This window comes from Equus caballus, chromosome 4, assembly GCF_041296265.1.
Source record: "Equus caballus isolate H_3958 breed thoroughbred chromosome 4, TB-T2T, whole genome shotgun sequence".
Lineage (NCBI taxonomy): Eukaryota > Metazoa > Chordata > Mammalia > Perissodactyla > Equidae > Equus > Equus caballus.
In genome coordinates, this window is record NC_091687.1 from 95,938,221 (window position 1) to 96,082,399 (window position 144,179).

Sequence of the window (144,179 nt, forward strand, 5' to 3'; positions counted from 1 at the left end):
TGACAGAAGCACCAGGTAAGTCACATAAACCAGTGAACCAGCCTGGGAGTTGGGAAATGTGCCCAGCCAGAAACGACTTACATCATCTCAGGGGCCGCCACTACTCGACGCCTGAAGCTGCCAGGTCGTCCAGTCTCTCTGAAGAAGACAGAAATCGAGTTTTATGAGAAATCTTTGGATGCTGAAAGGTTAACTGATAATTTTTAAATGTTTGAGACATCATGAGACCAAACCAGAAATATGTGTGCATGAGCTGAGGGTTTGCAACCTCTGATCTAGGTTAATCTGTTTTTGCACAAGTAAATATCCTCCAGCCCTAAAAAGAAGCCTAGTGTAGTTCAAAGACTATGTCCTTGGAGTCAGTGAAGACCAGAGCTCAAATCTCTCATCTGCAGGTAATTTGCTGTATGACCTTGAATAAGCTTCTTATGTTTTGAACTCCAGTTTCCTCAACTGTGAAAGGGAGTAATTATATATCCTCCTTAAAGTTTTTGGAGGAAAAATGTAAGATCATAGACAATACATGAAAATTACCCGGCACATTAACAGGCACTCGATAAGTGTCTCCTTTTCCCTCAAGGCCAGCAAGTTAGCGGCATAACTATGCAAGAACTCACAACCCTACTATCTCCTGAATCCAGTTCAGTCTTTTCCCCACTGTTCCCAGTGTTTCCTTGCCTCTCTAGCTCTCATTCTCAGAGATATGAGGTCTGATTTACCCTGAAACCTGAGCACAGGACTAGGACTTTAGACATCTGCTCTCAGATTTACCTCTTTTGCCAAGAACAAGCCCCACCACACTCTCCAAGTCTCAATTTTATTCTACAGAACAAAAGTGACATCCAGTGAAAAATGAAACAATACATCTGTGTTATATTATCCTAAATCACGTAGGCCCATTAGGAAAACCCAGAATGCCCACGAGTCTGGGATCAGCCTCTGATTCGTCATTTCAACACCTAAGGAATTTGCTTTAAAATTTAGGTTTTATTAGTATTCAGATATGGTGAGGCCAACAGATCAAGAGACAATTGCCATTGAAAACACAGCTTGCTTCTCATAGTTCCCAAGATGGGGGAACATGCCATTCCATGCAGGGCCACATAGGAAGCACCAGGGTCAGTCAGGAGGCAGAGGGAGTGAGGGGGAAAAGTAGGCAAGAGAGTCTATTGTGGTTTCTGCAGGAAGGAAGGAGCGAGGCGAGGTAAGCAGGCTTAGGCTGGCTAGTTTGAATCATTTCATGGGGCTCTGGGGCATAGAGACTATCTCTAGTTGTCTGATACCTGGCTCCAGGATGACAAGGGCAGGGAAACAGTAGTCCCTGTGAGAGCTGATTGTTTAGTTTGCATTCAAAAGGTGTGCTTGTAGGCAAGTCCTTCACTATCTCTAGGAATTGGCTAGCCCTGGGCAGGGCGGTCCCACCTGGATCAGCAAGGCCCCAGATGTCAAAGCATTAGAAATACAGAAAATATAAAGGCATGGTTAATACAGGATGTTCTCAAATCAGTATTTGCCCCCTCTACACATCACTGGAACGGTATCAGTATGTCGAGGAGAAGGCTTCCATAACAGGCTCCCAATAGAAGAAAGAAAGAGGGAAGATGTGTTACTAGAAGACTCCACAGGGAAAGGCCCCTGGCATGGGAACAGAAGAAGAGAAGGTCAAGGTGCTCAGAGGGGAAAGGCAGTGGGAGATTAGTGCACCCCCGAGCCCAAAGCACGGTTAGGCATGCTGCTAAGAAAGAAAAGGGTTTTTTTCCAGGTAAGCATGGTTCATGGCCTCAGTCTCTAACATCCTGGGTACTCTCTCTGAAGCTAAATGAAGCCCCACTCCCTCTGAGAGGAGAAAATTAAATTTGAATGCAGAGATTGCAATGGAATGAAGATGATTCTGGTTGAGCGCATTGACCTTTATCAACTATTTCATCCGAATTTCTGGAGCATGAATCTGCGTGAGGCGTCCTCTGCAATGGTTCATAGGAAGAAGGATCCTTCTCTTCTGGCTCAAGTCCAAGCCATCATTCTCCAGCATCCCGATATGGGGAAAGCAAAATCAAATCCACAGAGTTCTGAAATCCAGTTAGGGAACAGTTGTAGGAGACAACGAAAATAGCAGTCAGGCAGCATCAATCTCTAGAGAGCACTGCTTTGCTTCCAGTGACTGACTGAAAAACAATTACACTCCTCAACATTCCTCCAACTGAGACCTGGATTCAGTACGAGATAACATACAAACTGCCAGTTTGAGACGCTTCTTTCAGTTCGACCAGATAATCAGGAAACGCAGACATACGCAAATTAGGCAGACATATGCAAAGCCACACTTATAAAAAAGGCAAAATGCTTTTAAAACCAGATGACCAGGATTTTTAGGACTGGACAGCATTTTACTATTTAAGAAAAAATATTTTTATTTGCAAGAAATGGAAATACAAAAGCATAACAATTCCAATTCATTTTCCAAACTAAATACAAGTACTCTACGAAGCTTTTTTTTTTTTTTGTATTTATTTAGCTATGATAAAGAATAAAAAGCCATAAAGAACAGCATAATATGACAGATAATAGACTCAGAATGTATTTAGACTTAAACACTGCTGGTCTATATAACCTGTTACAAAAGAGAAGAAAACTCAGCCTGTCAGCGTATTATTAAAGCTCACGGTTGATTATAGCCCAGGGCCTGCTCAGCATTGTTTAAAAAGGGTCACTCACAATTTGTCAAAGACTGCTGGTGTTTTCCATTGACTCACAAAGCGTTCTATCTGAAAGGGAGATTTTTCTAAACTGTGTAGGCCATGGGTCCATGGTGCAAAAAGTTCATGTTTTTGTACTATGGACCCAGCTGGTGAGCAAAGGATAAGAGCAGAGAAAGAGAGCTAAAACTGCTGGTTTTTCTTTTCCAGGATGCAAAGCCTGCTAGCTGGAACTCACAGAAGACTGGATGAACAACACAGGAGATAAGCATCTGGTGGCCATCTCCAGCATGAGGCAAAGAACCAAGCATTGCACAGCGGGGCCAGCACAGGGAGCAGACACTGCATTTCCCGCCCAGAGAACCTTAAAGTTTGTAGGGTGTTCACAGATAGGAATCCATTCACCCTAATCCACAAATTGCTGCACTTCCCATGACACTTAGCTGTTTACTCATCTCATAGTAACTAGTTGCCCTTGTTTTCTCTTTCTATAAAATTGAAAGACTTAAACTTATTTAGCACAACACCCAGCACTTAGTAAATGCTCACGAAATATTATTCCCCTTCCTTCTAGAAACCAAGACAAAATAAAGCATTCCTGAATTTTATGTTGCTCAAAATCACAAAACAAAATAACGCCTAGTTTTTTCCTGTGGCAAGTGATGATCCCTTGGCCACAGAGGCATCGACCATTCATCTTCAAATGAGCCAGGTTCCTTTGCACTGAGAAAAATGTTCCGCTATGAGAATTTATAATATCTTTAATCCCGGCTGGCCATTTTTGATGTGATTGCACTTCTACTAAACGGGATTTTCCTCATGGGCAGAACCCCATGTCTTTTCTCCTGATGTGCAAATCTGATCATGGTTCACTTTTAGGAAACCATTTTTGAGCCTTTTGAAACAAGTTCCTTCTCCCACACCCACTTCAATCGAATTCTGCAAGGCTATCTATAAAATCTCCCAGGGACAAAGGAGTCCTTGGTCATCCTGGATTCATATATAAGGCACATGTAAGGCACAAAGGAGTGTCCAAGACAAGGAGGAATGTGTGTGTGTGTGTGTGTGTGAGAGAGAGAGACCTAGCTCTTGTGTCTTTTGAGTATCTATTGATCAATGAAGTTTCCTCAGCCCCCTTATTCCTCAATAGTCCCTAGGGCCTCATGCAGCACTCTTCCTCAGGAGTGAGTGACCGACTCATTGAATGAATGAATGAATGAATGAATGAAAAACCTGAGATCTGTCTCTGGCTCCTCCATAGCCCCGACTCTCTGCTGTAACTGCCCTCCCAGAGGGGTTTATCCTACCCCATGTCTCCTAATTGTCTTTGCTGCAAAGCATTCACATAATTGGATTCTCACCAGGGCACTGCCTGTTCACGATTCCACAGGTCCAGCCAGCACTGCAGGCATGAGTGCTGGTGTCTTTAATGAAACTTCTCAAAGACTGCATTCAACGGAACCAAACTCCTGACTCCTGCAGACGAGGGGAGGCTGAAAACCTTCTGCTCCACCTCCGATCTACCCATGTTAGCAAGACTGGCATGGATGGTGCATTTCCTCAACAGGGGGCGGGATGTCTCCATTTGCGCCTCCTGTTCAAGTACACATCCCATAGGACATGTGTGTTCAGGCGAGCTGGCCCTGGGAGGGCCTGTCTTTCTGGTTTCGGTTGGTCTGAGGACATGGGAGGAAGAAGCCATGAAATGCTGAAAAATTTTAATGAAACGCTTGTGACAAAAATCCTGGACACCAGCTCACTGCCAGAATGAAGACAAATCAATCCAACACTCCCACTCTACAGGCACATGAGATTCACAGCCCTCTTCTGGCATTCAGGCTAAACCGAGAGATTTAGGAAGCAAAAAACATGGTATTTACAGCTGGTTTGTAAACAAGTTGAGCTAAAAGCCACTTTCACAACCTACAAATTAAGTCTCCAAATCAAAATCATTTACATTAACCAAAAGGTTATCGAATTTTGCCTACACTGGTGTCAAACCTCACTCCCACCTCCTGCCCAAAAGGAGCAACTTGGTCCAGCTGTCCGATTTTTATATAACACTCTCTTTCTGCGAGCTAGGCTCCAGAGTCCCAAAGCTTCACAGAAACTCCTTCTTCAAACTGGCCCCGAGGCCTTTCGTTTGCAGTATCCATTTCTAAGTGCAAAGCCGAGAACTGTGAAAAGAACCATGCTGGGGGGTCTGGGTTACTCAGGTCTCCTCCAGCAAAAAAGCATTTGTTCTCTGAATTTTTGCAAGACATCTCCTTCACTAGGGTAATCAATGAAAGGCAAGAAGAAAGCTTGTTTACATGATGAAAAATATAACTAATCTATATTTTAACTAACATATTTATTCTTTATGGCTTATGGTCGTGCTGACGGTCTCGTATTTTTTGAAACTGAAGTTTGGAAGCCGACGTCTGCTACTATTTGGAATCATCGAGACTAAGGGGTGTGACTGACTAGTCTATGGGACTGCTCTTGGGGGAAAACAAATTTGCTGATATTCAGGGCTGAACCCTAGAACAGAAGACGTGCACCCATCCATTAGTTATTTGACACAATTTGGTATTATTCAACTCTTCTGTGCCCTCTTGACCTCATTACGTCCTCCTGAAGAGATAACTGTTTAGTTTCCTCTTCTCACCCACGCAAGGAGAAGAGGGCAGAATGTCGGTTCTTAGAACCCCCTTAAAATGGCCACTTGAGCTCTCAGGCTGGTGTCCCAGGTCCCTAGAAAACAGATTCAGTTCTGGAAGAATAGTTTCCCAGAGAGAAAACCCTGCTCTTGGAGGTCTGGAGAGAGTGAGATCAAGCATAGGTAGGAGGGGAGAAAAACGAAATCCTCGAGCTAGAAGGAGCTAGAAGCTCACCGCCCTTCCCCTCCTCCTTCATTCTGAAGAGCAGGTTTTCCACTCTGGCTAATCCAGGAGCCTTAAAAACCCCATTTGGTTCAGTTGTGGCAGGTGGGCAGGCTGATCCATTCTCACAATTCTGCCCCTAAATATGAAACCTTTCCCTTCTCATTGTCCAAATACTACTTGAGTTAATTCTATCGTTTTGCCTCCTTAGGCCCCCACAGGCTGCCTGTGCCTGATACTTAAGCCCAGGAGGACCTAGAGCAGAACAGCGGGAGAGAAGGAAGTAGACAGAAGCAGGTGTGGGGACGGGGCGGGGGGCGGGCTAGCATCCCCTCCTCGCACACAGCTCAGGCGGTCTCAGCCCTCCCTGACCCACGCAGTGGACAGTGAGGACCGTGCAGACAGCAGGGCTGCCAGGACCAGTGCAGTCCCGATCTGCTTTCACACACTGCCGAGAAGATGAACTTGGCCATCTCCCAGTCTGGAACTCTCTCCATCACCGCAGGCAGAGAGAGGAACCACTCGCAGTGAGCCCCAAGTGTACCTAGGCAGACAAAGCAGGGATCTGCTTACGAGGTATCATGGCCAATGTTAACGACACCAAATCCTGGATCTGATATGGAAGGGAAGGCCCAGGCATGGGCTTAATCCCTCCTAAGTAAAGCTTCCAATGACAATGCAGTTGGTGGGTCGAGTTAAAGGCCCTTCAGCTAGTACTAAAAATAAAATACAAAATGTAAGCAAGTTCCCTATACAAAATCTTTTACAAGCTAAGGAAAAACATTTAAGAGGAGTATCTACATTATACAATAAAAAGGCAATTTCCATTTCTTATTCGTATGAAAAAGGAAAGATTTTTTTAAACTACAAAAGTTACTTTAATCATTAAAAACTATAAAAGTAGGTTTGGGGTTAGGTTGTATCTCTTTGGGTGAGCTGTGAAGTAGCCAAACCTGACTACGGAAGGTAAGACTGGAGACACGAACGCCACCTACTCCGACCCCAGGCCTCAGGCCCACCCCTGTGTTGAGGCAGAAGAGGAGGAGAAAGCAGAAGAGCCTGGGGAGGTGGGCAGGAGGGACCAGGAGCAGGCGTGGAGAGACAAGCCAGCAAGGTTGCCGAAACGCCTGTTGTCAGGGCCAGGGCTTCCCTTCTCTGTTAGGGGCACAGGACAGAAAAAGCCTCTGGCCACAGAGCCACAGGCCTGAGCACGGCACTGCTACATCTCTCCCTCCGCGTTCATTCCATCGGAGGACACAGGCGTAAGGGGACTTCCCAACTGTAATCCCAGGCCTCCAGTAAAAAAAAAAAAAAAAAAAAAGGAAAAAGAAAAGGAAATGAAACATGGCCTAGAAAGATTGGGGGTCCCAGAGCCCAGGGTGTCCTCCTAGCTCCAAAGGCCAACAGCAGACTTCGCTGGCTTGGAGGGAGGCATCAGATCTCTTCAGTGTGGTGGTGCAGGAAGCCTCAGCAAGCTAATAAATACTATTTACAAATGGGGAGGAGAAGCCGGGGAGGCAGAACTATGGGATGTGGGGACACAGGTTATGGAGAAGTCCTACAAGCAATAAGATGGGGCAGGTTTGCCTGGAGTAGAAGAGCCTGATTCCTTCAGGCATTGCACGTGCGGCCTGAGAATATGAAGGGGGAGCCCGCGCTCCAGTGCCGGGAGGACATCGGTGAGGGCTGGAAAGGGCATGGCGGCAGGGGGTGCTCACTGGAGGCCCTGGCCTTCCAGGGTTGATGGGGGTGGACACACCAGAGACCCAGGCTGAGGAAGGCAGGACATCTGTCGGGGCTTTGCCAGATCCCAACAGGCATCCTGGTGTCTTTGTGGCGAGAGTCTGGGGTCTTAAATGAACAACAGTCATCTTTTCTTCAAAGAGGTGGTCAAAACCTCCCAGGTGAGAACCAGGCGGCATCTTTTTGGCACTATCGGTAGAAACAAGCCGGCTTGTCCCACCCCTGACCCTAAAATAACTTCCTATGGCAGTAAGCGGAAGGGAGGGAGCGATGCCAGACCCCCTTCTGCAGAGGGGGACATGGGGCTGCTGCTGAGGAAGGTGCCGTCACTGCAGGTGGAAATCGTAGGCTGTCCTTCCATCCAAAGCCACGACTGCTCGTACATGTCTTCATCCAAATTGGGTGACAAAAAGAAAAAGCTTATGACCAAGGTGGTTTGGGGACATAAAAGTAGAGTGAAGAGAAAGGAGGAGGTGGGGACTGCCTCTTTAGAAGGTGGCGTTCACTCTTCTGTCGAGTTCTACAACTTTTAGTGTTTCGTTACCCTCCAATTTGGCACTGACCCTGTGAAGGCAAGGAAAGGAAAAAGAAGTATTAGCCACCACTGTCAACTATGATCTTCATGCTTGGTCGACTAACGCAATCAGTCCGTGACTGCAACTTTGCCGGCTGCCCCAAGCAAGTTCCTGTCCTTCCCCTTCCTGGCAGCAATCCTCTGTCCCTGAAGTCTCTCACTACCAGCCTATCCACTAGTCCACATTCCTGCCTTCCTCCTCACCCAAGAGGAGACATCCCCAGCCAGAGGATAAACATGGCGGTTTGATACTGAGCTGTCATAAAAGACTTTAAATTATTGTATTTACCGAGGATGGTTAGTCCCATGCTAGACTCTGGGAAGAGAAAATAAAAGGATAAAAGCTGGTCCCTGGTCTAGAATAGCTATAATCTAGATAAAGATTAAAAAAAAAAAAACTCGAAATAAGAATAAATATGTAACAAAATAAATGTTATTAAATGTAATATAAACATGTTATTAAATATAATGTAAATTAAATGAATGTAAATATGTTATTAAACAGCCTAGAAAGTCTCTCGGCATTCAGAGGAGGGCTATGAGGGCTTTGTTATCCAGGAGACATCCCAAAACAGGTGGGATTCCAATAGGACCTTGAATAGCTGAGCTGAGAGGGAAGAAGACTTCTTTCAGGAGCCAAGAAACCAAGCAGCTGAGTCTTTTCACTAGCTCCCAGTGGCAGCACTACAATTTCTTTATAATGGGAATAATAATAATAATGCTTAACCTCTTAAAGTATTTAAAAGGATTTATATATCATATTTGCATAGTGTTTAAAATAGTAAGCACTAGTAAATGTTAAATATGCATGTACAAGGCAAACATAGAAAAGTATAGATAATTATGAACCTTCTTCCTTTGTAGCATTAGGAGAAGAAAGCTGAAGAATTTGAAACAATCTCTCCCACTTGCGTTGGAATAGCATCATTTCTGGGTAGCAGAGAGTTCAGCTAGATCACCAACCACACCACTCACAACCAGGAGCTGTGCATGCAGACCCTCCTTCCTGATCTGTCTGACATTCCCAGGTACCTCCCCTGGCACAATAACAATACTGGCAGTCACACAAGCCTTTATGTTTACAAAAAGACTTTTCCCCATAACGATCTCAGGGAAACAACTCATGGAGAATTGGAGCCAAGTATATGTTATTTTCAACATGGAAACACATATGCATAGTGTCTCTCAAATGAGGTTCCTCAATACAAATATCTAATTATAAATATGTGATTATATTGGGGCTGGCCCAGTGGGGCATTGGTTAAGTTTGTGCACTCTGCTTTGGTGGCCTGGGATTCACAGGTTCAGATCACAGGCATGGACCTAGCACCGCTCATCAAGCCACATTGTGGAGGCATCCCACATACAAAATAAAGGAGGATTCGCACAGATGTTAGCTCAGTGAGAATCTTCCTCATGTACAAAATATATATATATATGTACTTATAATTATTAATATATGTTTATTTACATACAAATCATAAAACTATATATTGATTTATAGCATAATATCCATGTATCTATAATTAGAAGTCAAGAAGGTATCTTGAGGCTGCATTTGCATAGCAAGCACACTGCCGTTACTGGGCTGTATGTTTACTTGAGTGGCTTTGAGGGGAGGTTGAAGATAGCAAGGAAGGGATTCAAGCCCTCTGCCCACTTCTTGGAGCCATCACTGCCAGCTCCCTAATGACGCAGCAGACATGAGGGGAGCTCATATTAGGTCTTTTCCCCATCTCTGCTAAGGGCAGCTGTTGGTAAGCAGTGGATTCTCCAGGGTCCTTGGTCCTGAGAACAGGTCCTGAAAGAGCTGAGGGACTGGACTAGGCCAGTGGGAGAATCTCCACCCCACATTCCAGGTTGCTGACTCATAAGCCATCATCTGTGCATCAGAGGAGTGGAATCTGTATCCGTTTGACTCACAAGTGCTGCTGCAGCTCCAACAGCACTGACTTCTCCAGGCTGGTCTCATTCGAGAGAATGAAATGAGGAAGATCCACGTCTGGCCTGGACTCCAGCCCTGAAGCCCTGAGCAGGGAGGAGCCTCGGTCCCAGTGCCCAAGCTCCCCAGCCGAGCCTGGGGTGGACGACTCCTCCAGGGGAGAGTGTTCCTCATAGATCAGCAGGTTCCTGGATCTCACTGAGGACAGAGCAAAGTAACAGATATTAGCAAGAGACCACAGGGGCACACCACGTCCTGCCACTCAGTGCCCAGGGCCGGGGGCAGATGATGACAATTCGTAGGTTCTTCTTGCCCAGGACTGAGGGTACCAACTGGAGCTGGCTTCCTATAAAGCCTTCAGGGTTTTAGAGTTTTCTGCATTGAAAAATTATACCAATTATACACTGCTGGGAAAACAAGAGAAAAACAAATAAACACGAAGCAAACTGCTACCCCCCTGCTTTCAAAATAAAACTCGCCTCCGTGTCCACCCATAACTATCTGGGGGAGACAATTCACGGGGAATGAGAGTCGAACACTTGGAGATGTCTAGACTCAGCTAAAATAAGAAGCATGGAGAGAAGGTACAAGGGCAGAAAACTGCATTTTCATTTAGAAACTGGAGAGAAGACGCAAAGCCAAGGCCATAAATCAAACGATGGAGACAGTCCCTTTTGTTTTATAGGATAGTTGCATAACTAGACGGCTCTGTAGCAATTTTCCACAACATAGAGACTATGTTTCCATTGGCTTCCATTTAAATTTAGAGACATATTCCATTAGGAAAAAAAAGAATGTCCCAAGGGACCACTGAAATTATTTGGTTGAAATGCTAGCATTTCAGTCATATACCTGGCAGGGATACACCTGCCTGGTGAAGACCACAGGCCTTTCAGAACTGCAAAACTGTGCCTACCCTAAATCTGATACCCCCTAATTCCACACTTGATCCTATTAGTGTATATGTGTACTAGCGCATACATTATGATCCCTACACACATTTATTTCCTACATTATTCAGAGACCATTAATCTAGGGAAGACTATCACGTACTTCTTGTCTAACATCTGAGTCTCCAAATTCTCCAAATCTTGGGCATAATGTTTTGTAAGACAGATTGATTCTTTAATGTCACTTTGCAAATTCTTACCATAATAATACACAATTCCACTGAGTGGGAGCAGAAATATAGGAATTCCCTTAAAGTGTCATGGAAAGCTTAACACTTCCCCACACTTTTCCCTTCCAAAAGCCACATCTCTTCCCCTTAACAGAACTGAAAGAGGAGACATCAGAATTTGCCAGGGAACATGGTCTAGAGCAGAAGTTGGCAAACTGTGCTTTATTGATCTCCAGAGAATTCCCAGAGGTGCCTCAGCCCAGTGGTTGAAGGCACATGGGGAGACCCAGCAGCCTGGGCACCAGACCCCCACGTGCCTCGTGCTTCCCTTCAATGGAGAAATTACACTTTTATTACTTTTTAAAAATTAGACTTTCATATAAGACTCCCTTCAGAAAGTTGAGCTTTCAGAAAGCTCCAGAGAAATGAAACAAGACACTTCCCAAGTTGTTGAGTGCTGTCTTACCAACGGAGGCTGTGTACGGCTCCGACATGGAATTCTGGCTGGGCAGAGCCATCTTGGTGGCAGAAGGATAGGGCCCGTAGCCCTGAAAGAAGCTGCCAAATGCAACGGCAAAGCATAACACAACGACCTGCAGGGTGAGGGAGAACACGGAGAGCTGTCAATTGCAAGATCCACACAGCAAACCTTTAGACCTGCACCACCTGGGAGGTCCAGGGAGACAGACCTCCCGCCATCAGGCCAGCAGGCTGCACCCACAGGCCAATCGCTGTAACATCGCAGCAGAGAAACAGCCTGGGAGTGAGCGGCATGGTTCCTCCAACCCCACAGCACTCGGACTTGTCAAGTTGCGGAGAGACAAGCTTGGGGAGCGGGCCAGGACAGTTACGGTGCTGTTCCTTTCGGAAACTCACCATGAGGCAGGTGCCAGTCTGCGTGCCGGCCAACTTGCAGGTGCGCGAAACCTTGCCCATGACCAAAGTCTGAAGCTTCTGTAGTTGCTGCAGGAGAGTTCTGCAATTCAAGAAATCAAAACCATGAAGGAAATCTGAGAGAGAAGAGAATGCTTTTGGGTGATCTCTGCCCCTGTGCTCCAGGGATGTTGCTGGGACTTCGTGCCTGAATTGGAACAGAATACCAGGGAGTGTTTCCTTTGGAAGAAGATGCAGACGGCAGCGCCTTCCAGCATCAGTGTTGCAGAGCTTCCCGGGGCTCAGAATCAGCCCACTTTAACAGCTTGTCCAGTCCCTGTGCTGTCCTCAGTAAGAGGTGAATGTCCCAAATTAGCCCTGACGTGCCGGGACTTGTCTGTCGGCCATTGAGAAAAAAAGAAAAAAGAACATGAGAACAACTGAAGAGGTGGCCAGAGATGGTGGCCGTGACTGGAAATGGCAACAGTATCACTGAGCAACGGGCACTCAGGTGGCAGATTGGAAGAGAGAGAGAAAGAGGGAAAACAAGAACGGCAGGGAGGCAAACAGCAAAGGGCGCCTCAAGCCCCTGGTCCTTGAAGGCTCATAGTACCTCCACAGCCAGAGACAAAGGCAAAACAACAAAGGGAGAACAGGCCTGCTCAACTGGACACATGCTCAGAGCCAGGCATCCTGAAAACCATCTTGTGATACAGACTCTGATCTTTCTCCAGGAAGAGACAGAGAGCAGGAGAAAAAAGAGTTGTTCTGGCCCTACAATCGGGTGTGTGCATACCCTTAAAAGGGAAGGGTTTGGGACAAGAATAGTATATTCTGCTCTGTGTGACATCAAGCCGCAGAAAGAGCAGATGGGGAAATTCTTTGCAAATTCTGAACACTGCAAACCACAGAAAAGGATCTCACAAGACACCCGCCTGAATCACCCTCGCGATGAATTCTGCCTGAGCAAAGACTTGAGGCCCCTCCTCGGCCTCACCCCTCTTCTCTAAGCCAAATGCACATGGCAAAGTGGGAAGATTTTACAAGCAGATGCTTTTTCTCATGTCTCGAAGATTTTCAGAAAATTCATGCTGTGATGTAACATTGGAAAGCCAGACAAGTTCACTGGAAAACATCAGCAAATCACTCACTTGCAGAAGAATCCTGGGCTGCCATAGATAACTTGCCTCTCACCGGAATCCATCTCCTGAAGAGCCTTCAGATGCCAGAAGAAGCAGGGTTTCCTAGTGTATCCAACTTCCGTCCGGCAAGTGCCAATGAAACGAGTTCTCCTGGGCTTCAGGCAGTTAAGGACAGGTTGGGACCGAATGATACTGCTTCCAGCAGTGAGATGGATAAGAGTGGGGCAGCACTGGAGTAGCCCCCAGCACATGCAGTGGAGGGCTTCTCACTCAGAAACCCTGTGTGGCCACATCCACGTCATATTTTTAGCTTGTGCAGTGATTTTAATTTAAGCAAAACAAAATCGTCATCCTATTAATTAATATCGTTAATTTAAATTCTATTAATATGGAGGTCTTTTTAGTACTTAGTTGTACCTTTTTTGTTTTACGGTTATCTAGAAGTATAATCACATGTAGTTTTGACCTGGTTTGTTTATGCATATTTAAGCCACACAGTCTTTAAAAGCGTTCTGTACATTACTCAAGGCTGAGAAATACTGATGGCATGATTACTTTAAACTCTACTTAAAGAAATTCTGTCATTTGTGACAAGATGGATGACCCTGGAGAGCGTTATGCTAAGTGAAATAAGTCAGACAGAGAAAGACAAATAGTGCGTGGTATCACTTATACGTAGAATCCAAAAAAATGTCGAACTCATAGAAACAGAGTTTCTGGGCTGGGGTGGGGTAGGGATGCAGGGAGAGGTTGGAAAAAGGGTACAAACTTTCAGCTGTAAGATGAATAAAGTCTGAGGACTTAGTGTATAACATGGTGACTATACAATTGATAACACTGTACTGTATAATTGAAATTTGCTGAGAGAGTAAAACTCAAATGTCTTCACCAAAAAATTAAAAATCAAAAGGTAAATATGCAAGGCTATGGATGTGTTCATTAGCTTGATGTAGGATTCCTTTCACAGTGTACATGCATATCAAATCATCACTGTGTACACTTTGAATAGCTTACAGTTTTACTTGTCAATTATACCTCAACAAAGCTGGGGAAAAAGGAAAAAGTTTGCAACTAAATGATCATCTGATGCAGCAAGTTATTTTCCTCATGACACTTTTTCTCTCTTCTCCCAGGACCTCCCAAGAACACTCCATTCCTACCCAGTAGTGCAGCTGTCTTTTCAAAACTGAGAGCTAAGCGACCCACTGCATACCCACTTCCTGGTGAGCATTCATCTCACAGCGCTGAGATTTGGCTGGCAAGAGTATGCATTCTATCGACCACCATCTGTGACGCCAGCCCCAAAGCCCTCACTGGGTTCTCCCTGCTGTATTTCTGGAAGTCCTGGGGCAGATATACAGGTGAGCCCACAGATAAGACCTGCGTTTGACCATGTGACACAAATCCTCTTCCCTTGTATCTTTATATTCTGACCACCTCCCGTGGTACCAGTTTACAAGGTCTTTGTTGCCAGCTAAACTATGGAAAGGAGCCTCCCTGTTTCCTGGGTTGCCTGCTGAAGAGTCGCATCTGTAAGTGATGTGACTGCCACTTTTGCTGGGCACCTCAACTCCCACAGGACACTCCTACTGCTCATGCTGGCAGCCCAAGGTGCTGGAGTTTGACTGTGCTCTGTGCGTAAGTCGGCTCATTTCTCCATCCAGGCCTCCATTAGACAGCAGCTTTCCAGATGTTACCAAAGCCATTTACTTTTGCTCTAAAGTCTTAAGGTGTTTTTAAAGTGAAATCACCATTTCCATTTTTACCAACAGTCCCTTTTTACCCACAATCATCCCACACTTTGTCCCTGCCTATTCCCTGCTCCTTGGCCTGTCTCTAGAGCATGAACCTCCAAGAAAACCAATTCCACGCAATACTCAGAATCACTCCTCCCTTCCAATTTCTGGTTGAGATCACTAGGCCTGGTACCCTGTTTCCTAGGATAAAGAGTCTCTCAGCTGGCTCCACGGTCCCTCCTGAAAACAGACCTCTAGCGGGCCAGATACACCTAAACCCCAACGGTAGAATGACTTAGGCTCAAGTTGGGACCCCCAGCTACAGGTGCAAAGTGCTACAAGTTTGGAAGAAGGACCATATAAGTCTGGCTGGGCAATCAGGGAAGGCTGCATGTTTACTAGTTGTGTGGCACTTTACTTGGCATTCATCAGCATATCCTCTCCAAACTCAAAGATAATTATATTCTGAATCCATTGCAAATGAAAATGGTTGTTTAATGGTCCCTGATTTCTAACAGTTTATAATTCAACTCTTTAAGATGAGAAAACATATAGTTTAAAATAGATTTTTTTCTAGCTTGAAATTTGGGCAGAAAGCAACAGTGATTTATAACGTGCTGTTTGCTGCTGCTGCTGCTTCTACTCAGATTAGCGCAGGTGAACCAAACCGATGGGGGAAATGATGAGCCATCAATCAACAACACTGAGTGATTTCACCTGAGGAGAGTGGGTTAGCTCATCCAACCCAAATCTAAATAGATTTCTATGATCTGATAAAGCTTGGGAAATCCATATACACACATACAACAGAAACACTAATTTTCGTCATAAGGAAAGAAAATTAATAGCAATTGAGTGCCCACTGATTGAGTTCTAGAACTTCATACACTAAGATACTAAGTAATTGTCTCAAGTAAGAAGAAGACCTAAGATGTAAACCAAAACCCATCTGACTCCACAGTTCATGTAATTTTCAAGGTGGTACAGATGGTACCTAATCTATAACCTAATAAAATTAATAAGAAAGACTTCTTACTAGTAGATTCTTTCTTAAATCCAGTGACATTAACAGCATATTGACAACAGCCCAACAAAGAGAGATGTCCACCATTAGATATGAAAAGGTGACTATCAACAGGGACCAAGCTGCATACAGAAGAGCCACAATGAGACCCAGTCCAATGGCAATGAGATACATACTAACAAAGGTTCAGTGAAATGATACAAATGAAAACTCTAAGGGCAAACATACATGTCCTGGTTCATCTCTGGATACACCAAAGATAAAAAGTAAGTGATGGATAAAAGAATCAAGGATGCTCCATGCCCTACTTCAAGTGTCAGGAAGTCAAACCTCGGCTTTGGTTAGAAAATGGAAACTAAAAGACCTGTTTTTCTGTCAGACACCAAAACAGCTGATGAGATGGCTTTAGGATTGCTGAACTGGTGCACATTCACTGGAACAGGGGGATAGGCTCTCAAGGCAGAGAAACCTGAGTTTAGATCTCAGTACCACTGCTATGTGCCTTTCATCCTTACTTAAGTCCTGAGTTTAGGCAGCTAGGCAAAGTTAATTCCCTTGACCTCATCAGCTAACAGAATAACGAGAGAATCCCCTCCTGGGCTACTGTGGGTTTGCTGAAGCAAATACACCTTTGAAGAGTGCTTGCTGTCTCTTTGCACTGATGACAGATGAAGCCAGCCCTCTTCATGGGAAAGCCTGGGACCTCATAACTGAGACGTAGGTCTGAGATGATGTGGCACTTTCCCTGATGCCACGGGGACAGATGCCACGGCCTGCTGCGTTGGGAGCTTGGATGACAGCTATTACCCAGCTTGCATGAAAGCCTGGGAGGAGAAAAGGCAGCCATCAGATGAAATGGAAGAATGAGTTTAAAACTAAAGCTTTAAAAAGTCAACCATAGGACAGACCCCAAGGTGCATTCACAGCTCAGCATAAAATTCTCCTTTATTACTGTATTTTAAATCATAAAAGATCATGGCTATTTATGGCTTAATGAATCCTTGGTCTTCCAGGAGCAACGTCTTAATTTAGAGAAAGGAGTACTCTTAGCAAATATTTATCTGGGCCAGGAGATATTTCACAACTTGTTAAATCGGAGTATCTAACACTCAATTGAAAATGTGGATTTTCGTCCTGTGGTGAGATGTAAAAATAAACTTAGTGGCTGTCCTCATACAGTTCCTTGCAAACGAGCAGTGGAAGGCAGCTGCCAGCGTTGCCCAAAATAAAGCATCACCCTGTATCTTGGGAGGCATATTAAAGGAAGTTGGGCAAAACATTCAAAAGTAGCCGAGAATGTGAAACACCATCTTATAACAACTGAGTAATGCCTCAACAGACTCATGTTTTCTTTGTATTTGGTTTACTTTTGTTTTCTTCTGTTTCCTTTATTTACAAGAGAGAGTAGGGGAGAGAGAAGAGTTATACGGTTACTGCATGTTATACTTTGAACACTCAAGTAGCTAATTTCCCACTGGAGTCAGAAACCAGGACCCAGGAAAAAGAAGAAACCGATGGTTCCCAATTACTTGCTGTGCTGGGAGCTTCAAACCAGGCCACCTCTATAGACATACTTTCTACTGAATCTTCTAACACATCTCACTCAGAAATGGAACTAGCTGGGCTCGGGTGTGTATATGCACAAACGTGTGTATATAAACTCTCTGGGTAAATCATCCTCCTACAGAGAAGAAGGAACTTTTTTCATATCCTTATGGAACTATCTAGAGCAGTAATTTCCAAATTCCAAATCATAGATCATTAGTGGGTCATGAAAACAAGTGCATTGTGACTGGCTTTTAATGAAACAGAAGCAAATAGAACATACAATATCCAAGAGCATCATACCTAGTAAAGACGTCTTCATTTGCAAAACATTCATATTAGTTACGTATATGACATACCATACATGCAATATGTCTGGGTTCACTATACCAAACGTAAAATGATTATACTCAAAAGTGTCTATGTGCCACTTATCTAGTGCAAACATGCAAAAAAATTAAATATCAGTGATTATCAGGTGGCTTCATGATGGAAGAGCTCAGCATCCATGTCCTTCTGAAGAAAAATCCCATCTGAGTCCCTCCTCACTCCTAGTCTTCTAGAGTTGGTGTCTAAGATTTGAGGGTTAGGAGCGGGGTATCCAAAAGCTGAACCATCCACCTCAAAGTCCTGGGGTGGAGAGTGAGAGGGTGGTAGGATCCAATGTTAATAATTAGGAGTCCTATATATTATATAACAATATTTAAGGAGACTCATGAACTATCTTAAAGACTTTTAAATACTAAAGTGAGACATATACAAAAGACAATCAATCACATTCCACTAAAATCCTAAACTCTGAATATTCATTTATTTATGATCATTTACGGAAGTTTCGAGGATTGTTCCTGGGGCTCTGGTCTAAATGAAAAAAAAAGAAAGCATAATTTTCTCCTTTCTCTTTTGGTGCAATTGCTACATTACAAGAAGAACCAGAGGGCACTTCTGAAATATTCTATTACCTACTCACCCAGGAACACAAAAAACAGAGTTCTAGAATGTTTTCTGGGGCTGCGAAATTTCTAATTTCATCACTAAGTTACTCTAAAATGCCTTCCTAATCTCTCCAGGGAACTTACTCTGGTACCCAACAATCCTTGAAGTCTGAAATATTTTCACCTAAAAAGAAAGCTTCTACTCTTCACACAACCAGAAGTTAGAGAAAATGAGAAATGAAAAGTGAATTAAACCAAGATAAAGGTCTACAGAGGAGTAACTTGGGTCATTCATCAGCACTCCAATGGCCTCTCTGTGTACAGCAGGGGGCTGGGCCCATCTGGTTATGGTCAGTCCAAAGGGAAGAGGAGAACTCACACGTGGAAAATCCTAAGAGTGCATAGGGAGCAAATATACAAAACTGGTGCAAATGGATGCAGCAATGTGGCAAAACAAACAAATTAGGAGAGCAAAACATAGTCAAAGCTATGTAGACTCTGTGTTTTAGAGGATCCTGCTCTAGCTTTCCCGTAGGCTTAGCTGGAAAGCACTTTCCCAGGAATTGTATATAGATTGTAAAGAACAAGAAAAGTAGAGGTAGACAAAAAGAAGGACTATAGCCAAGAGGAAGCTCAAAGAGGAAAATTAAGGAATTCTTATTTCTGATAACAACAGAGATACATATCAGAACAAGCATGTCCCTTACTTCTGTGAAGTCTGGAGAAAGAGTGCAAATGAGGTCCACATATCACACATCTCCTCCTCATCCAATCTACCCCAAGACAGGCAAACTCTGTCCATAGGTGCCCCAAATACCTGCTCCTTCCAACTCTCTCCAAGACTGGGTTTGAATTCAGGATTCTTAGATTCCCCAGCGTTCCTCACCAAAAAGCAGTGGTATGGGCGGAACTTCTCCTGGCCACAGGCTGCTCCCTTTCTCTTCCTATCTCTGGCTCTGCCCCACACAAGTTGGGAGAGACAGTTCTCCTTGGGTCTCATGCTCCTACATGTTTCACTGACAACGCCATGACAAAAGTCCTGATTGCTCTTCTCCACAGGCCATAATATAGGTTGTTTATGAAGCTGGTAACCTTGAGAGAAGAGGTAATGTCTCCCCCTGGGTGAAAACCAGGCTTAATTACTGCTTGCTATAAAAGCAGTGGATTCCCTAAGCTTAGGTTCCTTAGCTGTCACACAAACCCCCTGAGAACACAGCATCCACCCAGATCCATCACAGAACTTGAGGGCGAGGAGAACCGATGCAAATGTGCTGATGCGCATGCTGCTTGCTGTGCTGTGAGTAACCAAGTCCTTTGTCTCTGACCCAGGAATTTCATGTCTTCTGTTAATAAGATCAAATGGAATCCCAAATCAAACACACTGTGAAGGATTTCAGACACACATCTGCCAAGGTTCAAATTCCATACACAGCCCTCACAAAGAGCTATCTTTGGCCACCCTATCAGCTTAAGGGGTGGCCCACTGGTGGCCAGATCTACCATTTGGAGAAAGACTTGGCATAGAGATTCACACAGGCCTTGAAAATGGACTAAGGCCCTTGAGGCAGGGAATTCCAGGATCCCAGGTACCAAGGAATGATCTAGAAGGGGGAGAGTGAGAGCTCTGGATAGACACAACTCCTTGGTCCTGCTGACTACTCATCCCCTGGAGAGGGGTGTGGCTAGAGGAAAGCTAGCGCAGGATCCTCTAAAACACAGAGTCCAAAGCAAGCCCTCTTGCTAAGGTTTAGAGTTGGCCCTGTGCTGGGGAAAGGCAGTGGTCCTTGAAGGAGAGAGGGGCACAGCAGAGGAGAAATCAAGTTAAGGACAGATTTAAAAATTAAGAGGCTGAGTTCTAGTCCCTGTTCTACCTTTAAATGTTTGGATGACCTTAACCTCATGAGGTCTCCGTTTCCTCTTCTATAAAATAAAGTGATTAGCAGTTAAATAAAATGACCTCTAAAGAGCATTTCAAGTCTCAACGCTCCTACAAGTCAGGGCTGGAGGAGGGGATCTGTAGCTCACTGCCCTATAGAGGCAGGAGAGCAAAATAAGAAATGAGTGGAGGGGCCGGCCCAGCAGCGCAGCGGTTAAGTGCGCACGTTCCGCTTCGGCGGCCTGGGGTTCGCCGGTTCGGATCCCGGGTGCAGACATGGCACCGCTTGGCAAGCCATGCTGTGGTAGGCGTCCCACATATAAAGTAGAGGAAGATGGGCACGGATGTTAGCTCAGGGCCAGTCTTCCTCAGCAAAAAGAGGAGGATTGGCAGCGGATGTTAGCTCAGGGCTAATCTTCCTCAAAACAAATAAATAAATAAAAGTTGTTTAAAAAAAAAAAAAGAAATGAGTGGAGCAAATTGAATCACAAATGCCCAACACTGCTGGGCTGGGCAGCGTCTGCACATCAGTTGTGCAGAAGACAAGGATATAAAGGGGGAAAGACAGGATTTCTCAGGAATGAGACAAGCGTAGGGCCATCCAGAGAGCTTGTAGCTTAGAGAGGTGAATGATAAGCATTAGAAAGCCAAGAGGATCCTCTAGCGGCCATGCATGGGCCTCACCTGGACTTTTAAGTGAAAATGTATGTCCTGATTGAGCATACATTTCCCAGGGGGCCCATACAGAGGGCCCACTGGGAAAGCATCTCTCATCTTACACGTTTCCCAATGGCATTCCATTAGTGGACCGCCTCAGCAAAGGAAGAGTGAAGGTGCCTTCACATGGCCTCAGCTCTGCTCCGAGAGCCTCCTGCGGTCAGGCTGCAGAAGGGTTAAGAGGACTTCTTCATCTCTCCCGTCCCCATCCTCTTGCAGCTTCCTGAGCTCAGGTGAAAGGGTCTTTTCACCTAGAAGCCAGCAAGATACCAGGCAGCTGCTGCTGAGGCCAGTACAAACCAAAAGATTCAGGACCGACTCATTTCCGAGCACACATTTTCATCCGGATGGAAAAGTCCCCTAAGAGGTGTAGCACAGAAATGCTAAAACGCAAAGACGTATACTTTTTCTTTAATTTGGTCAATGATGAAATACCCACTCACCTTTCCCACCATGTCATGCCATCGGAAACAATGGCACCCAAGGTGTCCCCCCTACTTCTGGTCTCCCAGCATCCTGTTCACATACAGCAGTCACTCCTACCTCTGTGCAGCTCCTCCAAAGGATAATAATACAAGAAGCATGAGCACGAACACAAACACAGGTGTGTGTTCATTAGGCCCAGCCCTGTACTTAGTTCAAACACTGGGTCACCTACACGACGTGACATGAGCAAAGGGTCCAAAAGTCTCCCCTTACCACACGCCCAAAGCACCGACTCCTCTTGACTGGTTTGGGCAGGAGATTGCCAAGGCTTACGTTACAGTCACTTTGGCTAGTGGGGTGCCCTCTGAGTGGAGGCCCTCGCAAGAAACAAGAGGAGAAAGGGGGAAGGGGCAGCCGCTGGGAAGGCAGGCCCACCTGCCCTTTGCAAGAAGCGCAGCTCTGCTTTTGTTTCTTGACCTCTCAAGTCAAAACACATCAAAAGCTGCTGCACTTTAGAAATGATGACCCTAGGAGCTCCCTGATGAGATTTCCGTGAGAAGATTAAAGATTAAGACATTGTCAGCCATTACAACCATGAAAGAGTTGTCCACGAGAGGTAAGCTTTGAAGAGAGAAGAAACGGGAGAAGACGCACAGGGCCTCTGGGGGAACCACAGAGGAGGCTCCTGACAGACAAGGGACAGAGCAGAGTACCGATCTCGTGAGGCAGACTTCTTTTCTTCAGTGGAGGTTCTAGTCAGCTACACGACGGGAGAAAGGTTCCACAGCCAGTAAAGAAGAGAAGGAAGATTGTCACTGACTCTCAGGGAAGAACATGAGCTATGCTGACCCCAAGCTCAAACATGTCATATGTTCCCATACCTCATATGGTATAATAACCAACATCATACTAAAATAGCTACAGCCATTATTTAAAAAGATAAAAACAACTGGCAAAAATGGATTGTTGTCACATGGAATCAGATGTGCCTTATGTCAATGTCCCTCAGACGAGAGCTCTTTACCAAAATCTGATAGAAATAAGGATTCTGTAGAAATACATTTATTGGTATGAAACTATGGCCAGTATATTTGGTTAAATGGAAAAATTTCTTAACAAAACAGTATGTACAATATAAATACATACAAAATATTCCAAAATGTAAGCATCTCTCTAGGTGAAAAGATGGCAATTTTTTCTTCTTTTTTAAATATATTTTCTAATTTTTTCTACAATGGGTCATGTGTGGGTTTTGGGGTTTTTTTTTAAGTTAAAAAAATATGATACAACACTGTCAGCCTGGAGAGGGGAGGAGAGACACTTCATCCCAAGCGCCCGCTGCTCCCCAGCACAGCCCGTGCTGCACCTCTGCTGCCCCCATGTGGCGGCGGGAAGACCTGACACCCAGAGCCCCTAGACAAGACCAAACCTGGACCAAACTCGACAGTTATCTTGGATAGATTCCTCTTCCGTTTTTCACCAAATCATGGCCTGGATTTGTCCTACTTGTGAACAGGGGACTTCTGCGGCAGCAAGTGCTAGGATGGGCGTGAGAACTCCTATCTGCTCAGGATGCTAAAGAGATGGATACAGACTCTGGCAGGGGGTCAGGACCCAGAGAAACACTCTAGCAGGAGTGAAGGTGGAGATAAGAAGGGATGAAGCCTCAGGAGACTAATGGCCAAAGGCGACCGTGAAACCAGAATCCTACAGCGGTTCTGGAAACCATCTCCTCTGTCTCAGGGGATCAAGGCAATACCACATGGAGCTGGTAACAGTTACTTAATTCTGCAGTCTGTCTACAGGGCACTTAAAGAGACTGCCCTTCACCTGCTATATGAGCTCACGTTCCCAGAAACGCAGAGGCAAATTCAGCGGGGCCACAGTGTCCAATATTCCCACTGATGGCAATTTTAACTCACGACTAGATTAGCCTATTCTTTGAGCAACAAACCATGAATATTTAGGAAATGGGAGCCAAATGTAATGTTATTATCAAAAGACATGCAAATAGATTTAACTTGATCCATTAACATTTGCAAAATTGTTATTAGGCATTAATGCTAAGCCTTAAAATGATTAATTAATATTTTGCTTACCTAAAAGTCAACTTTTCCCTGCTTGAATTGTCAGATCTATAACAACTAAGAGCAACAGGATCCCCTGACTCACAAACACCTTACTTTCCAAAGCACAGGTATGTGCCACATACACATAAACACACACATTCTGGATGAATGCTCCCCAACTCCAGTTTCTTAACCCTATACTTTAACCCTTTTCTCTTGCATATGACCCAGGGATAAAGCTCAATACTTGTTGTGGATAGCAGAGTGGAACCCTGCCCAGTCTTTTTGTGCCATCCTTTCACCTTCCAGCATTCTATCAGACAATGCTCTGCTGCTATTCATAGGGTTTTCATGGCCAATTTTTTGGGGAAGTGGGTAGGTGGGTGGTCAGGTCCTTCTTTCTAGTCTGTCTTAGTCTGGAAGATGAAACTTGTCCACCATGGGTGACTCTGCTGGTATTTGAAATCCCAGTGGCATAGCTTTCAGCATCAAAGCAACATGCAGCCACCACAGTACGACAACTGATGGACAGGTGGTGTGGTTCCCTGACTGGGAAATGAACCAGAGCTGCAGGAGTGAGAGCACCGAATCTTAACCACTAGCCCCACCCAGGCTGGCTTAGGCTCCTTCCATACTGAGGCTCCGGACCCAGATTGTCTGCATCTAAATGTAGCTCTAGCATTAACTGTGTGACTGTGGGCAGATGACCTGACCAGCTGAGTCTCGGTTACCCCCTCTGAATGATGGAGATGGTAATAGGACCACCTCACAGAGCTGTTGGAAGGTTAAATGAGTTAATACGTTAAAGTGCTGAAAACAGCGCCTGGCACAGGGCATGCTGGAAGAACTCATTAACTCACTCTGTCCTGCAGTTATTTTTCAAAATGGGTTTGAAATGTAATTAATTAATTAGCTAATTAATTTTCAAAACTGTAATTTAAAAGAATAAACTTGATTTTCTCTTTTTTTCATGAATAAACACCATTTCTTACTCAAATTGGGCGACAGGGAAGTGGCCAGTACCTCCTTGTCCATGTCTGAAGTTTGATGTCCTTTTCAGGAGAACCAAAGATATTGACTTTATTTTCCTCCAAGCCTCTTCCTTAACCCGCTTATAATAGCCATGATCAGCCTCTTCATTAATCTTACTTCTTTTAGGAAAGTAAAGAACGTGGATGCGCATGAGTGTGTATATGCTGTGGGTGTGGGGCAGGAACAGGTGGGTGGAGTAGGGCTGTCCCGTGATCTCCATCTTCCTTCCGGCTCTGGTCCTGGATCTGCCCCGTCTTCCCTGCCTTTCAGTAGGCAGCGCCATCAGCTCCTCACTCCAGCGACACTTACCTATTGGTGTTCTCTAGAACCTCTACCTTCTTCCGAAGCTCCAAGTTCTCAGTTGAACAAGACTCCACCCTAGAGAAGAGAGAGAAAGAAGAAAAGTAGTTTTATTAGAAGAGCAAACACTAAGCCAGCAGCTAGGGTGGAGGTAGGTGGAGATCAGAGAAAGAAGACGGGTGTTAGTTGTTCTAGGGAGGTGAGGGAGAGAGCTTGGCCAACCTGAGTTGGCAAGAAGGAAAAGGAAACAAAAGAAAATAAAATTAGACTTGAGTAGCAAGTGCCTCAATAGTGGAAAATTGATAGGGATGGTACACAATATAAACTCTTTTAGGGTGTTGCAACCTTGTTTTCTCTCAGCCCTTCCCTACTGCTCTCAATGCCCACCACACTCCTCCCTCTACACTACAGGAGTCTGGGTGCCGTTAACTGTGCTCTTGGCCAGAAGGACTGACAGGAAGCCATGGGGTTTTGGATAGGGTGAGAGGGGAAGACAAGAACCCAGGACCTCAAGACAAGCAATCCGGGCGGTGGAGCATGCATGCCCCAACGAGGCAATAAAGAGATCTTCATTGAAACATCTTGACCCTGGATCCCTACAGAAAATGATGGAACAAAACAGGACTACTTAGCGCTAAATTACCACTATCTCAATCAGGAGGTAGAAGCACTAACTTTCAGTAGGAACTTCAAGAACCAGCCAGGATCCACTGACCACTCCTTTCCCCAGAGACACAAGAAGACTCATTGCTGGGGCTGGGGCCACATTCCCGTCTGAAACTGATATTAGTTGGTTAGCTGGAGAATTATTTCTAGGGCTAATACAAAATTGAATTGAATTCATATTTTTCTAACAGCCCTCCTGACCTTCCAGCCTCTTCAGAAGAACAGAAGGTGCCATCAGGTGTCTTTTGTAAAAAGTCACTCGCCCATAGCATGAGCTATACTGGACAGAAATAAAGAATGCCACCTGACTTATTTCATTCTCTGTCTGCTTACTCTCAGGAGCGAGGGAATGTGGCCAATGGGAACTGATTAATTAACACTGCTCCTTCTGGCCAAACAGTGCCTCTCCTCTGAGGAGTTCCAGGAACGTGCCCAAACGTTAATATTTGTACTTGCTTGAAAGGAAGCCCTCAAGGACTCAAGGATCCTAAGATTGAGTGTACTAATTCTCACCGTCCGTATAAGCTTTTCCTTCTAAAAACCACTAGGGGGCAGTCAAAACATAGCTGATTAACCAACCAGCTTTCATGGCAGCCAGAACGAAGGTTTCTCATGGAAAACAGATGCTCGGCACACACATTTCTCTATGTATATCGCCCAATAAACACAACCAGTTTGGCAGAAGGCTTACTTTTTCTCCAAGCTGTCCATGTATTCTTTCTTCTTTCTCCTACTTTCCTGGGCAGAAATCTGAGATATAAAAGGAGAAAAAAGGATTAAGTTCCAGCTATATCAGTAAACCGATTATGCATAAATGCAAGACACGGAGGCCATTACCACAGAAATCAGCAAAGTCTTGCTCACTTTTGTGGCCACTCCTCATTTATTTAACCTGCTGGTTCATCTGTTAATCACTTCTCTCCTCTCTGGTTTCAACCAACCTATGCTCTCACCTACTTTCCAACAAACTAGGCCCTAGTGGTCAGAACAGAATACGTGGGTCATAAACCATCTTATGGTCTTAAATGATTTCAACTCCATGGACCTCCGGTGGTTCGACTATAAAATATAAAAGAAGACAGATGGGCTTGGCCATATACAAACTCCCTACTGGTTCTGCACATGGATGAAAGTTATAACTAAACTCATTCCTTCTTCCTCTCTTTGCTTCCTCCCTCCTGCTCTACACATGCCTTAGGCTTGGCCCTGGGCCTCACCAGCCCTGATTCACACTGTAGGGGACTAGAACCAGGAGACTGCTGGACCCAGGTATAGAAGGGTGGTCTGCAGAATCTTTTTAATCAAACCTCTATCAAGAAAAAAAAGTTAAGCAAACACCTGCAATGTATTTATATTTATTTACAAATTATATACATGCCAATTAGAAGGAAATACAGTGCACATCATAAAACAGAAATTTAAAAGGTTGCAACAAAAAAATAAATGTAAATGGAAGTTCTAATATTTTCCTCCCATCCCTGAATGGATCGTCTTGGGCACTAAGGAGGGTGCACACCCGATTTGGGAGTCCACTGGCCTAGAGGATGGATGGAGGGGTTGGAGGAAGACAGGGGCAAGCCTTGGTCCCCACCATGGGCTGGGCCAGTGTTGGCCATTGGGAAGGGAGGGAGAGCATGTGGGCTTGGTTCTGCTCCCTGTCTCTGCTCACAGAAGTGCCTAGATTTGAAGGGCTCACCTTATTCTTGATTTTCCTCCGGATTTTCTTCAGCGCCTTCTCCTCTGATTTTGTCAGGGGCAATTTGGTGGGGATGGGATAGCCCTCAGCAATCAGGGTCCTCTTCTCCTCCTCTGTCAGGACCAGTGGGCCTGATCCCTGCAGTTTCTATGCAGACCAAGAAGCAGAAGAGGGTCAGAGAAAAACACCCAGGACACTGAGGAATCTCCTCCTGGGGGTGAGGAGAGTCTGTTATAATACCTTGCAAACGGCTGAGAGAAAAGGATGCCCATCTGCTTTTGGTGGTAAATAGGTACTTTACAGTGGAAGCAAAGATGGAGAAGACACTCTCATGTGACTGCTATAACCCAAGATTTATAATTCAAGGGAAAAGGTAAAGAAATATCCACCCATGACTTCCCAGAAAGTACCCCTCTAGCTGAAAGGTCAAAATTAAAGGACAGAATTCATTTCCCACATCCCTAGAGATTTCCTGGCCTTGAAGTGATGAAGGATTTACTTGGAGCTCTGTTTGTGGGAAAGAGTTTGGTTGTTCTCTTGAAAAAACAATTTTGTAAGATGCTCTCTACACACGAGGGGTCACTCCTTATCCTCCACTTACAGCTAAGGAGCCAGGGCTCTCAGGGATACACCTATGGGCACTTTCCATGAAAGTCGCTGGTCAATACGGTCACAGACTGTCCATCATCAGCAAGGATGAGAAGTGTAGCTCATCTCATTTAACTCAAATTAGAATGACGTGTCTATAATTAGTCAAACAAATTTCATACCTGTTGCATATTAGCTCCACGTTAAATGCCGTGGAAGACTGAAAACAAATTCCACCTCGCAAGCAGCTAATGATCAAGATTGAGACTGAATCGATACACGAGAAAGGATGAGAGCAATTAAACGCTACACCGTAATATTAACTCAGGGCACATTAAAAATTTGGAGAAAGAGAACACTTGAATTTATGTGATTAAGGGAAGGATTAGGGTAGGAGGTAAGACTTGAATTGGGCCTCCTGAAAGAAAGGGGATGATTTACGTAGAGAGAGGAGGGCCTTTCATGCAAAAGCCAGTATTTTGAAGAGTAACTGAAGCAGCCGCTCTGCCTACCGTGGGCAAGAAGTCCTTGAAGCAGCAGCGGGTTGGGGCACACATGGGGGGGCCCTTGGTACCAAGCAGAGGTATTAGGGCTTGACACCAGTAGTTAACAGGGAAACACAACATGGTTGCTGAGCAAGAGGATGATATGGGGGGATTTCCTCCATGAACACGTAGAACAGACTGATTGTGGGAGGACACACAGATACACAGGATGAACACTATTCCAGTAATCGAAGGAGTGAAGTGTCCGGTTAGAGCCGAGAAGGTAGAGATAGAGATGGAAAGAGTTAACTGCCTTGACTTCAGTAATAGTGATACATAAAAATGTGGCCACAAATCTAGAACTTTCTGAGGCAGATTAAATTCAAATTTTCAAAATTATGTTCATCAATAGATGGTTCTCATAGAATTTTTAAATATCTCATTTCATTTAAATTTGCTCTACGTGATATTATAAATTCAATAAGGTTGACTATAATTTTTAAATCTTGAAAGAAATCAATGAACTCTTCAGAACAATAAGAAGTTAATTATCTATCCCTATTTTTTATTTGGAAAATGGTGTCCTTATATTCGTGAGGGATGAATGACAACTCATGATTTCTACACCTGAGTCGCTAGGTTAAGAGCTGACCCACAGACAAAAGAGGGTTAAATTGTATTTTTGAGATTTAGACATCAAAGCGTCTAATCTCAGAGAGATTTCCAAACTCATGAAAGACTGCTTATTTAAAAAATAAGTTATTTCCTATTGTAGGTCATAAGGACCACCTAGATTGATGGTAAATATTTGTGATATAACTTTGAGGAGAAAAACAACACGTTTTTATTCCTCATGCTTATAGCTACATAAAATAAACGTATGAATAAAAACTGGAAGTGTGCACAGGAAGAGAATTGTGTTAGCATTGTGAGATTATGGGCAGCTCGTAAAAAATGTTCTTTTAAGATTATCACCTGCTTTGGCAGTTAAACATAAACTTTCTGATAAGAATGAAAATCAAGTGGCCCTGAATGGCACCCACTGTGGGCGAAGCTCTGAGTGACAGAAGGAAGGGGCTCAGGCCCAGAGACGCAGATCGAATACTCACATGAGGCGCTGTGAGGAGAGGAGAACTGGAGAGGGCCGACGGGGCCCGGGCCACGGCTCTGGCCGGGCTGTGGGTCTGGGGCAGGCCGAAGGGGTGCAGGCGTGGGTTGGGGCTCAGGCTGCCCTCTGAGTCACTGCTGTGGCTGCTGGGTGGGGTGGGCGGTAAGTGCAGGTGGTCCACGGAGGCTGAAAGAAGAAAACAGATTTCATCCATCAGACAGCAACAAAGCAGGACTCGGGGGGGTGGGGGGGGGGTGGATAAACAACTGCACATCCTTACAGAGGAACCCGGGACAGCTGAACAAAAGAATAAGGAATCTCCATGTGCCGATGTGGAAAGATGTCCAAGATGTATGGTCGGGAGCGGGTTAAAATAAATCAAGGTGCAGAACAGTGTATAATGGAGCCCTCCTTTTGTATGAAAAAGGAGAGAAAGAGAATACAGACTCCTATTTGTTTGTATCGGCGTAAAGAAACACTGGAAAATAGATAAGAAACTGATAAAATTATGACCTGATGGGGGCAGGGGGAAATTAGGGTAGATAGGGACTGTGTTGGCATAACTTTTCACTGTATTCATTTTGTGTAGCTTCTATTGTTTGAGTGGTAAACCATGTTAATATGATGATCTTTAAAAAAAGAATCGCGAAACCTGGGAGCCCATGAGGGTTTGAGAATAGTTCATTTATTTCTAGAGGAATGTGCATGGTAGGACCGCAGGCAAGATGCCAGGCATTCTTCATGTAGAAAATATGAAATCCATTTGTAGATAGATAAATAGGCACTGGGAAATAAAAGGAGCAGTGAGGCTTTCTCCTGCAAAGTCTCTCAGCATCTAAAAGTCCATCCCTCGCCTCTCCTTGGGGAGGCACACACTGGTTGCCTGGGCCCGCGAGCTGCAGTGGGCGTCCCTTTCCAGGGCAGCAGGAATGGGCTCCTGGAGGAAGAATCCACTCTGAGTTCAACCTGATAAAAAGAGTTCTGGGGTCTCATTCTTCTGAAATACCTTGAGAGCCAGCCACAGTTACTAAGCCAAGGGACATAATCTTGGGCAAGCCTTTCATGACTACACCTCTCCCAGGGCCCCCAGGACAACGGAGCCCTTAGCACAACAGCTCTGAACTGGGCATGGTGCCTGGGTGCCTCCCACACCCCTGGGCTTGTCTGGCTAGAGAACTGCCTGGGGCCACGGAAGGGCCTCAGCCTATTCCTCTTCTCTTCATCAGAGACTGCCTGACGTACCGTTGATGGCAAGGCCTTTCTAAGGCACAATGACCAACCTAAGAAAAATGGCCCGATCCAGAGCTGCCTTTGGAGGTGACAAGCAACAAAGTAGCTCTCACTCCTTCTAAAATACCTGAATATCCGAGGTAACAACAGGTGATGTCCCTCTCAGCCACCCCCACCATTCACAGAACACTTTTTTCCCCCTTCTTTCTCTCTTCTCTCTCTCTCTCTCTCACTGTAACCTTCCTCTTACTCTTTTTCTAACATATTACTTTTTGCTAGACGTTTTCCTTGTTCTCTGCCAAAGAGCTACCTGGATGTTTTAGTGTCTGTGAGCACTGAGAGCTAAAGAATATTCTAAAACAATCCTACATACCTCTATTGCCAACAGTTCCAGGCAGCTGAGCAGGGTAAGCGGGCGCCTTAAATCTGTGCTTGGCTAGAAAGGAGTCCTGAGAGGGCTAACCAAGGTTTTCGCAACGGCACAAATACCTATGGCACCTTATAGTGTTAAATAAATTAAACAAGGAGGCAATTAGACTGAGGTGGCCTTAATGCTGTGGCAGCCTACGTAAGCAAACCAAAATCTAAGCCTGTAAATGCCTCAAGGTTATGAAATCAAAACCTAAGGACAACCAATCACAGACAGCCACCTGGGCTGTAAGCCACAGCCAACAATCATTCCCCTACTTTGCTTCCGCCTCTACTCTATAAAAGTCCCTCGGAGCTTCTGTTGGTGGGGCACTCCCTACCACTTCCGGTTTGGCACTGCTGGATTCGAATTGCTTTTTGCTCAAATAAACTCAAAATTTATAACACACCTCTGTTTATCTTTTAACAATGGTTAAAAGAAAAACAACACCGGGAGCTGACTAACCTGTTAGGGGCTCCCGTTGTCTGCACGCTGTGCTGGAACATTCAGGAGAACAAGCCAAGATGACCTACCCAGAGCCTACCTGTCCCTTTCACTTGGCACCAGCCAAATAATACTTTTCTCCTTTCTAGGCAGAGGGTGTCCCACAAAAAATAGAAATGTATGACAGGAAACACGAAGCAAACTTGAATCTCCTCTTTCCCATCTATCAAGAGCTACTGACCTGGCCACAGGTGCCTCAGTATCAGATTTCTAAATATCATGTGAAATGCCACTCTTAGGTTACTGAAAGGGCTGGGGACAACGAGGTCCTTTGCCTAGAAGCCCTGAGGTATCAAGGGGATTGAATTTCCTAATCTCTGTTTGTCTAGGATAATGAGAAAGGACCGCCATTCACTTTACTCTTGAAACATTTCTCCTCCAGCGATCCCAGATTCTGAAGCCACGATGGGATTTGCTGTTACACTTATGACACTTTCTGAAACATATTGCAACATAAATTAAAAGAGCAAGTGTATTCCATAGCGATAGCAGTAACAGGTGTCATAAAAACAAAAGGAATTACTTGAAAGCAAGTAATATATAAATTAGTAATATTTAGTATATAAAGCTGAAAGGAACTAATAATACATGTCACTCAGTGCAAAGAAATATCTCAATATGGATTCTAGTCATATTATTAATTTTTTAAATCTAATCCTTTCTTTACTGATAATAAAGGCAAATGCCAACCCTGATTAAATTCTCACAAATCAAATCCTGACTTAGCTTCTAGTGGAATGAAGGTAGACTAGGCTTCCATGAGAACTGCTCGTGTGTGACATCAACACGTTAAGTACACACCACAGCACACATAGCTTTTCTATGACAAAGACAAATACAGATTTCTTATTTGTTGACCACACGAATAAACTGTCCTGCTAAACTTGGACTGAAAATATAAATACAAAGGGGGGTGATGGCATGACCAAAGGCACAGAATGAAGAAGAGCACGGCCCATGCAGAGGATCTGAGCCAACAAGGCAAACAGCTTCTCTACCTTCCACGAGACTTAGGGGTCTGTGTTCAGAAGTCCTGACAATGAGCTTCACATGAGAACAAAAGGGAGAAGTCAGAAAGAAACCGACATAGAGAAGAAAACAAAGGGAAAGCATGACAACTTCAAGTATGACATTATTTAGTTCTAAATGGATGGCAAGAAGCCCATGAGATACATGAACATTACAAATAGGTAGGAGGCTCCTTGCAACTATTGTCATCCAAGATCAACGTTTAAAAACACTGAACGGATCAGAGAGAGAAACTGTGAATTCACTTTACAAAGGGTTTCAACTAGAGTTGTTTTAAACAGGCAAGGTGCCTTCATGGAGTCTGTTTCCTCGCTTCTCCTGGTCCTCACTCCAGTGCAGGGAGCTGGGTTCTATTCACAGGTTCACCAGCGTGGCCTCAGAGCAGTAGCGCTCCTGAGCGCCAGCACCCAAGTCTCACAGCAGCCTACAAAGGTTTGAAAAATCATCCTGGCCAGGAGTAAAAGTAAAGTAAAAGCTTCAGCTGGAAATTAAGCATGTACATAGATGGGTAAATAAAATTTAGCTTTCGAAATTTGTATTTAGAATCAAGATTTTTCAGAAGAGAGCTCTTTCATAAAGCAAGCTGTGCCTGTGGTACGAACGAACCCCAGCACATTCTCCCACATTCCCTTTCTCTTTAGACGCTGCCCCGACACCTCGTAACCCGAAGGAAAGGAGGGAGGGCACACAGACCTTCTTTAGGAGACAAGTTTAGGAACTGATCCACTTCATGAGGCTCCAGCTTAATCTTTGGAATTATGGTCTGGCACGAGGAGTCAACCTAAAGGAAGGATTTCAAACACAGATTTTAAAAACCAATAACAACCCTGAAGAAACACACAGGGGAGCTATCTGTCATCTGTGTCCCCTTCTCAGGGCAGCCTCATTTCTCGGGAGCCGGCTGAGGCCCCTGAGAACAAGCTGCTTCTTTGACAAGGAGGAGTTTTAGTTCTTAACCTTTCTCTCACTGCCAAACCTGGCATTACCGTTGATGGAACCCTCACAATTCTAAAATTAAAAACCCAGAGCTCACATATCAGTGCTTTTTTCTACTGTTTTTAATGTAATATGGAGGTATTTTATCATGAAATAGTCTGGTAAGTTTTTAAAGGACCACAGGCCTCCACCAGTTTATCCTGCAGTAGGAACTACGTGAGCCAAGCCCATCCATTCTCTCTAGGATTTCTGATAACTGACAACATCTAACCATGAAATACTCAGTAGAGAAAGGAGAAAAGGCATCTGGCCCAAGCACAGGAAGCAAGACCATAACCTAACCTTTCTGAGTTACATACTTAAAAATCAATTGAACTAGGGGCCAGCCCAGTGGCGCAGTGTTTAAGGTCACACATTCTGCTTGAATGGCCCAGGGTTCGCCGGTTCAGATCCCGGGTGCGGACGTGGTACCGCTTGTCAAGCCATGCTGTGGCAGGCATTCCACATATGAAGTAGAGGAAGATGGGCACAGATGTTAGCTCAGAGCTAATCTTTCTCAAAAAAAAAAACCTAAAAAAAATCAATTGATCTAAAATCATGTCCAGCAAGGAGACTAACACATACTCTAGAAGCCCAGTCCAATAAAGGGACTCAGGTAGCTACTGAGAAAGGAGTGACAGAGGGCAGTTGCAGAGGCGTTCATCCTACAAGGCTTCATCTCCCACACAGATAGCGTGTAGGAGCACTAAGAATGGATATGCAGCTACGCTTCGGGGCTCTATTGCGCCTGAGTTACCTTGTCCAGGCAGACTACTCCCCCTTGCTCAGAGGAGACCTGACTTGAAGAATGTCAGGGGAGTCATTGTTAATAACCTGAGGCTTTGAACTTAAGGAAAGTTAGGACTGGCTTCCAACATCTGTAAGATGTACAAGGATGATTCAATCAAGCAAGGAAGAAATTCCAATTTCTTATGTTCTCTACAGGTAATACAATAAGAACAAGTAGGTGGGAGACCCCTGTATTGGGTCAGGGCAACTCAGCATTGCCTTAGGAAAGTAAAATGCAACATAGGAACTGGCATTCCCGAAAGCCATAGCCCTGTAAGCCATGGATTGCATCATCTTAACCACTCCCTTGCCACAGGCTTAAAATCAGTCCTACAGAAAATTTTTTTTTTACCATGGATATTTATCTGTTTTATTTTGTAATAGAAATCATAGAAAAAATAAAATCAGACTTGCCACCAGTTTTTCTAGGCAATGCCTTTAAAGGAAGTAGATAATTAATGCTGACACCAAATCAATATATCCTTGATACATACATGCGTACATACATAGTCATATATGCTTAAACATAGACAGCCACTAGCTCTAAAAAGATTAAATGCCTTATTGGAGAATGAGGATCTGTATCTTTTGATCCAATCTGTTTATATGGAAAATTGAGTATACCCCAGCATTCATTTCCAGAGGAGGTTCCTCCTTTTCAAAAGGAGTGGAGATGGCTGTGATGGTCAGAGTGACAGAGGGAACGAGTCCTGGGGGTGGTTCATCCGTAATCGGCTCTGTCTTGATGGTTGTTGATGGGAAGTCTGCAGACAGGTACCATTTCTCACTTTCCACTTCATCTATGGGAAAAAGACAAACACACATGTGAATTTGTTCGGGTCATCAGGCATAACTAAAACAAGTGACCACTGATCTTTCTCCTCAAAGAAAGCTCCAACAAAGAATCATTGAGAGTAGAATAACAGGAAATAAGGTGAGGATGTGAGAGAGAAGATCAATTGATAAAGAAATGAATGGCAAAGTAAGAGTCTACATTAGTATTTGCTTGAGTGTAAGTGTGCCTAAAGAAGGATCATACGAAAGAGAAAAGTTGACTTCCTGAGCCAAGCAGGAGGAGACTTGGTGGATGGGGAACAGGATAGGAGGGAGAATTCCAATGTGTAATGTTCTATACTTTTTGGTTTTCAAACCAAGCGAATGTATTATCTATTCAAAAATAAGTAAGCACATTTAAAAATAAGAAGTGAATGGTTAGCAACCAGGTCTCAGGAGAGAGGACCAGAGATGATGGAAACGAGGTCTCTATCCTTCTCACTGTCGGAAAGTTGTTTGTTTTCTTGGCTTTTTTCTTCTCACTCTCTGCCTTTTGTGCTCTTCTGTTTCCCTATGACCCCACTTATGCCTTAAACCTGATCTGGACTTCTAGAACTTTACTTAGCCCTCTGGGAAACTTCAGAGTTTGTAACAAACATCGGTCCCTTGCTGAAATGGACTAAATACTCATGCAGAGAAAAGGAATGGATCTTAGCAAGCCTGGGTCTTGCCTTGCCACTGGCTTTCATGATTATCACAAGGCCTGGGGATGGCAATGAAGCAACAAGACAGAACAGACAGAAGCACCACTATCATTTAACACACATTCTTCTAGGAGCCTACGCAGTACCATGTGATTCTTACCAAGTTACTTCAGAGCCAGTGCCTCAGCACAGCCCTGGAGAAGGGGGGAGGAGGGTAGGAAAGGAAAAGACAAGGAGGTTGCAAACAAGTATAGGATAAGAAAAAAACAAGTCAGAGATTCCCAAAGTCAGTATTCCTTACCTGATCCCAGTTTTACTAAAATGAGGCTAAAATAAAGCAAAGATATGCTCCTTGCTTTATAAAAACACTTAAACACACACACCACATGCTTAGTGAACCATTACTGTACAGGCAAGCAAAGTCATTCACATTACACTCAAGAATTAGACTCAAGTTTCCTTACGAAAAGGTAGATAAAAATCATTCACAACTGCTAAGGTTCGGGGGAGAGCGGGCACAGAAGCTAAAAACTGAAGTTCGCAATTATTAAAATGGTATTTCATAAGCAACTTCCTTCAATCACAAGAAAAAGTTAGATTCACATTCACAAAGAAAATTATTTTCTCCCTAAATCCAACTTATAATTGATGATTAATTATCAGAGCCCCAATTTATTTCCTGAGGTAAAGTAAAGATGCGCAAGACTTCTGTTGGCCGAAGATGTTTTGCTTTCAGAGGTGGTTCTGGAGAGCTGCTCGGTGCTGTGGTGTGCTGGGGGATTTCCATCTCTCTCGGGGTGAGTGCCACCTCCTGGCCGAGGGGGAAGGGAGAAAACAAAGGGGCTTTTGATGGCGGCCAGAGGAGGGAGACCACACTGTACCTGACACAGACCTCTGCTGGCCAGATGGGCGCCTGGCTCAGGTTAGGGAAGCAACTGCATGAGGAGCCAAAAGAAGATTCTAGAACCTCTCCCCAAAGGAGCTTAGGAACTAGAAGGCTCTATCACATGTGAGGAAGACACCCTCAGGACAGATTTGAGGAAGGGCTGGAGAGACAGACAGCGCACAGATCACACTTTCTCCCTTCAGCAATGATATGCTGATGCCTCTGCTTTCTGCAGTCAACACTTACAGCCTGTCCACATTGAGCAATATTTACCCTGGCAGAGGCTGGAAGAGAGAGAGTAAGATGAAATACAGCCTAGGTATATATTAAAATTAACAAGAAGGCGGCACCCCTGAGAAAAAGGTCACATGTAATTACCAGGAAATTGTGAGATCAGGCCCGACCCGCTGTCCATGCAGTTCTGATTATGGTGACGAAACTTAATCCACAAGGCAAACAAAAGAAACGGCAAAAACAAATACAAAAAGCAAATACAAAGTGAAATCAGTTCTTCCAGTCTAGCTAAGCCTTTCTCAAAGCACACACATTCATAAAATAGGTCAAGATAGATTATAGTCTTAATGTTCAGTGTCCTACACCTCTACTTAAAAATTCTATACATATATAATCATTGCTATAGCCGGGATGGAGACTGAAGGGCAAATGATGATGCTTGAACTGTGAAACAAAACTTGCTCTCTCAAAGACAACAAACTCCTCCAATGAGAAGCCGACGGAAGCTGCCTCTCCTCCCAAGCTTTTCTGAGGACAGACAACTGGTGGTGCCTTCACGCTTCCACTTCAATACAGCAACTTATTACTCTATCTTGAAAGATGTTTTTTGAGTTAGAAAGAAGTTTAAGGCCATCAAGCTCAAATATATTATTTTATAGATAGGAAACTGACACGCAGGTCTAAATCACACAGCAATTTAGTAACAGAACCCAGATCTTTGCACTCCTGACCAGAATTCTTTCCATTAAGGAAACGGCTAAACATGTGGATAAAGATTTTTGCACAAATATGCTCACTGAGGCATTATGTATAATCACAAAACACTGAAACAACCAAAACATTAAAGAGCAAGGGAAAGGTTAGTGAATTTTGGTACATCAATACAATGGGATATTTCGGCAGCCAGTAATGTTACACGTACAAAGACTTTTTAATAACAAGGCAAAGATTTACAATAGAATATTAAGAAAAAAGCCTGGATATAAATCTATATACTAATAATGAAGAAAGTGATAGAAAAAAAGACTGAAAAGAAATATGCCAAAATAGTGCAACTATCTCAGGGGAATAATTCAGAACATGTGTGACTTTCTTTTTCTCTAAATGTTATACTATCTCTAAATTTCCTGTACTGGGAATATACTGTCCCTGGGTGATCACACGTGGACATGGCCTGCTTCTGCCTGCTCTACTTTATGCCTTATGACGGTAATTATTAGATAGAAGCCGCAGGGGTTCAAGGGGCCCATCCAGCGTCCCCTGACTCAACAAGAGTCAATGAGTACCTTAACATATGTAATAAATGACATTGTGGCTCCAGTTCTTCACTCCTCCCTCAATCCATGTCCTTTACCATGTAATTTTGCAGTGCCCTCCTATGGCAGACTACTCCCCATCCTCAGACTGGTCACATGACTTGCTTTGGCCGATGGGATCTTAGTTTCCTAACATAAGAAGAGTCCTGAAATGTGCTTGCATGACTGGATTTACACACTTGTACTTTTGCCAGCACATGAGGAGGATGTGCCAGGACAATCTACTGATCCCAGCAGAAGGATGACAGACACATAAGAGCTACCCCAAATGAACCTGGCTAAGATCAGCCAGCTCTCAGCAGGCCTTAGACATGTCAGTGAATCTAGCTGAATACAGCAAAATCACTCAGCTGTCCCCCACCTGAATCAGCTAATCTCCAGCCAGGGCACAGATGTGTGAACTATAATAATAAATGATTGTTGTTAAAGCTAATGAGTTTGGGGGGGGGGTTGTTACGCAGTAACATCACTGGCTGATACAATGTAGCTGAATATATATACAAGAAGTTAAATCCATTTCATCAGAACCTATTGCAACAAAATAGCTGTACCTTGTTTCCGTTATAATTCCCCTAAACCATCAATTGTGACCAATATCAATAAATATTTGTAGACTGACTTCTTAGACCTACCAGTTATATCACAAAATAAGTGACTAAAGATGAAGAAAGTCAGTCAGTAAGAAGTTTGCTGAGAACAACATTCCAGTGGCAGCTGAAATTAGAGAAAAGAGCTTTCACACTAAACTACTGGGTGTTGGCTTGTACTCTGCAGATGTAACCTATGAGGTAGGGGATTAACAAAGGATAGAGTGAAAGGGGATAAGTAGAACACGTACGACAATTTTTCTACATGACCTTATTTTTGTAATTTTATTTTAACGGTAATTTTATTTTAAAGATCAGTAATGCCACCACGGCTTAGAACTGGAATTACCCTTAGATGTTTGAGCTACTGGATAAATTACAAAAACAAGAGTCTACACCCTCTAATTCCTAAAACTTGAAGTTCAGACTTTGAATGAAAAATTTTTTTTTCTTAAATCGTGTCTACATGCCTTTTAAGTTTCATTTCAAAAGGAAAACATCACCCAATTAGGTCAGTAGTGCATACTGTGAGGCGTAAGAAGAACCCCCATATCACATCTGATTTTATTTAAACAGCTTCCTGTCCAAACTCAGTATGCCAAACTGAACTGGCACGTGTCCTCAGTATTGCCACATAGCTATCAGCAACGAAACAAGAACAAGCCACTGTCTCACGGTGATGAGCTAGTCCATCACAGCCAAGGACGAAATGGAGCAGCTACGAGCAATGGGGCTGGACACCAAGATTACCAAGACAGCAGGGTGGACAGAGGGGCTAAAAAAGACGCAAAATTGAAGCCAATGCAAAGGCAACACCAAAATGCAGATCCTCGACCACTTTCATATGTGCTTCACAAATAACCGCACTGAATAGACACCGACTCCTGGAAAGAAAGATTAGCTCTAAACTGGGAGTAGGCAGCATCTTTATAAATATGTTATAAATATTTTTATATATATACACACACACATACATATGTATATACACAGTGTGCGCATATATTCTTAAAAAGAGAATCACATGGGACAAATACCCCTTATATGATGTACACACTTATACATCCATTTGCTATTTATATGACATGTGTAAAGTGAAAGAGGGATTTTTGTAAATTAAATAAGTATGCCTCATCTACATTCCTCAGCATTTGAGAACTGTGTCTGCCCTCTGAAATTTTTCAAAGGACGTGGCAAATCTTGACCGATTTTTGATACAAAAATCTCTTAACGGAAAAATGCTAAGGCTGGGTTCTGGAGGCTGGGAGAGGGGCAAGAATTCCGTTGAGTGTGTCAGAGTCATTTTAAACTACAGCCCACCGCACGGTCAAGTGGAAGTTGGAGGACTGTCTGCCCATGGTCCCTCTCCGAGTGCCTTAACCCTGAAATAACCTTCAGCCGTGAGTGACATGAAGAGGTGCTGATCACAGTAAAAACAGCAAACATGTAACTATGAGTGTTTACTGTGTGCTAAGTATTGTTACATCTTTACACATATTAATTAATTTAATCCCACAAGGAACCACGTAAGGCACGTTCTACTATTACCTCCACTTTACACACAAGGAAACTAAGAGAGGAAATAACTCATGCAAAGTTACACAGCTGGTACAGAGCAGACCTGGCGTTCATACTCAGGCAAACTAGCTCCATGGCCTGTGCTCTTGGCCACTATAGTATATTGCTTTTCAAGAGACCAATGATTAAACAGATCTCTAGCCAAGAGTGCTTATTCTTCAATTAATGTTATTTTGAGCCCATAATTAGCCACGACAAGAGGTGCAATATTGGTTTTTTCTATACTTCTCATCTCAGTTTATACAGATTTCTCATTCAACGTTCTCAAGGTGAAGAACCCCAGTTTAAGACCAGCAATAAATAAATTTTGAGGGCTCACTGTGTGCCAGGCCCTATTCTAAATGTTTTCATGTATCAGACAGGACTCCATGATCAACACGGCTTCTCTCAGATACCTTCCTCACTCCGTGTTCTTTCTCTGGTTGTGTATATAGAACCTCTTTGCCTTACAGCTGTCACTCATAGTGTGGCCAGAAATTATGTATTCAATTATGCAGTAATCTGCATAACGCAATAATAATAATAGCTGATATTTATTTAGTGCTTACTAACTGCCAGGCACTGTTATAAATGCTTAATGTGTATTAATTCATTGAATCCCTACAACAAGAGTATGAGGAAAGTAGTAGTATTATTCCCATTTTAAAGTTCAGGAAAGTAAGACCCAAGAGTTGAGCAACTTGTCCAAGATCACATCATTAGTAAGCGGCAGAACCCAGATTTAAATCCGGACAATTTGATTCCAGAGATTAATCGCCATACTCTACCAGTGTTCTGTTTAGCATCTCCGGTCCTCCTGCAGGATACTGTGTTTAGAGTATGAATTAAATAAATATCTCGGAACAGATGATTGATTTCAAAGGATTTATTTAGTGCACACACAGATCCTCATGTATATCATATCAAGGTCATATCAAAACAGGTGATGAACAGCAAAAGAGCATACACCACAAGCCCAGGTTTCAGACTTGGAGAGGACAACTGTTCCTCTGCTTGTCCAGCCTAAGCACATTCTTTCTTGAGCCCACCCATGTCAGAGGACCCAGCTACTCTCTGCAGGCGGAGGACAAACACATCTCCCTTTTCTACCCCTGAATCTACCCCTTCTAAGATGGCTCAAACTGATATTCTTGTCAGTAGCTCAAACTAAATGTGATGAAGATACAGCTATTCATTACTTCTCTGTGACTTTCTCTCATGTCTTACTTTGTTGGAAACATTTCAACATCAAGATGTCTTCAACACTGCAAACAGAAAACCTAAGTCATGTATGACTCATCTCTCTCCTTTACTCAGCATCCTGGATCATGTGCTAATCCTGCTCTGGGTTTCATCCAATCGTTTCAAAGTCCATTTTTTCTTTTTTTTTTTTCTTTTTAAAGATTGGCACCTGAGCTAACAACTGTTGCCAATCTTCTTTTTTTTTTTTTTCTGCTTTATCTCCCCAAATCCCCCCGTACATAGTTGTATATCTTAGTTGCAGGTCCTTCTAGTTGTGGGATGTGGGACGCCGCCTCAACGTGGCCTGACGAGCGGTGCCACGTCCGCACCCAGGATCCAAACCCTGGGCTGCCGCAGCGGAGTGCGTGAACTTAACCACTCAGCCACGGAGCCGGCCCCGCATTTTTTCTTTGCCATGCGTGTTATACACCTTTGCATTTCTACATTCATGCACACCTTCCCTGCTCTGGAATCATCAGCATGAGACATTATTTTCTTCTTCTAGTCTCCAAAAAACACCATCCCATTTTCCTAAGGCCCTGATTCCCATCAAACCCTGAGTCTTTGTCTTCCACCAGGCTTCCACCACCCATTTCCCCCAAGCTATCTCATATCAGCAGCATCTGCTCATCTTTAGCTCATAGACTACTGTTTCCATTCCCACCTGTGAAAACAGCTCCATAAATTTAGGGCATCCATACTAAGCCAGCCTACCCAGCCATTCCTTGCCTCTGCTAGCTCAAGAAGCCCAACTAGGTTAATGAGAAGGAAGATGATTACTTATGTTCCTGGCCCCACCCTCTCTAGACCTACAACAGCCACAGTTGTCATCCTTTATTCCACCCAAAATAGTTACCTTGATTTGTGCATGTGCAAATACCATAATAGATCACTTGATATCAGCATATTATACGCTGAGTCTGTTGAAATTTTATACACTTTCTAACTTGGTTCTTGTATCATCTTAGGAAGAAGACTGAAATTAAAGTACAAAGCAAATGGATACCTAGCATCTCAATTTGATTACAAAGGAAAAGGACTAAAATAATCATGAAGATACCCCCACATATGGAGGCTCAAGCCTTGGTCATTCAAATAGTTTCTTATTCCTCAATCAAAGCATAAAATATCCACAAATATTCTGCTTGGATATTTCTGCTTATCTCTTTAAAACTTCATTTTTTTTTAAATAAAAACAGAAAATCCTGCTTAGCATCTGGTTAACAGCCTTAACCATGGGCAGAAATGAATGAGCTGGATGTAGGATGTTTTTCTGGTGGTTTCGAAGACCAAGCCCACATTCCTAGGACTGGCTCCTGTGGTTGCAGAACCACATGAAGTTCTTTAGCTCCAGTGTTTCAGAGAAGTCTCCAGTCAAATTCAGCCCCGAAGAGAGATGACGCCTATGTAATCTTAGACCAGTATTTCTCAACCTTTTTTTGGTCACAGACTCTTTTGAAGATCTAAAAAAAGTTATAAATGCTCTCAGCAGAAAAACTGACAAATGTTGATAGCCCAAAATTTTGTATATAATTTTAGGAATTTACAGTCCATCTGAGGTTCACAACAGAATAACAGAATAAGAACATCGACATCTGCCCTATAATTGGCCTGGTGTTCAAGGAGGGTGGGAGAGGGAGGAGGGAGAGTAAGGTAAGCAGGGAGAGAAAAAGGAAGGAAGAAGAGAAAGAAAGAAGGGTTATGGTGGGAGGGAGAAAGAGAGAGAAAAAAGGGAGAAAGAGGGAGAAGAATCAAGAGAAAAATCCTAGTAATCTGGGAAAGTCTCTACTCAAAGCATTTATCTTATCACTTTGTTTCAGGCTTAGAAGCAATTACAGAAGAATTGCATTTAATCTAAGTAATACGGGACAAGAAAATGTGAATCATTAGCTTTCCCGGGTATAATGAAATACTCACTCACTATCTATCACTCAAAACAATGACTCCTAGTATTGCTTAAGCTGTTTTCACAACGTTAAGAGATACAGAATATCAAATTTAATGCAAACAGGAATTTTTAAATGGTGCCTATTTATGCGTCGCCTAAAGAACCGTCCTCCTCCGTTGGGGAGGTGATCTGCCTGACAGAGCGCTCAGCTGAAGAGGCAGCCCTGTGGACTGACCCTCCCATAAGGGGGATGCAAACTGGGGTTCAAATGAATACAGTAATTCTCTTCCCAAACATTTGCCCACCCATAGAACTCAGAAAAATAATTGACGCTAAGACCTAGAGCCAGCTTTCCTGGGCAAACTCCCCATCCATTCATGCACCTGCCTAACTTCAATTTCATACATCTTAAACAGTTACTACCTGTGTTCGTTATTTCCTACTTATGAAAATGCTTTTGCTGGCATAGGAAGGTAGCTTTTACTCCAAGAAAAACTGGTTCTTAACGAAGACAAACTGTGGATCAGAAACTGTTTGCAAAATATATCTGCCTGCTGTACCTGTTCTCAGCAAATGACTAGCACCGTGCATTGCCACACAGGATCTATAAATAGAATGAGCGCCAGTTGGGGGAACTAAATGGTCTGTGCTTTGGCCTAAAGATAAGAAAGCCTTCCTGGAAAAGATCAACTGATTATTTCTCTCCACACTAAGCTATTACCATAGGTGGCCCCCATGGGTTCCTTTATGTTGCATTTATATTGATTAGAATTAAGAAACAAAGAATGGCATCATCACGGAAGAGAAATGGACCCTGAACTTTGGGAAATCTGCTTATTTGCAGTCATTTCACTAGGAATCTTGTTTTAGAAGAATCAATGTCCTAGCCTTCTATCTGCTTGCCTCCAACCATTGCCACTGTTTCAACTCTACTTCAAGCTTCGAGGCCCGAGTAAAATTCTGCCTCATTCATGTAACTTTCCCTTTATCTTCAGTGCACGTGTTCTCTCTGCTCTGAACTTCTACAGTGTAATTTCCTCTTGGGACATTGCTCATATCCTGTCTGATAAAGTAGTGGAGTACATGGCATTTTCAGTAGACTCTGAGCTACAGTATAGGCAGGATCTAAGTCTTACTATTGTGTCCCACAAGTATCTAGGACTATGCCTGCCACACCGTAGGTGTTCAACAAACATATGTGGAATTGAACAGAAAAGTGAATCTGCCTAGATTGTTTAGGCCATCTCTAATCTGCATATTCTAGAACTGCAAGGCTGTGGAACGGCTGACTAGTCCACAGATGATAACTGTCTGAACACAATATAAATATCACTACATTGTTATCATATGCCTGCCACAGGGCCTTTGCACTTGCTGTTTCCTCTGCCTAAAAGCCTCTACCTGAGACATCTAGTTCTTTCCCTCATCCTCTGCTGATCTTTGCCAAATGTTACCTTCAAAGAAGGGCCTTCCCTGTCTATCCTATTTAAGGTTTGAGTTCCCCCTGCTATGGTTTGAGTGTTTGTGTGCCCCTCCTAAAATTCATATAGTGAAATCCTAATGCCCAATGTGATGGTATTAGGAGGTAGGGTCTTTGGGAGGTGCTTCTATCATGAGAGTGGAGCCCTCATGAATGGAATTAGTACCCTTATAAAAGACACTCCACAGAGCTCCCTAGCCATTCCTTTCATGTGAGGAAACAACGAGAAGTCTACAACCAGAAGAGGGCCCTCCCCCGACCATGCTGGCAGCCTGATCTCCAACTTTCAGACTCAAGAACGGAGAGAAATAAATTTCTGTCGTTTGTCAGCCACCTAGTCTGCTGTCCAAATGGACTAGGATGCATCCTTCCGCCCCTCCTCCAGCAACTCCTTTTTCTGATTTATTTTTCTGTCTATCACTGATCGCCATCTAATATACTACATATTTTACTTCTCTATTTTTTGTATTTTCTATTCCTCCCTCTCACGTCCTAGAATGTAAACTCTATGAGGCAGAGATCTCTATAAATTGTGCACATTCCTTTGCCTCCTCTCTCAATGCTTAGAATAGTCCCTGGTAGGTTAAGCACAAGGTTGGTACTCAATAAATAGCTATGGAATGAATTTTAGAATGAATCATAAAGCAATTACAAAACACCAATTCCTACATGGCACTGTGCCTGATCCTGTAAAAGACAATTGTTATAAGTGAAGAAATCCACCTGATCAAATACATGCAGCCCAGTGTGTCTGCACAGTTAGGGGGCAAGCGATGCATGGAAGAGCAGAGCAGGGGTCTGTCCTGTTGCCAGCACCAAAGGTGAGGAACATGCTTTAGTCTTCCACACTTTCCCCCTCAACAACTCAAGAACCACTAGGTGAATGAATGGCTACACTGAAGGCACTGGTAAAAGGTAATAAAGGAGTTCAGACAAGGAAGCAGTCACTTTACAGACATCACTATGAGGAGAAGTGTGGCAGTGAGCTTCTGAGTCATTCCCCAGTGATCCTGTCCTGGCGTTCATGTCCTTGTATGGTCTCCTGTCACAATGAATCAGGACAGAACAACTTTCAGAGCTGGGTCAGAAAGGGTCTCTCAGCTTCTGCCTTGGGCTCTTGGATCCCTCACTCTTTGGAGGGCAGCTATGCTCCCAACTATACCAAGAATGCATTCCTCACTCTTTGGGAAGCCAGCTGCCATGTTGTGGTAACACTCAAGCAGCCCCATGGAGAGGCCCACACGGAGAGGAACCCATTCACCAGCATCAACTTGCCAGCCATGTGAGGGAGAAACCTTGAAAGTAGATCTTCTAACCCTGGAAGAGTCTTCAGATGACCTCAGCCCCAGCCAAAATCTGATTTCAACCTCACGAGAGATCCTGAACCAGAACCATCCCAGTGAGCCACTCCTGAACTGCCTACCCACAGAAGTCATGAGAGGTAATAAATGATGATTATTTCAATTCATTAATTTGGGGAGATTTGTTAGACAGCAATAGATAACTAATACAAGAGGTATTGGAAATGACTTCCACAAAGGAAATAGGGCTTGAAAACAGAGGCATCAAAGGAATTGCAGGAATAATATAGGCAAGGCAGTGAAGCGAGTACGGGGGAAAACCATGAACAAAGGCAGGTACGAATGTGAAACAGAAATCATATCCACACAGAACCTCAAGATTGGAAGGAATCTTAAAAGTCATTTAGCCCAACACTTCATCTAACAACAGAGTCCACTCTTAAAATAATAAAACTAAGGCAGGGATTGCACGAATTTCTCTAAGCTGAAATTTTTGTTTTAGTTCTGCTCCCTCCGTTTCTTCCCAGGAGACTTGCCCTCACCCGACTCTCCTGATCTGAGGTAGAGAAAGTGGACAAACTACAGAGAAGGATTAAGTCATTATGCACCTAACCTCTTGCCAGGAAAAATCTGAGCATATAATTAGGCTCCAGCAGGGTCCAGCCAAGAAAGAATCCACTCACAGATTTGGGGCATTCCCTTCACTGAGGATATAAGGTCAAATTTCCTGGGCTGCTGATCAGTGCACCTCTACTCAAAGGAATAATGTATCTGAGATGCTAAAGAAAAAACCTATAGCATTTTCTGTCCCAAGATATGATATTTTATTGGTCCCAAAGTTGGTTCTTTCAGAGGCTGGTAACAGATCTGAAGCCCAACTGAAAGATGCATCCCCCACAAAGCTGACACTCTATTTGAAGAAGTAGATACAGGCATTTGCCGTTAACGAGAGGAAACATGAGGGAATTGTTCCCTAGGCAGCCACTGCAAAAGATGCTGCCATATGTACAGTGGTATAAGGAGTCAGGCAGGACACCCAGGTCAAGCCAGAGGAGGTCAAGTTACTGACTGTTTCCTATCACATCATCCTCTTCTGAGGAGAAGGCATATGTTGAACTAAGATTAGAGACTACAGTTTTTAAAACTTACTAAAGGCATTAAAACAGCTGGTTATACTTCTAGGAAAACAAAACATAGACAATCAAACTAAAAAGGTATACATACCTTAGAGAGTTGGGAAGATATAGCATATACCAATTAAAGGTCTATAGAGAAACGATCAAAACATCTTAGGCCAGGAAAACTAGACCTTTAACAAATACCATACCAATGGCATTGATCGTGGGCATAAAAGGGTCACCAACAAGAAAGTCTAGGAATGCTCACCAAGATCTCATATACATGGGGTCAACGGAACATGCTGAAAATGGGTTAAGAGGATGCCCAAGGAGCTTCTATGGAGAAGAGTGGTCACAAAAATTCTTTCTCATAAAAAATGACATGACCTCTTGAAATAATGGACTCACTGGAATTATCAATCAAATAGGCCAACCTGATTTGTAAAAGGATGCTGTGCTGCCCAAACCACAGGGTCAAAGAAAGCAATTACTATCGTTCAGTTACAAGTTCCCAGAGTACAGTCTCGGGTAGATAAATGTGTCCTGTGCCTCTCTGCATTTCCCCTCAGCCCAAGCACAGAGCTTTACACACAGCAGGGGTGTGGCTAAAGTGGGTGCTGACGACAATATAACACACACTCCACACCCTCAAAGAGCTCAGAGTCACAGGTGCCCAGGTCCCAGGTGTCTCCCCTGCTCCGAGTTTACCATCATTGAAGCTGTCACTGGTGGTAACGTGGGTGAATGGTGACTGGGCCCGCGGCTCCTCGCACAGGGAGTAGCTGTGCTCAGCCTGGATGAGAGGCGCCGGGGACGTTGGCGATGGCTCCACCTCCATCGACACACTCTTCTCTGAGAGGAAAGGGTCATTCAGGAGCTGACCCAAGACGTTCTGGGAAAACTCATCCAGAAGTTCTGAGAAGTGCTACAAGAAACAAACAAGGAAGAACTCAGTTTCTCTGAACCATGATCTGATATTTACACACAGATTCTAAGGCAAATAGATCACGCACTGCTTTAAATGAAGTCACTAATATACAATATCCAGTTATCTATGGCTGTGTAGCAACCCGCCCCAAAATTGAGTGGCTTAAAATAACCACAAGTTATTATTTCTCACTACTCCATGCTTTGGGGTTGGGGGGTGTGGTGAGCTGATTTCTTCTGAGTTCACTGATAGAGCTACAGGGAGCTGGAAGGTTAGCTGGCAGCTGTGCTGGGCTGGACAGCTGGACACCTGGGCCTTTTGCTCAAAGAGGCTTTATCAGGCTGGGATTCCTCACATGATGGCAGAAATGTTCCAAGAGGGAGAAAACCAAAATAGACTCCACCTCTTGATGAGAAGAACAGCAAAACCCATTGCAGACCAGTGTGGACAGAGGCTAGCATGACTCACTAGTGGCCATCACTCTATCTACCACTTTTTGCATTGGGAATATTTTTAAATAAGCTATCCTGTATTTCTGTTGCATGAGAGTGCTATTTATAGCAAGGTGCCAAGTTCAAAGGCATCACAGGCAGCTTCCCTCTACTCTCCCCACCACCTGGACTTTGTTCCTCTGCAGCTTTTCCTGAATCTCCTTAATTTCTTCTCATCTTCCATTTCCAACACCATCAACTCCCTAACCCCCATCACGCCATTAAGATAATACAGGAATGGTCTGTACATATATTCACGGGGATTCCTACATTGCTTGGTCCTCTCAAGGAGCTGCAGCCCTGTCCACTCTCTCTCACTGACAGGAGGATATTCATGGTCTAAGGATCTGTAAGGCAGGTTTCTCAGCCTCAGCACTATTGGCATTTTGGACTGGATAATTCTTTATGACAGGGGTGGAGTTGTTCCGCGCGTGAGAGAATGTTTAACAGCATCCCTGGCCTCTATTCACTCTATGCCAGAAGCACTCCCCTAGTTTTGAAAAAAACAAAAATGTCTCCAGACACTGCCAAACGTCCCTAGGGGCAAAAATCATCCTTGGTTTAGAACCACTGCTATAGAGTATATTAACAATAATAATAACAACATTCAAATTAAAAGTCCATTTTGGCACCAGCTGTTAGAGCCACTTCTTCCTTCTAAACATTCCCTGAGTCATATACCAACAGGTGTCATCCTGATGGATTAAACTTTAGGGACACTTCTGGTATAGAAAGGCAGTCATGAAAGCAGGTACAGCAATAAGAGAACTGACTGCAAATGTGGATTCTTGGGGTAGGCAATGGAAACTCTTGGGATTCCCACGGATAACTAAGTGCTACCACTGAACTGAAGTGTCAGTGAAGGTGTTATGAAAATGAATGCAGCTTGGGAATGGAAGGCAGGAGGGGACCCTAAGGTCAGAGCTCTAAGATTAGGGTAGTTGTAGGACAGAGCCTCTCCTCTAATAAAGAAGAGAAGCAGACAACAGAGAGGAGCGCCTGGTAGGCTAGGTCCTTAAAGCAGAGTTAGATTGGTGGGGCTGCATCTCATCAGGACAGAATACAGAATGCAAGGAAGCCACAGGCCTTGGGCAAGTCCTCCTAGGCATCGATCATGTAGGAGAACACAAGAGGGTGGTTCGGTGGTTTGGTGCGTCTCTGTGTACAGACACACTGAGAACAGAAAGGGCCCTAGGAGCATCTAAGGCAAGAATTCCCAAATGCCAGCACTCTGCATCACAATTACCAGGAGAGTTCTATTTCAGTCATTTTATAATAAGATATTTTAAGCATTCAGAAAAATTATAGAGAATAGTACCATGAATAGTTACGTAGTCATTCCTTTGGAAAAAATCTTATTTTTCCATGTTTGCAGCTGCAACATTTTTTTCTTTACTCTTTCTTTCTTTATTAAGAAATAAAACATGAAGGGACTGTTCAAGCTCCCATCCATTCCCCTTCTTTCCTCTCAAAGTTAACTACTACCCTGAACTTGGTGTTTATCAGCCCCATTAAAGTCTTCACATTGTTACTACATACGTATATTTCAATTACATACATATGAATTTTTTTAAACTTTAAATAAATGGAACCATATGTCACACATCCTTCTACAACTTTATTCTCTCAAAAAAATTTTTTTAAATTTATTCATGTTTATACATGTAGCTCTATTTCCTTAATTTAAACTTCTGAGTTGTATTCAATTGTATTTATCCATTTCCTCTGGAGGGACATTTCAAGGTTTTTTTATTATACGTATATTTAATAAACATTTTTGAACATGAGGGGAAATTTTTAAAACATACAAATCCTATGACTCGCCTTCAGAGATTTTGACTTAGTAGGTCAAAGGCATCCATCTTAAAACCACCGTCACCACTGTGATTCTAACACTCACTTCAGTTTTTGAACCACTGAAAGTTGGCCCATTTCCACTCATCATCCCTCTCACTACACCACTTGACAATTAAATCCCTAGAAGTTTACAAAGAGCCCAGACATTCAGATAAGTTCAAGATCAGACAAAGATTTAGGGATTTGGAAGCTACCATGTGCTAAATTTTAAATAGGCATTGGGGATAGAAAATAAAAAAGAAGATAGAAACAGTCTATGCTTTCCTTGAGCTTAGCATTCAGGCCAGCGCTTCTCAAACTTCTACGTGCATATCAATCACCTGAGGATCTTAAGACATAGATGCCGAATCACGTGTCTAGGTGAGCCCAAGATTCTGCATTTCTAACCAGCTCCCCGGTAATCCTGCTAGACCATGGACCACACGTTGTGTAGCAAGGAGCAGAACAGCTGCAAGGATAAGATCAGAACCCAGCTTTCCTGATTCTACAATAACCTGAAGTCAGAGTGTGATTCCCTAAGCAGCTCCCCAAAGACAAATTTACTGCTTGCCTGATGGTGAATATTCTGCAAGTGTCTGACGGAGTTCCTTTCGAGACCAAAACTGAGGTAACAGAAAGAAAAATACATAACAGCATGTACAATGCAAAAGCAAGAGTTGAACTCACAGACCCGCATTTGCAAGCTACAGTTCTGTCGCTGGAGCTGCAGTGTCAACTCCGGCCAGCCGCGCCGGCCCTGCTAAGCCTCTGGAATCCTGCTGTTCTGTGAAGCAAGGCTCTTCTTGACTGCCTGTGCTTTCCCATGGAAGTTGCCAGTTGGGGTACTCTGCTGACACTATGTTTTCTTTCTCCTGAGCAGCACTAATGAATGTTTTCACGAACATCCCCTGGATAACCAATAATAAACCTTCTTAAACTCTGCTCAAACCGTCCCTGAACTCCCCCAACTTTGGATTTTGTAGTAATTATCACGTTACCAAAGAACTTAGTCCTAAATGATAGGGAGTCCTAAAGAACTCAAGAGTTGTTATCAAGCACCTTATGGCAACCTTTCCTCTAGAAAAAGAAACTCCTCAGAAGAAGGGACCAACTGTGCCTCACCACCACCCACACCTAGGAACTTAGCAAAGTACTGAGCACTGAGTAGGTCCCGGGGAGACACTTATGATTCAAGTGCCCAACTTGTCCCAACCAGACACTGTGACTCAGCCCAACAAATTGGCTCCAGCTGGGTCTCCTTGGCAGCCGTGGGCTCCAGGGCTCAGCAGACAGGTCAACATTCCACTGCCGGTGCAGGGACCAGGCCAGAATCAGCCCATCATCAACGCCAGCCAGTGAGAGAGGGGCACATGGCCTTGGAGGCAAAAAAACAGAGAAAGCAGCAAAGTGAGCCTCAAAGAGGGAGCCTTTCTGGATCCTGCACACATGTTAGCAAAGGACTACTCATGTGAACCCAAGGCTTATGAAATTTTAGTTGAATTCTTTCAAAGATATAGCAGAATAGCATTTTGCCACTCGGCCTAACAGTTTAGTCAAGCTTTATGTGTTTACAAAGTACTTTTCTAGCTTTCCCCTCAATCAGTGCTCATAATAATCCTGTGAAGGTGGTTTTAAATCCATTGTCCAAGATCTCAGTCACCTACTGTTTGAGCTGGCCTTGATCTAGGGTCATCTTATTTCAAGTTGACTGAACTTTCCCCACATTGTTTCTCCTTGAAAAGAGGTATTTGAGCTTCACAGTCCAATGGCATGGAGAAGTTCTAACAAGTGTAAAACCAGGATGCCGATGCTGATGATTGATGACGATGTTGATAGGGTCAGGTGCTGGGCTCATCTGATGGACGAAGTGCTTAACATAGTGGACTTTGAGAAAATGAGTGAGGTGCTTTCCTCTAAGGTGGACATGTCCCTATTTATAGGTGAGAAAACTGGGGGCTCAGTTTGTTAGGTACATTGCCCACAGTCTGGGTTGCACAACTGACAAAAGGTGGAATTGAGATTCCATCCCAAGGCTAACCAGTTCCAAAGCCCATGCAGTCTCTACTAGAGCACCCTGCCTCATTTAGGTCAGCCTCTAAAGCTGACACGTAGTGAAGACTGGAGTTTAAAAAGAAACATCTCATTGACAGCCCATCCACTCCTCCACTATGGACACACAGTCTTCCACATTCAAAGTGTACAAACACGCCAGGGGGTTGTTGGATGGAGAGGCTCCTGGTATCACTTCTGTGGGACATCAGCAATAAGGATGGAGATATTTACTTGCCCTTAGCGCATGGTTCTACCCAAGAGTTCAAAGTAACATCACAGAATCTCTGGGTTAGAGGAAACCTCTTGACCGGCTTAAACCTCTGACTCAAGACATGAATGTTCCTCATCCACCTCAGTGAAGACCCTTAGTAGCTTCCTTTAAGAATCCACGCCAAGGTCTCGTCTCCCCATTATCTAAAGACGCAGCATTTAATATCCTCCAACGTGACCCCAATCGTCCTGTAAAGTCTTGTCTCCCTTTATTCTAATACGTGATGCTTTCATCCTGACTCTAAGAGTCTCCATATGACATTGTGGCCATGCAGCTTTGGAGCCAGGCAGGCCTGAATTTGAATCCTGGCTCCTGGCTGTGCACGCCTGAGCAAGATCATTCAGTTCTCTAAATTTCAGTTTGTTCCCCCTGGAAAGTGAAGGTAACAATAAATAATGCATGTAATGCACCTAACACTTCACTGGCATAGCAATCAATTTTTTAAAAAGCTCTTTAAAAAAACAAAACCCTGGGGCTGGCCCCGTGGCCGAGTGGTTAAGTTCGCGCGCTCCGCTGCAGGCGGCCCAGTGTTTCGTTAGTTCGAATCCTGGGCGCGGACATGGCACTGCTCATCAGACCACGCTGAGGCAGCGTCCCACATGCCACAACTAGAAGAACGCACAACGAAGAATACACAACTATGTACCGGGGGGCTTTGGGGAGAAAAAGGAAAAAATAAAATCTTTAAAAAACAACAACAACAACAACAAAAAAAAACCCTGTCAAAATTAAAACAATAAAATGTTGGTGTTTTCTTCCTTTCTTTCCTTTTTTTTTGTGTGTGTGTGAAGAAGATTGGCCCTGAGCTAGCAGCTGTGCCAATCTTACTCTACTTTATGTGGCACGCTGCCACAGCATGGCTTGACAAGCAGTGCTAGGTCCGCACCTCGGATCCGAACCTGTGAACCCCAGGCCACCGAAGCAAGGTGCACACACTTAACTGCTACGCCATGGGGCCAGCCCCCTACAATGTCATTTTCTGCTTGCGCACTGGCTTCTCACACTGTTTTTCCTAGAATATCCTTTCATTTCCCTCTCTATCCATCAGGAAACTACCTGAGACAGAACAAATCTATTTCCTTTACAGTCATCCTAGACAGACACAGCTCGAATCGATCTTTCACTTCCCTTTGAATAAGTATCTCTTAATTTCACTCATTTTTACTCTTCTTTGATGTTCCTTTCATTGCCAACTTACTTAAATCTTTTATCATTAGACCTTATAAACTCTGTAACCCAAATGTAAACATTTTTACCCACCTCCTCTGAGCCTACCACAGATCACAGACCATCTGTGCTCAAAAACTATCCCGGGTTTCCATCTATTATCATTGTACAAGATCCTAGTCAAACAGTAAATCAATCTGACGTGCTCACAGAGCAGCTCTAAAGTAGCTTTGCCCTCCTAAGGTGGGCCCAACAGGCACCTTCGTGCTGGAGCTACCTGAACAGTGCTGCACCAGAGCAAGGCCGGGAGTTCGAGTCCCAGCCCTGCACTCCACTGGTTGTCCTCTACCTCTTCTTGTAAAACTCCACCTTGTCTGTAAAATTCGTGTGTGTGTGTCCGTGTGTGTGTGTGTGTGTGTGTGTGTGCATGTGGGGGAAGAGAGATGGAGGGGACTTTGGACTTGATCAGTAGTTTTCACCTTTTTTTTGACTTGTGGACCCTTTGGGGAATCTAACGAAAACTTCCTGCCTGAAAACTGCCCACAGGCACTACATACAAACAAGGCGGGAGATTCCAGGCAGCTCACCCAACCCCTGAAGCCTGTCCAGGGATGGGAAGAGAGAGGTATGGGGGACGGGGAGGGGGAGGAAAAAGGAGAGGGGGCTGGGGAGGGAGAGGGAGAGAAGGAGGAGGCCATGGACCCAGTTCAACACCCCCAGCAGAGCGAACAGTGACAACACACCAATAGTTATAGGTCATTGCTAACAACCTACTTGGCCCTAATACCCTATAATTTTCTAAAATGTTGCAGACAGTATAAAATGGAGCTACCAAAGCTTTTCAACTTAGAAAAGGAAGAGAGAAAATGCCTTTTTTCTGCTTCTTGGGTTTGTTAGCTTTGCCCTGTTCCCCTGCCAGGGGCACAAAGCAGCCGGGGCCCAGGAGGGAACCGTTGGTGCCCAAAGCAGATGCCGCCGCGCCTGCCGCCTGCAAGAAGCCCGGGTGCGAGGCCTGTCCAGCTCCATCTGCACCCAACAAAGATGCTCTCCTCCAGGCCTGCTGCCTGCCGCTGGCTGAAGGCTCACAGCGGAAGACAGGTTTTACTGAAATATCGCAGCTAGTAGCCTTGCCCAGGGCACAGAATGCTCCAACGATTGAGCCATAGATGCACTGGATGCGGGGCAGGGGGGGGCAAGATGACAACCCCCAAAGCCTCAAAGAAATGCCGAGAACTAGTTTGGTGGGCACATCTCAAATTCACTTTAGAAACCAAGCTTTCCCTCCAGGAAAACATTTTTGCCAGTATTGCACAGGAGGGAGAGAGAAGGAAGAAAGGGGGAGGGAGGCAGGAGGGAGGGGAGGAGGGGGGAGGGAGGAAGGGGGAGGGAGGAGGGAGGAGTTGTCTTCCCAGCTCCCCTCTCCCAGGCGCCCACCTTCAAGAGGCTGCACCTTAGACCTGAGCTGCTCTTGCCCTGTGCACACGCCCTGTGCACATACCAGAGAGAAAATGGCCAGATGCCTACAAGGAGGAAAAAAGGCAACTTTGTCAAAGTCACAAGAAAAACAAAATGGCTCGTGAGTCAAACCCTATTACAGTGAAATTTCATGAGCACCCAATAGTTTTCTGGTACCAAAATTTAAGTACATTACACATTTCTCTAAATAAAGAAATTTGGGCTTGAGCCTTAGCACTCTCTTATTACACAAGAAGTTTTAGGGGTTTTTTTGTTTTCGTTTTTTTCGGTGAAGTGATAGATGCTTCACTGAAATTTCACAAGCTGTAGCAGAAATTGTTTTTTAAAGAGCCCTATTCCAAAACATACATACATAGGTTTGTAGTATCCAGATGTGCATTTCTTTGTAAAAGAAGTACGTGAAATAGGTTGATCAAATTCTAAAGGCATTGGAAGATGCTTATTTAAAGGAATCCTATTATGACTCTATTGGTAGGGTATACTGTATTTGTTGTAAAAAAAGTCACCCTAATTCATTCATTATGCAAAATGAATTTTTACATATGATATTTGCTTCAAGAGAGATACACCAATACTGATGCCTTTTAAACACATAATTTTTCATCATTAAAACAAGTAACAATACACTGTCTCCAAATGCAATCTAATCCTGAATGCTCTATAGCACTTCTTCTTAGCTTAATATTTGATGCGAAAAAATTCATCGTTTCATTCTATACAAACAAATTAATTAATGAGATGAAGGGAGAAACACCCCGTGGGTGGCTCCTGCTGGCAAAGGAGAGCTAAGAGATTCAGAGTTAGCTGGCACAAAGAAATTCAATATGCCTACTTCTTGGCATATACATATATATATATATATATATATATATATATATATATATATAGCTGCAAATGTCCCAAAATGCACTTCTTAGTTCTTTCTGAACCCAAACTAGCCTTAGCCTGGTAGAAGGCCCCTTCTCTGGCTTAATGGTATCCAACCAGTCCCCAAATGAATAAAAATGATATGAAAATATTATAATATCATCTTCCATGTTCAACACATAGAGTTCTACATATGACAAAACACTTCTACATCATTACTGTATCTCATCTTGACAAGACCAAGGATTATCCAGAGGGTGGAGAAGGAGATTGTGGAGTAGAGTGAGTAGGGCAGGATTCCTGGTTTCCGGCTCCCATTCCCGCGTACTTTCAGCATAGCCTGCTGCCTCCCGATCACTAGCACAGAGAACTCAGCAACCAGACTCCTGATTGCCACATACTTTTTGACTGGTAATTTGGGCCTGAGGTTAGGCCAATCTCCTCATATCACGGGAGGAAATCCTTAGGGTCCTTTAAAGCAGGCAGAGCTGCTCCAGAAATAACATATAATCCATATGAGGTGGAGTAGTCCTCTTTGATTTGTTTTGAGAAACTCAAACCATCCCGGGAGTACTTCTCTTGCCTCTTCCTTCAGCCGCAACAGACAGCTGAATCTCCCAACAAATAAAAGCCCTTCAAAATCATGATCAAGCCAAGCATTCAAGGCTGAGGCAGTACAGAATACACCATGCGTTCTCTCCATCTGTAAGGGGAGGGTCACAGGGACCCGGGATGTTGAGAGGCAGACATCTTGACAAATGATTCTTCCCTCATCCCTTTTTCTTCACTTTGATCCCTAAGTCCAGAATCTTCCCCACACCCTCAATCCAGCAGAGCTTTCTGTCTGATCTATCCTACATGCCAAGAGCAACAAAATGTTTGCTTTTAACCTTCTCATTCTTAAAACTCTCCAATAATTAGATAATTCAATCTAAGTCCAAACTCCTGCCGATTAGAATTAAAATCAATTTAAATTTCTTATTCAGCACCTCCCAGTTAAATTCCTTGAAGAGGTTCTTCCTAATTGATGTTTTATCCTCTGTTGACACTCCTCCTTCTGTCCTTTATCTGCAATTTGCAGTTTTCAGCCCTTGTATGTTCTCTTTCTATAAGTAAATTCAGGGGCCGTTTGGTCAGTCTCTTCTCACTGGGACGCCTGCCCCCTCTACAAACATAACCTTCTCCTCTCAGATTCCTTCCACTCTTAAATGGAAAGCGACCCCAGTCCTCCCCCACCACACGCCTTCCATATCAACATTTCAGTCTTTACTCCAGGAGGAGATACTCAGGGCATTCGCGCATACCCTTCCCTGAAGGCAAAAGCTAAGATATTCATTGTTTGTACCGTCTTGGGTCCCACTCTAAAATAACTAAAATCTGGTATTTTGCCATTCCAGAAAAACGTCTCGTTGTGCTAACAGGCTCCCAATCTCAGGCTGATGAAGCTTGCAGAAATGTTGGGAATCATCTGGGCCAACCTATCGTTCTAATTTGAGGACACTGAGGTCCGGGGTAGTACACGAAATCAAAGACTTGAGGGTTCACCTCTTTACACTGCAGATTCTGTAACAAGAAGGACAGTCACTAAACATGAGGATCACCAAAAGGATGACTAACGAGGGTTCCAGACATTTCCTCCATGGATTCTCTGAATAGGACAGATGTTTTGTAATAGGACAATTCTGTCTCCAAGTCAAGATCCCATGCCAAAGATGTCAGGTTTGAAAAATTAAAGGAGTCATAAAGTTTTCAGGAAAAAAAAAATGGCACAGTCCCTCAAAACGTATCGTTTATTTATGAGCCTGATATGTTGTAAGAATTACTGAGATAATCTCATTCCTAGAGCACCAGGCAGAAGAGAAAGTGCTTCAGAAGTACAGGGTGCTATCTGCCTTGTTTAAATGTCCAGGGAATGACTCACTGCCAGGAGGCACCCCTTCACCACCCCCAGATAAGAGCAACAGGAATCCCATAGGTTGTCAAACTGGGAGACCCAGGAAGGTTCTGGCTTAAAGCCACTTAGATTCTTGCTCTGTCAGATCTCGCATGCATGTTCCACCTCTCTGGAATGCTGGCCTGCTGAAACATACCAGAGGATCTTAACCATCTAAAGGAGTGTTTTATGCACTGGAGTCATGAGTCAGAAGACATATCTTCTAGATCAGTTCTGTAATGATTAGCAATAAACTTGAGCCAATCACTCATGCTGTCTACTCCATTTGAAACTGGGAAAAATACAATCTGCCTGTCAAAATTGTCATGAAGACAAAATGAATTCATCAGTAGTCTGAGCCAGATATAATATGGTTCTACAGTAAGTGAAAATTGGCTGAGAACCATTAGGGGAGTAGGAACATGAAAGCTACTTCACAGTCATCCATGTAGTTATTTCTTACCTCCACCTTGACTAGCCAGTTAGCAATGGCAAATACTGGGAGCAGTGGTATGTGTTGGCTGTCTGCTCCCACATATTCTTTCCTCTTATGAAACCCAACCAGCTGAGGAAATGAACCCTGTTCTATCTCCAAGTGCTACTAGAATCCAAGAGCTCAACAGTCTGGTCAAGACAGGATATCCTGGGGCCTGCCCCGTGGCATAGTGGTTAAGTACGGCATGCTCTGTTTTGGAAGCCCAGGTTCACGCATTCACATCCTGGGTGTGGACCTCCACCACTTGTCAGCCATGCTGTGGTGGTGACCCACATATAAAGTGGAGGAAGATTGGTACAGATGTTAGTTCAGGGCTAACCTTTTGCAAGCAAAAAAAGAGGAAGATTGGTAACAGGTGTTAGCTCAGGGTAAATCTTCCTCAGCAAAAAAAAAAAAAGACAAGATAGCTTATCTTGGGACAGTGGAGAGTGAAAAACCACTGGTTAGCTCTCTATTGCCCCCCCCCCACCCCACCACCACTGCCCGCTCCAAGCTGAGCCAATAATTCCAGTCCACTTACTAGAAACAAGAGAGATTGGAAAGGCAGGCTCCATTATTTTAAATGAAGAACCTAAAGTTAAGAGATGCCAAACCACACACCCCCCAAAAGAAGCAAAATTTGATGTTTTTTCACTGAGAACAGTTCCTTTCACTAATAAGAGCTCAATAAATGTTAGCTGTTTCATTGCTGTTATTACTTCATGTCTTGTTGAAATTGGGACAATTTATTAAGCATTTCTCTGATCTATTAGCCTATTAAGACAATAAAAAATTATGAGGCTCATTAAATACCATTTATCCTTGGTGATATACTAGACTCTAGTTCGACCATTTGCTTACTAAGAGGCTCAGTGTTCAATTTGTCAATTCATAGTTGATAAATCTTCCTTTTCCCCACTGAAAACCAGGCCTATGGCTCCAATCTCAAACACCTCTCCCCTTCCTCCAGCTCCTCCATAGGTCACCCTTCCAAAGTCAACAACACTTTATCACATCCATATGCTTCTTCCGTGCCCTTTCCTTTTAAGCAGCAATCAGAATTGCTATGCAAACCTCTCGCTCCAACTTTTATAAGAGAACTGGGCACAGCCAAGCTAGATTATCAAGTTCCCCCTTTGGTGACACTGATGAGCAAAAAAAGGCCAGAAAACCCAAAGTAAGCCTTAGTAAGAAGAATGAGATGCTCACCCAGTGGGCAACTGAGAGCCCATGACAGAGCCCAGCAGAAAGGGAGGAAAATGGAACAACTTGGTTGTGAGAAAATGTCCTGGACATGCTCAAGATTCCTTTCTCTGATTCTAAGCAGCAGCCAAATTTTTCCCAAAAGATGGATATTTTCAGGTTCTCAAGTCTTATCCTGGAAGTGGAGTGCCATGCTCCAAAAGGTATCTCTCTAAGTGCTCTGGCCCACAGGATAGTCCCTGTCGTCAAGCCACAGCCCTGCCCTTTCTCTTCATTGGACCTTGGAAGAGTTGGAGAGTGTCCAAGGAAGGTGAAGAAAAGAGGCCATAATATTCTCTTTCTAAGAAAGCCCATAAACGGAATCTAGTGATCTCAGAGAACAAGCAAACGGAAGACATTCTGCAGTCCCTCTGGCAAACACGTGCAAACACAGCGTTAGAACTTGTTACCAAACAGCTGAACTGAGTATTTTTCTCCCAAAAGACAATGTAGAACAATGCTTCTACATTTTTTTCATGATTGGTCAGTGGTGGATGCTTACTGCATGATGAAGAGCAAGCATTTGCCTTCTGGTCACAAAAGATTCTTTTCCAGGACCCGTGAAGCCAATGGTCTCAGAAATTACATAAGGTTTGAAGTAATAACAATGCAATGCCTTGGTGGGGGTGGGGGAATATTTTGGAAAGAAAGTCAGCAAAGCTTATTAATAAATAATATAAGAAGTCAAAAGGGTAGCTACTGGTGTAGTAGAAAGAATGCTGTGTTTGGAATCAAAGGTTTGGATTTAGACTTAGCTCTGTCACAACCTGGCTCTGTGACCTCAGGCAAGTCATTTAACCTCTCTGGGCCTCCTTCCTTAGACTATAAAATAAAAGAGTAGGACAGCTGGTCTCCCAGGCTCCCTGAAGCTCTGACATTCTGAGACCAGTTATGATGTAGGTGGCCTCTGCTTCCACTCACCTAGGGGAATAAAATAGCCTGAAAACAAATCTTAAGCCTGAGTCATTATTCCCTGCAACTCCCTCTCTCTGGTCTTTTCTGAGCCTATTTTGGCAAAGAATTAGTTCCCCTGGGGATGGCTGAGTTAACAGCTGGATGGTACTGGCTGATTTCCGCCTTTAAACAGCTGGTCTGTGAGACAAACAACCAGACAGGCTTTTAACAGAAAAAGTGACTCAACTTTTGCAGACCAAGTATAGATGGAGAGAAATATCAGAACTAAAAAGTGCTTTCCCCTGACCCACACGCCCTTACGTGGACCAATAGCTTTCCAGCCTTAGCTATGCAGGACCTTTCTGAGAAACGAGGGAGAGAGAGAGGACAAGACAATTTCTAGGAAGCCCCAGAAAAATTCATGGCCATAGTTTCATGTTTTCTGCTCCATTCCTTAGACGAAACCAAAAGTTGTGAAGTAGTTAGAGGTTCTCAACCAGACCATGTTGGTATTTTAGGTAGAAAGGGTCTCCACTGATTGGGATTGTCCTGAACAGAGCCCCTGAACACCAAATGCTAGCTTCCCCTCCCCATCATGACAACTCAAAATGCTACCATATATTTCTAAAAGCAAAAGAGGCTAACTTTCAATATGTAGACTCTGCTGGATCATGAGGAATCTATATGTTAATTATGGTTCTTTCCATGGGCCTGTTTTCATTATTTCTGTGAAATGTGGCACTATGTCAAAAAATTCTCTTGATGACCGTCTGAGTCATTGAATTGTATTCCGTCCACTGCCTAACGACCCACCAATATCTGACTGCCCTTTTTCCCATTCGTCCTAACACTCTCAACATTTGCAAAGCTCAGGTTTCCAATAGGTTAAACTTCTAGCTAACTTTTAAAGTCTGGGCTTGTAATAAACTGATCCTTTCCCCACCTTTGTTTAAACAGACTTTCGCCACCAGCAGCCCATTTAGAAGGAAAGGGGAAAGAAAAACAGCAACTCAACAAAGCTGTACACAGAGTCCGTGAGGAGAAGGAAGGTGCAGCTGGACCACCTCACTGACTCGTGATGTCTGCAACGTGCAGTAAAATTAGTAAACTGTGCCAGTGCTCACACTCCAGTCTCAACAAAGTGGTTTGTTTATTAGGGCTTCTGGCTCACAAAAGAAGTATTTAAAAACTCTACACGTAGCCTTGGGAACAGACCAGGGGAAAAGTAAACATAAAGCACAAGTTTTGCCTTTGCAAGCAGCAAGCACTGTACTGCCGACGTTAGCGCTCCCAACAAGGGAAGAAAAATGAGGTCAGCACTGAGGGAAAACAATGGGATCACAATCACCGAGAAAGATTTACTATTCAGAGTCAGATAAGCCTGACTTGATAGTACCATCTATCTGTCTAGCTGAAACTTCAAATAGCCCAGATAAGATTGTTTCAATAAATTACAGTATATCTAAGTAAGCAGCTATTAAAAACGTTGTTGTCAAAAGCTGTTTGTTAATAAATGCTGCCATATATATCACAACAAAATGTTCACAATATATATCAAAGTGAAAACATATTACAAAAACTGAATTCCCCGTATTTTCAGTTATAACGTAGAGAATTGTCTATAAACACTATAATATAGAAATATATGAAAGGATATCTGACAAAACATTGACAGGACTTCTGCACAGTGTAACAGATGTACTTTTTTATTCTTCTTATCTGTATTTTCTAAAATGGAAACCTATGAGTTGATAACAGGGGGAAAAAGCATTTGTTTTTTAAAAACAGACTCCATTTAATCGAATCAAGCGAGACCTGTTTTAAATAGTCCTCGGGGAACAAAGCATAGTGAGCATGACTAGAGTCAACATTTTCTGCCCAGAAGATGGATAGTCTATATTTCGCTCCTGATAAAAAATAACCCATTGGCAGGCACAGGCTTAAAGGACCACTTTGCAGGACAATAACAACCCACTTTTCCTCTGACACTTTAAATGTTAAATGGACAGAAATCTCTCTAACTTTGTCCTCTGTGTTGACAGCAATTAGGACCCACAACAACTGGACCTTTCTCCAACTAGCATGGTTACCTGCAAGTGAACGGGCCAGGTCTGTCTTCAAAAACGGCTTCAGTCAGAAACTCTGCGTGCGATAGAATCACAAACACTGGAAATGAGCTCCTCTTGATTCACCCTCTCCTCACCAGGGTGGGCCCTGAAACATCTCCCAGCAATTGGCTGAGCAACAACACGTTTTCTTTTATAAATCAAAATTTCCACCCTGAGCCACAACAATTAAGGTTGTACCCTTAGATTGTTATTTAGTGGTAGTTTCTGTTCTCTCAGGACTTGGGGCCACCAGCCAAAAAAAATCTAAAATAGCATCTTTGATCCTGCTCTCCAATCCGTCTTTCCCCTTCCCAAATTACAGTCTACAACATGGAGGGAATAGAAAAGCACTGGCCGCTCACTCTCTCTTACCCACTGTAGAAGGCCGAATTCTAGGATGACCCCAAGATTCCTGCTCCCTGGTGGACAGACTCTGTAAGATTGCCCTTGAGTATGGCCTGTATGACCTAGGGATATGATTGACGGTGCTCCTTTGAGTCCCAGGTTACATTATGGTGAAGGTAATTTTTTTTTTAAGTATGCTTTTTGGTGAGGAAGATTGGCCCTGAGCTAAGATCTGTTGCCTATGTTCCTTTTTTTTTTTTTCCTCTCCCCAAAGCCCCAATACATAGTTATATATCCTAGTTGTAGGTCATTCTGGTTCTTCTTTGTGGGATACCACCACAGCATGAAGCGGTGTATACGTCTGCACCCAGGATCCCAACTGACGAACCCCAGGTCGCCAAAGCGGAGCACGCAAACTTAACCACTAAGCCACAGGGCTGGCCCCGGTGAAGATAATTTTGCAGACATAATTAAGGTCCCAATTCAGTTGACTCTGAGTTCATCGAAAGGGAGATCATCCTAGTGGGTCTGATGTAATCAGGTGAGCCCTTTCAAAGAAGGTCTAGCAGTCAGAGAGAGTCTCCTGCTGGCCCGGAAGAAGCAGGCCACCAAGAGATCTACAGACGTGAGAAACTGAATTCTGCTAACCACCACATGAAGCTGAAAGAGGACCCCGAGCTCAGAAGGTACTGCAGTCCCAAGTGGCACCTGACTTCAGCTTGGGGAGCGAGACCCTGAGCAGAGGACCCAGCTAAGCCGTGCCAGACTCCTGATCCAGGGAAACTGTGAGATGACACACACTGCCGTTTTAAGTCACTAAGATTGTGAGAATTTGTTACATAGCAATAGAAAAGCTAATACACCTACCGACCGGCCACATATTTGTCCACTCCCTTGCCCACACTCCTCTTCTTGCCCATCTTCTGAGGATGTTTATGTGGAAGAAAAAAAGAATCCTGAGGACAAATGTGAGGGCTGAAGACTCCATGATCCTTGGAGTCGGCATCAAACTGGAGAGGGAGGCACTGCCCCTCCCTCACCTTGTCTGAGATGCTCCACCCCTGGTTCTTGACTCTGATGCTGTGCCTCACCTCCCTCTGTTTACTTCTTCTGGGAAGTCGGGCTGAGACGGTGGCTGTGACTTCATACCTGGCCTCCTGGATCACAGATCTAGGTTCGGAGAAACGTTTTTCCTGATAGACTGGCCAAGACCAAGTTGATTTTGTCTTTTAAGAAACTTTTACAAGAAAACTGAGGGGAGGAAGGGGGAAGAATTTTTGAAATGAAAGGAGTAGACAGATTTACACAGGACACATTTCTTGCTCTAACTTAACTAAAGGCTAGTCAGAGCCTGGCTTGGCTGGTGTGGCTCCTGGAATAGTCGTCTCCACATCCGCTTCCTTTCCCAGCACTGTCTTGCAGGAGGTGTACAACTGTGCCAGGCTCCCTCTGGCCCGACTTGCATTTGACTTGGCACCTTACTAGCTCTGGAGCCTCCCTCCCAGGTCCTCTCACTCCGGTTTCTGGCTCCATGGATGAACAAGGCCCTTCCTCATCTGACCTTAACAACTCCTCTCCCATGCCTCATACTGGGACCTTACAAGACAACACTTCTGCTTCACTCACTGCCTTTAGGCCTCTGTGCTCCTGTGTCTTACTCTCGTTTTCTGATCTCTTTGGCTTCAATTCACCTAAGCTATATTAAGAATTCACTAGGTGTAGAGGCAACTGTGCTGAATTCTAGAGATACACAGATACCGTCATGCAGCTCAAGGCCTACTAGGACTGCTTAAAACACACCTGCTAGAGGCTGGCCCCATGGCCGAGTGGCTAAGTTCGCGCACTCCGCTGCAGGCCGCCCAGTGTTTCGTTGGTTCGAATCCTGGGCGCAGACACGGCACTGCTCATCAAACCACGCTGAGGCAGCGTCCCACACGCCACAACTAGAAGGACCCACAATGAAGAATATACAACTATGTACTGGGGGGCTTTGGGGAGAAAAAGGAAAAAAAAAAAAAGAAAAATCTTTAAAACACGCCTGCTAGTCCATTATTGAGGCTGGTACTACATTATTCTGAAACTTAATTCATGGTCAACCTATATTTCTCAGCGAGTGCCTAAGCTTCATGTAGCTGGTAGTCAAAGGAGCACCAGGGTGTGGACCAAAACTTACCTGCAGCTTCTCTATCTCCGATAACTACACTCTATAAAATCGGGAGAAAACAAACGTAATAGAATCTCAGTGCCTAAGGTCCATCTCCCTACTAGACTTCTCACTATTAGACTGTTTATTTGCAGATACCCACTGCAAGTGACAGAAGGAATTAGAATACTGATTCACCTTGGCCAACGTGAATCAGTAGAGGGAAATATTAATCTCTAAGGCTGTCCTCTCGGCCATCCAAATGTGTTCTGGGCTCAATACAAGGATTCCCTCGTTTGAATGTTCCCACTGAATCTACCAGCATGAATATTAATGTTTTACTGAAAAACAGCCTCATGAAAATAAGCTGACCATCTCCATCCATGTATTGTCTTAGACTGCAAGCTCCTAGGAGGCATGTCGATGCTTTTTGTTGCCTTTGTTCTGTGACCCACACAACGTAATGAACAAGTGGCCATTCAAATGAGTTCCAGTGATGACAATGAAAACCAGCATAATCACCAGGAATTGCCCATGTCAGTTTGTTACCCCATCCCAACCTTAAGGAGGGCTGTGCATGTGTTCTCGGAAACATAATGGGACATTCACACAAGAATGGGACAAATCCCAAACAAGTTATAGTATATGAAGGTACCCCTCTATCTAGTTGGGAAATGAGCCTATAGTTTACCTCAGGGTCCAGAGATCACTAGTGTCAGGGTAATCTCTAAGGCCAAGCCAGCAAAAACCAAACGTTGTTTTCTCTCAAGCAGATACCAGTTATCAAAGTTCAGGAAGAAATAGCCACTTGGACCTGGAGTTTAGCATTTCGATTGCTGACCCCATCATCCCTGCCACTGTGAAGTTTATGGTGACTTTATAAGAGCACTCCAGCAGTTGAGTTTCCTCTCCTAATGTCACACAGATATTTAAAAAGGACACGCTGGAAATTGTATTGTATAGATGTAAACTGGATCTAGAACATTTTATTAAGGACCCACATCTTCTCATTTAATTGCAAAATTATCAGGAGAAAGGGGATCTTTTCACACTCCCCTGAGGCTAGTAATTCAAAGGTTGGCTGCTTGGGAAAGCTTTACCTAGTCTGGAGATCTTATTGTGCAAGTCATCTTCTTATACTTCACTTTTCCCATCAAGAAAACGGGCATGGTGTTGCTCTAGCCTCTTCCCACACCACTTATTTGACCTGGGTCTGTCATATGTAGCAAGCCTATTGAACACTTCATTCAACAGCCAACACGTACATACAGCTTATCAGCATCCCAATCAAGATTAGGAAAAAAATCTAAGGGGGACTTCATTAATATTTATTTTGAAAGATTTATGTTTCTTATGCTAGGAGAAAATGATGTGTTATGGAAGATTAAAACTAAATCGTGACATTAACTTAGACATGCATTGATGCAGAAGCCAATGCACACTGTTTATTCAACAATGGTGCTTTTGAGGGTGGTACTCTCCAGGCAGAGTTACTAGGAAACACAGGTGACTGTCAAGATTATTTATTGATTTTCTCTAAGGATCAATAGATAAACTCCTTGTCAATATAGTTCTTACCATCAGAGGCACAATGAGAAAAATGGCCAAATATATTATTTCATTAAATCTTCACAACAAATGTATGAGTTAGGTAATATAATTATACCCATTCTGCCAATGCAAAACTGCAAGCTCAGAGACGTTTTACAACTTGCCCAAAGTTGCAAAGCTGAGGAAGGGGCAGAGCCAGGAAATCAAAATCAATTCTTCACACTCTTTCTACTCCACCATATCCCTCTTGATCCTCCATGGTGAAAATGCAGGTGGATACTACTGTGCACCTGTGGGCCACATGACAGGTACTGTGATTTCCAATGGGATATCTATTCTCACCAAGCAGGAACTGGTCAGAGAAAGGACCAAGATTCACTCTCAAGGCCTCTGCTGAGGACAAAATGCCTGACAGTCATTTCAGAAAGACAGGTTAGGTTAGGTACACTTGCCATCAATTCACATTTGTGTCTGTTTCTGGGAAAATGAAGGTAACAATTCTATCTCCCTCACTGGTTCATTGTAAAGATCAAATTACATAGACCACATCAAAGACCTCTGCCAATGCAAAAGCCCTCAAAAATGGAGGGTGGTATTACTACATTGTCCCCTAGAGAGACACAGAGGGCAATTTTTCCCTACTCCGTGCTTCTGAGCTATTCCCTAGTAGTGCTGTTTTCAGGATTTGGTTTGTTTGGGGTGGGGAGTGAAGAGGATTATGGAGGTTCCACAAACACCAGAATAGAAGCATGTCTGTGTCCTGTTCCAAAGTGAGCCATTTATGGTTCAGTTAACTGTGGCATAGCCAGGCAGAATAGCATACAGCTGATCCTCGTTACTTGTCGCTTCCATATTTGCAAATTTGCCTGCTTGCTAAAATTTATTTGTAACTCCAAAATCAATATTTGTTGTGCTTTCAGAGTCATTCACAAACATGCACAGAGCGGCAGAAGTTTGAGTTTCTTGAAGTGCACATTTTCAGCTGAGGCTGAACAGGGCAACGCTCTGCCTTCTTGTTTTAACTCTCATGCTGTAAGCAAGTGGTCTACAGAGTGTCACATTTTTCACATTTTTGTTCTTTTTTGTTGGTGATTTTGCTGTTTAAAATGGCCCTCAAGTAGGCCAGCCCGTTGGCACAGTGGTTAAGTTCACACGTTCCACTTCCCAGGTTCGCTGATTCAGATCCTGGGTGCAGACCTATGCACCGCTTATCAAGCTATGCTGTGGCAGGCATCCCACATATAAAGTAGAGGAAGATGGGCACGGATGTTAGCTCAGTCTCCCTGCAGGCATCCCACATATAAAGTAGAGGAAGATGGGCACGGATGTTAGCTCAGTCTCCCTCAGCAAAAAGAGGAGGATTGGCGGCAGATGTTAGTTCAGGGCTAATCTTCCTCAAGGAAAAAAAAAATGGCCCCCAAGTACACGGCTGAAGTGCTGGCTAGTGTTTCTAAGCACAAGAAAGCTGTGATGTGCCCTATGGCAAAAAGACATGTGTTACACAAGCTTTATTCAGGCATGAGTAACAGGGATACTGCATTAGTTAGTTCAATGCTCACAAATCAACAAAATATATTAAACAAGGTGTCTTTAAACAGAAATACACATAAAACAAGACTACATATCTACCAGTTGATGAAAATGTATATATAATGAAAATGAAAATATAGTGCATAACTACCCTCAAAATCAGAATGGACTGTAGTCATTAAAAGTTGTAAGTACAGAATATAAATTTGAGGCAGTGTGGGGAAATGACTGGTATGCATTTAAAGGGGTACCTATTAACTATCTAAAACCACACACATGAAAACGACTGGGAGGGAATACACAAAAGAGATAATAGTGCCTCTAGGGTAGTGGCATCATAGAAGATTTTTTTCTTATTTCTCCAAGTTTGGTAATATGTTATTTTCATGGTTTAAAAATAAAATTTTAAATGCAAAATAACTCCTACCATCAATATCTGTGAGAAAAATACCAAAGTCCTTATTGTCAATTCTATGACTAATACTATGTTAGGCAATCCCCCCAAAGGTAATTAAAACGATCTGGAGGCCTGGTGCAGTCAGGTTCACTTTTCTGAGAACTTGAAAATGATCTTCCTTAATACGGATCTGACTTGTCCTCTAACAACACTGAAGGTTCTCTTCTTGCTTTGATTTCTACTATTCACTACGTACAGTCAGCCTCCTGCTCCACTGCCCCACTCTGAGAGGACATGGCTCCCAGTCCCTCAGATTCTCAGCCCCTCCACTCAAACGTCACCCCCGAAAGACAGTGCCTATGCCTCCTGCTGTAGTCACAGACCATCTTCATGGCATTTATCATTATCTGAAATTATTTATTTATCTGTTCCAGCCTTTATGGCCTGACCTCTGCCCCCTCACTAGAATACACTGTCCATCTTGCTCATTGTTCCAAAGCCACCTCATCGCACCCCACCCCCTACCACACCTAGAAGGGCCAACTGGCAGATAGCAGGAGCTCAATAAATATTTGCTAACTTACTAACCCTTAGGTTTTCCTGATTCCTTTTTCTCCTTTGACCCCAAACCTGCCATGATCATTTATTTACCTATCTATCTTCTTCCAGGAGGAGTTTAGGAATACATCAATCATTTAATAAGTCCTTTCAATTTATACTTCTCGACATCCCTTGACTCCATCAAGATTTATTTCCTGGGAGACAAGAGCGTTCAGAGTTAGAGATTTCGTTCTCTCTAACTCACCGCAGTAGATTTAAAGTGGGATACGCCCCTGGTGGTGTTTTGTTGAAAACCTGCTTATCACTTAGCTGATTAATTGCTACTCCACATAACACATTCCTTCTTCGTGACCAAATTACTGCAAATGCCTTCCAACTTCTCTACGCACACTCCGGTCTGGCTGAGGGCCGAGGGACTGATGCATGAACAACAGTGTCTAAGATGCGCTGTTGGTCTGTGTCAATGTTCTTTATAAAGGGCCAACAATCCGCAACACAGGACCCTCCTGAAAGGGAGGTGTGCGTAGGGCTGTGGTGGAGGGGCGATTTGGGTGGGTGATAACCATTTGGAAGTGCGATGACGGAGAAATCATTTTATCACTGTTGAAAAATTCTTTCTTCACTTACATGTGTTTTGAGGCCATGAAAGAGTACACACTTAGCTATCTCTAACATCACGTCTTAATCAGAAGGCAGCTGTAATATAGAAAAAATGCTTTACCTAATCCTGTTTTCATGATGGTTTCTAGGCAACTGCTTGATGCTTGATATGATCATGGGTTTTCACACAGCCCAGTAATATCACACGATCATGTCACTTTGCCAGGTGGAAAAAGAAGCAGGGGTTTGTGAGCAGCAAACATGGAAGAATAAATGGAACTTCCTTGAGGAATCGTAAGGAGAAAAAAATCCAGTCACTCTTAATAGAGAACAGATCAAAATCTTGAGAGGCCCCTGTGCGGGCTTTCTGTCTGGTATTTTGCAGTTCCACAGCATAACTAGAATTCCACCCTTTGATCTTGAGATACAGGTTGTGTTTGTACCACTTATGCATGAGGGATAACTAAAATGACAACTAAAATTGTGAACTTACCCATAGCATTTAACAATCACTGGGGTAAAAGTGGAGGGTTTTAGTGTCTACTTAATTTTGCTCCAATTGTATATTATTTTTCCTGAAAAGAAAAGACTAGAAATCAATCCTAGAAACACAGTTCACAGTTTATAACCATGTCTGCTCTTCCAGGTGGGGACAGTTGACAGCTACCCAGAAGTAGGAGCGGAGCCAGGAGGGGCTACGGGCTTGGGACCATCTCAGAGGTGCCTATTTGCTCCTGGCTCTAACCACAATGGCCCCAGCTTTCTATTTTCAAAACTGTTCAGCAAAAGGAAAACTAAGGCAAAGAAACAATCAGGATGCCACAAGGCGGTGCCAGCTTCTGCAACGACAGTCACACTTAAGTCTGAACTACTTAAGGAGAACCCTATTTTTAAAAATGGATTGTTTTGTTTTTCCAAGCTCCCCAGGTCCACCATGTATGAAGTGCATCTGGAACAGCGAACGAAGGTGTTTGGGATGCTCACTCATTGTGCGGCAGGGAGAGGGGGCAGAAGAGGAAAGAGACAGGCAGGGGCATGAAGGGAGGGTGACAAACTGCCCTAAGTTGCCCCAGACTTTCTGGTTTCAGCACTGAAAGTCCTGCATCTTGGAAAACTCCTCAGCCCCAGGCAAACCGGGACAATTGCTCAACGTACAAAGGAATAAAAAGAAAACTGCAGACATTGCCTAAGCCCCGGGCGTAATTAGTCATTCAACACTCTTAGTCTCGAAGAACCCAGACTCAGGAAACTGCTCCGCGGTGTCGCTGCTCTAAAGCTGCAGAGAGCCAGCGTCTGCGATGTGAGAGCTTCCCCGCCCTGCTCCCTCCACTGGGAGTCTGGGTTCTTATTTAACACCAAAGAAACTCTACAGGGCAGCATGCCTCTACACAGCCACTGGCAAGGACACCATTCTTCCACCATTTTAACCTACACTGAGAGGTAAATTATCGATGGCCATGACAGATCAATTACTTTCCTGACCTCTATTTCTCACCAGGCCAGCCTTTTCTAAGTGGTTAGTGTATACACTATCTCTCCATCTAAAAATCCTTGCCCATTTTCCATCTTCATAGAGTGAGAAGCCTTCCAACAGGCATAGAAAAAGCACACATTCACAGACATTTTGTTGAAGAAGCCAGCGGCAACAGCCCGATGGATGGAAGTGAGTTGCATCCTACTTTGCTAAGAGCCACAGGAAAGTGTGACAATGGCAATGTCATGACTCAGTATTGCCACCCCACTCATCTCCCCTTAAGGCCTTCAAGCCAAACATAAACATCAGGTTCAAAAATACTTATTGAGCCTAGAAATATATACATCGGGGTGCCTGGCACATTCACTTATAATTCGTGATTAAAATTATGTGGTGGTTATTTTTTTTACCTATATGAGCAATGGATTTGTTAACTAAACTTATTGTGGTAATCATTTCACAATATATGGGAGTCGAATCAATATGCTGTACACCTTAAATGTATACAGTGTTCTATGTCAATCATATCTCAATAAAACTGGAAGAAAAGAAAAGAAAATTTGGGTTCTAATCAGGAAATAATTTGAAATAAAGAGTAATTCAGAAACTAATTTCACAGACATTCCTGAAACCCACCACCCAGACTTTTTAAACGTAAATCTGCCATGCGGGCCTCAGACTTCCAAAAAAGACTTGAAATGTTACAAATAAAACTAGAACCCCACTCAAAGAGGGAGGTACCAAAGGAAAGTGGAACCTGAAGCTCAGAAAGATTAAAGAACATCCCTAAGGCTACACAGAGAGGCCCCCTGGAACTTTCAAATCTTAGCCTTCCTTGCTGTAAGCAGAATTTCTCTTCTCTCACTGGGTACCTTTCAATCCACTTGAAATCATTCTTAATTTTACGCTTTAAACACTAATGAAGGCACTTGACTGCAGGACTCAGATTTTGCTGCCACCAAGTGCTAACAGATGCCACGTATTTGGGGGCAAGACCAAACAGTCAATTGACCTCAGGAATGTAAAATTTTGAATCAGAAAAGACCTAAAAGGCCTTGTAATTACTTATAAACAGTTGTTTCCTGCTTATAATTAAGTGGAAATGAAATTAAAAAGCAGCAATTGTGTGAAGAGAACAAGATAGAAGTAGTCGTGTACAATTTCAACACAATCGAACATTTTAAAGGATCAAACATCAAATCAAAACTGAGCTCTCTTATTCACAAAAGCTCTCAAGCCCACTTCAGCCCCTTTCAGATTGCCATTTTCACCTACATTTTCCATCTCTGGGGCCCTGACAATCAATCAGAGTGTCATGCTGAATATTTTCTGAGAAGCCAAAGCCCAGAAACGCTGTATTGAAACAGCACAAAATCACAGTGGCAGTTCTTTCATTTTGATCTGTATTTCGCAATCCAGGTTCTGAATGCCATGCTCAGGACGTTTACCACGACGTCTCACCTGAAAAGCTAGACCATGCAAACAGGTGAAACCACATTCCCCAAGGCTAGATGAATTTGTTCACCCTTTTTTAGGAAAACGGATCTGCCCCTTGAAGGAAAGTGGCAAAACTGAATTAACCCAGTTGTTGAAAAGCTGCTTTTAGAGATGAACAGCATTTCATTTGGTAAAATAGAGGCCTTTCTAAACACAGCGTGTGTGAATTTAATCCAATTTGCTCCCTGATAGACATTAAAATTCTTAGAATGTTTTGTCTTCCTTTTTTCCTGCCTCTCCACTCACACAGCTCCCACTAGGGTCTAAACAGACATAACGACATGGATTTCCCTAAACATCCAGAGCTCAGCACACCTCCCCGCCTTTGGACACAAGATTTCTGCAGCCTGGAATTCCATTTCCCTCCCTCTCCACCTGGAAAACTCGTAGTTCACAACCCAGCTTCTTCCCAGCACCCAGAAAGTCATGTCACTGTGCACCCACAGTGCACCCAGATCCCCTTACATATACTTCTCTGACTGCATTTATCACTTAACTTTGAGCATTTTCAGCTATTCCTCGCTCTTTGAGGATATGACCACAGGATCTAACACGGTGCCTAAACATGGTAGAAGCCAAATAAACACTTGAGAAGTCAGTAAAAGTCACGGCCCCTGTTGCTCTCCCTGCCCTTCTGTGCCGCATCCTGACCATCCACAGGGCTGCCTAGTTAAACCATTCTGGGGTCACCCTTCACACTGAAATCTCAATTCAACCCTGACTACTTCCCTCCAGAAAAAATACAGCAACTGCAAGCTAAACAACCAGGCCATTCCCTCAACTGATAAAGAACCCTTGAACTGGAGAGAAGATGGATAATGCATCGTTTTTAGAAAGTGAGAATATTTTGCTAACCCAAATAATTCCTACTCCCTCCATTCCATTTACCTGCCTCCTAAGTTTTCTTCAAAGAACACATCTGTAGAAAAATGACTGGGTGTAAAAGAAGAACGGTAAATGCAATGACATTTCTCTCTCCTCTGCCAAGGTATTAACTGATCAAGAAGCAAAAACACTAATTTTTGCTGCAACGTAGGGTGAAATAATGAGCATGATATAGCATCTCCTTCCAGAAGGTGGAAGCACCATGTCTGGCATGTTCTGTCCCAAGCCTGACCCACTGAAGTCTTGAGGAGCTGTTACCAGTTCATCACTGTATCTAACCTCCACGGTCACCAAGGGAAGCAGGCAGCTCCCTGACCCCTCCGCTTCCCTCCTTACTCATGCAGTTCCCCGTGGTCCATGGGAAAATAGCTGAGTCTAGAATTTATAGGCCAGAAGACAATTCAGAGAGTTAGTGCTACCCAAGGCATACAAGGGCAAGGCTATGGGTTACAGACTTGATGGTCTAACACAAGTTAAAAGAGCATTCATGTTAAAAAAAAAAAAAAAAAGAACCCCATTAAGTCTGAAACTTAGAGACAAACTACTGAGATATCAAATCTGGTATCTGGGGAAAAGGACTGGAATTTTACTCCTTCAAAATGATCAGAAAATCAATTCTTAGCTACTTAAAACAAACCCAGCAGCTTGAGATCATCTGATCGATTAAAAACAGAACGAAATAACTTTATTTAAGGAACTACCTTATCTGTTTAGCATTTGCTACGATGCAAGGTTTAAATGTTCCAAGAGATCCAGTTAATTAAGCGGAGAGGCTGTTTCCCATGTCACACTTTCTACATCAAAGGACAATGAATAAGCTGCTCTTGAGCCAGGACCACCTAGCAGCCTCCGGCCAGGCCATCCAGCTGAGACTTCCCTATACTGCTGGCCCCTGCCTGGATATGGGTAAGTGCATCTGGTCAGGGATGAAAGCCAAGGATGATCCTGTGGGGTCAGGGTCAACCTTCTGGCACCAGCACTTTGCAAACTTGAGCTCTGGACAAAATACCGTAAGGGAAGTAATAACTTAAGCATCTCTTTTCAGTCTTCAGACTAGCAATTCATCAGGGGGAAAAAAGGATGAAAATTAAAGCAGAAGAGAAAGAATCTAAGGAACTAGAATTGACTTATCAATGAGGATTATAGAGTCCTCATCTGGGGAGGATTGCAAAAATGTCCTCAATCCTTTGCAGCTCCTCTCATTAAGAGATGGTCTCTATTTCTCTGCTCGTTGATTCTGGAACGGCCTTTTCCATTGCTTTGGCCAACAGAATGTGGTAGAAGTGATGTTGTCTAGGTTCTGAAACTGAATAGAATTTGACTAAGAGTCTTTGGCACTTTCAATCTCCCTCTTAGAAACTGGAGCTGCCATGTGAACAAGCTGGGGCTGGCCTGTTGGATGACGAGACACCCAAAGTCCAGCACCCCCACCATTCCCTTCCCCTTTTACTCCAGCTGATCACCAGCCATCCCTGAGAAGCAGAGCTTTCTAGCTGACCAAGAACTGACCACAGATTCCTGAGTGAGTTCAGCAGAAGAACTATCCATCTGAGCTGAGTCCAAATTTCTTGTCCACAGAACCGTGGGCTAAATAATTGGTTGTACGTTTTAAGTCACTAATTTATTATGCAGCAAAAACTCATACACCATTCTCAAAAACTTTCTGGAAGAGAAGAGATGACCTTACATCTGAATGGCATTCAACTCCTTGAAGATAGGGAACCAGACCAACGATTTCTCAAATAATTCTGTAAGCTAGAGTGAATGAAATCATGATGAAAATCAAAGTTATAAAGACCAAATTAAATTACCCAAGGTAAATTGCATCCTTTACCATTCAGTAAGGGAAGTGGGTACAAAATTTAGAAAATTTAAAGTAATTTTATTACTGAGCTTACCAGTACAGCAGAAAATTGAATGATAAAGTACTTACTTCCCTCAGTAACTTTTCACTTTCACTCTTCTCCCTCTATTTCTCAGAAGTCTACTCTTCCAGGTTCCCCTTCCGTAGCTTTCACAGTTTCCATTACTCCTTATCCCCATTGTAGCCCTCTAACAAAACAGCAGCAACAGCAGTAACTTCTGCTTATGGAGGCATTTTACTAGTGCTTGATATACACCATCTTGTGAATTCTCACGACCATCCTATTAGGTAAGTATAATTAGATCCATTTTATAAAGCAGTAAACTGAGGCTCAGAGAAGGTAAGTAATTTGCCAAGGTCACATGGCTTGAATGCGCTGGAGCTAGAATTTAAACCACCCTCTGCGTGATTACTCAGCTCGTGAATTTTCCATTACGTAACACTGCCTCTATGGAATAATAAGTGTTGAGCTATTTGAACACAGATTTTCCATGAGAATGCAGGCTTAAAATGTGACTATAAATAAGTGCAAAAATAAACATATATATACATGTATGGGGGAGAGAAAGTGTGAAAAACAATAAAAGAGAAAGATGTAGCTGTGCAAACTGCAATTCTGCCAAAAGAATTGGAATTTTATTGATTTTGCCCAAAGCCTTTCTGAGACTTAGAGGGAGAGAGAGAAGCAAGACTATATGATGGTTAGGATTAGTGGCATATTAGCCTGCAACCATCCAATAGAAGACATCACTGAACTAACTACCTCCGAACCCAAAGCATATACATGTGACAACAGCAGGAGAGGAACCACCTAAACTTCACAGAAACGCAACTGGTTAACTGCGCAGATTTGTGAACAGTTTTGCCATAACATAACCACTACTAAAATCAAACAGGTCCCATTTGAATGAACAAATATATATAATCGTATTCATCAACTACTTTAAACTTAAAAGTGAATTATTTCTTTTATTCAAAGAGAAACGTGGCCTTAAAAAGTAAATCTGTTTTCATAAGAAACTTTTTTTAAATTACATCTTTCTATTCTGTATTAAGTTTATTTCCTTCTTCCAAATTATTTATAAACTGGAGAGGAGAGATGAAAATTTTTTAAAATTTTCGACTCTCCCCAGTTTTCCCAATTTAAATTCATCAGTCCAGTGTCCCTGAGGTGAGACCAGCACACAATCCAGCAGCGGTATGGGGGAAAGTGTGTAGGTCTTCGGAATTAAAGGGGGGAAGGACCCTCCCCCTCCACAGCCCAAGCAAAGCTGAGTCAGATTCTCTCTGGCTGAGCTGCTGTCACTCTGCACATCCAAGGGCCCAGAGCTGGGGAGTCCCAGACTCTCCCCACTTTGCTGCCTCTGGCGGGGGTCCTTTCTTCCCACCTCCACCATGACAGGACACTCAGGGTGCTCCTTCTGTGGACCAGTTGCTAGGCCTCAAGCCCCTGCTGTGGTGCTTTGGAATCACTCTCCCATCACATGACCACACCTCCCTCTCCCCATTTCTACACCAGGCCGTCCTACCTTTCTCTCCTACCTTTCTCTCTGGTGCACTGGTCCCTGGAGCTCTGAAACTTTTTCTTACCTTGCCCAGAGGCACACCTCACAAGCCTCTGGACTGTCACCTTGATAGCTGTCTCTAAGCTCTGTCCCTGGAAATTCTCAGACTCATCCTTTGCTGTTTCCTGAAGGACTCTCCACCCCCCACCTTGCCCACCACACTGTCCAGGCCTCTCTCACCTGATCTGACGATTATGCCCTCCTCATGCCCCCACTGCTCGGCTGCCCATCCCTCTATGCCAGACTCCCCAACTTATCTGGTCCCTTTTCTAGGAACTCAAATTGCTCCCCTGAGCCTCTATGAAACTGTCTCCAACCCTCTATTTCTCTGTCCCTACCCTACTCACCTCCACGCCCCTGCCCTTCTTCCCCACCTGCCATCCCACGGAAAGTCAGGGCCAAAGTCAGAAAATTCTTGCTCTCCAAGGGGGAAAACTAGAGAATGTCCAAATTGAAAGGGACCTTGGAGGTTTTTAAATTTAAAACCAGGCTCCGTGCAGGTACGCAGCACTTCTGAAGAGGAAGTCCTCACTAGTTAAGATACTTAAATGAATTGTTAAGCTGTCATACACTGAACTAAAGGCTTTCTCCTTATAACTTTCACTGGATGGTCGTGGTTCTGGCTTTAGAACTTCTTTGAAGACTATCATAAAGAAGGACTCTGAGTATTTATTCTCAGATCTTATCACTCCTCTGTTCAAAATCCTGAATCTCACCCGGGTGAACAGCTGGCCCCGAGGCCCTCCCTTCTCTGCCCTCCACCCCCCATCTTCCTCCAGCATCATCCCCTCCCCGCCCATTCCTTTGCTCTCTCTGCTCCAGGCACTCAGCCTCCTCAATGCTCGCCATGCACCAGCACACACCTTCAGGAAGCAGTTTTCCCAGACACCTGGGTTAAGAGCTCCTTGACCTTCACTCCCTTGAGATTCAAATGCTACAATATCAGAGAGGCCTTTCCTGACCATCCTATGTAAACAAGCCACTCCACCTGTTTGTTTGTTCTCCTGTTTACGTCAGCTCCCCGAGGGCTGGACCTTTGCTTGATTCACTGCTGCATCCCCAGTGTCCAGAACACAGTACTTGGCACACAGTAAGGACCCCATAAATATTTATTCAATTCCCACCCGCTTCCATCCTCACCATTCCTCATCACTCACAGACAGATTTGCTTTCTCTCACACTGGCCTGCACATCTAGCTTTCCTACCTAACAAGGTGATTTTGAAGACTGACTCTGACACATGAGCAGTCCCTCTCGGCTTTGTGTCCCTTGAGTCTTCAGTCCCTCCATTTCTCCTCCCCTCCTTTCCTCCCTCACACCAGCCTCTTCCTATACTCCCCTTCCTGATCTGCTAACTTCTACCCAACGAAAGTCTTCATAAGGATATGGTCTATGTCATCTTCCAATTTGCTGATAAGGAAGACGAACAGCCACAGCCCTCCTGAAGACGCCTCTCTCCTTTGGCTTTAAGCCAGGATCTACATTCTCTTGACTACCTCTCAGCAAATCCATGCTACCTCTTAACCAGCACTGCTTTCTTCCTATTCACAAAGGATATGTTTAATAATCAGCTCTGGATGTTTTCCAGATATGAATGTCAAGCTTTTCACTTTTCAAAAATCTGTACCACACTTACCTGTCTCTAGTTTTCTGTTGACTCATACTTCACTTTGATGTTCCTTATACTGGTTTTTAACAATCCAAGTGACTTTTATATTTGTTCGAAGATAAACATCAATCCTTCTATTTTCTGGATACATTCTTTGAAATCTGGCCTTACTAGAAAATTCTCTAGTCACTCTCTGTTGTCATTACCTCCCATCTTTGTTTTATTGTTCATCTTTCTTATAGATTGAATTTAAATTTTCTTCTAACTTCATCCTTCATGAACTATATTTATATTAGAGTCTTCGGCCATGGAGCTTACTTAATTTTTTCCGTGGATTATTTGAAATCCCCCTCCCTAAATTTCTGATACAGGCATAATTATGTTCAGGTGTTACTTGATTTGTTTTTATAACCTTAAAATAGAAATGGTCATTCCCTTCTTAGTTTGGTATTTTGTTTTGTTTTGTTTAGCCTATTTTGCTCATATGTGTTTGGCATACCTATTGAAGAAAGAAAAAAATTAAATGAACAAATGATGACAACATCAAAATAAGAACTTATCACAATCTATTTTCAGCAGAAATAAATTCCTAGAAATCTAAACAGGCGCCCTTATCTCCTTTAAAATTACCAGGTTAAAGAAACCCTCACTTAATCTACCAGCAAGTCTATACCCTGGCTCCCAAAATACTTGTCACTCCGAATCAATCAGGTCTTTTGACAGGGGAATGTTTTCCTCAGGTATTTATCCTTCCCACACCCAACACAGAAACTGAAGCACCTGGGGCTATGGATCCAACAAATTCAAGAATTTTAAGCCATCCAGACAAACGAGATCATCCAGGTAAAGGCTTTCTGTGGGCCCCCTGCCCCCAAGGAGGGAAAGACAAGGACAGGCGTGATGTGCAAGGCAGGACGCATCGTGGAACTATCTGGACAAACTGCTTCCAAATTCTTCAAATTCTAGACTTTTCTTTAGATCAGAGAAAATCACAAGCCAGCATAGCAGTGAGTAAAATCAAGTTCCACTATGGGGATTATCCAATGGGGCAACAAGATAGATGAAGAAAGTGCCTGTGTGAAGACACTCAAAATGCAGCAAACCCCAAAACCAGAGTTAGATAGACGGACACTGTGGAGGGCAGTGCCCAACTGCGCAGACTCTTGCCAACTGTGTAATCACGTCTTCTTCAGACAGCTAACAATTTTCCTATAAACAGAAAGTTCGTTCTCCTCCCTCTTTCTCTCTCTCAAACACATATCATACACACACAAGCACACAAACATTTTTCACTCATTATAGGAGAACAAGAGTCAAAAAAGACAGAAAAATGTGGAATTCTGCCAGTTTAAGCATTTGATTTTTTTTTTTCTTCTAGACTAATGAAATAAAATCAATGACAAAAGCCACTGGATTTCAAGGCTTTGGAGCCTACTTCTGAAATATCAGAATATTATTATTAAAGTGTTAAGAGAACACACAGATGATTAAGCCAATGCTAGTGGTTCTTCTGGAATATTTCCTTGGGCCACCTTACCAGGAACCCTGGCCTCAGAAAGCATTGATTAAACAGTCTTAGAGAAGGAACATGGCCCATGTGAGGACCTAGGAGCTGAAACAGAAAGCCCTGGGTTCCCATCTGAATGATGCAACTGTCTGCAAAGCTGGGCGCCAAGCCACATGCTCTCTTCTCTGGTGAAGTGCACTGACTGGGGTGAGCTCTAAGGTCTTACTCCACTTAAAATTGTCCAATTCTACCTCTGAGGAGGAGCAAAATAAAGTGCTGTTATTTATGCCAAAGTCAGCAACTGGGAGATAAATCCACTGAATCTAGCTTCCTGGTCTAATGCAGAAATTCTTAAACTTTAGCATTATCTCAGTCCATTCAGGCTGCTATATCAAAATACCATAGACTGGGTGGCTGATAAACAACAGAAATTTATTGCTCACAGTTCCAGAGGCTGGGAAGTCCAAGATCAAGGTGCTGGCAGATTCAGTGTCTGGTGAGAGTCCACTTCCTAACAGACAACACCTTCTTACTGTGTGTTCCTATGGCAGAAGGGGCCAGGGATCTTTCTGGGGTCTCTTTTATTTTATTTATTTATTTATTTTTTTGAGGAAGATTAGCCCTGAGCTAACTACTGCCAGTCCTCCTCTTTCTGCTGAGGAAGCCTGGCCCTGAGCTAACATCGTGCCCATCTTCCTCTACTTTATATGTGGGACGCCTACCACAGCATGGCGTGCCAAGCAGTGCCATGTCCACACCCGGGATCCGAACCGGCGAACCCCGGGCCACCGAGAAGCGGAACGTGCGAACTTAACCACTGCACCACTGGGCCGGCCCCTGGGGTCTCTTTTATAAGGACACTAAATCCCATTCACCTCCCAAAGGGCTACCGCCACATGCTATTACATCGGGGGTCAGGATTTCAATGTCTGAATTTGGGCAGGACAAACACTCAGGCCCTCGCAAGCATGTATCACAATCACCTGGAGCTCTATTAAGACACAGATGGCTGGGACTCACCCCCAGAGTTTCTCATTCAGCGGGTCTGGGTGGGGCCCAGGAATATGCATTTCTAACCAGTTCTCAGATGCTGCTGCTGGTCCACGCAGCACAGGTTGAGAATACTGGGCACTAGGGAAGTGACTTGCTGTTCACTGACGGGATCAGGGACTTAGGGAGCTGGGGTTGGGGGTACCAGCTGACCAAGGCAGGGGAGTCAAAGAAGACACAGACCAGAGAAGAGGGACAAATGTGAACAGCCATGAAACCCTTCCAGAAAGTGAAACCACAGGGCTAGCTGCCTCTTCTCAAATTATATCCTAATGCGTATTACTTTATAATTTGTGAAATAGATTGTATGTTATTTTGATTATACACCTTGCTTAAATACTTTTAAAAACTATGTCCTAATAAGCTTAGATTGCAACTTAATGCTCTTTCAGAAAGCAGGTAAGAACAAAAGCAAATTCAGTCAACAAAGAAAACTGGAAACACATTGATGAACCAGTGCTCAGGAGAAAGGAGTTCTTCTTTGGTTCACCACGTTCTTCCTGGTGTTGAATGCACATATTTAAGAAGTGTGTGTTGATTCTAGCCATGGCTCAGAAAAGGGAAAGCTTGGAACAAGCTAATCTTTTGGAGAGAAGGGGAAGAATGCATCACTTTTGGCTATAGAAAGTTCAAACTGGAAGTTTTACAAAGAACATATTTTGCCTCAGTTTCGTGTCTCTAGAATGAAAAATAATAATAATAAGGAAATTATAAAAATTAGAGGGAAAAAGGAAGAACCAATGCAATAGGAGAGTCAGAGTTCCCTTGTAAACACTTTTAATTGACCAGCTGCAAGAACTGTGGTTCTGAATCATTTTTCTGCTTCTCTATAATACATATGAGCAGCATGCTCCTCAAGGTAGTATCTCTCACTACATACAGATTCTCAAGTATCTGGGAATGGGGGCGCGGAAGGAGAGTGTTATGGACTGAATGTTTGTGCTCCCCCCAGATTTACCCATAGAAGCCCCAACCCCCAATGTGATGGTATTTGGAGGTGGGGCCTTTGGGAGGCAATTAGGTAAACATGAGGTCGTGAGGGTAGGGTCCTCATGATGGGATCAGTGCCCTTACAAGAAGAGATCTGAGAGTTCACTTGCTTGTACTCTCTCTTTCCCTCTCTCTCTCTCTGAACTGGAAGAAATAAACCTTTGTTGTTTAAGCCAGCCAGTCTATGGTATTTTGTTATGGCAACTCAAGCTGACTAAGACAGAAGGGGAGTGAATCAAGATCAGCCCAGCAGTTTGGGCTCTGAGCTCATAAGCAAGGTATGATCATCTACAGAGAGACAATTTACCTAACTTCAGGCCAAGTACCCAAGAAGAAAAGAGCCTCTTTAATGTAATAGTCTCATCCCACCAACAGCAGATCTAAAAAGAGAATAAATGGCAGGCTTAGCTTGAATCTGAGCCCCCTCCCACAGCGGATCCTTCCTGGTTCCTTCCCAGTGCTAAGCCAAAACAAGAGATGCTCCGCATGGTTCAGCAGCATGTCACCCTTGTCATTCACCTGAAGCTGATGGGATAGTTCAGATCAGGCACTTGGATTTTCTTCCAGATCCCAAACCCCATGGCTTCCAACTGGAGCTTTGTTCCTGATTACTGGAAGCTGGCTTACACGTTTCCCTCCCAGTACAGGAAGCCTGCCCTGAACTCCATTCTGAAGGATCTTCTTCCATTCACTGACAGGTCAGTCTCAAATTGGCCACCTGCGTGAACTTACAACCATTACCTACCCAGGATTCCCTTCACTGCAGCGCTCCATCCACCTGTTGGGACACTATGTAAATACCTAACTCCACATAAACACTGTTTATTGAGCACTGACTGTGCCAGAGTCTTTGCTTTAACACGTATTATCCCTAATTCTCAATACAATACTCAAAGTAGATATTACTTTTTCCATTTGTGGGTAAAGAACACGAGATGTAGAAAGTGAAATTATTTTCCTAAGATCGTACTGCTAGCCAGTAAAGACTTGCTATTTTAAGCTGTCTATCTGACTTCAAAGTCCACAGTCTTTCCAATACACCACAGTGCCATTTCTACGCCATCTTGGCACAGCCTGTCCTTTCCCCATCCTCCACTGCTGATGTCTCCCCGGACTGGAGCTGGTCACTCTCACATCCTCTTAGCCTCATGCTGTGCCAGGCTGTCTGAGCCTCCTCCTACAGGGTCTACGCTCGGTCAGTCTCCCAGTACACCCCCCCTCAACCCCACCACCTGCTCTCTGTCCCAACCCACAGATGAAGCCAATGTGGCAGCTCTCCCCCACCACACCATCAGTCTCCAAGTTGAAGCATAAAATAATCACAGTGCATAAGAACAAGTCTTGTGAACAGTATAGGTGGTGAGGGAAAAGGAGGGAGAAAGGAGAGGAAGGGGAAAAGAAAATGAGGAAGGAAAAAGGAAAGGAAGGAGAAGAAAGAATGAAGAAAAAAAGCAGAGCAAAGGAGACAGAGGAAGAAAGACGATGTGGTGCCCAGTAAAACAAACTGTGTCAAGTGAGGACATTCGAGAGGCTGCTTAGTGGAGAGAGACGGGAGAATCTGGAGCTGCAGCAAAATCTCTGATCTTTGCAGTTAAGCCAAAGCAAACTGCCCCCAGTGTGAGAAGAGAATGTGCATGATATCAAGATCGCAGATCATAAAAGCAATGTCTGATCTTTCAGTGGATACTGGATTTTTAAAAATCCTGCTATAAAGGACATTTGGGGAATGACTGGGGTCATTTGAACGTGGACATATTAGGAAATCACAGTGCATCAATGTAAATTTTTTTGAGCGATATGATTTTCATTGAGGTTGCTTAGGAGTATGCCTTTGTTCTCCAAAGACACCTGCTAAAGTATTTAGAGATGACATAGTCATAATGTCTCAACTAACTTTTAAAGGACCAGCAAAGAAAACCAAAATACACACACACATATGCAGAAAAACAGAGGTAAGCTAATATGGTAATATATTAATAACTGGGGACTTTATTTGAAGGATATATGTCTTCACTGTACTAATTTTACAACTTTCTCAGGTTTGAAATTTTTCAAACAAACCTTTTTGCCAAAAAAATTTAGAGGAAAAAAAATGATAAATTAGCTTCAACCTAAGAGGCGAACACTTCCATAAGCCTCAGGACATTTCCATGTACCCGATAAGCTCCTCCTCCTGACCTTGAAGCACGGGTATGTGGGGAATAAAAGCTCATCCAGCTCTGGATTCAGGCTGCCTGCACTGGATACCGCGTACCACTGATGTGCAGGACAAGCGACTTAACCTCTTCAAGCCTTAGTTTCCTCACCTGCAAATGGGGCCAAAAACAGTACCTAACTCAAGGGGTTGATTGTGAGAGTTAAATGAGAACATTCACAAAGGTTATCATTATCATTGATATGAGAAAGTACAGAATATGTAACACTATCCCCACTTAACCTGCCCAAAGGACAAGGTGACTATTGTGTTTTAGAATTTTCTTTTTCTCTCTTCCTCTTACATAAAACACAGAGAAGCAATCTCAGAAAGATAGCATCTGCCAAAAACCATAGAAATTGGAATCGATCCTACGTCATGTCTTTAACGGGAGAACAGGGTGACGCCTCTTTACCAAATGAAGTTTCTCATAAACTCTGTTTCCTAATTTTACATTCACAGTGAAGCACTTGCAATGGAGAAATGGCAACTGTGATAAAGAAAAATGAGCCTCCATCTGTGAGGACAGTTCACGGAGTGGGGCAGGGGCTCGGTAGGAAGCCCAAAGTCAAAACAGATCCCTTCTCTTGGCAGGGAAAGCTCAGGCCAAGGACCTGGAGGGCTGGCTTCTCCCTTCCCCACAGTAACTGCCTTGATGACTGAGAGTGTGGCCCAGACAGAGCACATTCCACAGGGCCGGAGCGTGGGCGTGGGGCCAGCAGCCGTTAAACACCACTTTTGTATCCTCCAGCAAGAAAGAATGTCTGGAACCAACAGCATGTGCCTTGTTCTAAGAACAGATTTCTCCTCTGGCTATTTCTCCAGCCTACAGAAGAACCGTTATGCAGTGCATATCCACCTATGCCGTGCTGACTTTATAACTGTGTGTCTCGGCGTGAGACACGGCAGAATATCCACACTTCTAAAAAGTCTCGAGTACGCTTCCAGCATCAGGAGGAACATACTCCCTGAATTCAGTTAACAGGAATACTGAAAGATACACAACTTTGAAAGAAAAAATCAAGTATACACAGAGCCTAAAGTTGCCCATTTATTCCCAGAATTTGAGTTACATATTTAAACAAAAAAAGTTTTGGAAGACATCTCAGTTGTTCCACAGGACACTAAGGGAAGCTGCATACCCCACAGAACTCGCTCACTCTGCTGCAATGCTGTGACGAGTGGGCCACGCAGAACTCACAACCTTACTCTGTGCAACCGGAATGCCCTTCGAGGGGTCTCACTCCCATTGCAAACTCTCTTACCACATGTTCTTCTGCCCTTAATCACGGACTTCTCTGGACAGTCACAAAAAGCCACAGAATGTTTATAATACATATTCTGTCCCTTTTCACCTTTCTAAAATTATTAAAAATTAAGCCAACTTATTTAAAAGAGAATAAAAAGGAATATAATCTAAAATTTTAACACTTGGATATTTAGTTAAGAAATACAAACATACACAAAATTTAATAATACATAGGCATTAAAAAGTAATAGATAAGTATTAAAATAAGAAAAATGTCTATCATTGAATGTGAGTATGACACAAAAGCTATAGGAAAAATATGAATTATGGCTATATAAAAGAAATATTCATGGAAAAATGTCTGAATGCTGATTAAGCATAATAACAGTTCTTGATAAGAAAAAACAAAACAATGAATCTAGAATAAGGGTAGATTTCTTATTTTGAATTCCACAGTCATCAAAGGGAACTAAACACCAGGTCTCTGTAATATTCATTCATAAATCATTATGGATCAATCAACACAGGGAGAATTTTCACATCAGCAAGTTCCCATATGGACACCCGGGCAACACAGTCCTCCTGTTTGATTTGGGGAATGTCCCAAAATGCCAATGCAAGGATAGAGGCTTCAGAGCCTCTGTAAAAACATTTACACGTGGGAAAACGCGCGCGCACACACACATACACACAACAAACCCACACCAGAAAATTGAAGAAATAGGCTAGTATGAAGGACTGAAATGGTTTGAAATTCCTCAACTAATCATGGACTTAGTCATAGAAGCCTTGGGTCCTAAGGGGTGGAGATCCCGGCTGTGCTCTGAATCCATAAGCTCATGGTGGGTGTATGCTCAAAGTGGAGAAACTTTTACTAAGTCGGCTAAGAACTACAGCAAGGAATACTCGACAGAGTTTCCTAGACAGTGACCCACAGGGGCCTGTTCTCTTTGAACACAATGGAGAGCCACGTGGCCCTTGGGAGCTGGAAGAAAGCACAGCTAGAGCACATTAGTCTACTGTGTTCCTCCGAGGGAGCAAGGACAAGGTAACGGGAGACGTCCTAAAGTCAAGAAAGCAGCAGCATAGGGCCCATCTGACACCAGCTACATTTCTCTGCTCTGAGACTTACTATGGTGGATCTGAGACATTAGAAGGGACAGGCTTTTTCTCCTAATGCCATGCAGGCAAAATGTGAGAAGGGCAAGAGGCGTCTCAGTCAGCCAGAGCTTTACAATTCAGTCTCCAAACCCTCCTCTAAAAAACCCATTTCTATTGATTAAACAATGACTCATACAGAGTTTCTAATTAATGACTCTCCTATCCATATTCACAGTTAAATTCTCCAATAGTTAATTATGCAAGTTTTCACGAGATTTCTAGCCGTCCAAAAACATTCTATGAGTTGGCGCTGTATGTTCTGAGGAGCATTTCCAAACCAATGATTGCTCATCAATGACTCTGCTGGGGCAAAGCCGGAGTCAGCTGGGAATGAGAAATGAAGGAAGAAAGAACCAATCAGAGGCAGAAATATGCATACTATAAAATTAGAAATAAAAGAAATAATGCCAAACATCTGCCTTTTTTAAAAACCAACCTCCTTGTGTAAAGAATTGTGAATAAAAAGACTTGTCATACCTACCCCATTGAGGTAATTCACTGAACCAATATTTCTGAGTACTGCGTACTGGGGTACAATGGTGATGCAAAGCAAACAGATCCTTTCTCTATTGGGACTTACACTAATGAGACAGAAGATGTCAATCAATCAAAATAATGAACATAAAATACAAAATGTTGTAACTCCTCTGAACTAAAAGAACCCAGATCTCTAAGAACAGGGAGAGTTTCCTTAAGGCTTAAGTCAATCTAATGGATAAGCAGCAGTTAACTGGGAAAAGAGGAGGGGGAGGAGGAGGGTTCCAGACAGGGGGAATAGCATGTCCAAAGGCCCTGTGGCAGGAAGGAATATATTTAAAGAATTTAAAAAGACGACAGTGGTTCTTATGGCTGGAGCATAGATTGCCAGGGAAGAGGTATACAGAGGTCAAACCACAGAGGGAGCTGAAGGCCTTCTTAGGGATTGTGCTATTATCATGTCAGCAATACAAAGCCATTGAGGGGTTTAAGGAATGACAATGACCTAATCATATTTGCATTTTGTAAAGATTTCTCCTAAATTTGGGAATGATAAGAAGGAGAGAAGACAACATAGATGTGAGGACAGTTGATAATAGGTTACTGCAGTAGTCCTGGTAAAAGATGGGGATAGCATTGTCCTAATGAGGCAACTGAGGAGATGGAAAGTGGATGGAGTCAAGACATTTAGGAGGAAAAGGTCCATAGGACTGAGTGACAGATTGGATATGAGGGTTTAGGGAGAGGATGACGTCTAGAATGGCTTCTAGGTGCCTGGCCTGCTGGAACGGATGGATGACTGCACCATTTGCTGAGATAGGGAGCACGCTTGGGGTGGAACCTGGGGAGAGAAGCATCATAAGCTCAGTCTTTGATGTATTTTGTTGAGGAAACTTTGAGACAGCCCAGTGGAGAGACAAACTGGCAACTCAGGTCATGGAGAGAGATCCAGGCTCAAGATGTAAGTTATTGGCTTATCATAATATAGATGGTAATTGAAATGACAGAAGTTGCCCAAGAGAAGGTTCCAGAGTGAGAAGAGCTGACATTTCAGCATGGAGCCCCGAGACACTTTTAGAAGGTTGTATGACTCAAAGGAGAACATGGATGTGAATGGATTTTATAAACTGTAAAGCACTATAAAATTAGTTACTATAAACACCAAAAGGGCTTGGGGGCTAATATCTCTCTGTATTTTATAGGTGTAGAAACTGAAAGAAAGGTTACAGATCAAGCTCAACAAGGCTGGTAGTTGTAACAGACAGGACCGGGCAGGAGTTTAATCCATATCAAAGCTCCAAAAAGTCTAGCAGAACAGACTGTCTGAGTTCTCTGTGAGCCCAAGAGGCTCTGGGAAGTGGGCTTAGAGTTACTCATAATCAGCAGGGTATTTCTTTTCCAGAACCCACAAATGAGTCCCGGACTTAGGCCTCTGCAATAAGCTGGCTGCAGCTCCCAGGGGACTGGCTGACACACTGTAACCTCACATCTGCAGGATTCCCGCCCTTCTCCCTCCCTTAAAGGGCCTTTGTCATTTGTTCCCCAGCCCCACAGGCAGGACAGAAGGGCCTTTACTTCTGTACTCCTCAAGAGCCGAACGAAGTTGGGGGAGCAGGGAAGGTAGAGAGAGACTTTATTCTGCACATTTCAGGGAGGACTGCACCCATGAGTCAGTGAGAAGCGAAACACGAGCACCACACAACCCACTTCTCGAGGCCTCGTCATCTTCTACTGCCTCTACACCCAATTTTAAAATAGCAGGAAAGAGAGGGGCAACCAAGCCTTGCACAAAACAGCTTTTATTTCTCCCTTAGGAAAACTGTTTTCAACTATATTCATTTGCTGGAATTAAAAGTGATTTCACCCTCCAAACAGTGACCTTAGAATCATTCTGTCCAGCTGCACAAATGAAATGCAATTCGGAGCAGGCCATTGGGAAAGGCACTGAGTGGGAGGTTGGACCATACGACCCTCGTTGGTTTCTCCAGCTCCAAGATTCTTCTCCCATATGGAAGAACCAGATGTTCCTATATAAGAGTCAGCATCTTTCAAAAACATCTATTTTCTCTACACTAATATGTGAAGCAATGGCACTCAGAATTTCAATTAATCAAGTTTTGAGTTCGACATGGATATTTTATCAGCCCAGAGTTTGCTCTCACCAACTTTCTCTCTGGGGTCTTCCTGGGGTTGCTTTCCTAAATGTACAATGGCCGCCCAGCCACCAGGCAAGTACCGAAAGCTGCTGACCCTACACTCTTTTCCCACGACACAGATGCATGCTCTCTCTACCCATCTCCACCATCAAGCCTTGGGTGGCATCAGCCCCAAATTAATCATCTGGAGAAGTGTGGAAGGACTTTTTTCCAACATTCTACTTTGAAAAATGTAAATCAGAGCAGAGTTGAAAGAATTTTATAATGAATACTGTATGCCTACCACCTAGGTTCTACCCTTAACATTTTATTGTTTTTGCTTTATTACAAATCTATCCACCAATCTATTCATCTATCACTCCACTTTCCTTTTTACGTTTTACATGGTAAATTGCAGATCTCAGTACAAATACAAATCTGATCTGGGGACTACGTAAAAAATTCTTATGCCTCATCTCCAGAAATTTTGATTTATCCTTGAATGGGGTTCAGGCATCAGTATTTTTTTAAATCTCCCCAGGTAATTTGAACGCGCAGACAAAGGGAGAGGTGAGAATGCACCTGCTTCCCATGAGCCATGACGGGTGGGAGTGGGAGAGGCCAGAGGGTGGAGATGAAAGAATGCCACAAGCTATGCAGCCTGCAGCTCTCAGTCTTCTTGTATATGCACACCGACACACACAACCGACAAACGCACAAGGCAAAGGATGCAGGGGTGGGGTTGGAAAGACTCGCCTTAGAACTGAGGCTGCAGCAGGAGAGACAGCTCTAGAGACATTCCCTGGCTACCCGCCTCCATCCTTGCCAGTTTCCTTCTCCCCCTCATGCTGCCTCCAATCTACAGGGGAAGGCTGCATGGAAATGAGGCTGCAGGTCTTCTCAGAATTCTAGATTCTTCTCAGAATCTAGGGAGAAAGGAGGCCCAGCAACAAATCCTCCTAGGTTTTTTAGTCCAGATAATCCAGAAGCAGAATGCTCCAGTGGTAGCAGCCACTGAAGCAGCAGCACCTCCATTTCTGCTCTCATAGAGACCAAGAGCACACACGTGAAATGATTACGTGACAGCACAAAAATTGCAAAATGAAACTGTGGGGACAGATAATACCTATAGGAGTCCAGAAAAAGGAATGACAGATAGTGACTATCTTGGTATAGATAAGCCAGATTCTTGGGAAGAATCTTGGTATAACCCACTGGGCACCTAATCAAATACTTAGTAGCAGTATCAGAAAAGCCTGGATGTTAATTTCCTGTAGAAGACAATAGATAGCAACACCAATAAACCTTGGTTTAAGAAGTGTAGGAGCAGTACCCGGCAGTGTCTTTTAATTTGAACTTAATACCTTACAATTAGAGGGCATTCTTACCCTTTTCTAAAATGATTCCACATAAATAATCTCATTTAATCCTCATATCAACTCTGTAAAATCAGTGGGTATCAGGGTCGGCCCCACGGCCCAGTGGTTAAGTTCACGTGCTCCACTTCGGTGGCCCAGGGTTTCACCAGTTCGGATCCTGGGTGCAGACATGGCACCACTCAACAAGCCATGCTGAGGCGGCGTCCCACACAGCACAACCAGAAGGACCTACAACTAGAATATACAACTACGTACTTGGGGGGTGCACTTTGGGGAGAGGAAGAGGGGAAAAAAAAAGATTGGCAACAGATGTTAGCTCAGGTGCCAATCTTAAAAAAAAAAAATCAGTGGGTATTATCATCCCACTTTACAAATGAAGCAAATAAGGCCAAGATAAACAAAATTAAATTAGAGACTATCGAGCTCAATGAACCCAAAATGTAAATGAGCTGACTTCTGACCACATTTTTGTAATCTGAAAGCGGTTTACAGAAAAATTGAAATCAAAGTCAAATAGGATAAGCTCTCTCAAAACAGACTTAACAATAGAAAAGATGAGCTTGAAAAGCAGTCAGGACAAAGCAAATAAAATGTCCTGAAGCCATTTCTGGTTCTAACCCCGGAAGCATTTCAGATGGGTGCAGAAACAGCACTCTTTTTATGAAACGCAGATAAACTTCAACCTGGGAGGGCCGTGCCTCAGTCTGGGATGATGTCAGCTCAGTTTACACAGGTTAGAGCATCTGTTAAAGTTCTGTGAATTTCGGGAGAGTCCAAGCTTTATCTCTGAATGGCCTATAAGACAGCTGGTTTTTTTTTTTCCTTAATATGTTGGTGGAACATAGGGGGGCAACTTTTAAAAAGCAAGAGATTTACACAAAAACCTGTATTTCTGGCTTCTTTTAAAGCCAAATCACCTGCCAGTATTGAGTCCAAATTCCTGTCTGGCAAGAGTCTGTTGGAGCTGAGTGACTGCTGCTTCCTCTGAACAGGTCCCGAGCTCTCCCACTCTCTCCAGTACCTCCTGCTCCCTGCTCCCTGCTCACTAACTCCGATCAGCCTCACTCCTTGACCTGCCTGACGCCTGAGCTCAAGTCAACCTAAAGGCAGATGGTCCAGGAAGGTGGTAATGGTCGGCCCTGATGCTATGAAAGTTAGTAAATCAGGTCTCACCGTTTTCAAATAATGGGGGGTAGGAAAGAATGTAGGACTCCGTTCAGGCAATGATACTGGGGATCAGGAAGCTAAATGATCCAGTCCATCGATTGTTATTCCCACCAAGTGAAGAGGAACGAAAGCAACTGAGGCCTGTTCGAGTTAGGGCAGCAGGGGTGATTCAGTGAGGCAGGGGGCCGGGGCCCTATGAAGTTTGTGCCTCCCTAAGTCCCAGCCCACGGCAGCACTGACAAACAGTTGTGGAATGGAGACTTGGGTGACAATCACGGAGACACGGGCATTCATTGCACCAACTGCCTGGGAAGACAACTGAGCAGCAAGTGAGGCGAAAGGCACTGATGGCATCTCAGAGGTTACTGGAGAACTCAGAAGTTGTGCGACAAAACTCGAGAATCACAATAAGAGGAGTAAATGATGCCACCCTGGGAAAAAGAAAATTTGAAACAGTGGTATCTTAAGTGCCAAATCTGAGGAAGTGGCAATGTCTGCCTGGAGTGCCCTGCTGAGAGAGGAACTAGGGTCCAGTGTGAGTTCAGAAGGTAAAAGAGCCAGGTTCAGAAGGAGGTGTCTGCTGCAGGCAAGGGAAGGAAGAAAAACGCCCGTGCTGTGCACCTGTCATCTCTGCTCCAATCGTCCCAGGTCGAGCATGTTTTATTCATGACCTTTCACGAAACTTTTGTTTTAGTCTGATTTTCCTACTTCCACCCGACAGGGTCAGGGCAGGGCAAACTCTGCTGGGTTGACCAGGCACAGCACCCCGAGGTCAGGCTGTCAGGCCAAGATACCCCAAAGCACAGGCTGCAACCTGTCCCACTGGCCTCTAATTTCAGAATAGGATTGCTGCCCAGATCCTTGCACCCCTGTCAGTGGAACATGCTGGACTCCCAAGTGGATGGTATAAAAGGGATTAGTCAGGGCGCTGGCCCCGTAGCTGAGTGGTTAAGTTCGCACACTCCACTTCGGCGGCCCAGGGTTTTGCTGGTTCAGATCCTGGGCACGGACATGGCACCGCTCATCAGGCCACAGTAAGGCGGCGTCCCACATGCCACAACTAGAAGTACCCACAACTAAGATATACAACTGTGTCCTGGGGGGCTTTGGGGAGAAAAAGCAGACAAAAAAAAGAAGATTAGCAACAGTTGTTAGCTCAATCTTTAAAAAGAAAAAAAAGGGATTAGTCAGGAAGGGAGGGAACAGGAAGCTTAATCCAGATATAGAACTGACCCCCTAGAAAGGTTCATGAGGGGCCCAGTTTCCTGGGCTCCATCTAGCTTGACCTGGCATGGGTACTTGGTGCAGTGTGGCAGGGTGGGGATCCAGTCGGCCTCACAGGAGGGGCAGCAGGACACTCTAGCCAGGAGTTCTTAGACTTGAACACACAGGAATCAGATGGTGAGCCACTGATCCTCAGATCACCATCGAGAAAGTCTGGGGTGGGGCCTAAGATTCTGCAGCTGTGACAAACTCCCAGGTGATGCTGATCCTGCCAGTCCGTGGAAATTTTGAGTAGCAAAGCCCCCAACCAGCAGTTCTCAACCTCAGTTTCATTTTGGAATCACCAGGGAAGCTGTTAAAAAATCCTGCTGCCCAGGCCTCATCTCAGAACCAATTAGATCAGAAGCTCTGGGGCTGGGATTCAGGCATCGATATTTTTTAAGCTCCCAGGTCATTATAAGGTGCAGCCAAGATCAAGAACCATTGCTCTAGGCAGTAGACGTGGTCGCAGCAGGAGCCTCATGGTTCCAGGGGGTTCATCTGGCCTGAGGCAACTTGGGGGTGACGTCAGCCAAGCAGGTGACCAGAGGCCCAGTTAAGAAGAACTCAGATGGGGGGCCACACCCCTAGGCCTGGACAAACACAACTGGAGAAAGGGGCAGGAATGTTTTCTGGTGCCCAGGGCTTACCCTAAGCATCAAAGACACCAGTAGGGGCTGGCCCAGTGGCGCAGCGGTTAACTGCCCACGTTCCACTTCAGTGGCCCAGGGTTCACCGGTTCAGATCCAGGGTGAGGACACAGCACGGCTTGACAGGCCATGCTGTGGTAGGCGTCCCACATATAAAGTAGAGGAAGATGGGCACGGATGTTAGCCCAGGGCCAGTCTTCCCCAGCAAAAAGAGGAGGATTGGCAGCAGATGTTACCTCAGGGCTAATCTTCCTCAAAAAACAAAACCAAAGACACCAGTAAGAGCAAACCTAGATCCAGATTTCCCCAACCAGGGGACCAGGTTCCTAAAATACACGACTAGGCTTGCTCAGAGAGGCCCCAGAACTGGTAGAGTTACAGGCTGGAGGCTCTCAGTATTTCAACTAAGGGGGAAAACAAAACCAAGAAAGGCAAAATAGGAAAGAATTTTTCCACTGTTCGCCAATAAAATTCCTCAGTGACCTCTAAGCGTGCCTAGCTCCTCTCCTGCCTCCTCCTGCGCTTCATACATGGGCCCAGTTGCTCCACAATGTGACCCCTCCTGTGCCCCCACCTGCTCCATACATTTGGAAAGTCAGTTCTGCAGCTTCCAATCCCCACAAAGACCCTTAACGATGCACACCATTACTGTGACAACCTCCAGGAAGCCATCACCAGCTGGGGAGCACAAGTCCTTGCAACAAGGCAGGAGAATCTAAGACCAGATTCCAAACCCAGAGCTGAGGTTCTCACTCCATCAGGGCTGAGCCAAGTTCTAGAAAGATGGCAGATTTAGAGCACAGTCAGAGAAGGGAAAGGCCCAGGAGAGAGAGAGAAAGGAGGAGAGCAAAGGACACAAGAAGGGAAAAACAGGGACAGGAAGGAGACAAGAGGGAAGCCTGGGTGGGGACAGGCAGGATGGAACCCAAGCAAATGCTCCAGCATCCTTCAGGGATTGTGCCGGGCCAGGAGTGAGCCAGCGCCAGGCTGAGACCAGACTCTAGGAGGGTTTGTGCTTTTAAAATGTATTTATGTTTACTATGTTTCAAAAATGATTTAAACAGCTTAAAGGAAACATATATGAGGTCAAACAGAATTCAAAATGTATGTGGAGAAGAATTTGCGATGGGGGGAGGACCAGGGAGCAGAGAAGGAGAAAAATTAAGGGTGAGCTATGGTTTAGCTCATGAATGAAAATGTGGGCCAGAGCCCTCCATTTAAGGCCAGAAAAGACAGCTTAACTTTTGTCTACTTTGAGTCCGTATCTTGAGAATACTACAAAATGACTTTAATAAGCAAGATTTTTTTTTGCTTATGACATAAGCCACTCATTTCTTAAGCAGTCTCAAAAAAAGGGGGAGTTTATTCCCAAAAAACAAAGACGAAGCATTAAGTTTAGGGGGCAAACAGTCCAGGATTCAGGTGAAGAGCTCCCTTTAGTTGAGCTCCTCTTGAGAGTGGGACCCCCATGATGAGATTAGCACCCTTATAAGAAGAAAAAGAGAGACCAGAGCTCACTTTCCCCACCACGTGAGGACACAGCGGGAAGGCAGCCATTCGCAAGCCATGAAGAGGCCCTCAGCAGGAGCAGAATTTGCCAGCAGCACCCTGATCCTGGACTTCCCAGCCTCCAGAAGGTGAGAAATAATATCTGTTGCTTAAGCCAGCCAGTCCATGGTATTTTGTGACGGCAGCCCAAGCTAAGACGGCTAGATACTCTTGATGCCAAATACCATCCACCTGGTCCACTGTGGGGCTAAGAGCCTCTGAGACACTGCTCCCCTCATTTTTGCCTTCTCTACCACACATCCCTAAGGCAAGGCTAGAGAAGGCCCTGGAGCGCTAGGGGACACACAGATCCAGCACTGAGGAGACAGACTGAGCCCCCAAGGAAGGAATCTCAGACAGGAGAAGCAAGAGCAGAAACGCAAGGTCGGGGCCAGCAGGCAGTCCTAGGAAGGGAAGAAGAGGATTGAAACCCAAAATCCAAAGGGAAAGCTCGTCCAGAGTTAGTGGTCTTTCAATATGTTCCAATAAACGAGGCCAACTTAATACTCCCTGTGCACACAGCGAGGAATCCATAAACACTGTCGATTCAAGGCTGCTCTTCTAAAGAAAACACCCCAGGCTGCAGGCTGGTGTGATTAAATGGCTCCAACCAGACAAGGCTGCTTACTCTCAAACCAGTGTTTTTACACACCATCGCTCTCCACCAAATAATAAATCTTTACAAATCCCTGCTCACAGCCAGTTCCTCCAAGTCGCCCTCCCGGCCTGGCTACTTGGTCTGCCATGGGCTTTCTTCCTTGTTAGCACGCATCTCCGCTTTGTCTCACACAGGCCATTGTTCGGGTGGCCCTGCCAGGCTTGGCTCCTCAAGGGTAAGGCTAAGTCTTCTACGGCTCTTGTGATCCCTCCAGGAGGCCAGATTCCAGGTTCTGCACTCAGAGGCAGCCCAGGAATTATTGTTGGCTGGCTGCTTTTCCTGAGAAAGCATAATCAGACCTTTGATTGCCATACACACACCGCCCATGTGCCTGCCACTCTCGTCTCCAGTGAAAGGGACTTCTTCACAGCCCACTCACATTCCGGCCACAGTTTACACATCAGGGGATGAGCAGCCCAGCCCAGGAGTGCCGAAAAGTGCAACGGGGGTTTTTGGCACACTGAGCAGAAATAGTAGGAAATAAACAGTTCCCTTATGGGCGTCATGAAGGGGTTGTGCTCGACCATCTCAAAGGTCCCTACCAGACCTATGATCCTATAAGTTTGGGAAGGTGTCATTTTGTAGTGTAGCAGACACTGCTACTTGACCACTCAATCTCCACCCTGCCTCCCTCCTCATTAACGGACATACCAATCTTGTTCAGGGTAGCAAGTTTTGCAGCTAAAACACTCACCTTCTGCCCTCTCTCGCAGCGAGCAGTGGCCAGTGGGACCTGAGAGGAATTCGGCTTAGAGGTTAGCTTTTCTAATACCGGTACTACCCCACTTTGTCCTCCCATTTCCTCCCTACTGGGGAGGCTGATGTTATGCTGGAGGTGAAGCAGTCATTTTGCAGTCATGAGGCAATGGCCATGAAGACAAAGGGCTACCTGCTAAAGATGGCAGAATAAAAAGGTGGGACAATCCTGAGCCCCACCAGCACCATTCAATCACTACACCGGCCCCAGAAGGCCTAGCTCAGGACTTCTTGATTCATAACATAAGCTTCCAGGGTTAAATTATTATATTTTGAAGCCAAGTGATCTATATACTTGTAATCTTGAAACTTTTGTTCTTAGTTTTGTTTTGATTATTTTCTTTTTTTCTAAAAGCAAATTTGGCTCAGGTAATGGTTTCTCAAAAGGGCAATGAAAAAAAAAAATCAACCCACCAGGATATTTTTCTTTTGGTTGGCAAATACCAAAGAACAAACTTCTCCACGGAAGTCGTCAGCATTTCATGAAAAAACCAACGAAGGGCTAACGGGTCTCTGAAATTGCCAGCTGTTTTGCAGAAATGCAGCTCCACAGAGAAGAACCATCAGGGATTCGTTCAAACTCGTTAGCCTCTATAGCTAAGGAGTTTCTCTCTTTGGCATTCACTCCCACTATCAGCAATGTGTTTTTTTTTTTTGGTTTAAAATAAAAATGCATAACTTCCAGCAGGGTTGGACATTTGGGCACCAGTTTCTAACAGCTCTTTCCCAAAGCCGTACTGAAATGGCCGAAGTAACAACAAGGTTACAGAAGGGGGTCCATCCACATGCTAGAACCTACATGCAACTTCTGTGCATAGAATGCTGCTGATCCAGATGAAAGGAAGGCACAGAAGAGCAACTTAGAACCCTGCTTCCCAAGAAAGCAAACTCAGAGGAGGTCTCTTGCTAAACTCTACTTATATCAACTACGTTAGAAGGTCAAAGGCTGAACGTAGCTCAGGCCGTGGGTCAGGGGAGCGTGTGGCTTAAATGCCCTTTGCTGCAGCTTATCCACAGCACCCAAAGCTGCTCTGTGGGGAAGGCCCAGGGGCCGAGCATTGCCCAGCAGACGGAGAGCCCTTCAGGCTCATTCCAGACACTGTGGGCAGGGCCCCACTGGGGCTGTTCCCCACCACACTTCCCATTCCTTCCCAACTCTCCCCGTGTGAATGGAGTCCTAAGCCTATCACAATTAGCCCCAGAAATGCTATTTATATTAGAAAAACAATGAAAACGATCTCAATGTCCAGTTACAGATGGTTGGTCCAGGGGATGGCAGGGACAGGGAATGGGCCAACCCCTTCTCGTCTTCCCTCTTGTGACCTGAAGAAGGTTAACACCTGCCGCCAACCCACCCCCTCAAAACCTACAACGAATTTCAGTTCCACAGAAGCAGGTGCCTGAAAACTCGAAGCACGAACTCAGTCATGCAAATCAATACCGGCCTTGGAGCCTAAAAAGATTCAGGCAACAACTAAAGAAATTTTTAGGGGTTTTTTTTCCCCTAAATATCTGGTCGCAATCAGGCCACATCAGGGTAAAGGTGATCAAAAGCTACAAACTCCCAGTTGTAAGGTAAATAAGTCCTGGGGATGGAATGTACAGCATCGTGACAATGGTTAACAATACTGCATTGTATATTTGAAAGTTGCTAAGACCGCAGATCTTAGAAGTTCTCATCACAAGGAAAACAATTTGTAACTATATGAAGTGATGGGTGTTAACTAAACTTAATCAAATAACAAATAAATTAGGCTTACATTAGAGAGGCTTTATTCTATCTACTACTATTTCCTTAAATTTAGAATTCAGCAAGAGTTTTCTTCCTATACCTCTCTGAAATTATTGGAGTAGAAAAATGGAGGCCAGGAACCCAATATCTCCTTAGAGGCCATGTACCAGGCACGGAGACAGACACTTTATTTACATCATGTCACTCATCTTCCATCATGGCCCTGTGGAATAGCCTCAGAAAGGTACCCAGTCACTCATTCACCCATTCATTCAGCAAATATTTTCTTGGACACCTATGATGTGCTCGGCACTGTTCTGGCAGCTTCCCAACAAGGCTGCGTACAGAGTGCCCCAAGCGGAGGCTGAGCCAACAGAGCCCCTGGGTTGTGATCAGCCTCATCCGTTACTTCAACACACAGGGTGGATACCACCGTTAGATATGAGGGCCACGTTGACAGAGCCAGAAAGCACTAAATAAATAATTTGTTGGTGGTGATAAGGGCTATGAAGTTTGTGCTGACTCCAAAATCTCGGCTTTTTCTCCCAACCCTCTCCCACCATGGTTGAGCAATCAGCAGACAGCAGGACATTCAGAATCCCACAACAGAAAGAGGAAGGGTAAGAATAAGAAGGCTAAAAATTCACCAGGCTCAATCCACTCAACCATCCCACCCCTCAGCTGGGCCAGGCTTAATTTCAGTTTCCTCCTATAAGTCTGTATTTAAATAAAAAAAGAAACACTGGGTTTCGACCCACCTCATGTTCCTCCATATGTAAACACACCTGAAAAACCAAATGTTTTTCTGGCTGCTACTTTTCTGCCTCTTTCTCATCACACATGAAAATGCTTACATTAAGATTTCCGGGGTCGCTGGAGCCCTTTGGTTAGAACATGAGGTCCTGGAGCCCAAGGCGGACAGGTCTGTCTCCATCTGGGTTTGGTCTCACCTCCTCGGCCTCCTCAGCCCGAAGCCCCAGGCCTTCCAGCTGCTCCCAAATGTGGGTCACGGGCTGCAGGAGAGCCCTGGAAAGAAAACTTGCAAATCCAGAGCAGAACCAGAAAAACAACTCCTGGCAGTGCCTCAGAAATGAATACCATCTCAGGGTAGGAAGTTAAAAGTCATAGTTACAAAGATCGCCTTCGGGTTCTTCGGTTACAAAAAATATAGCATTTCTCCCACACGATCCCACCCTCCTTTCCAAAGGACAGTGTCCAGTGCCTACGCTATTTGTAAGTGGAGATGCGGGCAACACACCATATGTTAACTTTTTAATTTAATTATATCCCACCAAAATCTATAGGTCTGCTCCTAAATTGCTTGAAGTAGGTTTTTATTAAGACAAAACAAAAACAGCCTACACACAAACATTCACACATATATGCTTAAGGCCCTTGCCGGGTAATTTGGCTTCCTGTATGACTACAAAAGGAAGCTCGTCTGTGACTAATTTTAAAAAACAAAATTAAAATCAAAAGCTGCCAGAAGTAACCCTGGCTTATGAAGCCACATTCCAAAAGTGTCTAACAGTGGGATGCTGACAGCAGGGTAAGTTGTGCATGGTGGGAGGAGGGCAAGGGGTGGATGGGAACTCTGTAAATTCTGCTCAATTTTGCTGTGAACTTAAAGCTGTTCTAAAAAATTATCTATTTTTTTTTTAAAGTTTATAACATAGGTGCTTCGTATTCACAAGACGTTTTGCTCTGGAAATAATGTGATAGAAAGTAATCTGTTTCCCAGTTAGTCAAGAGACCCACTTAACCCACACTGAGTGAAACTGTGGGGTGAATTCTAAACTTAATTTCTGCTTGCAGGAGTCTGTTCCGCTCCAAACTGAGAAGGGCTGCCTCGTTCCTCCTTGTGCAGAATTCTCCTCACTCTCGACTCCCTTCTTTCTTCGGCCCTTAGGTGCCGACTTCAGTCCTGGCCACAGGGCTGCTCCTCCCACAAAAGCAACATCCTGGAAGCAGCAGAGAGCAAGGGCGGAATCCAGCCCAGAACGCTGGGGGCATGGGGAGGGGGAGGGTGTCCTTCCAGAACCTCCTTTGTAGGTCCTGAAATCCAGGCCCTGCTTGTAGCTGCACATTTTCTTTGACGCTGCATCATTTATTTTAATGTTCCTTCCGCTGGAAAGCCCTCAGGCTCATATTCTCATTACAAAACCATTTGTCCTCAGCTGCCCCTATTTTTATGTGATATAAAAAACAAGGCAAATTACGGTTTTCTTCTATTTTTCTATTATTTGAAAATTGTTGACGTCTCTGTGATCAAACTCATCTTTGGCACTCAGTGGGTCCACCTGACACTTTCTCAGTGGCAAGAGTCAGAAGAAATACAGAAAGGAAAAGACTGAAGCCTTACAGGCATTTGATAAAAACCAACCCTCTTCTACAGGTGTGAGTCCAGAGACCATCCTTTTGCATGTTCCAAAGTCTGAGGACCATAATGACATGTGCACACAGGGACACACGCACAAACCCCTCCTGGCCAACTGGAAGGACATCATGGAGGGATGGACTCAGGGTGGAGCGAGGAATGAAGAAAGGATCCTCATAAAACTGCAAGGGCACCGTGACAATCTCCAAGGCCATCTCTGAGGATTGATTTTAATCTTTTACAAAAACATAAAGAAAGAAAGAGGCAGTATTGCATATATCATCCACCCTGCCTACTTCCTCTCAGTTCCTGCCCTTCTGCAGGTTCTACTCTCTCCTGGAAACAAGGCCTCCACTCCCCGGGCACAATGCCACATAGCATGACCACAGGTACAGACCACAGGGAGGCCTCTGTGGCTCAGAAACACAGGTACTGCCCTGAGCTAACACACACACAGTCCTTGGAGTGCTTGGCAGTCAGCTGAAGAGCACACACAGCCGTTATTTACCTTGACCACTCTGCAACAACTCTCCCCTCTTTTGGATCCTGTGATGGGACTTTCCTGAATTTTCTCCTCATTTTCCTGCCAGTTCTTTCTGAGTTCCATCTGCAGCCTACTCTTCCCCTGCCAACTCTTCAAGTGCCCCCTGGGCTCCATCCTCAGCTTTCTCTCATGCTCCTCACTCTCACCTTGACCTCCCTGGACTATCTTAGATGGACTATTGACTTCACTTCTCCCCCACTACGCTCGTAACACCCAAATCTACATCTCCAGTCCAAACTTCCTCCAGAATTCCAGATCCAAATTTCCAAATGCCTTTTAAGGATCTCTCCTGAACACTCCACAAACACATCAGAATCACCAAGTCTGACACTGAACACATTATCTTTCCCACCAAACTCATTCTTGCTCCAAATATTTCCTTTCTGAGTCAATGGCAGCACCATCAACTTAGTCTGCCACTTCAGAAAACAGGAAAGTCTCCTGTTTCCCCTTTCATTCCCCTAGTCACCAAGTCTCCACGTCTAGCTCCTAGCTCTTTCTTGTATTCATGTGCTCCTCCCTGTCTGGTTCAGGCCCTCAGTGTCTTGTTCTGCTTCACGGATGAAATACCAGCCCGCAGATCATCTTGCTGCCGTTGATTCTGCCCTCCAATCCATCCTCCATAACAACTAAGATTTCCTTTTGAAATTACATTTCTACTCTTGTCCCTCTCTTGTAAAAAGCTTTAAAAGCCTCCCACCCTACTGCCCACAAAGGAACATCCAAATGATTAACAAAGCGTGCAAACCTTTTAAGATCTTGTTGCATCTCCCAACGCTCCCCACGGAGCACCCTATTCTCAAACTACCTAAAACTACTCGGGATTCCCAGAATCAGCCATGATATTTTACACATTCCTACTCTATATCTGCTGTTCCCACTGCCTGGAGATTTCTATTCCTATTTGTATTTCCTATTTAATTCCTATTTGTACTTCAGGACCCACTGCAAATACCACCTGCCCTGCGAAGCGTTCCCAAACTCTCCATCTCCTTCAGAATTGTTATTCCATCCTCTGTGCTTCAGAAATACTTTGAATACGGCTCTAAAGCAAAACGTACACCAGGTATTTAAGAACTTGTAATTTAATGACTTGTTTACATATCTTCCTCCCCACTCTAGTGGGAGAGCCATGAGGTCAAGAATACATATCTTCCTGCCTGGAACACGCACAGGTTTAGAAAAGCAGTTCACTAAGTTCCTCAGATTGCAGGAAGGACCAGCTGTGAGAGATTTTTCCCCAGGATGCACAGATAGGAAGCAAGAGGAAGGAAGAAGTCAACGGTTCACCTTTAAAACACTATGATTGGTAACCTCAGATTTAAATGTCTGTACCACACAATTGGCCGGTGAGAAAGCATTTTCATCACAGATGCTTATTTCCTCCAAGTTTTCTAAAAACATCACCCTATCAGTTTGAATCCTGCAGGCTCTTTCTCAGCCAAAAGGAATTTCCCTTTAAACAAAAACTATTCAGACATTTCCAAGATATGAAATGTCAAAAACCAGGATTTTCCTCTCAGACAACTAGAAAACTGTTTGTGGATTTTTTTTTTCCCCAGACTCATCTTATTTGCCAAGAAGTCTGAAGAGGGTTTTTTTGGTTTTGGTGGGGTTTTTTTTTTCTGATGTTAAAAAAATATTTCCTACCTCTGTGCCTCTCTGTTTTCCATTCTTTATTCTGTCTGGGTTTTACTGAAGCGAGGTTTCTAGTCAGAAATCAGAGGCTACAAAACGCAAACGACACCTGCCAACGCAGTTGCCCCATTGAAATAGGCAATCAACTGGATCTTCTTGTTGTTGCTTTATATTATCCACTTTCTAAAGATAAAAGACTCTCAAGGATAGGAGCATGATACTCAGCACAGAACTGTGGAGTTAAAGGAAACGCAGGGACGTGTAATACTAATGCAGCATTTACAGCTGGAGGAACTGACACCTGGGACGTCAAGTAACTTGTCCTACAATTGAGTTCACACATCTAAGTACTTTATGCTCCCAAGAAAAACTCTCTTCCAAGAGCCCCCATTGGTACTTCTAACAAGAAGCAGGCATAGAAATTTAAGTGGCTCAGAGCACCCCATCTCAACTCTTAAAAAATTCAAAGCTCTTCAGTAATGTCAGTAAAGTTTAGATAAATTATACCAGAACAGAACAACTCAAACGCAGGCAGTTCAATTTGAGGCAATTGTAATGAGCTTGAAAGCAGCAATACACACCAGAGGAAAAAATGGTACATGATCTAAGAAGTTGTGTCTGACTTTTGCATTGACCTTCCACACAATCCTAGAAAAAGTTAGACATACCACCAGAGAACGCCACACAGGGTTTCCCCAGCGAAGAGTAAGCACGAACCCAGCCAAAACACGGCCTGCATCTGATGGGTAACATTGACTCTAGAAACAGCTGTATCCCAGTAATGACTCATGAGCTTCTCATGGGTTTACACTGCAGGAGAGCTGAGTCACTAAACATTTCCTGAGATAAATGGGGTACAGTGATAAAGAGGATCAAAGTGTCTCCAACTCTTCTTGGTCAGAGTAACACATCATGAAGATTCAAGGGTTACCCAGCCAGAGCTGGTCTACAGCTAATGAGGGCCCAGAAGAATCTTGGGTCATACTCCAAAGATCTCCCATTTTCCGTCAGTAGACAAAGAACAGACATAAAAACCTGAGAATCAGCTGTTTTAAAGTTGACAGAGGAGCCCAGGGGAGCATACAGGGAAAAAAGAAGGCCAAGTACCAAACACTCACATTTTAACAGATGGTAAGGAAGCCAGTGAAGGAGGAAAAACTAAGCCTGCCAGAGTGTCATGGAAGCCAAAGCAAGAACAAGTCACAAGATGACCTTGTGGCCAATATTGCCTAATAATTCCATGGGGCCTACCAGGTAAGAACAGAGAAAAGACTGGAGTTAGTGGTTAGGGAGAAGTTGGAGGACCTTCTAGCAGCAGTAGGAACCAGAACATACAGGGTACGGGAGTAAGTAGAAAGCAAGGAAATAAAGGCCGTAACTATTAACCAGTTGTTTGAGAAAACCTGGCAGTAAGCAAGAGAGGAAAAATGAGTGAGAAGGGGCAATAGCATCTGGCAAACATGTGTTCAAGGCAGAGACCTGTGTTTATAGCAGAAGGTAGAAGCTCGGGAGGAGAGGAAATGAAGATGCGTGAGAGAAAAAAATTACAGGCCTCCTGTACTTCCTGAATGATGTCACACTCCTAAGCTCAGGACACCTCTTCCCCAGAGAGAAGACATTTGACTTAGGGGAGAGGGTACAAAAGTGTCTACTCTGGGCCAGGCAGTGACGTGTGAAGAAACTGAGACCCAAAGAGGTAAGGTAACTTGCCCAAGGTCACCAGAGAACCAGTGGCCCTGAACACCAAAGCTGCCAGGCTCAAAGCCCACCCTTTCCACACTGCCGCCTTCAACTCTACTCTAGAGGAAACTGGACTGTGATACAACCACCCTCCCTCCCATCTTGTTTCCTAAACTAAACAAGAAAAGATATTAACACCAAATAACCCAAGTCATTTTCATGCTAAATTTTCAGATTTGCAGAAGCATTTACAAGAATCCAGTTAAACAAATATATTAACAAAACAGGCCACGGTCACTGAGCTTATCCATTCTCTAAGACCGCCTCACTCCATTTAACTGTGCATCAAGCAGCTATGTATCTCTGAGCATCCTGTGCTTGACTAAGCATCCTGGGAGTAGAGGGCAGGCAAACTCACATTTCCTGTCAAGGAGCTTGTGTTCCAGCTTAGCAAATCTCTTTACTGTTCTAGGCCTCAGATTCTCCATAGATAAAATGGACCATTGCCTCCCATGTGCCTAATGGATAACCTAGACAATTCCATTCAGGGAAAAGTTGAGGTCACCTGGAACTTCATTTGGAAGAGCCCAAGATCATGCGGTGAGCAGAGCGAAGGAGGAATAGGCTCAAGGTTAACACAAAGAAGGTGGGTCTCGTCATTTCCTTTCAATCCTGACACTACAGAGGCAGGGAATGTGGACACTACTCCCTCATTCATAAAATCATTCACCCGGCCAATTCAGACACCCTGCAGCCACAGGCCCTCAACCCTACCAAATGGCCAGCCAAGGCCTAGGGCCATTTGCCCCAAGACAGTCAGCAGAGAGGTCACAGCCAAGCCGGGCTGAGGCAGGTAGTTCAAGCTGCAAACAGGCACATGTGGCCTTATCTTTATTTGAACAGGCATACGCAACTGGAAAAACAGCTTCTTTGAAAAATGACGTTTAGCTTTCTGCCTGCTGAAAGGTTGGAAGGCCTCGAACAGAACAAGTCATTCTTGTCTTGCATGGTGAGCGCGATTACAGGCTCAGCTAGTTACCTCCAGCCCTGATCTTTGACCTTGATGCAGAGAGTTCAGACAATATAGTTAATTTCACATTTCCTAGATAGTGAGTTGGGACACAGCAGTACTACCTCCCTGACAGCCTTTGCATGCATTTCAGAGACTATTCCTGTCTTAGTTTTCCTTCATTGGGCACTATTAGCACAGCTAAATAACGTCCTTAGATCTTTGCAAGTGGCACAGAACTTAGCCTGATCTTTTGCTACCGAGGCTAATTATTGTGGACTTTAAAACATTTTCCATTTGCTACACCATCTTTGTGAGAAAAAGAGCCATTGGTTAAACAAACACATCTTTTTTTAAGGAACTATCAACTCAGGCTACTTTACTAATGATCATTACAAATGGTCACACTGGTTGAGACTCCAAAATCTCCTCCATCCCCATACGACTAATCTAAGCCAATCACGTCAATCCCTTTCTAGCCATTGGTTTAGAAATAGTCACGTAATCCAATCCTTTCCAACAAAATTCAACGAGAAATCAGCTAGGGGGCTTCTGAAAAAAGTTTCTTCCATCCTAAAAAGGGACACAAGGAAGATACAACCTCTCTTCTTCCTCTGGATGTTGTCATTTTGAATTGAACCCCTGAAACTTATATGGGTTTGAGTTGCCTTCAGGTTGCCTCCAACCTGAAGATGAAATCTGCATATAGATGGATGAAATCTAGGTCCATGATGACACGGAGGAGCTGCTGAATCAGACAAACAATAAGCTATAATTCTAGGCCTCTTGCGACATGACATAATGATCTACTTATTGTATAGGCAATCTTTATCAGTTTTCAGCTGCATGCAGCTGCAAGCATTGTAATTTAATTCATTTATCAATCTAGATGCACTGCCTCATTTCTCCTGCAACAGCAACTTCATATCAGAGCTCCCTGCTTCCATAGAATATTATCACTGAGGGATCTTTCAAGAAAGGGGGCAAGTACCAAACTCAGTACTGCCCTCTCACCTTTCAGGATTGTGCCCAAGTCACCTTTCACCAACTCACATTAACACCATGAGAACAATTGCAGACACAGTAATATAATGAGCCAAAGACTTTTCACCACACCAATGAAAACTGCTTAGATCATAGATAAATTAGCAACACATGTGTAAGGCTGCCTTATGAATAAGGGCCACATGTATGGCATAGTGAGGACTCTCCCCCATGCCCCAAATATTCCTCCCCTACTTGCTGGCTATTGCCTTAAGTTCTCCATTTAGAGATTCACCCTTTTGAACTGATGTAATTATTGTTAAACAGAAATGCCCACTTAGGGGTCATATGTTAAGACTTACAAATACTTCAATGTTTAGGATAAGTTTATCAAATCTTTCCTGAAAGCAAAATGTAAGAGTTGCAAAAAAGGAGTTGGAAAGAGAACACCATTCTGGGAACCACGTGGGGCCCAAGAAGGGAAGAAAACATGAAAGGGATGAAAGTGAAGAAAGGTGAAGCAAGGGCCTTGAAGACAAATTATACTTACTCCACAATCTGTCTCCTACCAGAGCTCCTCACCTTTATTTGCTTTGTGACCAGAAGTAATGATATTCTCAGGCCACAAGGGCCCAGGTTCCCCCTCAGAACCTGGCCAGGGGCCAACAATGGGAGGCGAACATCAAATCAAAAGTTTCAATATCCCATTGGAGCCATATCAGTCTCCGGGCCAGCCAGGAGGAAGGGGAAACCACTAGCCTGGGAGATTAGCCAACTCTATTCTGGCAATCAGTGACAGATGTGGAAGCCAGATGGTCTTTACATCCGGGTACCAGGCAGGTTGAACATTCCCTCAGCTCTCCACCTACCACTGTCTGGGATCAGTCATTTCACTTTAAGAACTAACTGGACATAACATTTTAGTAGCATAACCACTAAACAAATTTTACAAAGAATTGGATTTATACGAATTTAGCATTGAGAACAACCAGAACTGCTGTCATTCTCTTTGCAAAGACTTAGTAGTTCTTACCATATACTTTTTTAAAAGATAAAATTGTTGTAAAAATTTATGAAAGCTCTATTTTTCAGATCGCGAAACTGAGATATAAGAAAGTTACCAGGATCACAAAGTTTATCATACACAAACTCACTGTTAATCTTCCGGCCTGAGAGCCCCTTTCCACCAGGCACTCCTGCTTCCTGTATTCTTCACCCAAGGCCACCTCAGACTCAGGGGTGTTGAACATCAATGCACACCAGGTCCCCCTTTGCCCCCAAGGAAGCTCAGGCTAAAATTACCTCTAGTCCAGTTTTACATGGTGCCTTTAAGTTGTAATTTTTCATTTTCTAAATACATTCAGCAGGGAAAAATTTGAGCAGTACAAAAGAATAGAATGTAAATAACTTCCTCTCCCTCCCTCCTCTCTTGACCTCCAGTTTCCCAAGTCCCCTTGCCAGAAACAATCAATTATCCTTCCAGACACAGTCCGTGCATATATGATATACACAGATAATATTTATAGACTGTTTTGTTCTTTAAATTGCAAAACCCCACAGTGAATTCCCGGAAATGTAATTGGCACAGAATCTTATAGGAACACAACATATATGTCAGAAATGTCCAACATCCAGGCAGGTTTGGGGGAAGGCACAAGATTTCTCACAATGATTTCAAACCATAAGATACACACATCATTTTTAGATCTGCCATCTTTTCGGAACACACTTTTAGACTAGATCCACTCTAGAAGCAACAGCTTTCATAAAACTACTACTCACTGATTTAAAATAGTATTTCATTATCTGTATGGGAACTATTTTTTAAGCTTCAAGAGAAAGCCCAAAATTCTAATAATTCAGGATCTAACAAGGAAGTCCCTATTTGCCCTATCTATGTGCTTCATTATTATGGAGACTTTGAACCTATCTCCTCTAAGCCTTTGTCCTTCTGGACCAGAAAGTCTGCTTCCTAACTAACCAAATGAGAAAAACATTGGTCCTGATGGCTCACAGAAGGCGCCTGAGAGACGTACAATATCAGCCTCAGGCAACTTGAACCTCCTATGTTTTTAAAATCAGGTAGGTGACAGGTTTGCTCAAACAGGGCATTAGCAATCATGCATGTGGTAACTAAATCCCTATTTAGAGCAAATAGAGTGATCACACTAGGAAGGTACAATGGTTGGCACTGCCACTTCAGGTAAATAGTAGCTGTCTTCAGGCGCAGCAGTTTCTGATTCCCCAATGATCCTCTCCCATCCTCTGACTCAGTTTCTTCTCTTTAATTCTGAGTCCTTCATTTATTTAGCATATGGGCGAGAACCTGGCCTTTGGAGGCAGGCAGACCTGAGTTTGAATTCTGATTCTGTCGCTAATGGGACCTTTACCAAGTCACTTAAACTCATTAAGCCTCAGTTTTCCTATCTGTAAAATGGGAATAATAAAAATGGCTCTCTCATTGGGTCATTAAGAGGGTTCGATTGTATAATTTTTGTAAAGCACATTTACCATAATGACTTTCAGCATGGCCAGCTACATAATCTGTGGGACCCCAGTGGAAAATGAAAATGTGGGGCCCTTTGTTCAAAACTAAGGATTTCAGGCCAGCCCAGTGGCATACTGGATAGGTTCATGTGCTCCACATTGGTGTCCTGGGGTTTGCAGGTTCAGATCCCAGGCCAGACCTACGCACCGTTCATCAAGCCATGCTGTGGTGGCATCTCACATACAAAACGGAGGAAGATTGGCACAGACATTAGCTCAGCAACAATCTTCCTCACCAAAAGAAAAAAAATTAAGGATTTCAAGATGGTGACAGCAGAGCATGGAACCAAGTGTAGGGCCCTGTAGGACAGCACAGGTAGCAGAGCCATGAAGCCAGGTCTTCTTGTCAGATAATAAATACTCAAGAGATTGTAGCTATTATCATATCTTACCACTTTCCTAACTTATATCTGCACCTTAGCCTCCCTGCAGGCTCTCGTCCCCCTGTACAAAGCCCAATCCATTCAACTTAGAAAGTTTCACTGGGCCATTCCAAAAACAGACATAGTGTCACAGAAGTAACCTGCATTTACCAGGAAAATAAGTGACCGAAATGAGGGGATCGAAAACAGAAGGTGATTTACCATAGGCTCTTGCCAGGCGCACTCCCACCTTAGGGCCTGTGCTCTGGCTCTTCATCCTGCTGAGCTAACATTCTCCCTACCTTCAAGCCTTTGTTCAGATCCACTTTCTACAGGATGCTCATTCTGATCACTCAATTCAAAATCATATTTTGCCCTTCCTCCATCCTGTGTTCTCCATTCCCCTCATCTTGATCTGCTTTTACTTCTTCTATAGCACTTACATTGTCTAACACGCTATGTCACTTACTTTCTTATTATGTCTATCATTTATTGTTTCTCTTCCCTAACACACAGACACACACACACACACACACATCCTGCAGAATAAAAGCTTTCCAAGGTCAAGAATTTTTGTCCGCTTTTGTTCATTGATGTATCCCAAGTGCTTAGAACAGTGTTTGGCATATGGAAGATATTCAATAACTATTAATTGAAAGAACAAATAAATTTTTGAATGAATGCACAATCGGGCCATCCTTTCTCCACTTGGAGGTCAGGCCATTCCACATTATGGACCAATAACTAGCTCTGCAACTAGATACCCAACAGTGTTCAAGAAACAGATGGGAAAGTTATCTGTTTTCAAATCTCTGCCAAACTCCCCTGAGTTTAGAAGGAATATAATCCAGTCGTCTGTGCTACTAAATCCAACACCTCTTTCAACACTAATTGATATACAGAGTTTGTTGGTAATGACTTGCAGCAATGATAAGTAGCATTTTATATGAGTGAGGTGCCCAGAAGACACGTCCCTAAGTGACAGACATAAAAGTCATTTAGAAAAAATAAAATTAGAAGGAAAATAATCACACATCACTGCTTCATTAGAACGACATAGAAAAACGGAGCCCTTAATACCAAAAGGAAGGTAAGGTCTCTAGCCCTGAAACTGTGCACAAAGATGTTAATTAGAGCCAGTCCAAGCTGTTCTGCCTGGAGTTAATGTCCCAGTCACAGGCAGCATCTCGAACCCTGGCCTGTGATCTCACAAACGCAAGCCGCAGGGCCCGAGAAAGGGAATGTGGACGCCTGCGCATCATTCATTCCACCAGCTGAAAGACAACCCCACAGCCGTGGCATTACAGCTGCTGGATGAGACATGTCCACAGCACCTTTAAGAACAAAAGAGAAGAGCTGCCCCTCCGCAAATGGTTAAAATGAAGCCCATGCCAGTAGAAACATCTGAAACACCCAATTATCAGAAGATATTTGACGGCCAACATGCTGGAAGTCCTCTCCAACAGGAAGCACATCTGGGCCCCCAATCCAAAAGCAGCCCACGTGCTCTCCTCAGGACAGGCTCTGTGAGCAAACCCAGCAGATCCGACCACACAGCTGGCTTTTGCCCCAGAGTGAACCACCACTCCCTCTCGGCCCTGCACTCTGCATTTTTTAAACAAACCGTGCTCAGCCACCACAAACACTCTGGTGGGAATCACAGGGAGGCCCTCATCCCTTTTCCCAAAATAACGTCAGCCAGCCAGAGGCAAAGGCCGAAGAGGTGGAGCCTGCAGGCCATTTTGCAAAAGTTTCAAATATCCTGGCACTGACCCCATTAAAAGAATCGTGAAGGGGACACAGCCAAGCCTCTCGTTTTCTTATTAGTGTTCTCCCTCGCTCTCTAATTACAAACTCTGCGTTTGTAAAAAAAAGAAACAAAGAGATCTCACATAAAGTCGTATATCAGTGCTGGCTATTGGAAATCCAGTTTCATTTTGCAAATTTAATACCAAAAAACTGAAATTGAAAACTTGAAAAGAAATGTGCGTGCTCTGTGACAGTATAATCCCCAGAGGGGTCTCTGAAGCATAAGACTGAAAAAGGAACTGGTGAGCTGTCCCACCATCTCCAAAGTCTTTCTGAAATATGCAACTGCCTCAGATTTTCCATATCCCTCTGCTGATCCTTCTCCTGAAGAGGGAGGAAGCCGATTTCTTGGCTGTTACAGTTAAAGAAGCCAAATAAAGTAGTCTTCCTCCTAATGCGAAGGCCTTTCCAAAACACACACACACAGAGGTGTACTGCTTGAAATAAAAGTAAGAAAGAAAGCAAAGAAAGAGGGAGGCGAAGGGAATGAAGAAAATCCTACTTTATTTTGTTTAGTTTTCAAAAACCTTCCCACAAAAATCAGTAGTAAACTAAACAGAGGCATATTATTCTCAAAACATCTACCCCCTCTCCCGCTTTACAGCACTGATGGCAATAGGAAATATTACAGACGTAAAAAAGCGTCGGGAAAAAGTAAAAATTGCTAAAGGAACACAATGTATCGTTACTGTTATTAAAAGTTTAAAAGGGCCAGCTGCCCACATTTATCTGTTCACAAAGAAAGACCACATCTCTCCCCAGATCTCTTCATTCTGGGCATAACTCTTCCCAAATACTTCCATCCCTGGTCCCTGTCCTCAGCTGTTCCTTCGCTGACAACACTTCCCCCTTCCAAGCCGCCCCTCCGCCGCCCCGCTGAGTCCTCACCGTGTGATACATGAGAGCCTCGGTTTCCCCGGGCTCTGACAGCTCGCTCAGCTTGCGGTCCCACTGCAGGACGCTCTGCTCCCCGCTCTCCAGCACCTCCATGATGGTCCGAGGTGCGCTGGGCCGAGGATGCTGAGGGCAGGAGGGGAGCGGGCAGAGCCGCCTCCGAGGGCGATCCGGCTCCGCGCGCGTGTGTTGCGTGTGTGTCTATGTGTGCGTGCGTGTGTGCGTGTGAGTGTAGCTTATGCACTTAAGAAGGAAAACGTTCGCTCCTCTGCCTGGGGGCTCCCGTCCGGTGTCCACGGAGATGTGAGAATCCCCGGGGGAGACAGGCTGTCCAGGGATCAGACTGAAGGCTGAAGGGGTTAAAGCAGAGTGTGTATCCAAAATGAAGGCAGGAGATAAGCTCTCATCTCAAGAAAATCCCTTCGCAATAAGCCCACTTGCCACTACCGCTCCAGACACAAACTTTGAGACTCCCCAGAGCTCCTCAGCTCCACTCCAGGACCCTGTACGACTCCACCTCCCTCCAGGGAAGCGACCAATCGGATACTCACCTCGCCCGCCCTACCCAATCAGAAGTCTTGCTCTCCGCCCTGTCCCGCCCCCAAAGGCGGGGACACCGGGAAGTCTCCGCCCAGGCTTTGGAATGTGGGCAGGGCGTGCCGTTGACGTCACCGGAGAACTCCTCCCGCCTGAGCACGGCCAGCTGCGGCTGTCTGAGGAAGCGGACCAATGAGTGCTTGGATCTGGGAGTGAAGGACTGAGGACGCGGCCAATGATAAAGGGGCTGCTGGGACGGACTGCCAATCAAATAGCGACAAGAATACATTTTATAAAAGAGGGGGTGAGCTCAGTTCCTTTGCTGAGAATCCACAGAAATTAGTGCGCCCGTCTAGAAGAAAGAGTTGCTGTGCGGCCAGATTTGTATACTGTCCTAAATATTTTTAAGTAGATTAGCTCATTTGAGTCTTTCGGCATTTTTAAAAATTGAATTAAGTATTATACACGAAGATAACTATTCCCCCTTGTGCGTGAATTTGTAGTAGCACATTCTAACAAATTGTTCTTCACATTTTTCGCCCTCTTTCTATTACGGTTTTCTCCTGACGTGTTTTGTTATGGGCTTCGCTTATTCTATTTTTCCCCTCGTTCACTCAACAGACGCTGTGGATAAGAGTCAATGGCTTGCGTTTCCAGGTCCCAGAGCAGTGAGCTAAAGAACTTGAATTCATTACAGCTTTTATCTCAGTGGAGGAGTCAGGCAAGAAACAGATAAAGAAAGGCATAATTTCGGAAAGTGGTAACTGCTCTAAAGAAAAATAAAAGCGAGGTAAGAGGATGGGGCAGGTCGATGCTAGTTTAGATTGCAATCAGGAAGTTCTTTCTAGGTTGGTGATATTTGAGCACAGATCTGAACGAAATGAGGTTAGGAGAGGAGCTGGTGTTTCGCTGACTAACAGGGAGGCCAGTGTGGCTGCAGCATAATGTGCATGTGAGTGATGGGAGACAAGGCCTGAGAGATGGGCAGGGGCCAGACCACCAGTCCTTTTTAGATTAGGGAAGACAGAGCCTATTATAAAGTATTTTCCTCCAACATTGTGATTTTCCTTCCTTCTTTTAGACTCTTCCTTTTAAGGAAACAAAGTCCTTGAAAACATAGTTTGCTCATTTTAAATATGAAGGAGTCTTTGGCAGTTTTCTCTAGAAGTTTCTCAGAATGGAACATCCAGGTATTCAGCATTACTTTGTCCCCTTCACAAGTATTTCCTAGTGGGTGGAGTCAGTCAAATATTTTGGAATTCCATGTTGCCTTTAAGCAGCAGTTTATCATGGAAACTATTCCATTTGTCTGCTCCCATCTCCTGGATCTTTTGAGAGTATTTTAAGGCTTTAGTAGAAATTCTAGTGAATGGGCATGCACCTTCCTCGTATAAGAGTTTTCTTATTTCTCTCTTGGTCCTTGGTTTTTACTTTCTAATCTGCTGCTTCCTTCATCGCATTCTTTTCAGAGATTATCTTTTCAATTTTTAAAGACCTTTCCTATTCTTTTAGCGTAACGCTCATCATGAGCAAGTGAGGTAAGAAACATGTACACCCTCCTTAATATTGGGATACAAATATTTATCCGTCAGACATTTCTGCTTTTGACCAAGTCCGCCTCTGGTTATGTTAGCAAACCTGAAGTGGGTTTGCCCACCTGTCACACAGCAAGCCAATCTCTGACACCAGGTGTAGCAGAACAAAGTAGGAATTTTTTTGCAAAGGGCTGAGCAAGGAGAATGGGCAGCTAACTCTGTAATCCTGAACTCCCCAAAAAGCTACAAGCAAGGGGTTTTTTTCTCTTTCTCTCTCTCTTTGGTGAGGAAGATTGGCCCTGAGTTAACATCTGTTGCCAGTCTTCCTCTTTTTCTTTTTTCCTCCTCCCTAAAGCCCCAGAACATAGTTGTATATCCTAGTTTTAGGTCATTCTAGTTCTTCTATGTGAGATGCCACTACAGCATGGCTTGATGACTGGTGTGTAAGTCTGCACCCAGGATCTGAACCAGCAAACCCCGGGCCACTTTCGGCTGGCAAAGCAGACTTAACCACTTGACCACAGGGCCAGCCCCAAGCAAGGATTTTTATTTGGAGTTGTAGGTAGGGGAGGGGGAGCTTGTGGTCTTAGGGGCTGAAGTCATAAGAGTTCTTTGCACAGGTGCGACTGTCTTTCATATTTCTTCATGGGTCGCATGTGCAAATTTGAGGGGTTCTACATGTTGCATACGGCGGGTTTTTAGTCTGTGATATCTCAAGTTTACAATAGGTCCTTTTAGCTTCTCAATCCTCCTGCATGATGCTCATTCGGGGGAGAGAGGGCTATCAGCCAGCTGCTTCCGTATCACCAGTCCTCCTGTTGTTCAGCAAGGCAAGCTCAGAAACTCTCGTTACTTTGTTCCCCACTTTAACCTTGTGGGTAGGAGGCATGGTTTCACCCTAATCCAGGGAAATTTTTACTTCTTCGTCCTCAGTTTCAGTTATGCCCCATGTGGTAGGCAGCTTCTAAAATGGCTCCAGTGATCCTGCCTCCAGGTGTTCACACCCTTGTGTAACTCCCTCCCCTGTGTGTGGGATGGACCTGGGGACTTTCTTCTAACAAACAGAATATAGCAAAAGTGATGAGCTGGTAGAAAAAAGAAGAAGATTGTGACTCCTGACTTGCTTGTTCTCTCTTCTTCTCTTGCTTTCTTTCTCTGAAGGAAGCTGGAAGCCGTGTTGTGAGCTGCCCTATGGAGAGGCCCACATAGCAAGGAACTGAGGAAGGTGTGCAGCCAACAGCCAGCAAGGAACTGAGGCCCTCAATTCAATAACCCATGAGCACTTGAACCCTGCTGATGACCACCTGAGTGAATGTGGAAGCAGCTCCTCCCTGAGTCCAGTCTGGAGAAGACCAGAGCCTTGTGAAAGCCCTGAGCCACAGGCCTCAGCTCAGCCACATCCAGATCCCTGGCCCACAGAAACTAAAGATAACAAATGTAGGTTGTTTTAAGCCACTAAATTTTCCTTTATAAAATAAGTAATATAATAATTGGTACCCTATGTTTTTAACTATGACCATTGTCTAAAACAAATCTTGATATCCAGAAGCACATGAAGTTTGCAACTTTCCACCCTGCCCATTTTGTAAAACTGCAGTCATTTTGGACATTTTAAACACAAATCTTAAACTCAACTAAGCTGTGATACGTAGAATGGTTACTGTTTATACTGTGTGTTTTTGTTTTTTTAAGTTGGCACCTGAGCTAAAATCTGTGCCAATCTTCTTTTGTTTTTTTTTTCTTCTTCTCCCCAAAGCCCCCCAGTACATAGTTGTATATTCTAGTTGTAGGTCCTTCTGGTTGTGCTTTGTGGGACGCCACCTCAGCATGGCTCGATGAGCAGTGTCATGTCCATGCCCAGGATCCAAACCAGGGAAACCCTGGGCCGCCGAAGTGGAGTGCGTGAACTCAACCACTCAGCCATGGGGCTGGCTCCTGTGGTATGTTTTTGATTACAGCAGACAATGCTTTCTTTTCCAGTCATCTTTGAGAACAAAGGAAAAAATCTTCAGATGCAGTGGTTTTCTGTAGCATCTTGTCTATCATCTTTTGTAAATACTGGAGAAGCTTTGACCAATTTGACTTGGAGATGGAATGTAACTTTGCTTACAAAAATTGCTATTAAACTCCTGCTTAAGGTGTTCTGATTTTCTGTGAACACGCTAAAAGGGAAAAATAAATGTGAATAAAACGTGAAAAAATAAAAAATAATTTGTACTGTAAATGTTTGATTAAATTTATCTGTACTCTGATAATAATGTCACAATCCCTAATGGTGAGATTTTTCCGCCTCCTTTATTCCGTGTGCCCGTCTCCCGTTGGATATACACAAGACTTCTCACCAGCCCATTTCCTGTTCTACGTCATGAGTCTACAGTCTCCCTTTCCCTCTCATTCTTAGAACTTAACAATTTGGTGACTTTTTCCAGCTTCTTTGGCATCCTCTCAAAAGTAGCAGCACTTGCTCCAGGTCTGCTCTTTTTTGACTTTTTTAATTGAGATATAATTGACATCCAACATTACGTTAGTTTCAGGTGTACAACATAATGATTTGATATTTGTATATATTGTGAAATGATCACCACAATATGTCTAGTTAACATCCGTCACAACATAATAACAAATTTTTTTTCTTGTGATGGGAACTTTTAAGATCTACTCTCTTAGCAACTTCCAAATATACAGTAGAGTATTATTAACCATAGTCACCGTGCTGCACATTCCATCCCCAGAACTTAGTTATTTTATAACTGGGAGTTTGTACCTTTTGATCACCTTTACCCATTTCTCTCATCCCCCTCCTGCCCCTCCTCTGACAATGACCAATATGTTCTCTGTATGTATAAGTTCGGGTTTTTTGTTTTTTTAGATTCCACGTATAAGTGAGATCATACAGTATTTGTCATTCTCCGTCTGACTTATTTCACTTAGCATAATGCCCTCAAGGTCCATCCATGTTGTTGAAAATGGCAAGATTTCCTTCTTTTTTTATGGCTGAATATTCTATTATATATATACCACATTTTCTTTATCCATTCATCTTTTGACGGACACTTAAGTTGCTTCCATGTCTTGGCTATTGTAATTATGCTGCAGTGAACATGGGGGTGCATATATCTTTTCGAGTTAGTGTTTTCATTTCCTTTGGACAAATACCCAGCAGTAGAATTGCTGGATCATATGGTAGTTTCATTTTTTAATCTTTTGAGGAACCTCCATACTGTTCTCCATAGTGGCTACACCAATTTACATTCCCATTAACAGTGCACAGAGATTCCTTTTTCTCCACATCCTTTCCAGCACTTGTTATTTCTTGTCTTTTTGGTAATAGCCATTCTAACAAATATGAGGAGATATCTCATTGTGGTTTTGATTTGCATTTCCCTGATGATTAGTGATGTTGAGCATCCTTTCATGTACCTATTGGCCATCTGTATGTCTTCTTTGGAAAAATGTCTATCCAGATCCTTTGTCCATTTTTTAATTGGTTTTTTTTGGTTTTTTGCTATTGAGTTTTATGAATTTTTTATGTATTTTGCATATTAACCCCTTATCAGATATATGATTTTCAAATATTTTTCCCTTTGTATAGGTTGCCTTTTCATTTTGTTTTGGGTTTCCTTTGCTGTGCAGAAGCTTTTTAGTTTGACATGGTCCCATTTGTTTATTTTTACTTTTGTTGCCTTTGCTTTGGGCTCAGATCCAAAAAATCAGTTCCAAGACCTATATCAAGGAAGTTACCGCCAATGTTTTCCTCTAGGAGTTTCATGGTTTCAGGTCTTCCAGTTAAGACTTCAATCCATTTTGAGTTAATTTTTAAGTATAGTGTAAGATAGTGGTCCAGTTTCATTGTTTTGCGTGTGGCTGTCCAGTTTTCCCAACACCATTTGTTGAAGAGATCGTCCTTTCCTCATTGTAGATTCTTGCCTCCCTTGTCATAAATTAATTGACCATATATGCATGGGTTTGTTCCTGGGCTCTCTATTCTGTTCCATTGATCTATGTGTCTGTTTTTATGCCAATACCATACTGTTTCAATTACTGTAGCTTTATAGTATAGTTTGAAATCAGGAAATGTGATGCCTCCAGCTTTGTCCCTTTTTCTGAAGGTTGCTTTGACTATTTGGGCTCTTTTGTGGTTCTATACAAATTTTAGGATTGTTTGTTGTATTTCTGTGAAAATGCCATTGGAATTTTGGTAGGGATTGCATTGAATGTGTAGATCACTTTGGGTAGTATGCAATCCATGATCATGGAATATTTTTCCATTTAATTGTGTCTTCTTCAATTTCTTTCGTCAGTGTCTTATAGTTTTCAGTATAAAAGTCTTTCACCTCCTTGGTTAAATTTATTCCTAAGTATTTTATTCTTTTTGATGCAATTGTAAATGGGATTATTTTCTTAATTTCCCTTTCTGATAGTTCATTATTAGTGTATAGAAACACAAAGATTTTTGTATGTTGATTCTGTATCATGCAACTTTACTGATTTCATTGATTAGTTCTAACGGTTTTTTTGGTGGAGTCTTTAAGGTTTTCTATATATAACATCATGTCATCTGCAAATGTGACCATTTTTCTTCTTCCTTTCTGATTTGGATGCCTTTTATTTCTTTTCCTTGCCTAATTGCTCTGACTATGACTTCCAATACTATGTTGAATAAAAGTGGCAAGAGTAAGCATCCTTGACTTCTTCCTGATCTTAGAGGCAAAGCTTTTGGCTTTTCACCATTGAGTGTGATGTTAGCTGTGGACTTGCCACATATGGCCTTTATTGTGTTGAGGTATGTCCCCTCTATAACCACTTTGTCGAGAGTTTTTATTGTAAATGCATGCTGAATTTTGTCAAATGCTTTTTCTCCATCTGTTGAGATGATCATATGATTTTTGCCCTTCATTTTGTTAATGTGGTGTATCACATTGATTTATTTTCAGATGCTGAATCACCCTTACATCCCTGGAATAAATACCACTTGATTATGGTGTATGATCCTTTTAATGTATTGTTGAATTTGGTTTGTTAAGATTCGGTTGAGGATTGTTGTATCTATGTTCATCAGGGATATTGACCTGTAATTTTTTTGGCTTATGGTATCCTTGTCTGGTTTTGGTATCAGGGTAATGCTTGCCTCATAAGATGAGTTTGGAAGTGTTCCCTCCTCTTCTATTTTTGGAAGAATTTGAGAAGGTTTGGTATTTATTCTTCTTTAAGTGTTTGGTAGAATTCATCAGTGAAGTTATCTGGTCCTAGACTTTCATTTGTTGGGAGATTTTTAATTGCTGATTCAATTTCTTTACTAGTAATTGATCTGTTTAGATTTTCTATTTCTTCATGATTCAGTCTTGGTTAGATTGTACGTTTCTAGGAATTTATACATTTCTTCTAAGTTGTCCAGTTTTGGCATATAATTGTTCATAGTAGTTTCTTATGACCCTTTCTATTTCTGTGTTATCCGTTGTAATGGTACTCTTTCATTTCTAATTTTATTTATTTGAGTCTTCTTTCTCTTTTTCTTGGTGAATCTAGCTAAGGTTTGTCCATTCTGTTTATCTTTTCAAAACACCAGCTCTTAGTTTCATTGGTCTTTTATATTGTCTTTTTAATCCCTATTTCATTTGTTTCTGTTCTGATCTTGTTATTTCTTTCCTTCTGCTAACTTTTGGCTTAGTCTGTTCTTTTTCTAGTTCCATGAAGTATAAGTTAGGTCTTTTGAGATCTCTTTTGTTTCTCAATGTAGGCAATTATTGTTATGAAATTCCCTCTTAGAACAACTTTTGCAGCATTCCATAATTATTGGCATGTTGTATTTCCATTTTCATTTGTCTCAAGGTATGTTTTGGTTTCTCTTTTGATTTCTTCCTTGACCCATTTGTTGTTAAGTAGCATATTATTTAATCTCCACATTTTTGTGAATTTTCCAGTTTTCTTCTTGTAATTGATTTCTAGTTTCATACCATTGTGGTCAGAAAAGATGCTTGATAATTATTTTAATCTTGTTAAATTTGTTAAGACTTATTTTGTGGCCTAACATATGATCTGTCCTGGAGGATGTTCTGTGTGCGTTTGAGAAGAATGTGTATTCTGTTGCTTTTGGATGGAACATTGTGTATATGTCTGTTAAGTCCTTCTGATCTAATCTGTCATTTAAAGCCACTGTTTCCCTGTTGATTTCTGTCTGGTTTTATCCATTTCTGTCTGGATGATCTATCCAAAATTTGAGTATTAAAGTCCCCTACTATTATTGAATTGCTGTCTATTTCTCACTTTAGGTCTGTTAATACTTTCTTTATATATTTAGATGCTTCTATGTTGGGTACATAAATATTCACAAATGTTATATCCTTTTGTTGGATTGACCCATTTATCACTACCTAATGATCTTCTTTGCCTTTTATTGCAGTCTTTGTCTTAAAGTCTATTTTATCTGATATAAGTATAGCCACCCCAGCTTTCTTTTCATTTAAATTTGCATGGAATATCTTTTTCCATGCCTTCACTTTCAGTCTGTGTGTGTCCTTATATCTGAAATAAGTCTCTTATTGGCAGCACATAGATGTGTCTTAATTTTTTTTTAAATTAAGCCACTCTGTATCTTTTGATTGGAGAATTTAGTCCACTTACATTTAAAGTAATTATTGATAGGTATGCACTTATTGCCATTTTGTTAATTGTTTTCTGGCTATTTTGCAATTTCTTTGTTCCTTTCTTCTTCTCTTGCTCTCTTCCTTTGTAATTTGATTATTTTCTAAGTGGCATGCTTAGGTTCCTTCTCTTTATCTTTTGTGTGTCTACTGTAGGATTTTGCTTTGTAGTTATCATGAGGCTTACATATCACAACTTGTATTTATAATAGTCTATTTTAAGTTGATAACAGCTTAAGTTCAAATGCATTCTAAAGCTCTATATTTTTACTCCCCCCTACATTTTGTTTTTCATGTGACAATTTACATCTTTTTTCTTGTGTATGCATTAACAAATTACTGTAGCTATAGTTATTTTTACTACTTTTGTCTTTTAACCTTCATACCAGCTTTATAAGTGACTAACCCACCACCTTTAAAATATTAGATTATTCTGAATTTTACTACATATTTACCTTTACCAGTAAGGTTTATACTTTCATTATATTTTCCTGTTACTAATAAGTGCCTTTTTGTTTCAGCTTGAAGAAGTCCCTTTAATGCAGGGATGGTTCAATATCTGTGAATCAACCAATGTGATACACCACATTAATAAAATGAGAAATAAGAATCACATGATCATCTCAATAGATGCAGAGAAAGCATTTGACAAGATCCAACATCTATTTATGATAAAAACTCTCAATAAAATGGGTATTGAAGGAAAGTACCTCAACATAATAAAAGCCATATATGACAAACCCACAGCCAGCATCATACTTAATGGTGAAAAACTGAAAGTCATCCCTCTGAGAACAGGAACAAGACAAGGGTGCCCACTTTCACCACTCCTATTCAACATAGTACTGAAGGTATTGGCCAGAGCAATTAGGCAGTAAAAAGAAATAAAAGGAATCCAAATTGGAAAAGAAGAAGTGAAACGTCTGCTTTTTGCAGATGATATGGTTCTATATATAGAAAACCCTAAAGAATCCACCAGAAAACTATTAGAAATAATCAACAACTACAGCAAAGTTGCAGGGTAAAAAATAAATTTAAAAAAATCAGTTGCATTCCTAAACACTAACAATGAACTAACAGAAAAAGAAATCAAGAATGCAATCCTATTTACAATCTCAACGAAAAGAATAAAATACATAGGAATAAACTTAACCAAAGACGTGAAAGTCTTGTACACTGAAAACTATAAGACATCATTGAAAGAAATTGAAAAAGACATAAAGAAATGGAAAGATAGTCCATGTTCATGGATTAGAAGAATAAACATAGTTAAAATATCCATACTACTTAAAGCAACCTACAGATTCAGTACAATCCCAATCAAAATCCCAATGACATTCTTCACAGAAATAAAACAAAGAATCCAAAAATTTATATGGAACAACAAAGACCCCAAGTAGCTAGAGCAATCCTGAGAAAAAAGAACAAGGCTGTAGCCAACACAATCCCTAACTTCAAAACATACTACAAAGCTATAGTAATCAGAACAACATGGTACTGGCACAAAAACAGACAAACAGATCAATGGATCAGAATTGAAAGCCCAGAAATAAAACCACACATCTATGGACAGTCAATCTTTGACAAAGGAGCCAAGAACATATAATGGAGGAAAGAAAGTCTCTTCAATAAATGGTGTTGGGAAAATTGGACAGCTACATGCAAAAGAATGAGAGTAGACCATTAACTCTAAATGAATTAAAGATTTGAATGTAAGAACTGAAACCATAAAAATGCTGGAAGAAGATATAGGCCGTACACTCTTTGACATTGTTCTTAGCCACATCTTTTCAAATACCATGTCTACTCAGGTCAAGGAAACAAAGAAAAAGTCAACAAATGGGACTATATCTGACTAAAAGTCTTCTGCAAAGCAAAGGAAACCATGAACAAAGCAGAAAGACAACACACCAACTGTGAGAAAATATTTGCAAATCATTTATTAGACAAGGGATTGATCTACAAAGTATATAAAGAATTCATACAACTCAACAACACCACCAACAACAAATCTGATCAAAAAATGGGCAGAGGACATGAATAGACATTTTCCAAGGACGATATACACATGACCAACAGGCACATGAAAGGATGCTCAACATCACTAATTATTATGGAAATGCAAATCAAAACTACGATGAGATATCACCTTACACTAGTCAGAATAGCTATAATTACCAAGACAAAAAACAACAAATGTTGGGGAGGGTGTGAAGAAACCCAGAACCCTCATACACTGCTGGTGGGAACGCAAACTGGTGCAGCCACTATGGAAAACAGTATGGAGATTCCTCAAAATACTAAAAATAGAAATACCATATGATCCAGCTATTCCACTACTAGGTATCTACCCAAACAACTTGAAATCAACAATCCAATGTAATATATGTACCTCTATGTTCCTTGCAGCACTATTCACAATAGCCAAGACATGCAAGCAAGCCAAGTGCCCACTGACTGATGATTGGATAAAGAAGATGTGGTATATATATATACAATGGAATACTACTCAGCCTAAAAAAGACAAAGTCATCCCATTTGCAACAACATGGATAGAGCTGGAGGGTATTATGCTAAGCGAAATAAGCCAAACTGAGAAAGACCAACACCAGATGATTTCACTCATATGTGGAATATAAACAAACACATGGACAAAGAAACAGTTCAGTGGTTACCAGGGGAAGGGGAGTGGGGCATGGGCACAGGGGGTGAAGGGGAGCACTTGTGTGGTGATGGACAAGAAATAATGTACAACTGAAATTTCACAATAGTGTAAACTATTATGAATCAATAAAAAAAAAAAAAGAAGTCCCTTTAACATTTCTTGTAAGGTCAATCTAGTGGTAATGAGCTCTTTCAGCGTTTGCTTGTCTGGAAAACTCTTTATCTCTCTTTCAATTCTGAAGGACAACTTTGCTGGGTAGAGTATTCTGGGTTGGCAGTTTTTTTCTGTCAGCACTTTGAAGATATCATGCCACTCCCTTCTGGCCTGCAAAGTTTCTACTGAAAAATCTGCTGACAGTCTTTTGGGAGGGGCAGTCCCTTTGTATATAACAAGTTGTTTTCTCTTATTGCTTTTAAGATTCTCTCCCTGTCTTGGACTTTTGACACTTTAATTATAATGTGTCTTGATGTGGGTCTCTTTGAGTTTGTTTTATTTGGAACTCTCTGGGCTCCTGGATCTGGATGTCTCTTTCCTTCCCCAGGTTAGGGAAGTTTCAGCCATTATTTCTTCAAATAAGTTTTCTGCCCCTTTCTCTCTCGCTTCTCCTTCTGGGTGCCCTATAATGCAAATGTTGGTCTGCTTGATATTGTCCCATAAGTCCCTTAAGCTATCTGTACTCTTTTTTCATTCAGTTTTCTTTTTGATGCTCTGATTGGATGAATTCCACCACTCCCCCTTTGCTGCCCTCCAAAGATCTTGAACTACACCCTCCAGATGCCACAACGCAGCTTCCCAATCACATTCTGAATCCACACTCACACTAATTTGCCATTGAGACTGAGCCCACTAATACTCTACAGTTGAAACATTAGGGAACATTTTCTCAGTCAATTGGCTGTTTGAAAATAAAATTTTAGGGGCTGGCTCTGTGGCCAAGTGGTTAAGTTCACGCACTCCGCTGTGGTGGCCCAGGGTTCAGATCCTGGGCTTGGACAGGGCACTGCTCATCAGGCCACTTTGAGGAGACGTCCCACACCCCACAACTAGAAGGACCTGCAACTAAGATATACAACTATGTATGGGGGGTTTGGGGAGATAAAGCAGAAAAAAGAAAAAAGATTGGCAACAGTTGTTAGCCCAGGTGCCAATCTTTAAAAAAAAAAAAGAAAAGAAAATTTTATAAACCCCTACCTTAAAATTTTTATGGAGATAAACTTCAGATGGACTGAGAATATGTGTAAAAGGAGACAAAACTATTCCAGAGGAAATAGAAATAATATACTTCTATAATTTGTGTGAGCAAGGTCTAGGCATAATACAAAAGGCAGAAAACATATAGGAAAAGCTAGATTTCTATATACATAGATGTGTGTGTGTGTACATATACATATGTACACATAAATATACATCCACACAGAATATATAATTTCAGTGAATGGGATTAAAATGTTATACATGATGTTATTAACCAGAGTCTTTTTTAATGAAAGTCTTGTTTCATTGCTTCTTCCCATACTCCCTTCCCATCCCAAGTAAACAGTGTTAACAGCCTGGTATGTACCTTTCCACACTTTTTTTTTATGTCCATATAACAGCCTGGTATGTACCTTTCCACACTTTTTTTTTATGTCCATATAATTTTATACAAATACACAAATAGGAGAGCTTGGTCATTGTTGTATTACGCACACTTCCCTGAATTTTGCTTTTCTCACTTAGTAATAGATCTGGAAAATCCCACGTGTCCTCCAGTATAGACCTAATGCATTCTTGTTAATGACTGACTGAAAAAGGATTGTTAAAAGATAATCTGAGGCATGTTAAGAATTTTGAGTTTATTTGAGCAAAAATTTATTCAAATTGGGCAGCATCTAATCTAGCAGATAGAAAGGAGTTCTGAGGAAAGACTTTTATAGGCAAAAGGGAGCAGGAACAAGGAAGTTATACTGGGTCAAAAAGCAAGTTGCTTGTCACAAGGTTACTTTCCTTTAGGGGGTGACAAGGGTTGATCTGACAGATGACCTAACTATTGCTGATCAGCCAATTCCTGCTTGATTGGTTTAAGATTCCAATTCTAGGAGAGCCAAAATTGTAATTAAGTTACAGTCTCAGTTTGGTGACATTGGGCTTAGCATAAGCGACTCCATTTTGGACCTGTTATCTTGTTTTTAACAGGATAAACCACTTTTTACTCCCTAATTAATAAGCATTTACTCCATTTCCAGATTTTTACCTCTAGAAACATGAGATGACGTGAGATAATATGATTTTCTCTTTTTAGTTTCCCCATAGGTGACCTCCCGGTAATGGAAGATTAGGCTCAGGTTGTTGAATTTGAAAGCCTAGGAGCACCCAGTGCCCAAGGAGTGGAGATGGGTACCAGGAGTGGGGATGGGGGACCAGGAGTGGAACACAGGAAGGAGTAAGGAACTGAATGGCATGAAGGTCTGGGGAAGGGATGAGAGCCTCATGGATATACTTTGCCATGCCACAATTTTGCCTCAGACTGGTGTAGGGTCCTCACCTCAGAATGTTGTTTGCACTGTGTCACAAGACAGGTTGGTGGAGACCATACATTACTTAAAGAAGGATGGAAGACACAACCAGAATCCAAAGTCTGAACCAGAAAGAACAGCCACTTAAGTTTCAGCCAGAACTTTGGTCATTTCTACAACACTGCCACCGTGTGGCTGTAGAACATTGCAGCTAGCAAACTGTGATAGGTTGGAAGACCTGGGTAGTCATTAAGTAGAACAAATTTTCGTGTTCTATCTTCATTTCCACCTTCCAGGTCAAATAGAGAACATTTCCATCAACCCAAAGAGTGCGCTTGTGCTATTTTCTAATCAGTACCCCCTTATGATCGCTTTTCCAACTTTCATTAGATTTGCCTGTTCTGGAGCATGATATAAATGGAATCCTGCAGTACACACTGTTTTGTGCAGACAGTCTCTATGAGATTCATCCATGTTGTTGCATGTACAGTCGACTCTTGTTATTCACAGTAGTTGAGTTCTAGAAAGTTGCTGCAAATGCTGAACCATTGCTCCTCGGGGAAATACAGGGTTAGGTTCCCGTGAGTCTCTAGTCTCAACAATTTCACCAACTGACAGATACATATAAACAAATATATCGATATATGTATATATATAATGTGTGTCAACCAATCAATACATGTAAACAGGCAAAATCGAAACAAATACCCTGTTTTATGTATGTTTCTGTTTAGAGACACTTTAATATGTCTTGTTGAGTCATTAACACGGAACTCACTGCCAATAGCGCCATTGCTCACGCCTGAAAGAAGCTTATCCAAGACACATGCTTTCTCTATAAGGCCCATCACAGCCTTCTCGAGGTTGGGAACACTAGACAACACTTCAGCACTACACTTGAGGGACATTTTAAACAGAGAAATTAAGTCAGAAAGGACAAAAATGTGAAAAACAGAGCCTTAAACAGACCACAAAAATGATGCATTTTTATAGTATGAGCTGAAGCAAGAGGGCACAGCATGGCCTTGTTCATCCTCACTGGCAACATGCGTACCAGGTGATTCAAATTTTTCACCACTCTGTGAAATGTGCATGTCAATTAAGAACCTTGAAAATGACATGTTGGTTTTGGACTTACAAATAAGTTTTAGCAAATAGGAAAATTCTCAACTACAGAATCCATGAATAATGAGGATCGATTGTATCTATACTTTGATCTTTTTTATTAAGGAGCAATATCCTATTGTATGTATACAGCACTATTATCTGTTCATCTACAGAGGGAATTTGGGTTTGTTTCCTATTTAGGGCTAAGCTTCTACAAACATTCTTGTACAAGCTGTTTTGTGGAAATATGCACACGTTTCTCTTAGATGTTCCTATCCGTAGGTGTGAGATTAGTGTGCATGTTCAGCTTTATGAGAAACTTTCAAACAGTTTTCCAAAGTGGTTTCCCATTTTATACTCTCATTGGAAATATGAGAATTTCACTTGCAACACACCTTCGCCAACACCTGCTTTGGAAAGTCTTTTTAATTGTATTCTGGTCAGTGTGTACTGCTGGTTTTAATGTGCATTTCCACAGTGATTAATGATGTTGCATACCATTTCATATATTTGTTGATCATTTGGATATATTTTTGTGTGAAGTACCTTTTCAAGTCTTTTGTCCATTTTTAATTGGGATATTTATCTTTCATATTACTGATTTATAGGAGTTCTTCATATATTCTACATATAAGTCCTTTGTCAAATAAATGCATGTATTGTGACATGCAATGTAACTATTTTCTCCCAGTGGGTGGCTTGCCTTTTCACTTAACTTAATGGTGACTTGTGATGAGTGGAAGTTTAAAGTTTCATTGAAGTCATGGGGCCAACCCCTTGGCCGAGTGGTTAAGTTCACCCACTTCACTTCGGCGGCCCAGGGTTTTGCCTGTTCAAATCCTGGACACGGACATGGTACCACTCATCAAGCCACGCTGAGGTGGCGTCCCACATGCCACAACTAGAAGGACCCACAACTAAAACTACACAACTATGTACTGGGGGGCTTTGGGAGAAAAAGGAAAAATAAAATCTTTGAAAAAAAAATAAAAAAGAATTGAGTTGTCCAAATATTCTATGGCCTAGTGATTTTTGTGTACTTGTTCTCTTCCTCGCTCATCACATAGCATTCTCCCTGTGTCTGTCTCTGTGGCTTCTCTTCTTTAAGACATCAGTCATATTGGATTAAGGATCCACCCTTCACCTGTATGACCTGTCTCAGCTTAACTAATTACATTTGTAATGACCGTCCTTTCAAATAAGGTCACATTCTGAGTTACAGGGGTTCGGACTCCAACATATCTTTTAGAGGGACACTATTCAACAGCTAGAAATAAATTTAGCTTCAAAATCATTTTCCTTCATTTCTGTTCCATTAAAATGCTTTTTAATTTCCTTTTTGATCTCTTCTTTGACACATGGGTTATTTAGAAGTGCGTTATTTAGTTTCCCAATATTTAGGGATTCCCCAGAAGTCTTTCTATTACTGATTTCTAATGTAATTCCCTGTGGTCATAGAACACACGTTGTGTGACTTGAATCCTTTTGAATTTATTAAACTTGTTTTATGGCTCACAATCTGCTCTGTCTTGGTAAATGTTCCTGTGTATTTGAGAAGAACGTGTGTTCTGTTGAGTTGGGTAGAGTGTTCTGTAAATGTTAATTAGGTCAAGTTGGTTGATAGTGTTATTCAAGTCTGCTATATCCTTGTCGAATTTTTGTCTAAGTGTTCCATCAATTATTGAGAGAAGGGTTTTGAGATCTATGACTGTAAGTGTAGATTTGTCAGTTTATCTTTTCTGACTATCAGTTTTTTGCTTCATGTGTTTTGAACCCTGTTATTAGATGCATAAATATTTAGAGTTGTTATGTCCTCCTGGTTAATACCCTTTATCAGTATCATTATGCTTAGAGTTTGCTGAGCTTCTTGGCTATGTGGATTTATTGTTTTCTTTAAGTTTGGAAAGTTTGGGCCATTATTTCTTCAAATATTTATTCTGTTCCCACCTCTCTTCCCTCCAACAGGGAATCCAATTACCCATATATTAGGTTGATCAATGTGGTCCCACAGCTTACTTGGTATTCTTCTCATTTTTTAAATTCCCTTTTTCTCGTTTCATTCTCAATAATTTCTATTGCTATGGCTCTAAATTTAATAACTTTTCTTCTGCAATGTCTAATCTACTGTTAATCACATCCAGTGAATTTTTCATGTCAAATATTGTAGTTTTCATCTCTAGAAATTTGGTTTGAGTCTTCTGTATATCTTCTATGCCTCTATTTAATATTAATGTGACATTGTAGAAAAAATTAAATTTAATAAAAAATTAAATTTAAAATTTTTAAATTAAATATATATATATAAAATAAAAGTTTAAAACTTTTTTAGAAAATACATCTTTTTCCCCATCTTTCTTCTCCTTCCCTCACTAACACCCTCTTCTTATGCCCTTAGGAATCCTTATTAATAAGCAACCTCATGCGTAAATTTCTCTATTCAGATTCATGCTTACTTATCCAGACACAGTATAAAAGCATACACACACACATGCTCACATATGCACACATGTATATATGGGGGATTTTTCTCTGAAAAGATGGGATTATATTATACAACTTCTCTCTTATTATCCTTGCTTAACAATGACACTGGGAAAATCCCTCCAGGTCACCTCGTAAAGCATTCATTTATCTACTTTAATGACTGTGTAATATTCCACATACTAAAATGCATCCAATGATTCCACTATTTATGGACATTCTCTTATTTCCAGTTTTTTATTTTGTGGGATTTTGTTATTATTGTTACTGCTGTTTATTATATGTGACATACATTATACTTCCTAGTGTATATATATATACACAAGAAAGTATATATATATATGTGTATATATATATATATCTCCTTGCACATATATATTAGTACAGTTTATCTATGCAATATGTTCCCAGGAGGGTAGTATTTCCCAGTGAGTATCTGCATTTTTTTATTTTCATAGATCTTATCAGCTTGCTTTCCAAAAAAGTTCTGTTTTTATTTCTACCATCAATGCTTGGACTTCTACTTCTGGCCAAGATGGAGTAACAGAGACTACATTTAACCTCCCTCCAGAAACAATCTAACAAACCATAAAAAATATATGAAAACAGTTCTTGAGACACTGGATGTTAGACAAGGAAACACAGTGATTCCTGAGAGAAATAGTATGAAATGCTATATTTCTCTTAAATGAAAAATAATTTCTTTATATATTAGAGTTATACCCATTTTGTCACCCATATCCTGAATTTAAAAATTATTTTTTTACACAAAGCTTTCTTCTTTCCACTGCTACAAACCAGTGAAACTGCATTATCATCTAAGAAAATTAACAATAATTCCCAAATATCCAATTAATATTCAAATTTCTGCAGTTGTCCCCAACTATCCTTTGTAGTTCTCTTTTTTTTTTTAAAGATTTTATTTTTTTCCTTTTTTCTCCCCAAAGGCCCCCTGTACATAGTCGTATATTCTTCGTTGCGGGTCCTTCTAGTTGTGGCATGTGGGACGCTGCCTCAGCGTGGTTTGATGAGCAGTGCCATGTCCGCACCCAGGATTCGAAACGACGAAACACTGGGCTGCCTGCAGCGGAGAGCGTGAACTTAACCACTCGGCCACGGGACCAGCCCCCTGTAGTTCTCTTTTTTAAAGTCAGGATCCAGTCACGATTCACACATTGTATTTATTAGTCTTTCTAGTCCCTTTTAATCTGGAATATTTCTTTATTCATGGCATTGACTTTATGAAGAGACAAGGCCAGTTGCCTTGTAGAATAACCCATACTTGAAATTTATATGCTTTTTACTCATGGTAACTTAACATCCTGTGAACTGGAAGGTGGGTCCAAAGGCTTGTTAGATCCAAATTAAACATATGGAGCAAAAGTGCCCAAAAGAGTGATGATGAATTAGTCCTATATCATAATATTAGTAGGAAAATAATAGCAAGTAGTGGGATCCCCAGTTTGATTGCTTCATTAATGTGGAAATTGCCATATCACACTGATGTAAAGGTATGTTTTTCTCTTTGAGATGATATTTTGGCACAGTGCAAATTAACTTGTTGCCCAGTATACTTGGAAGTAGAGGTTTCCACAACCACTGTGATATTCACCTAAATTGACTATTTAATGGAAGTTTCAAAATGGTGATATTGTAATTCTTACATTAGTCACCTGCGTTCTTCAGTAGAGTCATCTCTCACCAAGTAGAGATGAACTGTTGTTCCTTGCAAAATGCAGGATGAAAGTTTAATTATCTTTAACTACCAATTTCTAGAATGGGAGTAGGTATAATAATTGCCTGCAATGCTGGTCTGTGAATCTTTTTTTCTTTGTTTCTGTTCTTTTTAAAAATAACTTTGGACTCATAAATTGGTATTTATTCAATGTTTTTATAATCACTATTCTCTTTGATAATCAAATTGTCCCAGATTTGACCAGTGGGAGCTCCAGCAAACTGACCTCTGTGTTCTTGTGATGTTACCCTGGTAGTCTTTGAGCTATTCCTTCTCTTTGGCACATCCAGAAATTGCAAGCCCACCTTGTCCTTTCCAGGCCCCAGTCCATATTCAACCACATCTCTAAAGAGCCTTAATTCCTTAGAGTGGAGAAATGTATTTAGAAACCTAGATCTGAGCTCTAGGAGGGCTCACTACTAAGATATCATTGCTTTTTGTCCCTTTCAGTATGCAGAATATACGTATATACTTTTAACTTGAGTTCATATTGATATATCCAACTCAAATTTAATATGACATGGCACGGTTTTATATTTGTAGCTCTCTGACACTGAAAATCTTAGTTCCTAATAACTTTAAGATATTTGCTTATTTGTTTTAGCTTACAGTAAACATAAATGCTTTCAAAATTGCAATGCCAATATTAATATTGAGAACAAAACTACTGACAGAGGAATAAGATTTATTTGTAGTTCTCTCTCACACTCATTCTTTTCTCTTTTTTTAATCCTTAATCTATATCTCACTAAAGATGTACAGAGTTCTGTGTTCAAAGGTCGCTTGGAATAATTCTTTTTTCTCTGAGATTGTTTCTCTGAGACATACAGTTAGGTTCATTTGTTTTGGTTTGTTTTCTATTTTACGGCTTTCTTTTCTCCTATTATGATCTAATTTTACTTTATTTGAATTTTTAGTTTCTGCAGGGAAAGATTCGCCCTGAGCTAAAATCTGTTTGCCAATCTTCCTTTTTTTGTTAAGGTAAGCCTATATTGCAATGAATTTCCCACTTAGTACTGCTTTTGCTGCATCCCATATAAGTTGGTATAGCACATTTTTGTTTTCATTCATCTCCAGAGATATGTTTTTATTTCTCCTTTAATTTCTTCAATGATCCATTGTTTGTTCAATATCATGTTGTTTAGCCTCCACATCTTTGTCCCTTTCTTGGCTTTTTTCTTGTAATTAATTTCCAGCTTCATAGCATTGTGATCAGAAAAGATGTTTCTTATTATTTCAATCTTCTTAAATTTATTGAGGCTTGCCTTGTTTCCCAACACATGGTCTATCCTTGAGAATGTTCCATGTGCACTTGAGAAGAATGTGTATTCTGCTGGTTTTGGATGGGGTGTTCTATATGTGTCTATTAAGTCCAACTGGTCTAGCTTTTCATTTAATTCCACTGTTTCCTTGTTGATTTTCTGTCTGGATGATCTATCCATTGATGTGAGTGGAGCGTTGAGGTCCCCTACTATTATTGCATTATTATTAATATCTCCTTTTAGATTTGTTAATAGCTGCCCTATGTACTTTGGTGCTCCTATGTTAGGTGCATAGATATTTATAAGTGTTATGTCTTCTTGGTGGAGTGTCCCTTTGATCATTATATACTGCTACTCTTTGTCTCTCTTTACCTGTCTTATCTTGAAGTCTGCTTTGTCTGATATGAGTATTGCAACACCTGCTTTCTTTTGTTGCTTCCATCCCTTCACTCTGAGCCTGTTTTTCGTTGGAGCTGAGATGTGTTTCCTGGAGGCAGCATATTGTTGGGTCTTGTTCTTTAATCCATCTCTCCACTCTGTGTCTTTTTATTGGAGAATTCAATCCATTTACATTTAGGGTGATTATCAATAAATGAGGGCTTAATGCTGCCATTTATCACTCATTTTCCAGTGCTCTTGTATTTCCTTTGTTTCTCATCCCATGTGTTTTGGTCTACCAATTGAATTATATAGCTTTTTATGTTGAGTTTCTTTGTTTTCTCCTTATTTATTATTTGTGTCTCTGTTCTGCTTTTTTGTTTAGTGGTTACCATGGGGTTTGTATGCAAAATCTTTTAGATAAGATAGTCCATTTTCTAATGGCCTCTTGTTTCCTTATACTAAACCAATTCAGTCCCTTTCCTCTTCCTCTCCAAAGCTGTTTTTGTTACATCTTATTCCATCTTGTGTTGTGAGTTTGTGGTTAAAATGACAAGATTATCTTTGTTTTTGCTGTTTTCCTTCCCTTTATCTTTAGTACTATACTTGAGTATTTGCTAACCTGTTCTGATGTATAGCTACAATTTTCTGATTTTGTCTACTTATTTATCTCCTTACTTTGTGCTTTGTAACCCCTTTCTCCTTTTTCTTTTTCAGGTATGATGGCCTTGGTGAGGATTTCTTGCAGTGGGGGTCTTGTGGCTGTGAATTCCCTTACCTTTTATTTATCTTGGCAAGTTTTTATTTCTCCATCATATCTGAAGTATATTGTCGGTAGATAGAGTATTCTTGGCTGAATGTTTTTGTCCTTCAAAGATTTGAGTATGCCATTCCAGTCTCTCCTAGCCTGTAAGGTTTCTGCAGAGAAATCCATTGAAAGCCTGATAGGGATTCCTTTGTAGCTTATTTTCTTCTGCCTTGCTGACTTTCGTATTTTTTGTCTGGCATTCACTTTTGCCAGTTTCACTACTATATGCCTTGCAACAGGTCATTTTACATTGACATATTTAGGATATCTGATAGCCTCTTTCACATGGATTTCCATCTCTTTCCCCAGGTTTGGGAAGTTCTCTGCTATTATTTCTTTGAACAAGCTTTCTGCTCCATTCTCTTCTCTTCTCCCTCAGCAATACCTATAATTCTTGTGTTGCATTTCCTAATTGAGTCAGATATTTCTTGGAGACTTTCTTCATTTCTTTCTAGTCTTAGTTCTCTCTCCTCCTCTCTCTGAAATATTTCAACATGTTTATCCTCGATTATACTGATTCACTTCTCTATGATGTCTACGCAAGCATTCAGGGAATCTATATTTTGTTTTATCTCATCCATTGTGTCTTTCATCTCCAATATTTCTTTTTGGTTCTTCTTATAGTTTCAATCTCTTTTGTGAAGTAGTTCCTGAGCTCATTGAATTGTTTCTCTACATTCTCTTTTAACTTATTGAGTTTTTTGATGATAGCTATTTTGAATTCTCTGTTATTTAGATTACATATTTCTATGTCCTTAGGACTGATTTCTGAGTACTTGTCATTTTCTCTCTGGCTTGGAGATTTATTATAATTTTTGATACTGCTAGAGGGTGTGGCTCTGTTTTTCCACATCCTGGTATTATTGACCTCTGTTACTACCTATTGCCACTGGGTAGGGGTCAAGAGCTGTGTATTCTGAGCCCTCTGTCTTCCACCAAGATCCCAGGCTCTGGAGCCAACGCTGGGCAGGTGGGAGGAGAGGGGTGCTTTCTCCTGCTGCTCTCACAGGCTTACTTGCTCTGCCCTCCCTATCTGCTCTCCTGGTGTGTTGCCTTGATGAGGTCACCCTCGCATTAGCTTTCACTTTGGTAGGGGTTTTTCCCTAGGTTGCCAGGGACCTTGGGGATCTTTGATGTTCCCACTAACAGCCACTCCCTCCCTGCTTCCTTCCCTCTTGGAGGCCATGCACAGTCCCAGATCCCAGTCTTCTGGGGAGGGAGCAAAGTTTTCTCTTACCCCATTCGACCTCCTCTGAGGGGGGCTCCAGCCTCTCCACCCTCTGACATATGGCTGTGTGTGTCTCTCAGATGTCTTTTGTGTTGTGTGGATGTCCTCTGTTGTAGTATGAATGTCTTTTTCATTGTATCACAGAGGGGAGAAATCACCAGTAGAGCTCACTCCACTGGGATGCTGACGTCACTCTGCTAATCTTCTTTTTTTCCTCCCCAAAGCACCAGTCATGGTTGTATATCCTAGTTACAAGTCCTTCTAGATCTTCTATATGAGCTGCAGCCACAGCATGGCAACTAAGAGACAGTGGTGTGGTTCCACAACTGGGAAATGAACACAGGCCACGGACGTGGTGAGATCACCAAACTTTAACCACTAGGCCATCAAGGATGGCTCTAATTTTATTTTTTAAATATGAAAAAAAATATTTTTTAAGGTGAAAATCATGTCAAAAATTATATACTCACAGAAGATTTGCTTCTGTTCCAAAGCCTTTCACCATTACTCCAAACTACCACCACCTCCACTAGAGGGAGCTATTTTCATTCGTTTCTAGTTTGTCATTCCAGTGTTTCTTTTTCAAAAATTTTTCCTCAATTTGCACCTTACAGTCAATGAAATATAGTATATCTGTGCCAAGCAATATACATTTTAGTTCTGATGGCTTTTGAACTTCACAGAAAGGGTAGTTTACTATCTGTCGTTTTCTGGGGCTCTTTTTTTCCACTCAGGATGATATTACTGAGACTTGTGCCTGTTGTTCACTCATTTTCATTGAGGTGTACTATCCCATGGTGTGAATATGCCACAAATCATTTATCCTTCTGTCACTGGCGTTTGGTTTTTCTAGGTTTTTTCCTATTATGTATATACTCTTGTGAATATTCTTATTCATGTTTCCCAGCACATCACATCCAGCATTCAACAAATAATTACAAAACATGCTAAGAGTAAAAAACACACTTTGAAGAGACAGGAAAAGCATCAGAACCAGACTCAGATATGGCAGAGATATTGGAATGATCAAACCAGGAGTTTAAAACAACTATGACTAACAGGCTAAGGGATCTAAAGGAAAAAATGGAAAGCATGAAGAACAAATGGGTAACATAAGCAGAGAGATGGCATTCAGTTCAGCTAAAATACTCCATGACATTGCTGCCTCAGCGTCCATTTTGTGTTACCAAGTCAGCCTGCGGGGGCCTTGGACTGACACCAGCCCCTCTGGTAAGTGGATGCCCAAGATAACAGCCTGAATAACAAAAGTAAATATAAGTCCTGATAAGACTCCCCCAACCACCCTCATGATAGGCCATCTACCCTGCCTCCCCGGGCCTTCTCCTTGTGTGCCCCTTAGATAAGACCCTTGTAAATCTAACCAAAACCTCACTCTTTTTGGCTTTTATAGACCAATCCAGCCTTAGCCTGGGAACTTCAAGGCACTCCACCCGCAGACCCTAATCGAGGCATATGCTGGAGGTCCTGCCCTGCTCTCTCTGCTGAGACCCTGCCTGGACCTCCCCATGTAGCCTTTCGAGGTGTGCCGTGTTCCTTCTCCAGGACTTGTGAGTAGTAAGCTTTTCTGTTTCACTTTCCCTTGCAGTCTTTTGTTGAACTGGGGCTCACCATCTGACATCTGGGGCCTCTACTTAACAAATGTTAATTTAACAAAGTCACAATAGATGGAAACTCTAAAAAGGAATAAAGGAAATACTAGAACTCAAAAACACTGCAACAGAAATGAAGGCTGCCTTTGATTGGTTCATTAACAGACAGGATATAAACCAAAAAAAAATCAGTGAGCCTGAAGAAATGTCAATAGAAACTTCCAGAACTAAAATGAAAAAGAAAGAGAGAACAAAATATCTAAGAACTGTGGGACAATTACAAAAAAGTGTAACACATGTGTAATGAAAATACCAGAAGCAGCAATAAAAGAACAGAAGGAATATTTGAAGCAATAATGACTGAGAATTTCCCAAAGTTAATGAGAGGCAATAAATCACAGATCCAGGAAGCTAGAGATCATCAAGCAGGATAAATACCAAAAAACTATACTTAAGCATATCATTTCCAAACTGCAAAACATGAAAGACAAACAGAAAATCTTGAAAGAAGCCACAGGGTATGGGGAGGAGGTAAAACTCACCTATGGAGAAGCAAGGATATGAATTACCTTGGACTTCTCTTCAGAAACTATAGAAACAAGTAGAGAGTGGAGTGAAATATTTAAAGTGTTAAAAGAAAGAAAACATCAACCTAGAAATCTGTATCAAACAAAATGATCCTTCAAAAATGAAGGAGAAATCAAGACTTTCTCAGACAAACAAAAATTGAGGGCATTTGTCACCAGTAGACCTGCTTTGCAAGATCTATTAAAAGAAATTTTTCAGAAAGAAAGAAAATGAAATAAGAAACTCAGATCTATATAAATAAAGGAAGAGTGTTAGAGAAAGAATAAAAGAAGGTAAAAAAAATGTTACATTTTTCTTATTATTACTAATCAAATAGATCACTGTTTGTTCAAAATAATAATAGCAACAATGTACTTGGAGATTATAGCTTACAGATAAGTGAAATGAATGATGGGAATGTTATGAGGACGAGAAAGAGGGAAACTGGGTGCACTTTATATAAAATATTTACACTATGAAATAGAATAGTGTTATTTGAAAGAGGACTTGGATTAGTTGTGAATGTATACCTCAAACTCAAAGACAATCAATTAAAAAAAGGTTTAAAGAAAGAAGTATACTTAGACATTAATAAAGAAGAGAAAATGGAATCATACGAAATGCTTGATTAAAACCAGAGAGGGAAGAAAAATAGTGGAAGACCAAAAAAGAAACAGCAAGAACAACCAACAGAAAACAGTAACAAATATGGCAGATCTTAATCCAATTATATCAATATTCACCTTAAATGTCAATGGTGTAAATACACAAAAGACAGAGACTGTCACAATGGATTAAAAAATAAAAGACAACTATATGTTGCCTGCAAGAAACACACTTTATACATAAAGACACAAATGAGAAGTAAAGGAATGGAGAAAGATATACTACCACTAATCAAAAGAAAGCTGGAATAGCTTTATTAATTTCAGACAAAGCAGACTTCAGAGCAAGGAAAATTATCAAGAATAAAGAGAGGAATTTCATAATAGTAAAAGGATCAATTCTCCAAGAAGACAATTCCTAATCTGTACACATCTAACAACAGTTAGATTAATGTTTTTAACAAAAAAGCATAAAAATACATGGGGCAAAAACTGCTAGAGCTGCAAGGAGAAAGAGATGAATCTACTATTATATTTGGAGACTTCAACACGCCTCTGTGAGAAATGGACAGATCCAGCAGGCAGAAAATCAGCAAGGATATAGTTGAACCAAATAACACCATCAAACAACTGGATCTAATTAACATTTATAAAATATGCCATCCAATAATAGAAGAATGCACATTCTTCTCAAGCTCACATGGAAGATTCACCAAGATAGATCACATTCTGGGCCATAAAACACACCTTAATAATCTTAAATGAATAGATTAATACCAAGTATGCTCTCAGACTATAACAGAATTAAACTAGAAATTAAGAACAGAAAAATAACTGGAAAACCTCCTAAATACTTGGAGATTAAACAATACACTTCTAAATAATGCGTGGATCAAAGTCTCAAAAGAAATTTTTAAATATTTTGAAATAAATGAAAATACAACTTATCAAAATTTGTGGGATAAAGCAAAAACAGCACTTTCAGGGAAATTTATAACATTGGACACATATGTTACAAAAGACGAAAGATCTAAAGTCAATAATCTAAGCTTCCACCTTAGGAAACTAGAGAATAAAGAGCAAAATAAGCAGAATAAAAGAAATAATAAAAATTAGAGCAGAAATCAATGAAATTCAAAACAGGAAATCAATAGAGAAAATCAATGAAACGAAATGCTGATTCTTTTTTTTAAAATTATTTAATTGAGGTCATATTGGCTTATAACGTGTAAATTTCAGGTGTACATTATTTTATTTTATTTTATTTTTTTGAGGAAGATTAGCCCTGAGCTAATACTTGCCACCAATCCTCCTCTTTTTACTGAGGAAGACTGGCCCTGAACTAACATCACTGCCCATCTTCCTCTACTTTATACACGGAACACCTGCCACACCATGGCTTGACAAGTGGTGCTAGGTCCGCACCCAGGATCCGAACCAGCGAACTCTACACCACTGAAGCAGAACACACGAACTTAACTGCTGTGCCACAGGGCCAGCCCTGAGGTATACTTTATTATATGTCAGTTTCTGTGTAGACTGCATCACATCCACCACCAATAGCCTAGCTTTTATCCATCACCATACATATGTGCTTCTTTACCCTTTTCACCCTTTGCCCTCCCACTTCCCCTCCAGCAACCACCAATCTGTTCTCTTATCTATATGTTTGTTTGTTTGCTTATCTTCCACATATGTGTAAAATCATATGGTATTTGTCTTTCTCTGTCTGACATATTTCACTTAGCATAATACCCTCAAGCTCCATCCATGTTGTTGCAAATGGCATGATTTTGTCTTTTTTATGGCTGAGTAATATTCCATTGTATGTATATGCCACATCTTCTTTATCCAGTCATCAATTGATGGGTACTTGGGTTGCTTTCATGTCTTGGCTATTGTGAATAATGCTGCAATGAACATAGTGGTACATATATCTTTTTGAATTATTGATTTCATGTCCTTTGGATAAATACCCAGTAGTGGAATAGCTGGATCGTATGATATTTCTATTTTTAATTTTTTGAGGAATCTCCATACTGCTTTCCATAGTGGCTGCACCAGTTTACATTCCCACCAGCAGTGTATGAGGGTTTCCTTTTCTCCACATCCTTTCCAGCACTTGTTATTTCTTGTCTGGTTAATTACAGCCTTCTAATGGGTGTGAGGTAATATCTCATTGTAGTTGTTTTTTTTTTTTTTTTCTTTTGTAAAGATTTTATTTTTTCCTTTTTCTCCCCAAAGCCCCCCGGTACATAGTTGTGTATTCTTCGTTGTGGGTTCCTCTAGTTGTGGCATGTGGGACGCTGCCTCAGCGTGGTCTGACGAGCAGTGCCATGTCCGCGCCCAGGATTCGAACCGACGAAACACTGGGCCGCCTGCAGCGGAGCGCGCGAACTTAACCACTCGGCCACGGGGCCAGCCCCTATCTCATTGTAGTTTTGATTTGAATTTCCCTAATAATTAGTGATGCCGAACATCTTTTCATGTGCCTGTTGGTCATCTGTATATCTTCTTTGGAAAAATATCTGTTCATATCCTCTGCTCAGTTTTTGATTGAGCTGTTCATTTTTGTTGTTGTTGAGTTGTATGAGTTCTTTATATAGTTTGGAAATTAACCCCTTGTTGGATATATGATTTACAACTATTTTCTCCCAGTTGGTGGGTTGTCTTTTCGTTTTGTTGATGGTTTCCTTTGCTGTGCAGAAGTTTTTAGTCTAATGTAGCCCTATTTGTTTATTTTTTCTTTTGTTTCCCTTGCCTGAGTAGACATGGTGTTCCAAAAGATACTGCTAAGACCAATGTCAAAGAGTGTACTGCCTATGTTTTCTTCTAGGAGTTTTATGGTTTCAGGTCTTACATTTAAATACTTAAATGTATTTGAGTTAATTTCTGTGTATGGGTAAGATAATGGTCTACTTTCATTCTTTTGCATGTGGCTGTCCAGTTTTCTCAATACCATGTACTGAAGAGACTTTCCTTTCTGCATCGTATGTTCTTGGCTCCTTTGTCAAAGATTAGCTGTCCATAGATGTGTGATGTTGTTTCTGGGCTCTTAATTCTGTTCCATTGATCAGTGTGTCTGTTTTCCTGCCAGTACGATGCTGTTTTGATTATTATAGCTTTGTAATATATTTTGAATTTGGAGAGTGTAATACCTCTAACTTTGTTCTTTTTTTCTCAGGATTGCTTCGGCAAAACGCTGATTCTTTAAAAAGATCATGGGCCAGCCTGGTGGTGCAGTGCTTAAGTGCACACATTCTGCTTTGGCAGGTTGGGATTCGCCAGTTCGGATCTCAGGTGTGGACGTGGCACTGCTCATCAAGCCATGCTGTAGCAGGCATCCCACATATACAGTAGAGGAAGATAGGCACGGATGTTAGCTCAGGGCCAGTCTTCCTCAGCAAAAAGAGGAGGATTGGCAGATGTTAGCTCAGGACTGATCTTCCTAAAAAAAATAATAAAAAAAAATAAAAAGAACAATAAAAGTGATAAAACTCTAGCCAGTTTAACTCAGAGAAGGCACAAATTACCAATATGAGAAATGATAGAGGGGCCATCACTATGGATGCCATTAGCATTAAAGACATTTTTAAAAAGAATATTATGAATAGTCTATACCCACAAATTTAAAAACCTAGATGAAATGGATTGATTCCTTGAAAGATATAATCTACCAAAATTCACATAAAGAGATATAGATAATCTATTAAAGAAATTGAATCAATAATTAATAACCTTTTAAAACAGAAAACACTATACCCAGATTATTTCAGCAGTGAATTCTAACAAACATTTAAGGAAGAAATTGTACCAATTCTCTACAATCTCTTACAGAAAATAGGAGAAAAGAGACTATTTCCTAACACATTCTATGAATTGGCAGTACCCTAATACTAAAACCAAAGACATTACAAGAAAGGAAAACTACAGATCAATATCTCTCATGAACAAGAAGGCAAAAATCCTCAACGAAATATTAGCAAATTGAAGCCAACAATATGTAAAAAAAATTATACATCACAACCAAGTGAGATTTATTCCAGGCATGCAAAGGTGGTTCAATATTCAGAAATCAGTTAATGTAATCCATCACATAAATGAGCTGAAGAAGTGTAAGCATATGGTCATATCAATAGATGCAGAAAAAGTATTTGACAAAATACAACATTTATTCATGTTAAAAACCTTTAGCAAACTAGGAATAGAAGAAATGTCTTCAACCTGATAAAGAACACCTACAAAAACCTACAGTTAACACACTTAATGGTGAGAAACTAGATGCTTTCCTGCTTAGATGAGGAATAAGGCAAGGATGTCTCCTCTCACCACTCCTATTCAACATCTGACTGGAAGTCCTAGGTAATGCAGTAAGACAAGAAAAGAAAATAGAAGGTATACAAATTGTGAAGGAAGAAATAACGCTTTCTTTGATCACAAATGAAAAGATTATCTATGTAGAAAATCCCAAAGAAACACCGAAAAAATCTCCTGGAACTAATAAGCAATTATGGCAAGGTTGCAGGAGAGAACATTAATACACAAAAGTCAATTGCTTTCTTATATAACAGTTATGAACAACTGGAATTTGATTTTAAAAACACAATAACATTTACATTAGCACCTATAAAATGAAATCCTTAAGTATATATCTAACAAAATATATACAAGATCTGTATGAGGAAAACAGCAAAACTCTGAGGAATGAAATCAAAGAAGATCTAAAAAATTGGGGAGATATTCCATGTACATAGACAGGAAGACTCAATATTGTCAAGGCTTCAGTTCTTCCCAACTTGATCTATGGATTCAACACAATCCCAATCAAAATCCCAGCAAGTTATTTTGTAGATGGTAACAAAGTGATTCTACAGTGTATATGAAAAGGCAAAAGACCCAGAATAGCCAACGCAATATTGAAAGAGAAGAACAAAGTCAGAGGAAACACTCAGAATAGCCAATATAATGTTGAAGGAAAAGAACAAAGTCAGAAGACTGATACTACCTGATGTAAGACTTACTATAAAGCTACAGTAGTCCCGACAGTGTGGTATTCATAAAAGAAGAGACAAACACATCAATGGAGCAGGTTAGAAAGACCAGAAATAGACCACATAAATATAGTCAGCTGATCTTTGACCTTTGACAAAGGACCAAAGGCAATTCAATAGAGAAAGGATAGTCTTTTCAACAAAGGGTGCTGGAACAACTAGCCAGCTACATGCAAAAACAAAAGAAGAAAAAGAAAAGTGAATCTAAACACAGACCTTACACCTTTCACAAAAATTAACTCAAAATGGATTATAGACCTAAATGTAAAATGGAAAGCTATAAAATTTCTAGATTATAACATAGAAAATCTAGGTGACCCTAGGTTTGGAATGAGTTTTTTCATACAACACCAAAAGCATGATCCATGAAGGAAAAATTTGATAAGTGGGATTTCATTAAAATTTAAAACTTCTGCTGCAAGAAAGACATTGCTAAAAAAAGAAAAGATAAACCACGACTGGGAGAAAATATTTCAAAACACATATCTGATAGAGAACTGGTTCTCAAAATATACAAAGAACTCTTAAACTCGACAATAAGAAAACAAAAAACCCAATTTAAAAATGGACAAAATATCGAACAGACATCTCATCAGAGAAGGTATACAGATGGCAAATACACACAAAAAGATACTCAACATGATATGTCATTAGGGAATCTCAAATTAAAACAACAATGAGACATCATTATACATGTTAGAATGGCTAAAATGTGAAACACTCACAACGCAAAGGAAACAATAGAAAGAATAAACAAATGGGACTTCATCAGACTA

At 42.5% G+C, this 144,179-nt stretch overlaps 1 protein-coding gene and 1 long non-coding RNA gene across 6 annotated transcripts; one reads left to right on the top strand and one right to left on the bottom strand.

Moving 5' to 3' along the window:
- Nucleotides 1-803: 803 nt before the first annotated feature.
- CREB3L2 (cAMP responsive element binding protein 3 like 2) lies at nucleotides 804-113,239 on the bottom strand. Of its 3 annotated transcripts, none has more exons than XM_001499610.7 (12): nucleotides 112,693-113,239; nucleotides 47,886-48,102; nucleotides 34,718-34,893; nucleotides 33,023-33,110; nucleotides 29,159-29,343; nucleotides 26,977-27,123; nucleotides 25,972-26,030; nucleotides 24,624-24,692; nucleotides 11,816-11,915; nucleotides 11,406-11,532; nucleotides 9,801-10,017; nucleotides 804-7,867 (listed from the first exon to the last, which is right to left on the bottom strand). In XM_001499610.7, exons 1-12 carry the CDS (start codon nucleotides 112,792-112,794, stop codon nucleotides 7,792-7,794), a joined length of 1,563 nt encoding a protein of 520 aa, XP_001499660.4. In that variant the 5' UTR covers nucleotides 112,795-113,239; the 3' UTR covers nucleotides 804-7,791. The 3 variants fall into 3 exon arrangements, with proteins under 3 accessions (XP_001499660.4, XP_070122015.1, XP_070122016.1); XM_070265914.1 differs by lacking the exon at nucleotides 112,693-113,239 and adding an exon at nucleotides 99,709-100,610; XM_070265915.1 differs by lacking the exons at nucleotides 804-7,867; nucleotides 9,801-10,017; nucleotides 11,406-11,532; nucleotides 11,816-11,915 and adding an exon at nucleotides 13,967-16,538 and having other exon boundaries at nucleotides 112,693-113,218.
- Nucleotides 113,240-113,538: 299 nt separating this feature from the next.
- LOC106783099 (uncharacterized) lies at nucleotides 113,539-116,994 on the top strand. Of its 3 annotated transcripts, none has more exons than XR_011438005.1 (5): nucleotides 113,539-113,619; nucleotides 113,857-114,025; nucleotides 114,317-114,425; nucleotides 115,932-116,207; nucleotides 116,527-116,994. It is a non-coding gene; the product is annotated as an uncharacterized lncRNA (long non-coding RNA). The 3 variants fall into 3 exon arrangements; XR_011438004.1 differs by having other exon boundaries at nucleotides 116,555-116,994; XR_011438003.1 differs by lacking the exon at nucleotides 114,317-114,425 and having other exon boundaries at nucleotides 113,583-113,722.
- Nucleotides 116,995-144,179: the final 27,185 nt, after the last annotated feature.

Excerpts from the sequence above, each read along its gene's own strand:
- CREB3L2 (XM_001499610.7), bottom strand. The coding sequence starts at position 112,794 with ATGGAGGTGCTGGAGAGCGGGGAGCAGAGCGTCCTGCAGTGGGACCGC. Across the intron at positions 27,124-29,158 it reads CTCTCCTCACAGCGCCTCAT|AAACTGCAGGGATCAGGCCC; the intron begins GTGAGTATTCGA and ends TGGTCTGCATAG. Across the intron at positions 7,868-9,800 it reads TTGGAGCTGCAGCAGCACTT|GGTCAGTGCCAAATTGGAGG; the intron begins GTGAGTCAAACG and ends TTGCCTTCACAG.